This window comes from Trachurus trachurus, assembly GCF_905171665.1.
Source record: "Trachurus trachurus genome assembly, chromosome: 5".
Lineage (NCBI taxonomy): Eukaryota > Metazoa > Chordata > Actinopteri > Carangiformes > Carangidae > Trachurus > Trachurus trachurus.
The window spans coordinates 36,297,291-36,438,320 of NC_139896.1; the positions used below are offsets into that span (position 1 = coordinate 36,297,291).

At 41.1% G+C, this 141,030-nt stretch overlaps 3 protein-coding genes across 3 annotated transcripts in view; 2 read left to right on the top strand and 1 right to left on the bottom strand.

The window, feature by feature from the left end:
* Positions 1-5,556: 5,556 nt before the first annotated feature.
* LOC310986650 (plexin-A2-like) lies at positions 5,557-76,904 on the top strand (the record flags this gene model as incomplete). Its single annotated transcript, XM_083972673.1, has 31 exons — positions 5,557-6,723; positions 9,328-9,510; positions 25,212-25,346; positions 33,259-33,359; positions 36,196-36,319; positions 37,339-37,492; positions 37,985-38,081; positions 40,479-40,593; positions 41,629-41,829; positions 42,675-42,771; positions 43,514-43,713; positions 46,622-46,773; positions 47,835-47,952; positions 50,358-50,494; positions 51,016-51,183; positions 53,569-53,662; positions 59,332-59,571; positions 60,261-60,404; positions 60,875-61,109; positions 61,596-61,738; positions 62,871-63,139; positions 64,960-65,026; positions 65,368-65,514; positions 67,330-67,489; positions 70,057-70,160; positions 71,876-71,976; positions 72,808-72,973; positions 73,112-73,281; positions 73,761-73,973; positions 75,201-75,351; positions 76,809-76,904. Exons 1-31 carry the CDS (start codon positions 5,641-5,643, stop codon positions 76,902-76,904), a joined length of 5,565 nt encoding a protein of 1,854 aa, XP_083828799.1. The 5' UTR covers positions 5,557-5,640.
* Positions 76,905-95,196: 18,292 nt separating this feature from the next.
* LOC310986658 (uncharacterized protein) lies at positions 95,197-113,490 on the top strand. Its single transcript, XM_083972683.1, has 8 exons — positions 95,197-95,311; positions 106,259-106,360; positions 106,705-106,961; positions 107,643-107,756; positions 109,394-109,514; positions 110,085-110,137; positions 111,469-111,618; positions 113,098-113,490. The coding sequence occupies exons 1-8, from the start codon at positions 95,221-95,223 to the stop codon at positions 113,284-113,286; spliced, it is 1,077 nt and encodes a 358-aa protein (XP_083828809.1). The 5' UTR covers positions 95,197-95,220; the 3' UTR covers positions 113,287-113,490.
* Positions 113,491-135,649: 22,159 nt separating this feature from the next.
* Positions 135,650-141,030, bottom strand: part of LOC310986354 (complement decay-accelerating factor) — a gene marked incomplete at its 3' end in the record, with an annotated part of 7,485 nt that continues 2,104 nt past the window's right edge. The window contains exons 4-11 of the mRNA XM_083972206.1: positions 140,944-141,014; positions 140,119-140,301; positions 138,224-138,286; positions 138,029-138,127; positions 137,756-137,827; positions 136,601-136,639; positions 136,430-136,520; positions 135,650-135,707 (exon numbers count right to left, since the gene is read on the bottom strand). Of these exons, the coding sequence (XP_083828332.1) occupies positions 135,650-135,707; positions 136,430-136,520; positions 136,601-136,639; positions 137,756-137,827; positions 138,029-138,127; positions 138,224-138,286; positions 140,119-140,301; positions 140,944-141,014 (676 nt within the window). The remainder of the gene's footprint in view (positions 135,708-136,429; positions 136,521-136,600; positions 136,640-137,755; positions 137,828-138,028; positions 138,128-138,223; positions 138,287-140,118; positions 140,302-140,943; positions 141,015-141,030) is intronic.

Here is a 141,030-nt window from a genome sequence, read left to right on the forward strand (position 1 = left end):
GTACTGTATCTGCATGTATAATGCATATGCCCTGAGATAATGGCATGAATTGCAGAGGAGGCTGCTGACTGTGTTGTGGCGATGTGTTGGAATTGGTCCCCTATGTCACATTTGCCTCTGCCCAGGTCCCTCACAGTATCCTGCAGTTATTAGGAGCAGAGCGTGTTGGGATGACATAGTGGTGTTTTACTGTTCCCCGCAGACAACCTCAGCTACTCTACCATCAAGATTAGTGGCTGGCTGGAGAGTCCTAAAGCCTGCAGGATCCGCACTGACCAATAAACTCAACAACAAGAGGGAAGAAAGGGGCAATCATGGTTCATTTTGGTTCATATAAAACCATGCGGGGATACACACAGTGGCCGTGCCAGATGAGCTGCCAACAAAACTAAATGAATTTAGAGCAATTCAAATGATTTCTAGAGAATACACATGTCACAAAATGCTAGTGTCATTTATCTAAATATGGGTTGCGAGATTTTTTTTTTTTTTTCCCCTGTCTGAGGGAAATGTCTGGAGGATGCACTGCTGTTTGAATTTACATTGTAGAACATAATGATGAAAATTAACCACAGGCCAACTGTCACAAAATTTCTCTGCCTGGCTTCAAAGCAAAGATATCCTGTGGGTATCTGCACTGTGAGCATCCATGCTACACATTCTGCCCTCTGAGGCCCGCGAGTCTGTGTTTCTGTGAAGAGGCCTTACGAGGCGGGGCCCATAGCCCAGGGCTGCCGCCACCCCCCCACCCCCCTAACCCCCCCACTCCCACAGCGCAACCACAGATAAAACACGGTGGACTGATCACAAAACACTGCTTTTCTAATAAACCCTACCAGTCCCTTGTGATTCAATATGACATTCATTTAAAAGTCATCGTTAATAAAGACGGCATTTTCATGTCCTAATTCCCCGACTCATCACTGTAGGTAACGGCGACAGCCTCTGGCTCTGGCTTGCTGCTCCCTCCTCCCTCCTGTCTCTGCCACGTTTGACCTACTTCTGTCTCCACAACATTGTAAACAGATCTACTAATTGCCTTCATTTATTCATTTGGAAGTCACGTTCTGTTGCGGCTGGCGCCCTCCCAGCTCATTCATGTGTAATGTGTACAATGCTGCCCCCCCCCCCTGACGCCCCCTCCCCCCAATGACTCGTCCGTGTTGATTCGCAGAAAAAAAAAACCCAGACCAAAGTATCCCGTCAGGCCATGTGAGTTTACATGCTGTAGGTGCAAACATGGCACAGTACAGTAACAAGAAGCGCTGCAGCCAAAGAACTTGAGCATTTTATAAACTTAGACTCTAAACTTCCATCAGTAGCCCCAGTTTTGGAAAACCCACTGACACAAAAACCACATCTCTGCACAGCCGGCTTGTGATCATGAGGACAGAAGCTCTTATGACTGGTGTAGTTGAGACACTTTTCCGCCCCCATGGTCTTATACCATTATTGCTTTTGTGCAGCCTTATAAATCTAGGCCACAAAAAACAACAGCAACGAGAACAAAAAAAAAATGTTATCACCTCTGATGCGAGTGACAATGACTCCCATTGTTGACTAAGTGTGAGAACAGAGATGCTTTTTCTGACCTTTACAAAGATCATGGCACAGCCTGCCAACAGTGCTCCTGGTCTCACAACCCAAAAGGTAAACAAGATAAACTTGAAAACCATGCTGTTTGTACAAAATCGGTCTTTTCTTTCAGGGGAAAAGATCATGTTGGCTTATCTCTGTGCTATGTTTGAAAATATAATATCCTGAAAATAATGGGAAGATGTCAAGAACACGGATCGTTCTAATGTAAAGTCATCATCCACAGGTTTATTATGAATTCATTACTTCATTCATCTCTGCTCGCAAGAGTACAGTGATCACGGCAACAGAAAAAACACCACAAAACTCAAGTAATGAGGTTTTTAAATGCCATGAGTGATATTATTAAGAACGGCTTATTTGGATTTTCTAGAATTTGTAAATTCAGCGTGCCGAGCTGCCTGTCAGTCACTGGCAGCTTCACATAGCTCCACACTACCAAGATGACTGAGTGGTGAAAATGATGCACACGGGCAGCCTAACAAAGCAATATCCCCTATAAGCATTTTAGTTCATCTCTGATGGCAGATGGGTCAAACAAACAAGGAATTTGAAAAAAGCTAACCATGCCTTCTGTCCCATGAATCATGCCTAACCGGGTGCTACAGAAGCTATGACAGCATTTCACCCTGTTAACAGCTGAACCCAAAGGATGGATTTGGTTCCACTGATCCACCGATCCAGGTCAAAGGGTCGCGTCTGTGGAACACAAGAGGCCGGCTTCTCCCTCATCGGTGTAGCGATTGTGATTGGTGTCCCCGGAGGGCCCTGCAAACCATGTTCCTGTGTGTGAGTGTGAATGAGTCACGTCTCGGCTGGAGCGTGTCTGAGTGGCGAGGCGGAGAATTCAGCAGGGAGGACTGCGCAGGGCGAAGAGCTGTCTCTATAATCCAGGGTAAACACTGAGCAGCATGACTGCACGCCTTAGACGTGACCAAAGCCGGCAGAAGAGAAATGAATGAAACGACGAGGCTGCTGCTTGCCTGCATGCCTGCCCAAGTGCGTTTGCCACCAGCACTTCCTATTTTCTCCTGTTTTTTTTTCTTTCTCTCTGGTCTTTTGTAATTCCTCTGAGGGTTTGACTGGAGATTCTCAACACTGAATTAACCTCTGGGTGGCACTGCTGGTGTCTGTTGTTTAAGGTCATGTCAGACCCAAGCCTGCCTTCCCAAATATCATTTGTTCTGCTATTTGCTGTAGGAAACTCAAGAGAGTCGTCGTATTTATTATTTCTAGATGGGAAAAGGACAGCGCTTGAGGTTCTGATGAGATTACAATGCAAATTACACCAAAAAGGTCTTCACCTGGAAACTTGGAAAATTCTAAGTAATGAGATTCTGTTGGACGCCACAGTCCCAGCTGATTTGGTTAAGACAAAATCACTTTTGTGCTTCTTTTTGTGGCAGCACAAAGGGATGAGTCAGATTTCTGTGTTCTAACAAGCCCACTTTCACACAGCTCTTCGCTGAATTACATCCCATTCCAGCATCCCCTTTCACAGAAAAGCAGCCATCATTAGGGAGCAGAAGAAAGAGTTTAAAAAACAGAGAGTACTGAGAGTACACACCAGACACACCAGTGACCAGAGGTTTCCACTGTTTGCTTTACTCAAAACAAGCATGTGAATGCTGCAAAGAGTTTATATTTTACTTCATCCAGAAGCCATCAAAGTCTAGAAATGTCAGTACTTCCTATGAACACTGAACACAAAACGCCTGAATAGACTTTTTCATTGAATTTTTGCATTAAAAGGAAAGATGAATGAGGATTGTGGTAACATTAACACAGAAACTGGTTCAAGGACTCATAAGCTTGCAAAGCAGATGATTTGAGAGATTTTCAAAGGAAATTTGCTGGACACCATTTTACCCAAAATAAAGAATCATTAAATATTAGAGCCAACATGTGCTGCCAAATCTCCGCTTTCTCAGAACTCATAAAAGTAAACACAGTTTTTTTTGTGTCCAGTCAGGAAAAAAATGAATGTGAAAGTCATCACACACACACACACACACACACACACACACACACACACACACACACACACACACACACACACACACACACACACACACACACACACACACACACACACACACACACACACACACACACACACACAGGAGAGATAGTGTGGTGAGGTGGTGAAAAGCAGAGGGTGACTAAGGCTGATTCATACAGTTCTATGGAAATGTTGTGTGTAAAAGACAAAACAAAACAAACAGCAAACTTCACATTGAACTGCAGCAACAGAGCGAGTGAAATATATTACTCTTCGGTGGCCAATTACTGGCAGAGTAGCTCACACTGAGCCTGCCAAATTGAGCAGAGTAGGTCGAGACACTCGAGTGACTTGTCCCCCCGGTGTGAGTGTGGTGGGGACAGATGGACAGGAGATGCTGGAGTGGAGCTGGAGTCGTCCCAGCCAGCTCAGTGTCAGTCCATCCGTTCCATCCCTGGCTCAGACTCAACTCAGCCGGACATCCTGTTAGTCAGCCAATGGAGAGCACCCACCGCATCATGACCCCCGCATTAGGATCTGACATGGCTGTCTTCATTTAACCTTTACTTATACCAGGGAATCTTGCTGAGAAACACCCTGTTTATGGGAGTTACAGCCAAGACAGTTGCCTTTGAGCTAAAGCTGTCCTGCATTTGGCAGGATATCTATAAAGTACATTCACTGAGGGGGGTTAACTGATTTTTCTTTTTTTAAAAGTATTAACATAAGAGTGTAAAGTGTCTGTTGGAGTGGTAGTGGGGAGGACAAAGGCGGAATAGAAACCAGGCTGGGGAGCCAGTTTGGAGAGGCTGCTAGTGGCACAGAGGCAGGATTTAGGATGATGTAGGCGTCTTAATTTATGGCCTGTCCTCCTATGCAGACAGTTTTATTACTCCATTAATGGACTTCGATGAAGTAAGAGCGTATGTGAAGCCACTTTATCTATGATGCTTGTGTTGCCTTCTTTTTTTTTCATTTTCAGATAAAAACGTGTTTTTTGGTCCAACTGAGCTCGTTTTATTTCATCTACATGAAAAGCACCTTGCATCAGTGTGAAACATACATCTCACAGCAGATAAGAGGGGGAAACAAAAAGGGGAAAAAGCCCCACACGTCCTTTGCTTTGTGTGTAACTCATCCATCCTGCGGTCCATCTGTCTGAGAGGCATTGTTTGTCCCCTGGAAATATCTCCATAAAATGTGCTAATGAAATTAAACAGGGAAGAGTGAGGGCTGACGCTTAGTGCCTGCCTCTGAATCTCTAATGACTCTTCCATCCCTGGAAAAAGCCTGATTAATTTAGGAATGTCGGCTGCAGTGGAGAGTGATTAATTCCTCTTGGATTCAACCATTCAAACGAACGAGGCAGAGGGGAGAGAGGAAAACAGGCAGCCCAAAATATGGACGCATAATTAATACATTTGGATAATTTAATTAGCCACCCAAACAGAGGGAAGGCACAGCTACAGTGTGTCACTGCTTTGTTCAAGTAATAGACTGCAGTTAGTTCTCTCTTACGGAGAGGCGAATATAATGAGCTCCCCTGCTGATAGGGGGAATATTGGACCATCTCTTGGGTTAGTAAATATGGGGAGACAGTTTGAACAAATGATTACTTGTTTCTTTGATGTCTCATGTGTCTGACTAAGCAGAGATAGAGAGGAAACAAGCACAGGCAATATATTTCAAGGTTTCTAAATGAAGTGTCTAATCATAGCCTGAAAGCACCATTTCTCTCTTGAAAGAATCAAGGATCTTTAAAACAAATGTCTCTCTCTTCTCTTTCAGAATGATGTGAAGATCACTTTCAGGGGACAACGCTGCTCTTCAGCTCATCTTCTACACAGTGCAATCCTGTCGTGTTTTGTCTGAGCTGTGTATTTTTTTGGAGCCCCGTGGGAATGGGAATGTGCTTGGATAAAGGATGGACTTACTGCGGCCTCACTAAAGGTCACGGTCCCCATAAGGTCACGTCATGGCCTCTGGCACTGTGGCTATTGACTCTAATCTCTGTGAATCAAGAGACCACTGTTGGACAGACTATGAACACCTTCCAATCAGAGAGGAGTCAGTGGTCGCTCAACCACCTGACTGTGCATGAGTCCACCGGGGCGCTGTACGTCGGAGCCGTCAACCGAATCTACAAGTTGTCGGCCAATCTCACGCTGCTGGTGTCCCACGACACGGGGCCGGAGTACGACAACAAAGCCTGTTATCCTCCGCTGATCGTCCAGCCCTGCTCCGAGCCTCTGGCCTCCACAGACAACGTTAACAAACTGTTGCTCCTCGACTACTCTCACAACCGGCTGCTGGCCTGCGGCAGCCTCTACCAGGGCGTCTGCAAGCTGATGAGGCTGGACGACTTGTTCATCCTGGTGGAGCCCACGCATAAGAAAGAACACTACCTGTCCAGTGACAACCAGACGGGGACGATGTACGGGGTGGTGGTGCCTTCGCAGGGTCAGGACGCCACTCTGTACATCGGCACGGCCGTCGGAGGCAAGCAGGACTACTTCCCCACCATCTCCAGCCGCAAGCTGCCTCGTGACCCAGAATCCTCCTCCATGCTGGACTACGAGCTTCACACCGACTTTGTTTCATCGCTCATCAAAATCCCCTCAGACACACTGGCCCTCGTCCCGCATTTTGACATCTACTACATCTATGGTTTCGCCAGCGGCAACTTTGTCTATTTCATGACGGTCCAGCCGGAGACTCCGGAGAACGGGATGCCCGCCGGCGGTTCCCCCGGAGACCTGTTTTACACCTCTCGCATCATCCGCCTCTGCAAAGGTGACACCAAGTTCCACTCCTACGTGTCGCTCCCTGTGGGGTGTGTGCACCGAGGCGAGGAGTACCGTCTGCTGCAGGCGGCCTACCTGGCCAAGGCCGGCAGGGTTCTGGCAAAGTCGCTCAACATCAGCGCCCAGGAGGACGTGCTCTTCGCCGTCTTCTCCAAGGGACAGAAGCAGTACCACGACCCTCCAGATCACTCAGCTCTCTGCATCTTCACCATCCAGGACATCAACACGCGCATCAAGGAGCGGCTGCAGTCCTGCTACCAGGGAGAGGGAAACCTGGAGCTGCACTGGCTGCTGGGAAAGGATGTGCAGTGCACCAAGGCGGTAGGTCGACTATGGAGAGAGAAAAGCAGACAGCCCTTTGAATTCACCTCATAAAAATGTAAGCGTTTGCACACACGCGTTCAGACGCACTATAAAACCCACATGGTGTGGAGCTGCTCTGATACAGATTTACCAGAAGTTGGCTCTTTGTGTATCCGCAACCATGATTGCAGCCTAAATAGCTGATAGGCAAGCAGCCAACGTTGGGCTGAAGACACCATTCACGTTTTCAGGATCCCATGAGAGCAGAGGGAGCTGGAGGAGATTAATTCCACAATGCTAATCAGAGGAGTTTTGTGTGGAGCTTTGATTTCATTCAGGGGGTTTGGGCACTGACTCCCGCCTTCTTCTCCCACCCCCATCTCCATCCTCCCTTGCTAGTCGCTGTCAGCACTATTTGAACCCTCTGAGACCCGTTCTTGATCTTGAGAAAAGGGCTTTCTTGTAAATGTCCAAGTCTGTGCCTTTGTAAAAGCTATAATTCTGTATAATGAGCGGCTTTCACGCAGACTACAGTAGTTGAAAGCAAACCATGAAAACAATGATATTCATCACATCCATCGCTCTGGTGGTTCTCAACATGTACTTTCATTCTACCATGCTATCTGACAAATAAGATGTAATGTTATTAATAAAAGCAGCAGTGGGAGGATGGAGATGCATAACACTTTAATAATTAACTCTCACTGCACTAGAGAGCTTTGTATCTAAAGTGGACTACAAATTAAATGCCATGGTTCACTTTGTTAAGATGTCACTATATACTGAGTTTCTTACAGTAGGTTACATGATTAATTATTCTGTGTGAAAGATCAACAGCCTGATGTTTCCAGAGAAGCATCTATGTTTTTTTTTTTTTTGAGGCCAAGACTGATATCAGAAATCTTCCTACCTGTGCCAAAATTTTACACAAGGCTGGTAATTCCTCAGAAAAAACAATATAGTTTTATTCTGCTGCTTTACTGACACTTAAAACACACAGGAGAGAATAATACGATACCCATGTGTAACAAGCATTGGAGTTGTCTGTTTTATCCAGCAGCCTTCAACAAAACAATGCCTTATTGTAGTTACCTTGAGAATGAAGATGATCAAGTTGTTTTTCCTAAACCTAACCAAGTAATTCTAATGCCTAAACCGAATTAAACCATAACCATAACCATGGTGACTATCAGTATGGCTCTCTTGGTATGATGCAGTGTTAATGATAAGCATGACAGGAAACAGTCCTATGGGTCAGCAGATTTTGAGAATCATGAATATCATCCAATAATTTCACTGAGAAAAATCCTTAATATTATAGACTTTTAAATTTAAAAAAGTCTCCCTGCTGATGGAGCTAAATCAGTAAATCTCTTAAGTCATTGTGATTCCTCCTCTTGGTACCATGAATATCTGTAAGTAATTTAAAGACGTTTCATCCAGTTCGCAACAAAACAAAACAAAATCTGATGGGACAAAGCAGTCAGAGCATCACTGAAGCCACACAGATGAATACAGTGGAGACCATGAATGTCTGAATTAATGTCCGAAAAATCCAACCACTTGCCTAGAGCGAGTGTAGATACAGCGATAATATTTCACCACTGATATGTAGATGAATCCCTTATAGTTCCTGATGCTCATTCTCAGGCCTATACAGTATATGACATTAAAAATTCAGAGGCTGAATATTAGACTGGCAGTTTTGTGTGCAGTCAAATGTGCATCAGATGTTTAAACCTGTACAAAATGTATGTTCAACAGAAAAGAGTCATGAAGATGAAATGGCTCATTTGTGTTTTCTTTTACAAGACTTGGATGTCAGACAGGGGAAGGAGAGGGGCGTGGTGGGATATGAAGTTTGTTTATGCTGAGTTCAGTTCACCGATCACATTCAGTAAAGCTCAGGAAAGTCATTTGGTGAGAGGAAAAACACACTAAGGCCTAATATGGGCATAAGAAGTCGGGGATGTGAAATGAGAAATTAGCTGCCCTAAAAAGGTAGATTTATATACTGAGTGACAGGCAATTAGCAAAGGTTTGAGGTGCATTTTAGTAGATGTAACAGGACTGTTTAGCATGCAGCTCCCTTTGATGCTTAATCAAAACCTGACATCTCTTGTGCTGTGTGTTTGTATGATGTCAGATCAAGCGATCTAAAAAATCACAGAAACAGGCGCAAAAAACACACAGCGTCTCTCGTGTTTGCCATCAGCAATTAGTCTGCTCCGCAAATTCGCCCGCTCCGAGGCTTGTTGATAAACGCAGCAGCCCAAACCCTTTTGAAGTAACCATTTTTAACCCTGAAGATTGTGCAGTTAATGCATGTTAGGCTTACTACAAGTCAGTTTGAGTTCTCTTCTTCGATTTGCAAGTGTCTACAGCGATCTCAGTCATTACTTAAGCTCCTTCCTCTGTCTCGTTACCTCCATCTTCCCTCCTTGTATCTGTCATCCTCGCTCCTCCTTCCCTTCACTCTTTCACCTTTTCTGTTTCTCTGACTTCCTCCCCTTTCCCTGATTTCTCCATCACATTTTTAAAAAAACACATCCCTCTGCATCTTCATCTCCCTCCCTCCTTCTCCTCCACGACCAACACCCTCCCTTCCTTCTCTCCATGCAGCCTGTTCCCATCGATGATCACTTCTGCGGCCTGGATATAAACCAGCCCCTGGGGGGTTCTCAGCTGGTGTCGGGTCGGACAGTGTTCACTGAGAGCAGGGACAGGCTGACCTCTGTCACCTCCTACGTCTACAACGGACACAGTGTGGTCTTCCTGGGCACCAGAAGTGGACGGCTGAAGAAGGTCAGAACAATCCACAGAATTTACTATATTTTTTTCCTTTTTCTTTTTTTTCCTCTGTAAAATGGTGGTTTTCATGGAATTGACAACACTTTAGAGAAGCAACAAGCCTCTTCACTTAACTGCCCACGTTACTTACTCACACCAATTTCTTTAACCTGCTGCTGGTGACCCAGTGGCACTTCTGCCTCTTTAGATCGTTGTCTCCCTGTTTTAGGTTTTGCAATGCAGCATAATCCCAAAGCACTAAAATTGCTGCCCAGGCACATTTCATATTGTGCAGTTGCAGTAATTCAAACAGGTCTGATGCTGTGCCCATTGACAGCTATTACTTGTGCTCAGCCAAACAACTAATCACGGCTCTCTAAGTGGGATTCAGAACAGAAACATCATCCTCTTACAATACAGTAGCAGAAAAATAGCACAGTACACAAAGTACATGCACAGAAATACCAACTCTTAAAGTGACATATTTGTATATCAAATGTGAAAAATGTGAACTGCTCCTAGCAACTGTTACTGCAGCTCCAGCATTAACTGAAAATGACGACCGTGGACAGATATGTGCCTCACTACTCATTAATCAGAGCAAAGTAAATCAAAATAACTGCCTTCCCATTATCACAGTGTCGGGCTGAATGAATGAAATGAAACAAAATGAAGTGTAAAAATACTCTGTTGTGCATTGATTCTGAGGGAATAAAAGAAAAATCTGATCAACATTCAAGGAGCAAATTTGAATCACACTTCTGTTAAGTCTGGAAACCTGTGGTAGACAACATTCAGACTGAGATAGACTTATTTTTTAATTCCTTGTATGTGGGATCATGCTCCAAAAACACAAAAAACTAAGTGCAAGCTTTGTTCTGTCACATCTTTCCAATCTGGTCAATATCTACGTCTTTCAAAATCCACATCCACAGTTTATAACTTGTTTCCTTTTGAAATCTGATGAAATCTGTTTATCCGTACTACATCAGAATGTCTGACATCAGGTTTCTACTACTGAACTCCATGTAGCATGATTCATCAGTTGTCCACAGAGATACGTCATCTCTAACTGTTTTTGTGTCTCACCACCGCAGCACATTTAGTTAATTATGATCTTTAATCCATTACCTCTAATTAACGTAATAATCTTCTCAATTAATGATCTAATTACCATAACAGGTTATGTATAATATATCATGACGATTATGGTGGGACATTGTGCTGCTGAACAAAGGTGCAGTAATCGTGCGCCACGGTGCTGGTGCTTTTAGAAGGGAACAAATTGATGTAAATCTCCATCCATGACTACTTGAATCAGAGCTGAAGTGCTTGCACATTCTTTCCTTTTATACCAGTTGAAAGAAACATGATATTATGTAGCTCTAGTGCCTCGTGTTTAACAGCGTCCAGGTGGATTTTAGGGTTTGAATGGCTTTTAGCATTACAAAGCACTTGAAGGGCCACTTCATAGATTCCTGCCATTACGTCTGTGCGCTTGACAAGACCTTAAAAAACATAAACATCATTGGACTTTTCAGTGTTAGTCACTGTTTCAACTGTTCAACTGTTTCTTTCACTGTTAGAAATCCTCCATGGGAAGAGTAAAATAAATGATAATATACTTTTCAGTTCTTACTTGTTTCCTTGTTTTGTTTCAGATTCTTAGTGAAGTCTTATCTCTGGTTTCAAGGATTCAAAGTCTGGCTTAAGTTTTATAGGTCTGGATATATTCTACTATTTCTTCTATTGATAACAAATTCAGTGAAAAGACTAAAACCAGCATTGAATATATTACTGTCTGTGTATCCAGTGCCTGATATAGCTTATTCCTCTGTGCCACAGATGTCCATTGTTGTCCAAAATCTATTAAAAACGCATTAGTGGGCCACACAGTCACACAAACACATTTCTTCTTTACAATAAACACTGGCTCTGTAGTTTATTTTTGAGTCAGTCCCTCATCCACTGTTGTGCTGGCTTGTATACCCACTGCCACACCAAATGTGCAGCTGGAAAATAGTCATCAAATGCATTTTTCACTTTACTTAAAACTACAGTGCCCAGCTGTTTTTAAGAGGTCACTTAATCTCTTTAAAAATGAATCCATATGTGTGTGACCCATTTTTTTTAGCTTTTAGTTTAGTCTTCAATAGGAACAAATGAGCTTATAGGGCAGAGCGACAGACAGGCAAGGGAATTCCAAAAGCATTAAGAGATTGACGGACACATTGATGGTTTTGGTTGTTTCATTGGTTTTGTTGACAATAGGAAATCTATAGAGTATCATCAGAGTATCACCAGCCTTGTCCATTAAATTATGACTTAAATACTCCATGTAAGTCTATAGGTTGCCTTTTGTTTGTTAAATTTGCCTCTCCTAGTTTTAAGTCTAACTTAATCTGGGAAAGAGATGGTTTAGAGCTTTTTTCTGCTGCTGGACCAGTGCTTATATCATCAAGTATAGGGATTAAGGATGAATACTGGGTACTGACGGGGCATGGTATGCTTGAAGCGCCCATAGTCTGTATGGTGCACCGCCCAACCAGTGAAAAGTGAAGGTATAAGTGTTGGCAGTAGTTGTGTTCAGAGCGAGCAGCCTGCTGTGACAGTGAGGGGAGACACACTGAGCTTCATGATTGTGGACATGCTCGTAACAATATTGCACTTGTTATTTGAAAAACTGAAGAAATTCACACCTCAGCAATATAACTATTGATGGTTATAGTTGGTATTGATCATTATCACTAAATAGGTGGATCATCTTAGATGTAAATTGTCAGAAAATGGTGAAAACAAATGCACATTCAGTTTACATACATGAAAGTATGACAAACACAGCCATCAAAACAGTTAATAATATGAAAGTATTCATTGATTAATTGATTAATATAAATCAATGAATTGACCAATCATTTCAGCTTTATCACATCCATGCACCTGGCCAAACAGGGTGTGTCTGTCATAGAGTCACTTACACAGTAAAGGTACAATACTGTTGGCCATATACCAGTGTTAGAAAGGTGAGAGATTGAGTGGTGGTGGAGTTGGTGTGGGTTCAGACAGTGTTCGAAAACCTTGCGGGCAATTTGTTTGAAGCATGCTGACCCCCTGCGCTATGTCAAGATAGGTTTGAAAGTCTCTGAACAGCAGCTGTAACGTGATAAGGCAGGCAAGCAAAGCAAAGGGAGCAAACAAGAAAATGCTGTGTGGGTTACTGAGCTGATGCACAGGACTCAGGCTTTTTTTTTACACCAGCGCCTCAGACAGAAGATCACCTCTTTATCAGGGGTTCAGGAGGTTGATTATGCTCATTGTCTGCATAGTGTTGTGATACATTATAGTCAAGCTGCCGTGAGGGTCATTCTGTGATCCAACTGGATTGACTCGGTGGCACTGAGGGCTCTGCACAGTCGCACAATGTGCAGCTGACTGAGGAAATGTGAGAGAGGACTGTTGTGACACAAAGCCTGCAGGCGTCAGTCTTATGAGGAGCATGCTGTCTGACACACACACACACACACACACACACACACACACACACACACACACACACACACACACACACACACACACACACACACACACACACACACACACACACACACGCACACACACACACACACACACACACACACAGGTCCAGACTGGGACCAGAGATAACATCGCTGCAGCTTATTCATTGGATGAGCCATTCGGGAAAGAGACAAGATAGCCTGCCACAAAGAGAGAGGGAGAGAAAAAAAGAGAGAATGTAAGACAGAGACAAAGACAGAAGAATGGCTGAGGGAAGAAACAGAGAAACAACAGATACAGAGGTAGAAAGACAGAGATATTACTTGAGGAGAGGAGGGAGGAACAGATTCAGACAAAAAGAGAAAAGGAAAAAAACACAGTGAAAAAACAGTCTGCATGTCTCCGAGAAATGACAAGTAAGTTTAAGTGAGCACAGTGAAAGAAATCAATCATTACTGTGTTAACTACTGAGTGTCTAAAGGCCAGAGTTTGTGATCACACTGACAGAACATGTGGTCATGATGCAGACTCCCAGGAGCCTGCGAGGAGCACGAGGGGGGGGGGGGGGGGGGGTCATCTCTCCAGTCCTACTCCATCACCCACAAATGGACAGGCTGAGTGGAAATGGGGCATGACAATAAATGCCATCAGCAGATCACTGTGGCTCCAGGGCCACTGCAGAGGTCACGCCTGCCTCAGGAAGGGTGTAAACCGGAGGTCAAGGGTCACAGGGACAACCAACAGTCTCACCGTCCAGGCACCGTGCAGCATATGGACGTGTCCATCAGCGTCTCTTAGATGAGACGACCCCTGTTCCAGATACAACGGGACGTTTCTATCGTCATCATCACAGTAATATGAGACTGGGGGTTGACTCTAAACAGGAAGGGGGCTTTTACACTTTTGCACAGTGTTCACTAATGAGGTGAATCCAGGTGAAAGTCATTATCTCTCACTGATCCTGATTCCAATCTATTCCAGTCTCAAGGCGGGAGCCGGGAGGTTCAGATAGAGGATGTTCGGAGGCTCTGGTGGCATAGCTTTTATTTGTTAGCAGGATGCTACAGTAGTGAGAGAAAGATTATTGGCATACGTTCTGACCATATAATGTGCATTTAAATGTAGTTGTGTGACTCATGCTCATATTATGCTCTGGAAAAAGCTGAGGCTAAGATGCAAAACATCCAGCTTTTTGTTTCCTCCTTTAGATCGTTTCTCCACATACATTACACATGCCAAATGTTCATTTGAAAGAACAGCAACACATTTGAAGAACATTAAAAACAAAGGTGAATGGTCAGACCAGGATAGAGAGAGTGGGAGTAAATTTCATGAAATCATCTCAGGACGGACTGACTCATTGTCTCTGATCAAATCAGTCTCTCGCAGCTATGACTATGTTGCCTTTTAAAAGCTTTACTAAAAAAACTGCAAATGACACAGAGACAATCATAATGCAATAAGTCTGCAGCAGGCACGCAGCTGCTGGGCAATTATCCTGAGACACTGTACTTATCCCGGGCCTAGTTTTTTTTTTTTTTTTTTTTGCAGAACTCACAGAGAGAAACTGATGTCTGCCATTGAACTGCAGACAAAAACCTGCAACTAAACTGAACAAAGCTTTTTCAAGATCATTCCTAATTTACACCTATGAGAGGAGGCAGCGACTGTGGAGCCGTGAGGATGCAGCGCTCGGTGTTAAGCTGGATTTATACCCACACAAGCGCTTTTACAAAAACCCTGTTGCAGACACTTATTATGGAACACGTTTTGATTGATGGCTCAGTGTCAGATTTCCAGCTGTTGATTGCACCATCACGACATCAGGCAGATGTTCATGGTTAGGCTGTTTCGTCTCATATGTTCCTGCCTGTAAATGTTTACGATCTCTCATCCACTTTGTGCGTTACAACAACCATGGAAAGGTTCTCTCAGGTCTCAGTAACTACAGTATATACATGGTCACATGATTCGTTTATATGGAACTATTTGGCTATCTGCACTTGCTAAAACTATTGTGTGGCTCATCTGCACTATATACTGTATACTGCAATACGGTAGGTTTGTATAGTTAGTTGGTTAGTTTAAGTTTATTTCAGACATGTTAAAAGAAATAAAAAAATAATACAGTAGCCTAATGGACAGACATAACAAATAAATACTTTGCAAAGACAACACATGAACAAAAAAAATGAAAATAAAGATAATTTGTTTTTTTTTCATATCTGAAAAGGAGTGGGAAGAAGTCAAACTTATTTACTCCCACCCCTTATTCATAAATTAGCTATCAAGCTTCCTTGTCATTATAATCTATACAATAAGTTAATTCATGAGTTTATCTAGCTGGATTTATTATAATATATTATCACTAATCTGTATCTCTCTAATATATAAGTATATACATTTATAGATTTATTCTAACATAGTATTACTAATATTTATCTCTCTAATATAGTCATATACATATAAAGACATATACAAAGACAAACTGAAGGTAACACCAACAGAGCAACAAATAAACTTAGTGGGTAAAGTCAAGTCAAGTCAAGTCACAGTTTATTTATAGAGCACATTTAAAACAACCTCAGTTGACCAAAGTGCTGTACAATTGCAAAAGCACAACACAGTTAATCACAAACACTACAACAAACAACAAATAATTAAAAACAACACAAGGGATAGTAGTCAATACCCAAGTAAATACCCAAATAAATAACAAGAAGCATCTTGTGGTGGTCAAACACCCTCATTCCTGTACATATTGGAAATAATTTCTTTGTACTTCTTTTTGAACAGGATTATATTTGGACATTCAAACTGTTCCATAGTTTAATTCCACAGATAGGAACACAAAAGCTCCTTCTTGTTGTGCGTGTGTTCTGGATTTCGAAATTAGATTTTCCCCTTAAGTTATAACCCCCTTCTCAGGCTTTCAATGAATCATTTTTGAATGTTTCCAGACGGTGAAATGTTTGTTGCTTTAAATATTATTTGTGCTGCCTGTAGATCAACAAGATCTTTGAATTTCAGTAGTTTTGACTGTAAGAAAAACGGATTTGTATGATCCCTATATCCTGCCCTCCCTGTGAATATTGTATATCTCGTGATCACTCGGTATCACTAAGCCTTCTCCAAAAGATATGCAGTAAGACAACAGCTCTCTTTCTGTAGGAGGGACAGCAGATTTTTGTCTCTGGGCTACTACCTAATACCACCTAGGTATGCAGCAAACACACTGTGGAATGACATTATACCTTTGCTTACCCTGTGGCGGCCTCAAACACATAACAGGTGCTGAGTGGAATTGATTTTCTGAAGAAATGTTTCTGCAGAGCACAGTAATGCTCACACGGACTACAATGGCATACAGAGAGAAACCCGATGCTTCTCTCTGACAGTGATTGTATAAGGAAGGTTTTGCAACTCTACACAAAGATGCCCCCGGTTTGCAGTCATGTCTTGTGCTTTTTGTGAATATCCGTGTTGAAAGGGGGACATGTCATAGCAACCCTAGACAGACGGCGGGATATTTTAATATATGATTAAACCTTTTATCTGTGCCAGAAGGACTGAGGTGGATGATACTCTCAACAAGCTGCAAGGGTGGAGCAGTGGTTTGAGAAAATGTCCTTTAAATGAAGCATCACAAATCTGAGCAAGCCACTGATCCCTTTACCGCTCCGTCGCTGAGAACCATCTCTGTGCTGGTAAATACAATTTAGCGAATGCACACACGGTAATGTGAATGCAGTGCAGTGCTGAACGACATAAAAAAAAAAAAAACGGACCAGCAAACACTGACTCAGAGGCTGCAGTTACTCAGCAGCAGTATTTCCCTAGACATGGTTGAAAATGTTAAGCTCATGGCAAATAAAGCCTTAGTCAAATACTCTCATGTGCAAATAGTGGATTCATTATGGCTTATTGAGAGTTGACCGGGTGGGGAAATTCTCCAGTGCATGGCTAAATGACTTGGACTTTTCAAAGTCACGGTTTCTAAAGGGGCCAGGAAGGGGAGATTTGGTGATTGAAATCATTAGAATGGAGTTTCAGAGGAGGGAGGGGCGCTGACAGAATAGGTGTGATTGAAAGGCTAAATTGAAAGGATTTTCATAACTGCATGAAGAGAGCTGGACCTGAGGGTGAAAGCCTTCAGAGCGGATCACTATTAGATGTCTTGGTGCAGTTGAAACAGTAAATGGTATTAAGAGAGGCAATTTTGTGATAACACATGAAGGTTTCCACCCTCCTGCTTTTTCATTGCTGTAGTTTTATTTAGCAGCTCCATCTCTCTTTCTTTCTCTCTCTCTCCCTCCCCAGCCCTCCATGTCCTCTCTCTTTCTTTTCTTCTCTGGTCACACAAATGGAAACACACACATGAGGACTGCGACTGCATTGCGGTCAGGAAAATGAAGACCATACGGGTGCCATGAATTGTTCCACTGTCCCCCTCCCACTGCTTTTGTTGTTGGGCCATGGGAACCTGACAAACAATGGGAAAGATGGAAGGGACGGGGGCCGTGTGGAGGAGGGCAGGAAACACAGGACAGGAAAGCATGTCCTCAAGGAGACAGAAGAGAAGGGAAACACGTCGACTGTGGTCAAGTTGTAGAAATAGTGGTATGAAGACTTGGAGGGCGGCCATGCAGCTGAAGGTTAGAGTGAACTGAAAAACTGTATGTGGCAGATGAAAGGCTTTTAACAATATCCCTCAAAAAACACACACACGCACTGACAGACACACGCATGCGCTTTCAGATGCTGTGACCTCGCTTCCGATCCAGTCGGTAATTGCGTTTAGGTACGAGCACTCGCCAGACCCACAGCGCATCCAGCGGCTGTGATAAGTTCGCCTCCTTTTGTGACTGGAGTTAATGTGATGGCTGAATGATTAGTCGCGTCCTGTAATACGCATCTCCACCTCGCCGACCCCCTCGTCCCCTCAACGCTCTTCGTTTTCATCAGTCGCCGCGGCTCGGCTCAGCTCAGCTCAGCTCAGCTCAGCTCTGTCCCGCTCTTTGCCTCATTAGCATTCACAGAGCCGTGATGGATATATGGGCTAATCAATGCCCGCTCTCCTCAGCTGTCACCCACCATGGCACCATATGCACGGCCACTCAACCTTAAAGGTGGCCAGTTGTCTGGCCCTTATGTCACTGCGTGCCCCTTGTCACAATATTGAGTCAAGCCTGGGAGCATCCACCGTGGATTCTGTGCCAAAATCTGTCTCGCTTACAGTCTGTGTACATCTACTTCTAGATCTAGTCTTGCGTGTATTTTCATTCTGTGAACATTTTCCAGTGAAATGGAAGATTTATGTGTGGTTTCCTGCCAACTTTTAACTTCTTTACTTTTGGTGGTTTTTATATGAAAAACAATACTTCACTGTGTATAAGATGTTTGCATGCACTAGAGCGCAGCGGTTTCCAGAAAAATGTCATGTAATGACTGAGGAGGACAAGTATGTTGTATAAGAAATGACCCAACCTCCATGTTTCTGGTTTGTGTCTGACAGTCTGGTCTTCAGGGACAGATGAAACCTTGTCAGATCGGCAGATTGGGAATGATGGTTGAGCTGAGTGCTCCGTGCCTCCTGTGTCATCATCCATATGTTGAGGTTTGCTGGGTGAATTTGGAGGGCACAGATTGCCCGGGCCACATATGGACACACTTTTTTTTAAAGACTGGAACTGGATGGTCATTACCGCATAAACATAGCAATCATCTGCTTACAAGGCTTCCCCATCTGCGGTCGAGGTTCAGGGATATGTACACGCACACTTCCTCTCAGCATGAATTAAAGCATCACCTGAAATGAATCTCAGAATCAATTCCACATGTAAAATACTCGCAGGAGAGACCATGTTGATGAGTATGTTGCTCATACAAAGTCTGGCAGCTTTACAACGGAGCCAACCCGACTTGAGCCAAGTGACATCTTAGAAGTCTGGGTTTTTTTCTTTTGTTTTCTTTGGCTCTCAGAGGATGAGAGTACAGCCCGGCATTTAAGATGCAAACCCAGCCATGAGAAAGGGAGGCACTTTTCATTAAGAGCACATAGGCTCAGGTTGCATATCTGTTTGTGGAAGCTGTAAGCTGAGTTGTTTATATCCATTGCAGGTTCTGAAAGGGAGTTCCACCAGCGGGGAGGATATTGCTCTTATTGACTTTTTTCATTTTTCATGGGTTAAATATATATCCTCATCAGCTGTGACACTCTGGGAAGACACTAAAATAAGAAGCAGAGTGAGGTCATATGAACATGTGGTACTTTGGGTAAATCATTGCAGGTATTATGTTACATGTCAGAGACCACACAGGGGGAGTCAGCTTCAGTCTTAAGGGGTTTACTGAGGTTTTTGGAAACTATATGTGGTCCTTAAACTGATCCTCTTCAATAAGACCTTATTTACACTTAGGGCCGGATTTACTAAAGGTTTGCGTGTATTAAAACGTGTGCAAACGTGATTGCACGTGCAAACACATGTGGAACCTGATCTACTAACCGGACGCACCGAGGATTGCGTCCCTCACACGGGCAGAATAGCACGTGCGATCCATTTAGCGTGTTTGCCTTGATGAATATGTAAATATGGGCGTTTCTGCCAGAACGTGCTAAATACTGGGAGGAGTAGATGCAAATAGATTTATTTAGCGCGTGCAATGTGATTTACCAAACCAGGAAGAGATTGCGGTGGCTGTTTTTGCGTCTTTATTTACCACGTCTGAAAACCATGTACTAACTGATACAACTTTGCCAAAACGTATGCGTTTATTGATTTGATACCTGTCAGAGCGCCGTGATCTTACATCTCTGCATTTCCTCACGTCTGGGTAATTCTGTAACAGTTTTTCAGCCGTGTTAAAAGTATTTTACGCGCCGTTACGCACGGGGCACGTCTGTCCTGCAGTGCGCTCCTCTCCTCTCCTCTCCTCTCCTCTCACCAGGCTGCTCAGCTCCGTCTCTCGGTCCCGGTCCCGGACTGAGAGACGTCACCGCTGTCTTCACCCGTCTTTGATCCCTCTGGTCAGTGGTCAGAGCGTTTAGATCCGTGTGTCCCACCTGAGCTCTCTATTAATCCACTCGATCATGGGCGGCACACACACACACATATTACAGGTGTGTGATTGTCGCTGCAGCTGCTGCCTGTTCGTCACTATATGACGAGTTGGGCCCTGTAGCGATTTGTGTTTATTTATCTAAACAGAGCGCGAGAGAGATGAACACACATGCTGTCATTGTATGCATCGGATCAAATGTCATTCTGTCCCTTCGTCCGTCCAGCTCTCTGTCCACTCTCTCCATAGCGGAAACGATTACACGCGCAAAACCCTCATTTACATATTGCGGTTTGCACGTGTTTTCATTTAGCGGGTTACTCTTAGTAGATCACCTGTTTTGCGTGCACTAACCAAACTCGCAATTAGCCTGATGCATCAGCCGCTTATTTCATTACATTTCATGTAGCGTCTGAACACGAGCCATAGGGATTCGTTTGCTTCCGGGAGGCGGTTGCTTACATTTGCTTCAACTAATCGCTGCTGCTTGGTGGTCACGTGTGCTATACACCGGTTAAGCTCATAGGTTAATCTTGAGCGCTTGAGTTCAACGTCATCGCCTTCACTTACCCGTCTGTTCGCTGATTGGTCCGTCCGCTCTGGCGGACGGAGCAAACCGAAACGCATTGCTAGTGTCCTGACTACATGTTTGAGGCAAATGAAATTGGCCGGAACCAGTAGGCGGCGCTAGCCTGGCTAACTCGCAATATGATAGCGGGTGCAAACAATATAGCGCCCGCTATCTGGGATCTTAGTAAATCCGGCCCATGGTCACTTCACGCTTCTCGGGCAGGACAGGATGTCCTCTTGATTTCCGAAGTGCAAAAAGCAACCATGAAGCGTTTGAGGGGAATTGAAATCTGATTGTCGTGTTGTAGCTAAATGCTGAAGTGCAGAGACAGAACGGCTCTGTCTGTGACGACGGCAGCGGACGTGACACTGAAAATTTGAAAAAAAATTAGCCATTGTTCCCTTTGTCCTGTTAAAATCTGACAGGAAAAGCAGTTTCACACATATCATGGAACAGATACTGCAGTGAGCTTTTACATATCGGATCCTAGATCAATCCAATCACTGAATACTCTGAGCATGACTGACAAACTGTGAGGACCAGATGATGAACTTGTTATCAGTACCTCAACAATATGATGCATCCATTTGTTTCCCCATGTAGCCTAAATAGTTGTCTATTAGTTCACTGTTGCAATTAAACTGCCAAACTGCAACGGTTGTTTTCACAGTTTACAGAAAAGCCTGAATGAATTCATGTTGGTCGGACTGCGGCTGAGATGGGGTCTAACACCGCACAACATGGACTGTTGCATGTTGTGGTGCGTGTTCCTGTTCTGCCCCAATCAATGACAGTGTATTGATCAAACAAGTGATCTACAAATTTAATGAGAGCAACCGACTAAAGAGCGAGCGCTCAGTGTGTTTGCCTGCAAGCGTACACTCGTGTTATACAAAGAGGTGTGTGTGCCTGTTGTTTAGTCTGCCATCGTTCCTTCAAACTGGGTGGACAAAATAATAGAAACACCTGTCCACAGATCTGTGTGCAGTTCAACAGCACAGCAGCAACTGGTGTACTGGAGTTCATTGGTCTGAGCTGGTTGTTCCTAACAACCTGAAAATGGAGTGTACATGTGTCTTTGTTTGTGTGCCTAGGTGAGGGAGAGAGTGTGTGTGTGTGTGTTTGTGTGTATGTGCAACTTGTGTGTCATTTCCTACAAGCAGGCTCATTATAAAACCAATTAAACCCGCCTTACTCTCATTATGGAGCTGTGGGGCTTAAGGGGAGATTGAGGACCTGTTGTACTCCCTGGGGGGGGGGCAGCCCTGTTTAAAATGATAAAACATGAAATCAAACACTGCAGATGGATCATGATGAGTCTCAGTTCATCCCTGTTCCCCTGTCCCTGGGTCAGCCTCATCCTAACCGCCAGTAGAGAGAAAAAAAAGCACGGGAAAACACATACGCGCGCGCGCGCGCACACACACACACACACACACACACACACACACACACACACACACACACATAGTAACGACCCTCTGGACTATTGTTTGGGAGATTTTTATACAGGCTTTCACCACAGAAATGTTCACTCGTTCTGGTTTCTATTAGAGCTATTTATGAAATGAGGAGTGTGGGAAAAATTAAGATGTACGTCTCCATTACTGTGTGGGACTGTGGTGGCAATAGGATAAGCAGGGGGAGGAGGAGGAAGAGGAGGGTTGGGGCAAGAGAAAGGAAACAGACAATGAGTGAGTGAGAAAGAGGCTTAGCTCCGAGATAATCTGTCTATGAAATAATTATTTAAAGGATAGGATTGTGCACGGCGATGAGGTAATGACGGTCTGACCGGTCAGAGACACACACACACATCCTCATGCCACTACTGTGGTCGTTATTGTGGTGTTTTTTTGTATGTGGAAGATGACACCCCACCCTCCTTGTAACCCCACAGTATTTACCCACACACACATTTGCATAGATTTCCCCCCCTCTCCCCTTTTCGTTCTTGGCTGGCGGAGCTGGCGGTTGGGGGTGGGGGGGGGGGGGGGGGGCACAGCTGCCTGAAAGGTGGAGGCATGATTGATTGACGAAGTTTTGTTGCCCACGGGATCCAATCATGTAATCAGTTTGTATTGATCGACTGTCCCCATTGAGAGACTGAGGCTCTGCCACCGTGTGTGGAAGCTGGACCTGGCACTCATTCAAAATGCTCTGCAGTCAGATTTGATTTGGGTGGCGAGGTCGCCTAAGTCCACGTGTCAGGATGCATGTAACAATGACGGCTTGAATCGCACTGCAGACATTTCGCAACACTCCCACGACTCTCTGCTCCAATCCCTCATTATCTTGCATTTATTTTAATTATTATGATTGAGAAATTAATTCAGCTCTACTGTAATTGCATCACATAGTTAATGATCCAATCTCTGTGGAATTTAAATAAGGCTTCAACCTGGGTTTGCATAACTAATATGGATTTTTTTTTTCTCTGGCTATCATGCTTTATTCAGACATTTGCTCTCATTTCACTCTTCTGACTTAAATTTCAAGTGTCAAGTTATCATTGCTGCATGATGCAATTCACGTCACGCCTGCACCAATGGTGAAAGATGGAATATATGATTGCAATTACTAGATTTTTTGTGTGGAAAAAACTGGAGGAGCACTGCTCAGTTTTTGTGTTGCAAACAAAAACACTTGGTAATGCAAAGTAAACCAGACAAATTAGGAGGTTTGTCTCTGTGGTAAAAGAGTAGAGTAGAAGAAAGTTAAAACACATTCATTATGTAGAGAGTACTACAGATGGATAGTTTATACTGGCAATAATAAGGGCTTTTTCAGCTTACTCGCCACTTTACATCTTTACAAGCGTTTTCACGTCTCCACAACGCTGCCTTTCAACAGCTCCAACATCAGTAAGCCACTTACAACAAAGACAGACCTGCTTATTTGTTTGCTTCACTGCAGCAGCACATCTTGTTTGTAGGCAGAGGTGGGAGAAGAGAATTTAAAAAAAAACAAAAAAAAAACACACTACACCTAGTGGGCATCTGTTCTCCATGCTTGCATTTAATGAGCTCCCAAAGACGGCAGCCTGAGAGTCACTCCAAAGTCAAATTAAGGCTGAGCTCATCGAACATCTATCAGAACTTAACAGCGCCATGGCAGTAACCTCAGGGGTGGATTTGGGTCAGAGTGGCGCAGACCAGCTGGATTACTGAACAGGCAGCGGATCACTTTCTCTTTCCCCTTCTCACCTTTACGGTGAAATGACTGTTTCTCAGCGGCACTAATGAAGACGCTTCGGGAGCGACTCGCTGCACAACACTACGAGTCAAAAATGTGCCGGATGCATAATATGTATTAAATGAAAAGAAGTCACAGTATCCGCACTCTTGTCTCCATTGCAAAAACACACACCAACTTATTGTGTATAGCTCCCAGTCACACACACCTCCATCAGAGCATACTAATGCAGCCATGTAATAAATATTAACAAATGTACTATCAGCCTCAGGACTTTGTACTAAACTAAGCTATTCATGGATCTGTGGTGGACACACAGAGATTAAACTGCTGTTGATTTTCTCATTTACAGTATTTCCTGGTTAAACACTCAGCATGTAGTTTTGCTTACCGTACTGTATGTTGCTTTTTTGCATCTATTTTTCAGGTCAAATCTAACTATATGAATTCTGTTTCATGTATGAATTAAGCCGTTTCAGTCATTAAACCAGAAGTAAGTGATCCGGTGGTTTTGGCTAACTTCCTGTCAGCCGATGGAGTTAGCAGTCCCCGCCCTCGTCCCTACGTCACCACATTCACGCGCATCCCTTGGCTGCACACACAGAGAGGACCGCCCCTTTATGCCGTTCTCTCTCCTCATTGGATAAAGGCTGTAGGATACAAGGAAAGTTTTCTCCTCGGCTTACAGCAGAACAGAGTGACTGACAGACCCGTGTTTCAGACCAAACACTCTATAGAAGTGATTGCTGTCGGAAGATACAACTATTTAAGACTTATATTAAAGGGACAACGAGGAGTTTCTATTTGGTTATAAAAAAGTCTCACGCTAATGTGGATGAATCTACGTTACCACTTGTTAATGGGCCCATTTTCGATAAATATATCGTTTTGTCTCCATCGTTATTTTGTTATTATTAGTGGTGGTGGAAATGCTGGGGAGCGCGGAGGCTCATAAATGTAGTGTGAAAACGCTTCGCTTTTCCAAAACTCCTCGTTGTCCCTTTAACACAAACATTCGCTTACTTCTGCTTTAATTGTCAAAATGAATATTGCCAATATAGAACAAAATGTAAATGGCTTGTACAAGACGTTTAATAATACTGGAAATTCTGACGACATATACTCATGAGAGTTTGTGCTATAACTATTTGAAGCAGGGAAATTTGAGATCAAAGTAAAAAGGATGATCAACTGAGTATAATGATTTTGTTCACATTTGAAAAACCATTGCTCATGGAGCTGATGCAAAAGGACGCACGAGGTGATCTATTAGCAGGGGACAGATATCCCGACATGGGCACAGAAACCGTTCAGTCACTTTGACCCACAGCGCGACATTCACCATCTCTGGTCTCTGTATTTGTCTGTGTCTCTGCAGATCAGGGTGGACGGCCCTCTGGAGGGAGGAGTGCTGTACGAGACAGTGACTGTGATGAAGGACAGCAGCAGCATCCTCCGGGACATGGCCTTCTCCCTGGACAGGAACTCTCTCTATGTCATGTCTGACAATCAGGTGAGGAAACGCCCTCATTCCGCCGCTGCTGTCAGGAGAGAACGCTGAGCAGTGGGGGTGATGTAGCGAGCAGCGAGGCCGTCCTTCAGCTGGAGGCCCGCCGGTTCAAGCCCCTGTGACAGTCAGTGTCCGCTATGCTGACATGTCCTTGAGTGAGATACTGTACATGTGGCATCTAGTTTGAGTTAAAAGTTTTAACCGGACATGAAAAGGCACACTGAGGAATATTTATGCCATCAGGTCAATAGAAACTAATAAAAAACACACAGTACATTAGCGTTGAGGTTAAAAAATAATAAGTGGCTCTTGTTGTTAAGGATTAGTTTGGATCACATTTATTAGGATGGTGCAAAAAGAAATTATTGGCTTAGACCAGCACAGAAAAGAACATCACTGTGAATTATGTGAAGATCGTGAATTAGCAGCAAAATCGATTTAAATCAAAAACATTAAGTTATCATGAAGGCTAAACTAATGCTATTTATTTGGAATCCTACCAGATGATTATGACTTATCTTCAAATGTGGCAACTCCCTAACGTTCACAAACTGACTGTCTACAGTGGGGATTGTTAAATATGCAGGCTGCGCGTAAAAGGGATGGACCACTGTTCTAATTACTTACCCATGCGAATCGACTTACAGTGCGTGTATCTTTTGTACGCGACACACACATCCCATAGAAACCCCCCACCCCCCTTTCCTCCTCATCTGCTCCTCTCTTGGCCCAGCATCACAGAGGAGAGCAGTTGTTGTTGTTGTTGGACGATATTCTCTGCACTCATTGGAGATAAGAGTGAACAGTGGTAATCACTTTCAACTCCCATCAAGTGATTATTTTGGCGCAGCTGCATGGCACTGTGAAATGGGATTAGGTTTCAGTGTGGCCAAAAGAAGAAAAAAAAAAACCCTATCACTGCTCTCAGTTGTCTTCTGACTGCTGGAATGTGTGGAGCCAGAGTCACAGGACAGAGAGGCAAAGGGCAGTAGAACAATTGCAGCGGTGTCATTTACTTCACAGTGTCTCTAGAACTCCTTTCTGGGAGATTGAAGAGAAAACCTATAAATGCACCAAGTTTGAGAGAACAAGGGACGTCATCTGAGGAAGAGAGGAAGAATAGAGACGCTATTGTGTTGGGTACTGTCTTATAAAACAAATCAAGGCAGCGCTTCCTTCTGTGTGATAGACTGGAAGAGACAGGGCATCACTTATTGATGAGCTCTGGTCGTTCAAGGAGAGACACATGCTTCCTTCAAGGAGATAGCCAGCTATACTCTCTTCACTCCGCCTCCGGTGACACATAATAACCGAGCAAAAAACCAAACCCAGCCTGGCCGGGGCATTTTCTCTCAATATTAGAACAGTTCTGGCTTTGTAGCCCCAAGGAGCCCGGAGCAGAGTAAAGCCTTCCTCTTTCTGTCTCCCTCTCCATCTTTGCTCAGCTTTCCCCTCAGACTTCCCTGCAGCTCGGGTGAGGGATCCCCCGGGGAGAGGGCTTCGCTCACAGATTTCCCACATTTCCAGTAGATCCCAGAGATGAGAGATTTTCAGATTCCTGGGAGCCAAACAATACAGGAATGATGTGGAATGAGGAGCTAGGCACAGACAGATTTGGCTGAGATCAGCCGACCCTTGTGGAATAACAATGAGCCTCTCTGTCTCCTGCCGAGTGAAACATGCAGGGTTAGCATGATGATGAAGAGTGAGGAGAGAGAAGGGGGAATCGGTGTGTATGCGTGAGGATACGTGCCTTTTTTTGTGTGTGTGCGTATCCGTGTCCAACAAAACATCATTTGGGAGCCATTATTGATATGAAAAAAGAAGTCTTCACAGCAGTTAATCTTTTTTTTCTCACTGTGTGCCTTTAGTTTGATCATTTCTAAGAATAGCAATGCTCAGTAACCAAACACACAGTAACCTCACTGAATGTCACTTGTCTGTCTGTGAAATGATGGCTAAGGCTTTAAACCTTAGAGAAGGAGGGGGAAACTGCTGCAGGGCTTTTCCACGGTAATCTCTCAGTGCCACTCTATAAAATGTAAAAATCATTTCTACCCAGGTCTGTCTGCTGCATCTCACCTCCCTCACCTGTATGTGAGTTTACTGTACAGCACTAACCTTCTTTTCTTTGTGTCATCCACCCCACGGCTCCATCAAATGAGCTGAAGCAGCCCATTCAACAGCATCACCCATCATGATTCAGTACTAAGTGGGCAAAGAGGGCAAAGCCTGGGGGCCTGAAGCCCCAGATTTACTCTGTATCGTTTGACCAACACAATATAATTAATCACTTAAGCCACTGAAGTACAATAGTCAATCAATTCCTAGTCCTCTTTTCTCCACCATATGGCCTTGTAGACGACCCTGTGTCTAGTTTTAAGACCTAATAAGTTTACAAAGTAATATTGAGCCCATTTTATGTCAAATATCAAGTAATTTACAGTATGAAATGTGGGGGAAGATAGTATTATTTTATTATGGGAGAACTGTAAGACTGAAACCAACATCATGTTTCATGATCAATATTATTAATAAGTTGATTGAACTGTGTATCATTTTTCAGATAATAGTGAAAATCAAGATATTAAATGAGTCATTTGAAAAGCTCATTTGAAAAGCTGCTGCCAGTCATCATTGATTTGAATAATCGCTCATCATTTCAGTTGTTCAATGCTGCCTGGTCTCTGCATGTCAGGACATGTGATCAGACTCTCATGTACCGTGGGGGCCAACAGGGGCCCCAACAGCACATTTTTTGCCCATTGATCCTTATAGACCATCAATCTGGCCCTGGTTCCAAATGTGTTCTTCTGATGAGACTTAAAAAAACAGCAGATAAAGATGACAGGAAGTTAGAGAGAGATGCAAGTCCCCAGACATATACTCAAACAATTGAGGATTCAGTCCAAGGTCCACACCTTAATATCCCAAAATACAGCACAACTTCCTTTGTTCATTCAGCAGGTTTTATCACTGCCTGTGAAAGGAAAATGGAGATGAAAGTCATTTATCAGCACATTTCTCCAACTATTTCAACTTCTAGTTTTACAAGCTCTGGAACAGAGCAGTGTGGGTCGGGTGTTCCAGCAGACTCAGCTTGTTGTATCTGGCAGGTTATTGATTAATCTGGAAATAAATATACTAAAGGTTCACCTCATAACTATTTGAAATCTGATTTGTTAGTTGATTTAATATTTTAAAAAATCATATTTCTTAGCTGAGCTAGCCTCCAGTATTTCACTACAAATCTCAGCAAGTGCAGAAGTAAGTACCTCACAATATACGCCTCATTTGAAATTGCTGCTGTCACCTATAGTACATTATTATATACAACAGCAATTGAACTGAACATGTCAGTTAAATGTGTTTTCCTAAATTGAATTACATGAGACTGTGGGTGTGTGAGATCATGACAGTCAGGCGTTTTTTATGGCTACTTACTCCAGCCATTGCCTGGTGCTTCATTCATCCAAACAACAAACAAAAATACACTATGTGGTTTCGTTGCCACCACAACATTTAGAAGTTTAGAAGTGCATGAACATAGTTCCTAGGAGACCGGGTTTCAACACGTGCACCGTAGGAAAGTGTCAGAAATGTTGACTGTAATTGTATGTTATGCACTTAGTGGTGCTACTTGTATTCAATTAAACTACAGTAGGGGAGACTGTTTAAAAAAATCACATACCACAGCTTTCTTTTATTTTTTCGCAAATTCAAGTCATAGCAGAATAAAAGTCTACACAATGTGGTTTCATTACTGAGATGAAACAGCAGTGTTTGGTCAGTAAAGATGTCAGCTATCAGACATTTAGTTTTCAGTCTTTAATGAGTAGTTATTAAAATGTTAAATTCATTAAATAAATGTTTCACATCAAAACAAAGATAATAAATGGGTGACGTAACAGTCTGGTATTAAATCTTCATGTCCTTATGAGAATAAAATCCTGGGTATATGATACATCCAGCCACCATGTGCCTGAGTCATGTGATGGCTTTTCCAGAGCCAGGCTGAGTATATAGGATGACAGCATTGCAGGAGTCTAAAAGCCTGTATGCCCATTTGACAGCATTCGTGAAGTTCAAGTAAATCCGGATGAAAGTGTTAAAGTGATAGCCAACTGGTGAGACGATAAGGTCGAGCATTAGCGTTAGGGCCATCCCAGATGTTGTGAAAAGATAAAGATTTTGTAATTCCTAAAGCTGGAAAAGTGGACCTGATCATCATCATCATCATCATCATCATCATCATCATCATCATCATCATCATCATCTAGCCCTGCCATGATGCAACCACGTGGCGCCTGATACAAATCAGAAAAACACTCAAAAACGTGCCAGTCTGAGATTTTCGCCTCTCAGCGGCGCAGAAATTCCATTGATTTCTCTTTGTTTGCTTTAAATGATCAGTTTTATTCTGAAGAAATTATCTCAGAGAAGACAAGGCAAACAAAGGCTTGATGAGAAAATTACTACGTACAGCATCTGGTCATGAATGATTCATGAGGCATCTACAATGTGCTGAACATGAACTGAGTATGAAGGTTTAATCCAGTGGTCCAACAACAATAGGAGGAAGACACAGCTGGCCGATATGTTTTGTTGTGTTGAACATGGCCATTACCAACATGTAAAAATGCCTCTTTTTGTAAATTTAAAGATTTTCATTATGTACCATCATTATCATCACAAAATGTGGATTTTCGCACAATTGAGCAATGCTTAGTTTATGTAAATATCACCTCTGTATAGTTGATGTTGTATTGGGTTTGGCAGAGTGTATATACTATAACTCAATACAGAGAAAAAGTCTCAACATCACCTCAGGACCGGCTGCTGTTCTGTCTCCCAAATTCATTTCTTTCATCTGTTTTTCTGAAAAAGTTGAATGTGTTCTTGTTACTTTCCATATTTTTCATATCCAGAATAGATGAGCATCTACAACAGCACCTGCCATTACAGGCTGAATCCCTGGGTACTGATTTGTCAGCATACAAAGGAAATTAAAGAGAATTTATTAGAGCAGCAGCAGAGGTGCTTATGTCATCCTGCTTTTCCCTTGTTAATAAAATCCACCAACGCTATATTCTAATGTCAGTTTTACAGCTTTTTTACTGTAATCTCTGCTCCAGCGTCTAAACCACAGTCAAATCTGCACTCGAGCCCTTTTGATTTTCCTTGTGCTGCTGCTGTACTGATGACATTTAACCTACGGTGGCCTAGACTTGTGAGAAAAGCAACACACATTTCACAGCTGGCCTTTCATTTCAATTCACTGTATGTGCTTTTCAAGTTTTTTCATTTCCATGTGCTTCAGTGAGGTTGTGCTCCATTGTTAGTCATCTGCGTTTCCTGTCAAAATGACCTTGATCGAGTTCCTTTTGACTCGCAGTCAAATCTCTTTTTGTTATGACTATTAAAGGGGATCTGATTCATTCGGATTATATCAGTGCCCATCAACAAAATAACAGGAACTGTAACGACCTGTTGGCATTGTGCTAATTAACACACATCTCAGATAAATGGTAGTGTGATTGCAGCCAGAGATCACTGTTACATTGTTGTACCTTGTCTATCTTCATATGCAATTTAAGTCCTGTATTATAATTGTATGCAGTTAATTTAAAATGCAAAATAACAGTTTAAAAAACACCATTCAATGTAATTGATAGAAAAAGTGCTTGATTGGCTTACCTGTATGCTGAGATACTATCAAATGTTATTATCCAGTAGACATATAAACTTAGCGCACGTCTGTTTGATCTTATTTGGATTCAACAGTGTGTTCCCCCTCAGGTCAGTTCCTTTAAACAATTCAACTGTGATGTGCAGCGAGAGTTTCACATTTGATTCTTAGCCAAGCAGCAGAAAGCAGAAGATCCATAGCTCTCCCCTTGTAAAGGTCACGCTGCCTAACGGCCACGGGCCAACTTTGTTAGTTCAGACCAGCTCCAGACCACAACAATTCATGGATTATTCCTACTGAGTCAGATATGGACTTAACACCCCCGCCCCCCACTTTTCCTGTGCTACGAAATCATTTTGCTAATGGAAAGCACCAAATGGGTTCTGAACTGCTGGAAAAAGAGAGAAAGTTATTTCGTGGGGAGCAGCAGATAATCCATTTTGCCAACACCTGAGAGAGCACCCACTTATGCTATCAAGAGCACCGGAGACACTCTAATCCATAATCCACTCTTCATTTGTGATTGCTTACATCAGGAAATTGCTTGCATCATACGTCCAGACCTAGAATAATAAAGTATAAAATAGCCAGGCTCAGGCTGCGCCTCTAACCTGGTTTTGTATGCAGGGTGGTGCTGGCAGTACGACAGCAGCGACTCTCAAGCAGCTAATGGAGAGCTTATGCTTTGCCAGACGCTCACACATGGAAGTGGCGGCAGCAGGAGAGTGTGCATGGTTGTCTGTCTGTCAGTTTGACTATATGCTTTTGGCTTGTGAATCCCTGTGTGTGGTAATTACTATACTGCAGGAGTCCACAAAGGCTTTAGTAATACTCAATCTTTGATCAAATGTCCGAAAGAAAAGTTAAATTAGTGTGTTGCTGCAAAAAAAGAAAGAAAAAAAAAAGCTTTTTAAATGGCTCTAGTGTACTTTCTGCCATCTGAGGAAAATTTGATAATTCTTCATGTGGGCAGAACCACAATGCTGCAAGTCACAAATATGTGTGTCAGCAGCAAGAAGTAGAAAAAAAAGCAGTTGTTTTCCTCAGGGTGCTCTACACTGTGTACTGTGATGAGGCTTCCATATCGCAAAATAGACAACATGATGAAATGGGCTTTGGTCTCTCCTCATCAGAATTGCTTATTATTTAATCAGACTGTTTTGGTTACACGCCTTCGTTGACCTTATTTTCACTCCACGGCAGCCATTTTAAACTTTTGTCGCAACAAAAGAGTTGGAAACTAATGATGTTTATATACAAATCTGTAAAGTAGAGCGAAAGTCCTCTCGACAATTAAACATCCATCTATCCATTCTGAAGCTGTTTTGGGATGTTTTTGCTTAACTGCATATGACAGATGTATATAAAATGCCAATAACTGTCTATTTATTGTTATATTTATAAGATGACAGGCCAGATATATTATTTTTAGTGAATCAAAATTATATTACAATACACACAATGGCTGAGATATGTTGCCAAAAGAGCTGAATGAAGCATCATCTCTCTAACCCATTTGTGGAAAAAAAATAATAAAAACTTCAAGTTGCTCTGTGGAGTTTTCTGTTTTTTGCCCTTATTCTAAAAAAAGACAATATTGCTCCTAAGCTTACCGTAATACAAATGAATATTCAACTCATATTTATGTTTACATGCAACTGTGCAAACTCCAATTAACTCTGATTAAAAGGTCAGCATTGAGATGTATTTCTCCTTCCATCCAGAAATGAGGGCTTTTCTTCAGGGCATACATCTGCCCCAGTCTTGCTGTCTAGTTGGTTTATGTAAAAAGCATAGCTGATCATGAAAAGGCCAGAGGCTATGTGTCACGACTGCTGTAAAAAACACAACTGAGATTCATATTCTGAATGTGATATTTGTGCTACATGCATGGCTTAAGTTATATATTATTATTATTATTATATAGAGCAAATTTGGAATATTGTAGCAGAATATATGATTCACATGATTCATGTTAAATTTCCAAATATTGTCATATTTGGAAATATCAACATGTACAGTATGTAATTGTACTGACTGATAAAACTAATGATCCTTTGGGAACAACGCAAGAAATGTATTTCAATTTTCAACTAAATTAAAACCATTTCCACTTTCTGAATGAAAAGTCTTTGAGCATTTACCTTTTTCTTTCCTTAACATATCTTCTATTCTATTCTATTCTATTCTATTTTAACCCTCCCTGTCCTTCCTACTGTGCTGTAGGTGGCCCAGGTCCCCGTGGAGGCCTGTGAGCAGTATGTGAACTGTGCTGAGTGCCTGAGCTCTGGAGACCCACACTGTGGCTGGTGTGTCCTGTACAACATGTGAGTCTACTTCTTTTATCATCTCCCACTGACACATACACACATTACAGTCCAGAGATTTAAAACCACAACATGATCGTTTGCTTAACACTTCATAGAAAGCTATAAATAAAGCTAAACACAGGGTCTTTTGATTTCCGCCCTTATCAACAGCTGGTATAGGACAAACTGAAAAAAAAAAAAAAGGCGGTGGTTGTTGGACAGTGTGATCCCTCCTAAGTAGCGCTATTTAGGACAGCACAATCTGCCTGCGAACCAGATTTCATTGTCTCTCAGGCGACAGAACGAGTGGTGTTAATGGAGGAGGGAAGGATTATCCTGGCAGGCACAGCGGGTGTACAAACTGGACCTCTACATACCCGGGGAACATTTTGGACCTGACGGAGCAAGCTTATCTCTTCCATCTTAATTATCTGACCCCTGGGTTAGCTTGCATAATACCTCGATATGGAGCAAAGGGGATTCAGGAGATTAAAACCTTGTGTTTCTGAACAAGCCGCTGTGTTTGAAGCTGACCTTAGCCGGGGATTTACCCCTGTCTCATCATATGACGTCTGCATTTCAGCGAGCAATATCCTGATGATGATCAGTATTATTTAAATTGCAGCTCTCAGAGTTATCAAATGGCCATTGAAGTGAGACAAAAAATAATGTTTTGTTTTAATCTAAATTACCTCATTAAACAGTTGTTTTTCCTTTTTTCCAGAGTGCTGACTTTGTCTAAGTCCTGTTATGTTGTTTAGTTAAATTAATGCCTCGCACTTATCAGTAAACAGATAGGCTGCTGTTCCCTCAAGTAACCCAAAGTGAATCATGAGCCCCAACACTGCAGAAAGAGGCTACTTTATTTTTCTGTCTATTACATCCAGATTGGGGTCTTTCTCTTTTGTCTGAAAGAATCTCACAGAGTGACATGTACATTGCTTTCAGGATCTTACTTTCCCACCACTGGCACACTGCACCAAAGCACCTATCTGACAGAGAGTGTGAGAAGGGGGGTGTCGTCGAACAAGTAAAAAGCCTGAAGGGGAATAAATGGCTCCATCAGACAAAACATGGCGAATAAAAGAGGCAAAATAAAAGGCAATGAAAGACAGTCTGAGATGAAAGGCGACTTTTTTTTCCTTTTTTTCTGAGGCACTTCAGCTGATGAGCGGTCAGAAGGTGACTATCTATACTCCTGTGGCTCCGGTTTGCCTCAAGGAGCCGAGCCAGCAACAGCTGTCACTTGCGTTTCCATTCCGCCTTTATATTGTGTTGTAATTACAGCAGAGGCCTCGGTGCTCTTTGAGCTCTCAGGAGGAGCCGCCCCCTCAGCAGCATCTGAGAGTGAATTAAGCACTGTCTCCATTCGCTGCACGCATTACACATTTAAAAGGAGGAGATGATGGTGAACATCCACAACATTGTGTGAGTTTGCAATTACAATTTAACTCTACAGCTGAGAGGCTCTTTTTATTGCAGTGTTTATGTTTAAGTGCAGACAGCCTGTTCCTATCTGAGCCTGCAAAGAACTCCTACACGGCCTCTTTCAAAGAAATCAGTATCAGCACAGTCACATAAAAAACTAACTCAAAAACAGCCCCCACTTCTAAAACTGAACAAATTGTTAAAAGTTTTTTGAAAATCTCATCTACCTCCAGCTATAACTTTAAATGTGCTTTTACTTTGCACTTCTCTCTTACAGGATTATTGTAAAGGTCGCACTATGCTGCCGACCCTTTCACTTCTAACTTTTAATTGCCTGTTAGGATCTAGGCGTTGAAACCTATTCTACTGTTGAACTCACTGTAATTCGCTCTGCAGAAAAGCATAGTAAAAATGTAAAAAAGTAAAAAGATGATAAATGGGCCCCATTTATATAGTGCTTTTCTGGTCCATCGACCACTCATAGGACTTTACAATGTATGTCTCGTTCAACCATTCGCACACACAAATATATTCATACCCACATTCACAAACTGATGACACAGCATTGAGAGCAGTTATGGGCCCAGTTTTTTGCCCAATGACATTTCGACAAGCTCTCTGACCGAGCCAGGGATCAAACCGTCGACCTTCCAGTTAGTAGATGGTGCTAGCTCTGCGAGGCTCAGGAGAGACTGATCGAACCAAACCTCTGATGGCTATGTGCAAGAGAATGACAGCCACAACAAACAAACTCTCTTTACTTGCAGTGAAGAAAAAGAATCACATTAAAGCAGCTTTAGAAACATTTTTTAATCTATATACGAGATGATAACTGTTTAATTTGACAAGACTCCTACAGCCATGTTAGCAACTCTACAAGAAGGTGAAGATCTTCCAACAACTATATAGGTTCCTTGTCCGTAGCCCTGATAGCACCCTGTCGTCTCCATAGTTAATGCTAATAATAACAACGCTAACAAGCTGATGTTCAGCAGATATCATGTTAACCTCTTGGCTTGGCATTCAGATGCTAACATTTGCCAATTAGCACTAAGCACACAGTACAGCTGGCCACATAAAAATACCATTAGTTTTAAAATGTGTTTAGTCCTGAGTCCAGACGATACTTTTTGAGGCATTCCGCACAAAACTTTCAGTGTCATCCTTCCGGTAGTGCTAAAGGAAAAGTCAGGGGACCATCACAGTTAGTGGGATTCATCCTCTGAGAACCACAATGTCAATGTATCCAGGTGTTGTTGACATATTTTAGTCTGGAACCAAAGTGGTGGACTTGACAGATGCTGCCATCATAAAGCCATGGAGCTATAGCGTGACTAATAGCCAGAGAGTTTCTTGGATGCATTTCATCATCAAACTTGCTGCACTGTTTTATACTTTTTCATTAAAAGTCTCATTTGCTCTGCAGGTGCTCGAGGAAGGATCGGTGTCAGAGGGCCGAGGAAACCTACCGCTTTGCCACCGACATTGACCGCTGCGTGAAAGTTATTGCTCACCCGGATAGCATTGCTGTATCAGCACACAGTGTCCCAGTGAGTCTGCTTATCATTCAACCAATCACTGTGCTGTCATTCTGCTCACGATGGCGATGTTTATGAGAAATCACTGTGAGTAGGCTTGTACTGTATAGCCACACATACAGTAAGCATAAGCCTGAGAGAGAAGATTAATTCTCTGAGAGGTGACGGGAGAGAGCGAGGGGTGATTCTCCCTGTAGGTCCCATATAGCACCCACAGCATCCAGAAAAATGAGCAAGGAGTTGTAGCAGTGAGCTACTCTGTCTGATACATCTGCAAAATGGTTGATTTAATTTCCAAAAAGCTTCAGTGAACTATTTTTCAATGGCAGCCAACAGCACGGAGGAGCCAAGTACAGTGGGAGCTAAGGAGCATTAGAGAATACATTGACATTTTAAGAAAGACACTTGAATTTATCAAAATGGTAAATACAAAGCTGAAAAGGAAGAGATGTTTATCTCAGCACAAAGACAGGAAAAGGGGAAACAGCTAGCCTAGGTGGCTCCAAATGTAACCAAACCTTCCTTCCACTGGAGCTCACTAATTAATATTTCATATCTCATTTGTTTAATCCGCACAGAAGCAGTGTAAAAGCAACATATTGTGGTTTTACGGGGAGCTTATATGCATATATTTCTTAGCCAGGGGCATTAGCCTTCTGGAATTATTTGTTGTTGCTACACTTAATCTTTTGTGTGGATTAAACAAACAAGATATAATGTGCAAATTCATGAGCCTTGGAGTGCTGATAGCAGACTTTGTTATCTTTAGAAAAAAGCCAAGCTATCTGTTGCCTCTTATTTCCATTATGTGTGCTAAGCTAAGCTAACTGGCTGTTAGCTGAAGACAGATATGAGTGGTATTCATTCTTGTGGAACTCATCAAATTTCCAAACTTGAAAACACAGTACAATGTCTAATGTATTTCTGTCAAAGCACTGTGACACTATTCACCACTATTCATGTACCAATGCATGAGTCTGAAGGTTGTCTAAAGTTAAGCATATTAAACATTCTCCTTCTTTTTCTTTTAGCTTCTCCTGGAGGTGAATAATGTTCCAGACCTCTCTGCAGGAATCACATGCTCATTTGGTCAGCAGGCCCAGGTGGAGGGTCACGTGAAGGGGAACAGGGTTATGTGTCTGTCCCCGGCCGGGAAGGAAGTCCCTCAGATACCAGAGGGACAAGGTGAGCAGCTCAGATCAGGAAATAAAATATTATACAATGTCAATGACAGGTGAAAGACTTAAAGTGCCAATGCACCAGACAAAAAAAAGAAAAAGCCTTCTTTTCAGATTGACCACCCTGCATTTTTAGTTTATCCAGAGAGTTTGATAAGTACCAAGGCGCTGTAGTATTTCCTCTGAGCATGTGCAGTAATCCCTCAATTGAAGTTTCTGACGGAAGGTTTTGTGGAGACAACAGCAATATGCCCTTGCAGAGACGCAGACACCAGGTGGCTCTTTACAGGACTGTGATAAAAGTATTAACATTTTTTCTCATTTTGACCTCCTCTTTTCGCTCATTGTTTTTGTTCTTGCGCTCATCCTTTTTCTGTCTCACGCTCTCCCTCTCTCACTCTCTCACCTTTTATCGTGCTTCTCCTCCTCTCACATATTTTTTTGCTTTCCCTCGCTCCCTCCTTTCACTCATGTCACTCTCTCTCTCTCGCTGTTTCAGACTGGGCAGGGGTAGAACTTCGTCTAAACTCGAAGGAGACAGGTCAAATGGTCGCCAGCACCGAGGTGAAGTTCTACAACTGCAGCACACATCAAACGTGAGTCCAGCTGCCACTCCCCCTCCGCCCCACCCAGCCCCCGCTGCACATTGGATTTGTTCAATAGATGGTGGATCACAACTTAATTTAGGGCAATGATGTACTGATGCTCACAGCTCCACTTAAGATCAGGCTGTTAGATAACCTCGGAGTTCAATTTATCTGTCAGGTCTCATTTAAATCAACACAATGCATTTGCCATGGCTTGTTTGTTTCAGCTTTGCTTAAATTGACATTTTGTGGGCTTAGTCTTTTAAAGCTTTCAATTCAACTAAACTAAACTACAGTTTTTCTCTCAGTTATTCTAAAAGAAAACCTGACTGTTATTTTCCATTATACACATATTATGCAGAGTATCTTTGTACATATAACACCTGGAGGCTCGTGCTCGTGCTCATGCTCGCCTCTTCACTAGCAGTGTATCTGAGTGTGCTTCGTTGGAGGCCAACAGTCCCTTTGGACGCCTATACAGGCAACCATTAGACTCACACACCCACTTTTTACTTGACTCTGTCCCAAGGGGCCTTGCCAGAGAGTTGTGTTTGTTGTCCAACATAAAACATAAGCCTCTTTAGATTTTTAGCCTTGATGTGGTGCCTTGGGGGCAGATAGAATAATGTAAATTAAAAAGGACTCTATTTAAATGCTCATCTGTTTTACTCTGCCAATATAAGCTTCCTAACTGTGCAGGGACGCTGCTTTGACTTTGATCCATTATGCTAATGTCAACTGTATTTACCGTTAACAGTAAACTGTGATAAGACTGTTTCTATCTGAATAACAATTACAAACACTGCTACAAAGGTGGATCTTATTAGGATGAATGCCAATTAGCAGCATTTGTCAGCTTTACAAGAAGTCTGCACATCAGCAACTCTATGAGTTTTCACGACAACGTAAGACAATTAAAATATCTCCAAAGAAGCCAAATCGCACCATGTTTCATAGTTACTGTAAGTAGATTTACTAGAACTTTTTTCACGTGAGTAAAAACAGTAGCATTTGAGAGTAGGAAGGATATATTTCCTCACTTTCTTTTACTGGACCATGAGTGGATAAAAGCCAGATTCAGAGGTAACATTGTCTGACAGAGTATTCGTAGCCAAACCCAGGACATTAGTGCACAGTGGATACAAACGCCATCTATTCACAGGGTCCTTTGACTGCGGCATGAATGCCCCAACATAGCCATATTAAGCCATTAGAGAAAAACAGTCGGGAGCTCATCACAAGCGCCCCACACCAATACGGCCTCCATTAGCTGCAGGCTGACCATGTGACCTCCAGTGATTAATATTTCAGACCAAACACACTCCCAACCCAACACCTCTTTCTCCACCTCCCTCACCACTACCGTCACCTCCGCATCACATCACCCTCCATAATTAATTATCTAGTGTTTGCAGCACCCTGCCAGTCCACTTCTATTAATACCCCCCCCCACCCCCCAAATCTCTCTCTCACACACAAATACACACAGGCTCACATTTTATGTTCATGCTAGCCCCGGGCAGCTAATTAATATCAAAATTGAATAGTGCTGCACAACATTTATTGGCATTTGTAGCTCACATAGCTGCAGAGTTCTGCCGATGGTTCTTCAACTTACTGCATGACCACATTCAGGAGAGCAGACTCTGACAATGCATGGGTGTGTTTTGTTGCACAGTGATGCACCTCTGTTATACATGGCACAGTCCAGGAACATAGCATACAGTAGCTCTGTTTCTATCAACAGCTGTGCGTCAGCCAGCAGCTCTCTCATTCTCTCATCTCTTCACCCCTGTTTGTTGACCAGCTTTAATCCACAACTGACCGCTGGCAGTAGTCGACTGAATCAGAGCCAAATGATGTTTCACAATTCATCCCATCAAATATTCATTTGTCACTCTCATTCCCCAGTTTGTTATAATCCAGAAACGCGCGGGTGACTTCAAAACTGTTTCCGTTCCAGTCAAAAATCAGAAACGATATGAGAGGGACTATAAAAAGCTGATGAAATGAAAAGCTGAGGTTGCTGCATATCTAACATGGACACTGCACAGTGTATCTCTGATAGATTCACCACATAGTTTATATAACACAGACGTGCTTTAAGTGCAACTGACACTTGAATATTTCTTCCACTGTTGACCTGCTCAAGGTCATTCATACAATCTGCACAGAAACTGTTGACACCTGATCCTTCTATAAAACAGACTGACAGGATCAATTCAGCAGAAAGCTATCATCTTTTATCAGCCCCCTTCACCCAGGAGACAAAGAAGCAGACGATGTGTAGAAAGTGAAGAATGTTTCATCTTTAACAAATTACTGTACATACTGTGTAAATACAATGCAACTGATTACACAGGCTCAATGCACAGTATGTGGTAATGTGTTTATTTCATCCTGCAGGTGTCTGTCCTGTGTAAACAGCACTTTTCGCTGCCACTGGTGTAAATACCGCAACCTGTGCACCCACGACCCAAGCAGCTGTTCTTTCCAGGAGGGCAGAGTCAACGCCTCAGAGGTACATTAACATAGAGACGCTGCAGAGTTACACTTTCATTAGCTAATTAAATTGTAGCTTTCAAGAGCACCATTTATCTCTTCCACTCATACTTGAAGACACAATGTACAATTTCAACTCCAAAATGCAAATGCTGCAAAAGACTCAACTATGTCTGCAGCCGTGCTGACGGCGCTTTGACCTTGTGGTTGAGTACGTAGCCACTGTTGCTTTTTGCTAAATGCTAATACCAGCATGCTAGGGTACTGTCAAATACAAGCTGACAGGAATGTTTTTGTTTTGCAATATTGTCATAAATCTAAGTCATGGGATCACCAGGTCTGAAGCACCAACGTCTGTCCAAAATTGAATTTCGCAATGATTTCTATCTCAGAGCCTAGAGGAAAAGTAAGGGCATCACTTAAATCATTAGGATTCACTGTCTAGGCAAAAATAGTATCTGTACAATCTGTACAAATATTTGTTTTGCCAACCCATCCACTAGATTTTGAGATATTTTACTGGATAAGTTAAAACTCTGACTTGGGCACTATATCCAAGGTTTGCCAAGGATTCACCCTCTGGATCAGTGATATCTGTACCAAATGTTCATGGTAATCCATCCAGTAGTTCTAATGATATTTCTGTTTAGACCACAGGGATTATCCTTATAGAGTCACACTGCTAGTATCACTAAATAAAACACAGCAAACAAACAAACAAATAGACAAAATGTATGAGAGTGTACAGTACAGTGGTGCAAAGTGTACATGCAGCAGCATTTGGATTAGTGATTTGTGTGCCCCATTAATCCCTGCGCTGTACTCATCTTTAATGTTTATACTGTATCACACATGTAAGATTAGACACCACATAGATGTAGCTATATTTATAGATGCTAGAGATATTTGTATCAATTTATACCCTAGTTATGTAAAAGCTATGTACAGTGTGTAATGTGCAGGGAGAATATTAAAGCAGAAGGTTGCAATGAAAAATGTTATGCCCATTACAGTAAATAGAACATTTCTGTTTGTTTGTATATTGTTTTCAAAGGATTGCCCTCAGCTCCTTCACTCTGGGGAAATTCTCATTCCGGCTGGTGAGGTCCGACCCATCACCCTGAGGGCCCGGAACCTTCCCCAGCCTCAGTCGGGCCAGCGAGGCTATGAGTGTGTGGTGCACGTGCAGGGTGTCAGCCACCGTGTCACGGCGCTGCGCTTCAACAGCACCAGCGTGCAGTGCCAGAACAGCTCGGTATGACCTCAAACACTCCCAGTGGGAATCTCACAGCTGTCAAAAGAGGCAGACAGCTTGGATGCTGTGTAGGCAAGGTACACAGAGTACATCAGTGAACATCGCCTGAGGTGTTGAGCATACTGAGGAGAAAGTATTGGAAGGGGAAAGTGAGCCTGATGAGGAAAAGTGGCAAGCTTGTGAAAAAAAGGATAGGAAAAAAGAAAGAGGAAAAGGAAAGGAAGGAAAAGAGAGGAAAGGAAAATAGAGGAAAGGAGAGGAAAGGAAAGGAAAGGAAAGGAAAGGAGAGGAGAGGAGAGGAGAGGAGAGGAGAGGAGAGGAGAGGAGAGGAGAGGAGAGGAGAGGACTAGTTTGAGAGGAAACCACGATTTCAACATGACCTTGTCTGGGAAGCTGCATATGGTCAGATTAACATCTCGGTGTTCACATCATTGAGCATGAATGTGATCCTCTGAACAGAAAGTCACAGGTCTGGGATGAAAACTGGAGATTTCTAGGGAGTTTTGTTGCGCAATGCAAATGACAAGATACATTTCGATGCAGAGCACACCTTGTTACTCTGTGACAATGAGTGAAAAGGCCATTTTCTTTAGATGTGGATGATCGGCCACACCAGCCAGGGTTTGCGTCCCTGCATGTCAGAGGAGAGAAGCAGACAACCATTGCAGAAATGACAGATGGTTAAAAGCCTCGTCTCTCTGCTGCCCTTTCATCCTCTCATTTCCCCCCTCTCTGTCTTTCTCTCTATCTTTTTTTTTAGACTCTATCCCTTGTCTCTCTTTGACTTTTTCCCTCCCTTTATGCGCTTTCTGCACACTCCTTCACTCTCTGTTTCTGCTTTTCAGTACATGTACGAGGGTGTGAAGATCAGTGACCTGGCAGTGGACCTCTCCATCGTATGGAACGGCAATTTCATCATCGACAATCCCGAGAAGATTAAAGGTAACTCTGCCATCCATCACTGCCAGGCCAGAGAAGTGTAAAGCACTCAATCCGCGGGGGATAGATGGGTCATAGAGAGCATTTCAAGGCTCCCAATGGGCCTCGGGAGAAAGTTCACAATAGAAAGGAGTGTTATCAAAAAGTACCCAATCACTTGTGCACCCGGCAGGGTGAAGGGTGGATCTTCATATTTGCCCACTCTGGCTCTCATGGCTGCTCTTGGTTACCTCTCCATCATCATGCAAGAAAAGGTGTTTGTCAGTTGTCATTTAGGTTGTACATTAAATACATCCTCGAAGTCAAGGATATACAGTGATGGCCATACATTTTAACAGGCCTCAGGTAAGTTACTTCATATGGGCATAAATATAGGTTGCTTACAGCAGAGAGGATGTGAGAGACAGGCTTCAAAGAAAGCTTTATTGGATTATTTTGGCGTCTTTATTCTTAATACTTGAAAAGGTAAACATGCCTTTTATGAATGTATTGATTCACACACTAACACTCTATGGATGTAGTCGGATATTTTTGGACATGATTCTAAATACCTGTTACATAGTTTAAGTTTGAGTAAGGAATTCTGATTGATTGATTGATCAGTTTGATACAAACTGTAGCAGCACTCCCTGCTGGGTTACATATTGCTGTGTGTTTATAGTACATTGTGTTGGTTTTACATTACAAATGTATGGGATTGATGCCATTAAAATGACTTGGTATTGTAACTGTGTTATCCTCACAGTGCACCTGTACAAGTGCAGTGCTCAGCGGGACAGCTGTGGCATGTGTCTGCGGGCCGACAGGAAGTTCCAGTGTGGCTGGTGCAGCTCTGAGGGCAGATGCACCATGAAGCAGCACTGCCCCCCCCTCTCCCCCCATGCCAGCCGCTGGCTCAACCTCTCTGACAGGACCGTCAGGTGCACCAACCCACGCATCACTGAGGTAATATCAGTCAGTCAGTCAGTCAGTCAGTCAGTCAGTCAGTCAGTCAGTCAGTCAGTCAGTCAGTCAGTCAGTCAGCTAGTCAGTCAGTCAGTCAGTCAGTCAGTCAGTCAGTCAGTCAGTCAGTCAGTCAGTCAGTCAGTCAGCTAGTCAGTCAGTCAGTCAGTCAGTCAGCCAGCCAGTCAGTCAGTCAGTCAGTCAGTCAGTCAGTCAGTCAGTCAGTCAGCCAGTCAGTCAGCTAGCCAGTCAGTCAGTCAGTCAGTCAGTCAGTCAGTCAGTCAGTCAGCTAGCCAGTCAGTCAGTCAGCTAGCCAGTCAGTCAGCTAGCCAGTCAGTCAGTCAGTCAGTCAGTCAGTCAGTCAGTCAGTCAGCTAGCCAGTCAGTCAGTCAGTCAGTCAGTCAGTCAGTCAGTCAGTCAGTCAGTCTGCTAGTCAGTCAGTCAGTCAGTCAGTCAGTCAGTCAGTCAGTCAGTCAGTCAGTCAGTCTGCTAGTCAGTCAGTCAGTCAGTCAGTCAGTCAGTCAGTCAGTCAGTCAGTCAGTCAGTCTTAGCACCAAACTTAAACACTTACAGTGGCAGACATAAGTAGTTAACTAAGAATTAAACTTAATTTAACTGATAAGCAGTTTCAATAAGGAGTTCTGCACATTTCTGAGTCTTAGTCTTTGTGCCTATTAAAGCAGAACTGCAATGTGACTGCTGCTGCATGTGCTCTCCAGAAACTCACAAACCCCAAGCAAATGTTTCATCCATTTTCTCCTACAGCATTTCAAAAAATTCAGAGTAATAACAATTTCTAAGTCCTGAACCAGGCGAACCAGCTGAAAGATAAATCATGACAGTGCAGTCACTGTCAGAAACTTTGAAATTGAAGGTGGAGACTGCACTTTACAAAGTCCTGTCACAGGTGTTTTATTGGAAATAAAAAAAAGGCAAACTCATTGGCTGATATGCGAGGCACGTCTGACAGGGAAACCAGAGTGAAGCAGGCTGCTACAGTAGCTGAGACTACTTCATTTCACCGTGTCCTGCCTGCCAAGAGGGTGTGGCTAACGTCTCCGTAGCAACAGCACCGTGTAAGAGTGACGTGAACATGATTTCTCAAAACACAACTTGAATTACATTATATTCTGGCTTCTTTGGGAATTTACATTTTAGTTTATTGCCATGAATATCGATAGGTCTTGACTGGAGGATGTGCGGGCTAAAGACTTTGAACAGAAGGCCATTGTCTTTATGTAAATGACACAATACAGATTTTCCAACTCTCCATCTCCTTGTTACCCCTTAAAACTACTACTGCAGCAGCACACCTTGCTGGATACATATATATGGTAATTGACATATATCGGCAGCAACCCCAAATTTAATCTCTGGCCACTCTCCCGACCCATTTAAGTTTGTGTTTACCGAGACGATCTCACACTCTTCTACAGCGGCTGAATAGCCTAAGTGCTTGACAGCTAAACGAATTCGGTCTGTTTAGAGAGTGGTGATGGATCTTTTATGTCACAAACTCCTGTTCATTCTCTTGAATGAAGCACAGAGGGTCAGGCACAGAGATGCAAGGCTCTCCCACTTCAAAGAGCCGTGAGCCTTTGATGTCCCTGTCACATTATTAGTGTTTCTGAAGGAGCTGCAGCAGAATGAATCAGCTATGGAGAGCTGCTCCGGCGTGGAGGGAGTGTTACTCCGGCTTTGCTCCTGCTCTGCTCTGCAGGTCCATAGCTTTCCTGCCGGGGTGGTTAACTTTACAGTGGGAAGGGCTGTGAATAGCTTTCTCAAGGCTTTGTTAGTCACTGCATTATTCATTAAAGTTTGTTTTGAATTACTCTGGATTTCAAGGCTCGTTGGGAAAACCCAGTCAATTGGCAGGTTATATATTTCACACACTGTGCTGTCAATGCCTCATGTGCTTCCTTACAAAAAGACACTGGAACTGTGGTGAAGCTTCTTAGTCATCTTATATGTGAAGTCACCTCACCAGAGATCTTATTCACACATACAAATCTTTACCACAGACTCTATGAGCCCATACAAATATAAACATACAAAAACTGGAAGGGCCGATTGTGTTACCACACACAAGACAAAATGTGTCAATATTTAAAGGGACAACGAGGAGTTTTGGAAAAGCGAAGCGTTTTCACACTACATTTATGAGCCTCCGCGCACCGTGACATTCTTTGACAGCAAGACAGACTCATGTCATTCATCAAGAATTAAAGTCAGAGGTTCAAAGACGATCACATACCGTCGTAGTTCCGACCATAAACAGCGATTCGGCGGCGTAATTCTCATGACTCGCCGTGAAACCTAAAGTAAAGAAACGCTGGTCGGCTCGCCCAGGAAAAAAAATGGAAGCCGTTAACAAGTGTGGGTAGCGTAGATTCATCCACATTAATATGAGACTTTTAAATAACCAAATAGAAACTCCTCGTTGTCCCTTTAAATGTAATAATTTATGTGTTGTTTAACCATTACAATGCCAGTATTGTTTGTAGCGAAGCAGCCAAGAGTTGATATTTTGAGACAGAACTTGAAATCTTCAGAGTCACATTTCTAACCAGGATTTATCAAGAATTAGTGTTTCATCATAATTGCATTTCTCTTGGGTTGAAAAGACTTAGAAAAACCATTTAATCCATGTGACTCTCTAGTAAAACTGTAACTAATTACATTATTTTGGAGTTAAACTCCCTTTATGGCACATTACTCTCCAATATGGGGAACTCTGGGATATTGCTGCCTTGGACTAGAAAAATCCATCTATAAAAAATTAACAACAGTGAAAAAGAAAAAAAAACTGAAGCAATAAAATACACTGTCATAGAGGGTCTTACAATCTGAGAACCATTGTGCATTTCATTCGACTTTGTATTACAATCATTTTCATTTCCTTTCTACCTAGGTGAGCCCAGTGGCAGGGCCGCTGGAGGGGGGGACACTGGTCACCATCCAGGGTCTGAACCTGGGTCTGTCCTTCTCTGAGCTGGAGGGGAATGTGGAGGTGGCAGGAGTACCGTGCAGCCCACAGGAGGAGGGATACATCACTGCAGAACAGTAAGAGACTCAGACAAGCCTGCATTCATACTCTATATATGACTGTACATAGGCTACACTACAAACACACACAAGACAATAAACATGGCAATCTCTCTTTCACTTTCACACTGTTTCACTCACAGACACTAGCACAGTCTGTGAATAAGCCAGAGCCCTGTGATCAGGTAGTAAGATTGTGTGTATGTGTGTGTGTGTGTGTGGGGGGGCTTCGCCAAAGGAAGAGACAGTCTTTGTGTCGTTGTCGTTATGAGGCTGTCGGCACAGCTGTAATTGAAATGCGCTGCATGTCGCTGACTGGAGGGACAATCTGTTAGCCATGTGTTTCTCTCACAGCCATGTAATGCGATTGGGCTCAGGCGGCAGGGACTTTATTTATATCCTCATGAAAAAAAAGAGAGAGAGAAAGAAAGAAAAAAAAAAGGACATGCCAGCAGAAAATTGGAAAATTCTGGTGATGTATGAATAGAAGGGCTGGGCAGGGAGGATTCATTGGGTGCTCTTATTGTATTGAGGAGCACGGTTTGTGGCGCAGAGCAGCGTGTTGGGTAGGGCCATTCATTTGGCGCACACAGTGCTTTAAAACATGGCATTACAGCTGTTACTAACATTAATTTCAGCATGGGGTCAGTTGCTATAATGACTTATTCATGGCGCACTTTATCTTATTGACCTGACAGGCAATACTGATTTATTGAAGAAACCTCTATGTTGTCATGGCAACCGGAGGCAATGGTGGGTGGCGATCACGCTGGAGATGGGAAGAGGTGTAGTTTATCATTTGAGTTATATTGCCGTTATAGGTTTTCCATTAGGAAGAAAGATGGCCCTCGGTATTGACCCACAACTTCTATGAAAGTCTGCCTCAATCACCGCGGCCGGCACAGGCCATCTTCCCCCAGCACCATTCAGAACTAATGTGATACAGTGCAGTGATCCAGCTGTGTGTGTGTGTGTGTGTGTGTGTGTCTGCTGATATTACATACATGCATGATGATCTGTTGCATGGCTGTGTCTTTTGTCCGTCCACATACATGTATGTGTGTCTTCCGACCCGACAGGATCGTGTGTGAGATGTCTGCAGCTCCTAAGGGAAGTGCAGCGGGTCCAGTGAAGCTCTGCATCGGCGAGTGCAGGCCAGAACTACGCGCACAGTCCTCCCAGTTCTACTCCTTTGTGGTAATTTTGACGCTGAAACACATTTACTTTGCCCATTTGTTTGTGAAACAAGCGTTAAGTGTTTGTAATGAATTAGGCTGAAGGCGTGATCTATTAATGCCAGAGCAATCGTTAATTGCTTGAGTTTTTGTGCAACATGGATTTTGCATAAGAGAGTCTGAAACCTCATTAGGGAAGAGGGGATTTCTAATGGTTTGTTAACTTTGTTCATTATTTTTATTTATGGTTTATAAATGTGCTTTCAAAAGTTTTGCTTACTTTTGAAGATGCAGGGATATTTTCTCTCTCTTTGGTTTAACTTTTTAACCCTGTAAAGCCTGAACCATGAAATAATTGCCAGAAAATTCTAATTCTTTGAAAATGGAGTATTTATTGGACCTTCTGACAAAAAAAAAAAAAAAAATTAAAAAAATCAATTTTCATATATGATTTTTAATTTGTATCATATTTGATACACCAGGTCTTAATGGTCCGTTTTTTCTTTTTTTAACAAATAAAAACATATACAACTAATGTGTTGTAATTCATTAAACTTCAAAACATTAAACATAGAAAATAACTTTTTCTTCAGGCAGCAATAAAAAATCCACCAATGAAACCTTGGAAGCGTTAAGTAAACGTACAAAATTAATTTTCATCACGCTTTTACTTATTTATTTATTTATAACATTAACCCAATATTCAATCATGATACAGCAGACTGAAAATACAATATAGGTTAGTTTTTTTTAATTACAGTTTTTATTTATTGTACTTATTTATTTTTATTTATCTTAGTGGGCTGACACAGGACCAGGGCACCGCAATTTCGTTCGTCCCATGTTTTTAACATGTGTTGTATGACAATAAAGAGACATTTGACCTTTGACCGTTGAGGTTATACATTTCTACTCTAAATATACCTAATCATGTCATTTAAACCTTAAATTAGTTTAAAGTTACCATCCAAGGCTGCATTTATTCATTGATTGACTGATTTTCCTGAATTGGACACCTGATAAACACCCACCCCTCTGTCCAAGACCATTGCTAAATAATTTTATAATAATAATAATAGCTTGGGACTAATTGTGATGTAAGATAAGTGACTTGTAACTTGTTACAGGGAGAGTGGAGGCTCTCTGCCTTGCACACTGCTGCTGAAAACCAAGCCTGCATGATCAGAGTCTCGGAACCACTGGCTCTGAGGCTCTGATCATGCAGGTTTGGTTTTCAGCAGTAGTGTGCAAGGCAAGTTACAATTAGTCCCAAGCTGTTTAATGAAGGTAAAAATGAAACATAAGGTAAATATCATGCATAGCTGTGTGCTACTCTTATCAGAGCGGCTAGCAACGGTTTGTTTTACTTAGCAATGGTCTTGGACAGAGGGGATGGGTGTTTAGTTGTGCAATTTGATGAAAAAATCTTAAATAGGCTATAGCCACCTGGGACAGTAACTTTAAATAATAAGAAGACTGTATGTTGCTTTATGGAATGCATAATATATGAAATGCAATAAAATGACTATTGACAGATTTACAAAAAAAATTACCTTTTAAACCTGCTGTATCAAATTTGATACACACATTTTCAACACGGTTTTACTATAAAATAAGTTATTAAATATTAAATGATTTTACATTACATCAATGCAGTAACTGTTCCTATTCAAGTTTCAGTAAAAAAAAAAAAGTTTTTCTTACCATAATGTTTTCAAAATAGCCAAAAATATCCATGATAAAACACATGTGGGTCACTGATTGACGGTGGCCATTTTGGATGTCCCAAGTGAAGACCCCCTGGTGTATTAATTACTTCACCCTGGTGGATTATCTGACCATTACATGTATCTGATTGTATACATTAGGTTTTTCAAGGGGAAAAAAATCACAGTGAGGATATAGAGGTCTCAAAAACCCATGTATCAAATTTGATACAAAAGGTCATATAGGGTTAACAGTATTGTTGTTAAAGCAGAAGTAAGCGATCCGGTGGTTTTGGCTAACTTCTTGTCAGCCGATGGAGTTAGCAGTCCCCGCCCTCGTCTCTACGTCACCACATTCACGCGCATCCCTTGGCTGCACACACAGAGAGGACCGCCCCTTTATGCCGTTCTCTCTCCTCATTGGATAAAGGTTGTAGGATACAAGGAAAGTTTTCTCCTGGGCTTACAGCAGAGCAGAGTGACTGACAGACCCGTGTTTCAGACCAAACACTCTATAGAAGTGATTGCTGTCGGAAGATACAACTATTTAAGACTTATATTAACACAAACATTCACCTTACTTCTGCTTTAACTTTTTAGTTCTGCAGTGGTTTAGCATGGCCAGGAGAGCAAGAGCTTGTCAGAGTCAGACAATGAATAAGACATGTTGTATTTGTGCATTTGACCTGTGTTGACAGAACAATGATGAATTTCTCCACAGACCCCCTCCATGCTGGCGCTGACCCCCGGCAGAGGACCTGAATCTGGGGGAACCAAAGTCACCATTGTTGGAGAGAACCTGGGCGCCGGCAGCACGGTCAACGTCTACTTTGGTAATCAGACCTGCGAGCTGTTCAGGTGAGGCTGATGATAATATAACCACCTGATGCTAACCCTGACTCTACAGTAAGACTGTCCCCACACCGCACAATAACACACATCCAGTCGTCTCTGCTCCCTATGAAACACAGCAGGAGATTGCTCTATTTAAAGAAACACTCTTAAGACACAATTAAGTGTCTGTGTGTTCAAATGAAAAATCTCAACAGTGATTAGTGAGGAGGTTATGATACCACAGCGGTAGGTATTGTTGCCTGTGTATTTATAGATATCTATTTAAAGTTCAAAACGCCTCACATGGTAGGAGTCAGGAGTGTGAGGCGAGGAAGCCATTAGCTAGAGCACCCTCTAATTACAGTGTTCCATTCCTAATGTGTCTGTAACGAGGAGGAGATGGGACAGACTATAATGAATCCTCTCTCCTCTTGGTAATGTGCATGGTTCATAGCTGCGTGAAGTCAGGGATTTGCCTCTGCAGCAGTAACTGGGCAGTCACAATCAAAGGCATGAATAAATCCCTCCTTTGGTATTCCCAACAGGAGGACCATGTCGGAGATAGTGTGTTTCTCTGCACCATCAGTGATGGGAGCGGGGCCGGTGCAGGTCAATTTGAGTGTGGACCAGGCCAAAGTTCCAGGAAGTCTGTCCTTCGAGTACATAGAAGACCCCACGGTCCAGCGCATCGAGCCCCTGTGGAGCATTACCAGGTAACACTGAGCCATACGATGCTGCATAGATATAGAAACCAAGGTTACATCACAGTGTGCCACTTTCACACATCACAAATGGCTGCTGTTGCTGGCAAGTTGTGTCTCAATGTGTGATTTCAACAAGGCTCTTACATTCTCATGCATGAGACGCAAGTTTGGTGTTGGCTTGGATTGGGGAATTGTCTTCACAATCTGCAAATTACAGTTTGCATTTAGCAAATTTGGTGCAGAGGCTCCGGGTTGATTAGTGAGTCTAAGTAGGTGTGAACTGGAGCTTGAGCTGCTCTTCACATCGTCTTCTTCTCTGTTTCTGTCATCTGCACAGTCTCAATGGCATCATATCCCAGCTATTCAAGTGGTGAACACAGGTTGAACATTTGTCACAAGTTAAAAATCAGTTTTTTTTTATGAAGTATACGATCATTTGATTTACATCTGTGATACCCATACCCAAATGTAATACTGTATGTGCATATACTAAGTTTGACATACAGGAACATGAAAATACATGACAATATTGACATATATGTATGTGTTTACATTGTAGACATGTCACTTAGTCCATGCCAAGGCCTGTTAAAGCAGAAGTGAGTGATCCGGTCGTTTTCGCTAATGCTGCGTTCCAGGCAGGCTTTTGAAATCGTAAATTACAGCTTCAAGTCACAACTTACGACTTTGTAGCGTTTCAGGCAACCCACTCGTGTTTTTCCGACCTGTTTTACCGGTGAAAGTCACTTTAACGGCCACTCGTAACTTCCGACCGGTGAACTCGTACCAGATCGAACTGGTACCACTTCACGGTCGGAAAAATACGAGTTTCCTTGAACGCACCATAACAGTCCTCGTCGCTACGTCACCACATTCACGGCGTTCCTTGGCTGCACACACAGCCCTGCATGCCGTTCTCTCTCCTCATTGGATAAAAACTGTAGGATACGATAAATGTTTTCTCTTCGGCTCAGAGCAGAGCAGAGTGACTGACAGACCCGTGATTCAGACCAAACACTCTATGTAAGTGATTGCTGTCGGAAGATATAACTATTTAAGACTTATATTAACACAAATATATCACTCACTTCTGCTTTAATATATGTCGATATCATTAACAGTGGATTCCAAAAATTTGAGACCACTTTCCCACAACGATAGACATTATCAAAAAGAAATAAGACAAGGATGCATAAGCATAAAGAAATGTTATACATATGTCATTCTAATTACATTTCAAATCTAAATCACAGAAATATCATCTTATACTATATAACTAACAATTTGTAATATGTGTACTGTACATGTTGTAAATATGTATCATATATTCAGAGGGTGAATATATTAGACAGTAAAATAGGTGACATATATGACATGGTGACTTTTGATATGGAGACACATGTTCCATATACCGTATTACATTTCTGTATGGGTATACAGTACAACCACTATGGGACCATACAACCTGTTAATCAGTGTCTCAGGTAACATGGAGAGAAATGTCAAGAACTGAGGTGTTGTTGTCAGTTGTAACAAGGCCGTTGATTATACCTAACCTGTGATCACAACACGGTGTTTTATCTAATCCAATGGGAATTACGCTCAGTTTAATAATTGAAATTCACTTCATGGATTTTACATGAAACAAAGCAGTTTGAAGCCACTAATATTGCAATAAGAGTGAATGTGACACATAAACATCACTATCAGAGCTGAATGGTGTAGTAACCTGTATTCTCACTAAATAAAAGATGGCACTTAATGTGGGTTCGGGTGGGATTACCCAGCACTACGTCCCTGCAGATTAGACTTCAGAGAGACACCCTGGCCCACAGCCTAGTGACAGGAGGAGCTTTGTGGAGCTGCAATCAAGAGCCTTCATCATGAATGTGCAGTCCCACTATGTGGCCCTACAAGCTTAGGTAGCCTTTGAAGTGTGAGAAGAGAAGGACTGGCACTCTGTCAGACTCACTCGACTGGCCATTTTTTTTTTTTTTTTACATTTTCCCTCCTTTCTCTCTCTTGTGTGTTTCTCCTGTTTGTCTCTCCTTGTCTGCTTCTCATTTCACTCTTCTGTTTCTGAACATTACGCTGGTGCTCAGGTTATGCAAAGATGAGAGAGAGTTGTTTATTTTAATCACTTCTAGTGCAGATATGTAAACAAGCAGCACCTGTATTCATGCTATGCCAGCCTCACAGTCATGGATGAATATAAAATAGCAGCCAGCTGGTTCCCCGTTTGATCTGGCTCTTCTGCCCAATAACAAAGAGCGAGCTCCCATGCCAGCTATATCTCCTCAAACCTGCATTAATGCAGCTCCTCTGGAAAATGTATGCCTGCATGTGAATATGTATGCGTGTGACTGACCAATAATTCATCTTACTTCCAAACAGTGGACACACCACCCTGACAGTGACTGGGACCAACCTGGACGTGGTTCAGGAGCCGCGGGTCAGAGTCAAATACGCTGGCCACGAGTCTGTCAATGTGAGTGTGACAGCTGCTAAAATACTGCACTCAGCCTTTATTGACGTTACTTACTCAAACTGATAGAAAATGGCACAGTGAAGCTGTTCTTTATTGATAGGTTGCCCAGGAGTATAACGAGGTACATTTACATTCGTGGTCAATGTACTAGCTTTTGTTTTTTTCATTTACTGAACCGTGCAGAGATTATTTAAATGTACCCAAAAGCATTTATATAGTTTTACACACAAATGTTCAGAGACTGTTTAGTTTTAGGTGGTCAAAACTGCAGAAGTCAGACAAACATCCTGACAATGTACCAGACAGAAGTGCAAGATGCATAGTAAATTGACACTTGTCTGAATACTTAAATATGTCCGTGAAGGTTCTCAGTCATCCAGGTCATCTTATTCTTGTGGAGTTTTAGTAAAAAGACGTTTCACTCCTCATCCAAGAGGCTTCTTCAGTTCTGAGACTAATGCAAGAAACCCAGGTATTTAAAGCAGAAGTAAGCAGAATGTTTGTGTTAATATAAGTCTTAAATAGTTATATCTTCCGACAGCAATCACTTCTATAGAGTGTTTGGTCTGAAACACGGGTCTGTCAGTCACTCTGCTCTGCTGTAAGCCCAGGAGAAAACTTCTTGTATACTTCCTTGTATCCTACAACCTTTATCCAATGAGGAGAGAGAACGGCATAAAGGGGCGGTCCTCTCTGTGTGTGCAGCCAAGGGATGCGCGTGAATGTGGTGACGTAGGGACGAGGACCAATAGATCCATGAAGAGGGCGGGGACTGCTAACTCCATCGGCTGACAGGAAGTTAGCCAAAACCACCGGATCGCTTACTTCTGCTTTAAACCCAGAGTGGGTGGTCCTATGTTTGGTCTCTGGTGAAACCAAATTCACATGACCACACTAGGGGTGACTAGGGGTCACATGTCTCCAGGTACCCATCTGGGTTTCTTGCATTAGTCTCAGAACTGAAGAAGCCTTTTGGATGAATACTTAAATAGTTTTATGAAATGTCATGGTTGTCATAAATGCGAAGCCACATATAATATATAGAATGGTTCATCCCAAAATGAGATTTTCAAAAACCTGGCGTGGAGAAAGCACTCTGTTTTGGGAGGTGATTTATGGTGCTGATTCTTCTTGCCTAAGCTCCTCAGGCAGGTTGCCTCAAAGTGATTGATTGTTTCCAAAGTGTTGGGTCCCTGATGGCGAGAGTCCAGTTACCTGACTGGTTCAAAGTTTTCCACTTTGGAGCAGTCAGAGAATGGCCTGAGGATTTGAGGCTGCACACTGGCTGAAGGAGGGTCGAATATTCTGGAGGGGACTTTTGGCTCGACCTTGAAAGAGCTCAATAATAAAAAAAAATCAATTCTAAAAAGGTAGCTAGTGAAGTGATGCCAGGGATGGAGCGATATGTTTGTTTGTTTGTACCAGAGAGAGACTTTAAAGACACTGTTTACTGAGGCTGAAATAAAGACAGAAGACAAGGTAAATATGATATGAAAGAGAAATGGCCCATTCTACCGTTGGGGGAAATTGTAAAAAATGATCTTAGCTGCGGGTAGAAAAGTTTAGAGCAGTTTCAATTGATCAATTTGTTTCTTTCTAGGTTTCAGTGTGTATATCTGTACTGTTGGAAAATATATAACACTTAAAGATGATACAAAGTGAGCTGTAAACATTAAGGGAAAAAAGATTAGGGGAATTACAAAGTTTAAATGTATTGAGGAAGGTTTTTGTGTGTAGACAATGTTGGTATGGGCCAAATAAATAGCGTCTTAATGATGCCAGCCAGAATTTGAGCCAGTCAATTAAAACTGCATGTTCTGCAGTGTCACTGGCAGGACTGAGATCTGAAGGGATTAAAGCCGAACTTTCACCCGCATCAGCTGCTAAAAGAGGGTCACTGGTAATTTTAATGAGGGCAGTGTCTTTATCACGCTTATCTCGAAAACATAACTGGATCTGATTAAAAAAAATGTTTTGAAACACAAAAGCAGTTAATTGACTTGAAACAACTTTGTGTGAAACCTTAGATAAAAATGGAAGCTTAGAAATTGGCCTGGAGCGGGTGGAATTTATGGGAAAAGCTTGATTATGAGGAGATGGAGGAGCTGCAGAAAAAGAAGGAAACATGCTAATTGAAGAGGTTGCTGACGAATAGCCGTACTAATAATGGACAACTGGTTTTAAGCCTCTCAGTGATTGACCTAATATGAGGTATGCGCCATGCTCTGTAGATAGACCCTGTTTACATAACACTGATTTACATAAGAGGTATTTTAATCAAGCTAATGGTCTGTTTCATTTGGTCGTCCATCAATGGCCTCGTAACCTCTTTTGTGCGTGCTGGAGTGTTGTGGTGTTAAACCAGAAGCAAACACTATTGACTTTTATCTAGTTTTAAACAAAGTGCCATGAATAAGTTATACTTTTTACATCTTGATGTGTTTTTTTGACCATATATTTAAAGGGACAACGAGGAGTTTCTATTTGGTTATAAAAAAGTCTCACGTTAATGTGGATGAATCTATGTTACCACTTGTTAATGGGCCCATTTTTGATAAATATATCGCTTTGTCTCTATGGTTATTTTGTTATTATTAGTGGTGGCTCGTTATAGTTGTTTTGTTATGTCCTTGTTGTCTGCATTGTTATGTCGTTTATAATACTATGTTTTTCTGTCACTGTACTGTTTTTATGTTTTGGGACTCCGGATGGAAATTAGCATTGCTGCTATAATCCGGCACATTTACATGTTTTTATATGTTCATTGATGTGCACTGTCCCACCCAAATAAACAAATAAAGTAACTTTACTTTATTTGTAACTTTACTTTATTTGTTGGTGGGCGAGCCGACCAGCGTTTCTTTACTTTCGGTTTCGTGGCGAGTCATGAGAATAACGCCGCCAAATCGCCGTTTATGGTCGGAACTACGACGGTATGTGATCGTCTTCCAACCTCTGACTTTAATTCTTGATGAATGAAAACATGAGTCTGTCTTGCTCCGGTCAAAGAATTTCAGGGTGCGCGGAGGCTCATAAATGTAGTGTGAAAACACTTTGCTTTTCCAAAACTCCTCGTTGTCCCTTTAACCCTGTAAGACCCAGTGTTGCAGAATTACAACAATGTTGGTTATCCCCAAAAAACGTCTAATTTTTTTTTATTTTTTTTGGTTCAACCATATTAACATGATCATTGGGTCCTATAGTTTGTTCTCACATTGCGATTGGATTCAACATTTGTATATAAGTGCCCGCCCTCAGGTCAAGAAGTCACACAACCTCCAATTTTTTGATCGAGCAACATCCCTTCGATTCACTGGACTGGATTAATCTAATTCAAGTAAGTAAAATGCTTTGAATATTTTTTTTTGTGTTTATTACAATGTCTAGAACATGAACATATATAGTTTTTGTGGAAAATATGCCCTACATTTTATTTAGAGCTTGTTTTATAATTGTTGCAATATTACAACACTGGGTCAGAGTGGTAGCCAAAACATCCTGTTTTTGAGAGGAACTTCAATTGAAATTTTCACAATATAACTTTAAACTACACATGATTTACACATTCTAGCCTTCAGCCTTATATTGGATTACATGTTTACACATTTTTATTGTATTAGAAACTAAAGAGCAAAGATATATTGCCATATTTAAACATTTTAATTTACTTAATTTCTAACCACCTTCAACACTCAGTATTTTCTCCTTATCACAGAATGCAGGACTTTCTTACAAAGAAATTCAGTTTGTGCATGTCTGCCCTTTGTTTTAGTCTCTATTGATAAGAAAATGTTCCTAGCAATTCATAGTCAAAGCAGGGATGCTCCTGGTGCATCTGTGGCATTGTCCTGGAACAGGTGCTAATGTTCATGGATGTAAGGTGTGGTTGTAAGCTGGAGGCTACATGCATTTCCTATTACGATGATAATCACAGTCTCCAATAGGTCAATAGGTCAGTATTGTGTGACCAGTGAAATGTGTGAATAGGCTACTTCAGTGCAATTTGTAAACACTTCATAATGAAATCAGTCTCCCCACCACCCCATCTTTCCTGTTGGCCATCTAGAATCTAGTAAGCATGTGTGCTATTTGTATATACATTTGTTTCATTTTTATTTTTTCCATTTCAGAATGCCACCAGCAAGGCGAGATCATCGGTACAGCGTGCAGGATGTAATTGCCATCGTCCAAAACGGAGAGAGGACATTGGACATGTGGACATGGATTTCGACGACACTGATGCAAGTGACGAAGAATCCGATAGCGATGCCTGTGTGGACAAAGAAAACCAAGAACCTACTGATTGCCCAGCCAATGTGGACATTGAGCCCCAATCAAACAAACACATCATGCCCCGTGACAGATGTCGCAGGCAAAAAAAAAAAGATTTTATCAGTCCCAATACTGATTTTTCTGGTCCAGCTCTCACTGATGATGTCAACTCCCTCCTCACACCACTGCAACTACTTCCAAAAGTTTGTGTCAGAAGACATGGTTGAAGCTGTGGCAACAAATACGAATGAGTACATCATTCAAAAAGGTATACTAATACCCAAAGCAAGTGTGATGCTGTGAGACTGGGTTAGATGTCTGCCTCTGTTTTTCAGAGGACAAGAACTGCTTCTGGGACTATCACTGTAAATAATATAAATAAATGTCAAAGTTCTTCTTGTTGGAATAAATGACTCTTCATAACAACATGACTGAGATTATTATTCATGTTATATACTGGCTTGGGAAAAGCTAAACCCTGCAAATGAATCCTTAGTTCTGTATTGCTGTTCAGACAATGAGTGGAAATACAGGAGATTCTGCTCCCCATTAAGCCCAACGTTGCAATATTACAACATTTCCGTAAAACCTTACTAAAACATAAAAATTTTGAAAACACTCCATTTTCAGCCCCAAAGGCCTCCTACAACAACATCTGAATGGTTGAAAAAAATTTTTTTGGCGTTTTTCTATATTTGGGTTTTACAGGGTTAAAAGGGATGAAGGATTAGACATGCATGTCAGAGGAACAAGGTGAGGAAACATTAACAGCAGCCATAGGCTTAAATGTTGAACTTATTGATTGAGTGGTTTACCCTGGGCTGGAGGAGACCAAAGCACCCTGAACGACTGACACTGAAGGAATCCTTGGAGGTTACAACTATTTTCCCATCACCAAAATTGTTTTGTTATCTTTTGAATGAGAGTGGCAGAAAACTTCACATTGTGTTCAAATGAATGTAGAATTTGAGTAATACTAAATGGCTACACAAGATTCATAACATCAAAACTTTAAAATGAATGAAATGAGGCATCTGTTGAAAAGTATTCCACAAAGGTTTGGTTTTTAGATTTTAAAAAAATGCATAAAGCCTGTAGTCTATTTACCTTATTTTAAAACGAATATATTCCCTTGAGATGATACAGTATTACCAATAAGGTGGAAAAAAATATTTTCAGGGTAAAATATTGACTCCTGAATTGCCTGGAGAAATATCAATTTTTACTTTTTTATTTAATTACTGTGTAAAGAGATTAATTATCTAATATGCAGTTATTAATACAGCTACAAACAATTATGTGAGGCATTAAATGTGTGTATTTTTCAGAATCTGTCACATTAGGTGTGGTTGTGGGAACTGTGTGTAACTTGTCCACCTGACCTGACTCCTCTGCAGGTTTGCAAAGTGCTGAACACAACCACCATCAGCTGCTTCGCCCCCTCCCTGAAGGCCGAGTTCAACACAGACCAGGAGACCATCAAACATGTGGACGAGTTTGGCTTTGTCTTCAACAACGTCCAAGCTTTGCTTACATACAACAACACAAGCTTTGTCTACTACCCCAACCCTTACCTGGAGCCGCTCAGCCTATCAGGAGTCCTGGAGCAGAAACCTGGAGCTCCCATCATACTCAAAGTACGTTTTAATTCCCTGCAGTAAATAAGAGAGATGTAAGGTGAGCCTGAGAGCTCAACACTTATAAGTAGACAAATGCGCAACAAATTCAGAGAACATCATTATTTTGACAACACATCAGGAGCTCCACAGAGAATAGTTTGGAGCCTATAAGAATTTAGCATCAACAAGGACGCTGAATGTGCAGTATAGGAGATACAGTATTCATCAGTCTTGTTTAACGTCTGCTATGCCATGTCCTCATTACTGTAATCCCCCACGCTTCTTAATGATCAGTACAATCCTATTTTCTTCCCGATTAGTAATGCTACACATTAACCTTCCTAAAAATCAGTGTATCACAACTTTAACATCATTTCTTAGTAATTATACTAATGCCTCAAAATCACATGGTAATAATTTTTGGAGGGTATTATAAGATAATTGCTTAAAAATCTGATCAACGACACCAAAAATTTGGAGCCAGCAGACAGAGTCCCAAAAGGGTAAAGGAACTGCAACACTGCAATTGCTGGAAAGCAGCTGATTGTGTTTTTGTGTGATGCAGTTAAATTACAGTTCAGTCTGAGGCCTCCAACCAAAACCTCTTTTCCACAACTGCGTGGTCTTAATATGTGTTTTCTCTTTGATGACATATTGTTGTTTTGTGCAGTTATTTGCAGTGTTTTGCTTCTGTGACTGTGTTGCAGGGACGCAACCTTGTACCATCTGCATCTGGTGGAGCAAGGCTGAATTACACGGTGCTGATCGGGGATACGCCCTGTTCTCTCACTGTGTCCGACACTCAGTTACTCTGCGAACCACCAAACCTCACAGGGCAGCACAAAGTCCTGGTCAGTCTGATGCACGTTCTGTCTGTCTGTCTGTCTGTCTGTCTGTCTGTCTGTCTGTCTGTCTGTCTGTCTGTCTGTCTGTCTGTTTCTGATTTGCTGTCTGTGTGGATGTGGGTCACTGTCTCTGGGTCAGTGTTTGTCTGTACGTCACTGTGTTGTGGGTCACGGACAGGCTTTCATTAAGTCGCTGTCTTTCTGTCATTGTCTGTCATTCATGGTCTGCTAGGTTCCCAATTACAGCCCACTGCCCCCAAGAATTATTGACAGGCACTCAACTTGCAATTAATCTGTTAAAAGAAAACTAAGCTGGTGTGCCAACTTGTTTTGTTCAAAGGCAGTTGTTCAAGAAAATCTCCATTGTACTTGCCAATTTAATTCTTCATCAACAATGTTTTGATGATTTGAGGATTTTCAACATTGTTTGAAGCCCAGTGTTTGTAGCCAAATTAGTATTATTGTCATTTCTCTAGGTTCAAGTTGGAGGACTCCACATCTCCCCAGGAGAAGTTCACATCCGCTCTGACAGCCTCCTCACCCTTCCTGCTATCTTCAGCATCGCAGCTGGAGGAGGTCTGCTCCTCATCATCGTCATCATAGTCCTGCTGGCCTACAGGCGCAAGTCACATGAGAACGACCTCACTTTGAAACGACTGCAGATGCAGATGGACAATCTGGAGTCCCGGGTGGCTCTGGAGTGCAAGGAGGGTGAGTGAGACTCATTATCAACCCTATTGATTAAAACACTAAACATCTACACTGTAACTGTATCACACTGCCATCTGTTGAGTACTGATGTTCTGACTGATGAACCTTGTTTAAGAAAACGATTTAGACTTATTTAATAAGATTCACTGTCTGAGTGTAGGACTAGCAGAATGACAGGCTGAGAGCTCATTAATGATAGAAAATTGTGAATCTGTTTGCCTTTTACATTTTTGCTTACACAGGGCCAACAACACAGTTATAATAATAGAACAAAATCTGTCACACTATAACTCTTTCAATCCATATCAAGTAAAATGTCGATTTCACAACCAAGCCAAACATTCAGTATACAGTACAAATACATTATAAACCATAATTCTTAAAGCGATTAGATGTTTTAAGGAAATATGGCCTTCAAATTTAGAGAAAAAAAAAATTGGAACAAGCCTAGGAAAAAATAAGTAATTTCCCTGTGATATTGTGCAGCCTTTGCAGAGCTACAGACTGACATCAACGAGTTAACAAGTGATCTGGACAGAGCTGGCATCCCCTACCTGGACTATCGCACTTACTCCATGAGGGTTCTCTTCCCAGGCATTGATGATCACCCTGTGCTCCGAGAACTGGAGGTGAGGAACCCTGAAGCGGGGCTGCACTACTTGAATCCAGTTTCAGCATTTTTTTCTGACATCTTGACCTTCAGGCTCCCGGCTCCAAAACGAAATTGATTTTGGCTTGTTGGCAAGTGCTGTCAAACTGCTCTCGAGCTGAGCAGTGTGAGCAAATGTCAGTCTACTCACTGTGGTTTGAGCTCTGTTTAATGGTGTCCACACCAGCTGAGCAGAGTTTGATGCCTTGCCCAGTTCCTTAGTCATGCACCTGTGTGGAGTAAAACTTTTCTTGGCCCTGTCCATTGCACTTTGTCTAACTTCTTAAATGCAAAGATTCCAAACACGTGCTTTTCCTTTGGATGGTCCTTCATTGTTGTGACTGCTTCATATGAGGATGTTATAAAGTGGTTGTGAAATGCACAACATCCTAACTCCAAACATTACTGATTGAGATGATGAGGGATGGAGCACAGCTTTTTAAAATCTACATTTCAGTTGAATTTGAAAGAAAATCCTCACACATATTATTATTTAAGATAAGTACGGTTCACTGACTGTTTTGTCAAAGAAGTTTGGAGACATTTTCTTTTGCTCTGAGTTGGTCTAATCCACATCTAGATACCTCAGGACCTCATGTTGCCTCCCACTCAACAGAACCTGGTGTTAATATTAACCTTGGATTCTCTCATTACTGGCTTTATCACTGATGCACTCCCTATAATTTTGAAGTTCTAAGGATGAACCACTTGCCTTTTCAATAATTGTAGAACAACTTGTCACGCAGTCAAGGTCAAAATTGGATTGGGTTGGTGTTGCAATGAGAGTTATTTTAATCATGGCGTTATTATGATCACAGTAATTAAGAGCTCCGAAGAGTCTTTAATTGCAGTTTTAGACGTCCTGACTTTTTCATCAAAGGAACACTTCCTTTATTTTTCATGTGATTGCCATTGGGGTGAGCCTGTAGCTGCATGAGCACTTCTGTTTTGCACACAGATGGTTTATGAGGATTTTGTGCATGTGTTTCAATGTGTCTTCATGTTCCTCCATCTATGTTATGACTTTTCTCATCACTGAGTGCATATTATCTAATGAGCATATGCATCTTTGCATATGTGTGTGTGTGTGTGTGTGTGCATGATGTGTATAGGTGCCGGGGAGTGGGCAGGCGAATGTGGAGAAAGCCTTGAAGCAGTTTGCTCAGCTGGTGAATAACAAGGTTTTCCTGCTGACATTCATCCGTACACTGGAGTTGCAGCGCTCTTTCTCCATGCGTGACCGCGGTTACGTCGCCTCCCTCATCATGACCGCTCTGCAGGGGCGGCTAGAGTACGCCACCGACATCCTCAAGCACCTGCTGTCAGACCTGATAGAACGCAACCTGGAGAGCAAGAACCACCCGAAACTACTGCTCCGCAGGTATTTAACCGTCAGTCAGAGAGTCACTACATAAAGACATTTCCTGCTCTTTACACATTGTGATAACGCTTGTAAATCTGAATAGTGTTCGTCTCTATGTTCAGCTGAATAATTCACTGTGAAAATAAATGCATATATTGCTGTAAAAATATGAGGAGACCATTAGGTAAAATTGAGACACATTTGTTGCAGGGAGTCACAGTTTTTGAGGATTATATTAGGTAACAATTATAACTCAATGAAATGGATTTCCCCTTGAATGAGGATATTACCATTTGTTTAAAAGTTTTAAAGTTATGCATACTACAGATAAGAAGTTTTAAAATTCACAAAGTGGTTCCGTATTCAAATCATGTAGCCTACTGACTATGCTTCAAACATCTATCCATTGGCTACAACATGCAGTATATCCATGTAATCCTATGACCTATGGCTATCACAGAACCAACGCGTAGCGGAAAAACTATTAATCTAATAAGATGTCTTTAGACTCAGGAACCCAGAACCCAGAGAGAAGTCACACATGCAAACTAGAAGCTAGAGGTGACCATGGTAACCACTGCATGACTGTGTCGTCCCAGTTCAAGCATCAAGCATTTTCCTTGAGAATTTGAGGGACCAAATTTTGACTTATTTCCTCCTGACAGAGAATTTGAATTTGAGGGTTCAGGTGTCACAATCCTGACCAGTTCTGATAACCCTGCTTATCTTTTGCCACAGATAATTCCTTAGTGCATTGTTCTTTCCAGCCCAGTTGCCGCACTTCTGATGGATGAGTAACTAGGCCAGCGAAGGAAAGCCCGCCTCTGTTCGGCTTTGTTTTGTGCAGCCGCGTGAAACAGCCGTTACAAGTGTGAGAAACACGGTGCACGAGCAGACAGGTGAAAGACAGGAGCGGTAAGAGTGATAGAGCAGGAGAGACCAGCAGAGGAAGAGAACCTAATGGGGAAGAGTGAGTGCAGCGGCGGCAGAGTTGTTGTCAGTCTGACTTATCTTCTGTGTGCCACTCATGAAACATTCAGCTGTAGCTCACGTTTCTTTTCCCCGTCACCTCCCCTTCTCTCGCCTCTCTCCTCCACCTCTGGTTATCTGCTGATTGTTTTCCCAGCGCTGAGACTGGCCTACTGAATGTTTCATGAGGGTTTTTTTTTTCTTTCTTTTTTTTTGTAAAAAGAGGGCTCTCTCAATCTGAAGCACACTCATTAAATATAAGGATGAGTTCACATGGGAGCCAGTACAACAAGAACTTGTTAGCCCAAACATGCTGCTCGTGCGGAAACACTCTAAAATTTAATGGGATGCCGTCAACATCTGAGTCAGTACAGGTTAGGGATGAGATGCCGGTAAGGTCAGAAAAGGAGTGACGGAGACAGCAGGTTAGAGAGAGAGAGACTGACTGGCTATAAAGCCATGAAAGGGCTTCTATGCCGTTTTAAAGGTGCTGTTACATGATTTAAAGGATTTACTACAGCAAAATCATAAAATCTTCCCATCTGGGCTCACGTAAAAAGTAGCTAAGTGCAGACACAGCAGTGAAGAAGACTTGGAAGTGGACCTCTAAGTTCTGCACATTTATGTCATGACCCAAATATGCTGAGCACCAGCAGCACTTAACGGCAGTATATCGGAGCGCGTGTCCTTTGAGACTGAGCGGCTGAGTAAGGATGTAATTCTCTGTAAACTCTCCATGTCATGTTTTTGGGCTTCAACAATATCAGGCTCTTCTGTGTCTTAAATTATAAAAGAATAATCAGAGCACTCCAGCTCTCCGCGGGACGTCTCTTGCTAACAAATGACTGTGCTTTCTTCTCGTCTCGCAGAACCGAGTCGGTGGCAGAGAAGATGCTGACAAATTGGTTTGCCTTCCTACTGCACAAATTTCTCAAGGTAAAAAACAAATCTTTATCACACCTCGCTGCTACAGGTGTCCATTAACATTGCACTGGTATCGATTTTGAAGTAGGCTTTAGTTGTAGCCGTGACTGTAACCGACAGGTTTTATGGACACTCGGTGGTAACCTATGGGGTCACATGTATCGCTGAGCTTTTGCCATTCAAAATGAAAGACAGCTCTGTGTTATTATGTTTGATGTCTTCCTGAGTCTGATGAATCCCAATCTGAGTCTGATGAATCCCAATCTCTCCCCCCCCCCCCCCCCCTGCGATGTCTTATTTTCCTTTCTCCCACCTTTCACTGTAATCCCCCCGGTTTCCCTTCCTAAACAAAGGAGTGTGCTGGCGAGCCTCTCTTCATGCTGTTCTGTGCCATCAAACAGCAAATGGAGAAGGGACCCATTGACTCCATCACGGGAGAGGCGCGCTATTCCCTCAGTGAGGACAAGCTCATCCGACAGCAGATTGAATACAAGACACTGGTGAGTCATAAAGACTTAAGGGGATGGAAAGAAAAAAAAATTGTCTGTATTAATTTTGTACATCTCCTGGCAAAGAACCATGACAGATCCACAGGAATGTGCCATGTGTTTTTGCTGTAGTTATGTGGATCCTTTGAGTGCTGTAATGGTGGAAATATCATGGCAACAGTGGGCAAATAATCTAACACTGCTAGATGTCCATCTCATTAAGCTCTGGGACCAAGTTTCTGGGACAAACAAATTAGGAATCAAGAGTTTAATGCCGACTCCCGCTAATCAGGGGGAGTCTCAATGATATGATCCACCATTGGAGGGAATTTGCAGGTTTAAAGGAGAATTCCGGTCATTTTTGACCCCTAAATCGTTGTCCTGATGGTCACCCAGTGTTGAGGGGGAGCAAAAAACGCGACTAAAATTGATGCAGGCAAACCAGAGTTCCACCATGGCTAGACGGAGCTAGGGATAGCCACAACGCTGACCTATAATTCTTTCAACCACAACAAACACTCAGAAAACAATCACATATCTATGGTACATGACTGGAATCCTTATGACACACCACTGAACTCATATAGACCCTTTCAGAGAGTATAAACAAAGACAGGTGTGGCTCATTAGAAAACGCTCTGGTACACTAAATGGAATGGAGCCTTAATTAGTATCCTTGGTAACACCTGTATTTGTTTATACTCTCTGAAACGGTCTATAGTGTAGAGTATAAACAGTATAAACTTTGTGTTTTTGCATGTAGTCCCTCACCTCAGACAGCTGAACTCTGAAACATCCTGGAAAGACATTACTATCCCATCACAGAGTGCCTGCTCTCCCCGCCACAGAAACAAACACTTTTTCCTTGTTGTGATGATTTCTTTACTAAAATAAACGGTGGAGCAGTGCAGTGGTAATGTCCAAAATATCTCTGACCGTCTATTTTTGTAAAGAAATTATCACAACAAGGAAGAAGTGTTTGTTTCTGTGGCGGGGAGAGCAGGTGCTCTGTGATCGGATAGTAATGTCTTTCCAGGATGAGTTCAGTGGTGTCATAAGGATTCCAGTCATGTACCATAGATATTTGATTGTTTTCTGAGTGTTTGTTGTGGTTGAAATAATTGCCCCCATAGGTTAGCGTTGTTGCTATCCCTAGCGCCGTCTGGCCATGGTGTAACTCTGGTTTGTCTGCATCAATTTTAGTCATTTTTAAGCGTTTTTTGCTCCCCCCAACACTGGGTGACCATCAGGACAACGATTTAGGGGTCAAAAATGACCGGATTTCTCCCTTAATGTCTTGCTAAATGACACAAGGAAACATCAAACAACCATCTTTAGAATTACTGGTTGACCTGTCTTTTTCTTTGAACCAGTGTTGGTTCTTTTGTTAAGGAATGAAGATATGTATGCTTGAACTGGTGGATAAAATCAAGAATACTGAGTGTATGCTGCTCAGTGAAGAGTAGGGAATGTGCCTGGTGAGGTAGGGGTTCCCACCAACACCCATCAGGATAACCTCCCCCTTGGGCTTTTGCTCCAAAGCAGGATGACACCTCTCTGATCGCCATGTCGGAGAGTCTGTGTCTCATTACTTGTTTAATGCCCCTGCTGGAGCTGCACAGCCACATCCTGGAGGTGTGAAATTACATTTCAGGCCAGGATCCCTCCACCAGGACAGTTCAGTAATGGTAATGAAAGGACTTTCCTAGCAAGCAACACCTCTCTCTCTCTCTCTCTCTCTCTCTTCTCTGTCTCTTTCTTTTTCTCTGACTCCCACCTACCTTCCCCTCCCTTCTCTCTCTTTCTCTGTCTATCCTGGATCCCCAGACGCTGAGCTGTGTGAACCCAGACAATGAGAACAGCCCAGAAATCCCTGTCAAGGTGCTCAACTGTGACACCATTACCCAGGTAAAAGAGAAGATCCTGGATGCCGTCTACAAGAACATGCCCTACTCACAGCGTCCGCGAGCTGCAGACATGGATCTAGGTGAGACTTCACTGGTGGATTGCATACTCTGCAAAACTATTAAATTCTACTTGTATTATAAAGTCTGACAGAAGAAAAAAAACACACAGAGAAAATGAACCGTGTCATATGATGTGTTGGAAAACTGACAAGAGGAGGAAAATACAGTTGGGAGTGGGCACAGCTGGGGAGTTATCACAGGTGTTTCATTGAAGACAAATGACATCAACAAAGGGCTCAACATCAGTTTCCGGAAGACAACCCCCTCCCCATGTCTGTTTACATCCCCAAATCAGAGCAACACTCTCCCACCCTGACGTTAAACCTTCTCGACAGCGCACCTACACTGAGGCTTACGCCCACAACATGTCATCCAATACTGAACGGCTTGGCACAAATCCAGCTGACATGCACCTTCAAAGGGAGTAAATAAGACACCTTGTCGCTAGTGGATGATATTGCTTCGGGTCTATAGTTTTATACCTTCGGGGACTTTTATAGGTTAGGGATTTGGGGGAGATCCGTTTTCCGTGCTGCTTTGGGCACCTTACATCCCACGAGGGCACCGAACTAACTTTTCCACTGGATGTTACCAATTTCTACTTATTCAGTTAGTCTGTTCTGTTCTAGGCAGCATGGCTCTCTGCTGCTGGGTGATCACTCTCATCTATCTGCTGAGAAGAATAGTTAGGGGAAGGTGGGGGGGGGGGGGTGCTTCAGGTGATGCATCGATCCTTTTTGTATTTCTGACTGTCGCTGTGCCACTTCAAAGTTTCATTCTTAAACCATATTGACCCATGAACAAGTGTTAACCTCCCTCCACCAGCCTCCTCCTCGCTCTCTTCTTTGTATTTATTATTTTCTTCCCAATAATACACTATTGATGCCTTCCACCAATTATATGGTAACAGCTTAATGGATTGTATCACGCCTTTGAAAGGCGGCCAGGGAAAGACTGAGTGAGCAAGTGAATCAGAGAGAGTACTGTCTGTGTGTGATCACTACACTGCACTAACAGAAGACATCCAATTGCACTTACGTGACCATGCAAAATATTAACTGGTAGTTAAAAAGCCCCAGCAGAGACTGCACCTCTCTGGAGAAGCAAACTAAAGACAAACCTGCTGGTGACATTCCAGCGCTCCACCATGGAGACAGGATGGTACGCTGCATGGCTGCTCAGCTGCAGACCGGAAGGCCCTCCAGAGAATCATACAGACAGACAGGAGGGAAAATCATCGGCTGTCCTCTGTCTTCAGGACATCTAAGATCCAGATGAGTCAGAGCCAGAAACATAATGAAGGACAATAGATGCAAAATGTTCACCCTCTACAGGAGCTTGAGAAGCAGAACAAACAGACTGAAAACAGGTTCTCCCCCTGGGCCATTAGGACTATCAACACAAATCCTCACACCTATTTCCCCTCCAATTCTGCACTTTAAGTACACACTACCTCAATCTTAGTTGTTTCACATTTATCCATTAGTATTGAAAAATTGTTTTTTGTTTTGTTTTGTTTTTTTGGATGTGTGATCGTTAATGTGTTCTGTGTGAGTCTTGTTTCGTCTGTAATTGCACTTTTAATTTCCTTGCATTCGGTTTTCAACGACAATAGAGCATTCAATTCAATTGAATTAAAAGGACATTGTGTAACTTTTCCTGTTATCTATTCATGAAAATCGACTATTTGGTTCAAAAGTCTGTTCTTCATTAATCAGTAATCCCCCCATCAACAAAGTGAAGTGTTCCTTTCAGCTCTGAATGAGCCGTTCATATCATTCATATCTCCATGGAGCGGGTAAGCTCGGTGCTGCTGCCATGTGGTGTCTCCATGTTTTTACGTTCAGTGGCAGCGTGACGGTAGGAAACCACGGAAACTCAGCGGAGACACCGGAGCTGTCGGCTCAGGTGGAGGTGGCGTCTGTGAAAAGTCACCGTGGTAACGCAGTGAGGAGGAATGGAGCGTTACACTGATGCTGCATTCACCTGCAGTCGGGCAGACGGCCGTCGCTAACAAACCAGATGTCATTTTAGTCACAGAAGTAAACAATATGACATCGCCATGACAACATATTGTCACGTGTATTGTTTTGCCTGGTGCTGACAGACCACTTGTTTACATAGAGGCTTGTTTATGCTGTTACGTGCAGCGGCCGTCTGCCCAATTTCACGTGAATGCAGCATGAAAAATAGGATTGAGTTGCTTGAGATATACAACCACAACGCTAGATGGGAGTAATTCCTACACAATGTCCCTTTAATTAACTCACACACTCTGATACAACATTTTGGTCCCAGTCTGGAAACATGAGCCTGTGTCATTTGTTGTTAGTTTGCATCTCTATAGCTGTCAGGCAGAGATATTCAAGAAGGCGAGGTGACACATGACAGTGACACTCTTGCAGAAGTTCAATGTACAACCTAACACATCACACAAGGTTAATGTGACCTCACATGTGGCACAACGGGACCGCAAAAGACAAACTATGGACATTAGACAATATGTAACTGTCAGGCACTTGGCATACGCACCATTCCCCAAAACGCCATGTGTCACACATGGACTCTTGATGTGATTTTCCTGCAGAGTGGCGGCAGGGCAGAACAGCTCGCGTGGTCCTCCAGGACGAGGACATCACCACCAAGATAGAGAGCGACTGGAAGCGACTCAACACACTCATGCACTACCAGGTCTGTTCAAAACATCACTACTACAGCTCCAGCTGTCACTTTATCTGCACAGTTGTAGTTGATCAATGAACTATGAAAAACAGCCAACAGACATTATTTGTCAAATGTCAATTTGTCGGGAAAAAATATCCAAATATATTTAATCTCCAATGACAGCAAAAAGAACAAAAGCAGAAAATACTCACTTTTAAGAAATTGGTAACAGCAAATGTTTGACATTTAAGTTTGACAAGTGACTCAAACAACTAGTGAATGATCTGGGCTGCAGCAGCAGCTCACTTGGGTAAGTCTGGGTCCTGGGTTCAAATCCAGCCACTGCCAATGTCAAAAACACTGTGAATAAAAGATTACCCTCTGTCATTCCACATCTGCATAAAGCTGTGTCTAAAACACCAATGCACAGTCACACCTACAGAGCCAAAACCTTTTTCAACATTTTTTTCAAACTATCCAGTTGCTCAAGGACACGGGAGCAGATAGTGTGGAGGAAGGACAGGGCGCTACTCCTTCATATTCATAACACTCAGCTCACCCCTGCTGACATTTTTTCAACCTCCCGGTCACAAGCGCGCTTAGTCAGCCGAACATACACCCGTGTGCCTGTGTCTTTTACAACGTCCCCCCCCCCCTCTCTTCGGCTCATTAATATGACTACACGGGTCACCAACCTCAGATGAGTCACCCTGTTCCTTTTGACAGTCTATGTTCATCTCTAGTCAGAGCACTTGCTCGGAGAAACACAGAAATAAAGACAGGAGAATCTACATTTTCTCCTCTAAAAGCAGCTTTGGATAAGAAATGAATGGCCTTGCTCTTATCTGTGGAGGAGATAAACAATTTTGCTGTTTCATTTTTAATTTCTCAGGTGTGGAAATGTCTGATTGGATTTTTACGCTGGATTTGTATTAAGTACATTTGTAGCTCACACAGAACAGCAGAGTGAATTTAGCTCATGCTGTAGATGACCTTGCATCTTCTGCCAAAGCAGTATAAATGCACAGATAAATGATATCAGCACTTGGAAAAGGCCTCGGCGTAGCCACTGTAACTTCAAAACAATCAGCAGTCAGTGAACTACGCATGAAAAACACATAATTACTTCACTATGTGCAGTTTTGGGCTCTTCATCACAGCGTCGGAGTGTTGAGTGAAGAACTGTGAATTCATGTAGTTGTACTGAAACTGTCTCTGTTTGTCAAGTCACTGAATCTTTAATGAGCAAAGAGTTTGCCACACACACATATTCACTCACAGAGTCTGTAGGTCTAGAGCCGAGCTCTGGTCTGTGGTGAACCTACTTCTGATTCCTTCACCTTGACTGCATTTGACATCTGACATTCACTTGACTGAATTATACTGCAGTGCAGAGGATCTCTACTTTTCTCCACTGGCACAATCCTCTAATGTTTTGGTCCTGTTTTGTAGTTAGAGCTGTTGTGACCAATGCTGTTTCTATTTAAGTGATAATGATAGATTAATACACAGTCTTTTCCTTGAACTACAGGGCCAGCTCTAAGTTGCATTGCATAAGTAACTACTGTGACTCAACCGCTCATGGCAAACATTCATGAATCATATTTCACAAATACCCCCACATCCTTGGATTTTAATCTCAAACTATTTTTCCAAATTCCACCTGTGATTACTTCTGACCATCTGCAGCGAGTGATGAATTCATGAGAAGTAATCGATGGGCTTTACCTTTGGTCTCCCAGGTGTCTGAGCGCTGTGTCGTGGCCTTGGTGCCCAAGCAGATGTCCTCTTTCAACATCCCCTCCTCAGCCAGCTTCCCACGCAGCATCAGCAGATACGGTCAGTACTGTTTAAGACATACAAATACTTCATATTCATCTGACATACTGCAGTGCTGCACCATCTGTTGCTGTCACTCATCAGTCTGTCGCAAAGCACATTATCACACAATAGCGTATCAAATATAGATGCAACATGAGTTTCACAAATATTCAATGGCACATAATCAAGACATAGTCTGTTTAGGTTGCCTAATTCTACACTGTGTTCGGATAAACAGAGCAAATGTGTGTTATTTCAAATAATACACAATGTAATAATAAACTATAGGGACAGGGGACATACATATCATATATCATATACATATCACATACCAGACTGATTTTAAATGCAATTCAAGTCTCATCTCTGTCACTTTCACGTTAGATTCAAGTGATTTCTTAAAAAAAAAACATGACACATAAGAGAAAACACTCAGGAAAACAAGAAGAGGAGCAGAAAAATGAAAAGCCAGGACCAGAGTGCAAATTGATAGCATGCCTTTAGTGGGTGTATCATTACTATGACAACCAGTGAAATAATGTCAGCAAATGATTATACAGTCTAAACACACACACACACACACACACACACACACACACACACACACACACACACACACACACACACACACACACACACACACACACACATCGAACCTGCCCACTTGCGGATTACAAAGAAGACAGTCAGGCTTAAATCCAGATATGAGAAACAAGTGGGACTTTCTCTCTGCTTGAGCGCAGCGCAGGCTGATTACCAGACAAGATATAGTCTCCTTAGAAACTGCATTTACATTTTCTTTTTTCATCACTATATTAGGTGTGGATGTACCGTTCCGCTCCACACCCACCAGCCCCGACAGCCCGCACTCCCGCGTGCCCATGCTGACCCCCGATCTGGAGAGCGGGGTCAAGGTGTGGCACTTAGTCAAGAACCACGACCACGGGGACCAGAAAGAGGGAGAGCGAGGCAGCAAGATGGTGTCTGAGATCTACCTGACGAGGCTACTAGCAACAAAGGTTCAACATGTTCCATTAAGTTTCAATATCCTGTAGTAATAAAAGTGGAAGCTGCAATAAAACAGTGCAGAGTTATCCAGACACATCTGAGTTTTCTCAAAGAACTGAGTCTCAACTTCCCGTGCTGTTTTCCTACAGGGCACGCTGCAGAAGTTTGTGGATGACCTGTTTGAGACTCTGTTCAGCACAGTGTGTCGCGGCACCGCCTTGCCCCTCGCAATCAAATACATGTTTGACTTTCTGGATGAGCAGGCCGACAGACACGGCATCCATGACATGGATGTTCGCCACACATGGAAGAGCAACTGGTGAGAGGGATTTTGGAAAAATGCTGCTGTCGCTCATTCATATGCAAAGAAAAGAGACCTGATGGCCACAGTTTTAAGCCGCTTGCCATGACACGACCCCCAACAGAAGCCTGGCTTTGTGTCTGCTGCTGAAGCCCATTTCAGACATTTTACTTGGTTGTTCATTTTTCTATTTTATGATGATTATTTTATTGTTCATTTTGAGATTAGAGTTTCTGCTTTTCAAATAGTCGTAATTATTATTTTACCACATTGTCTTGTGCTTCATGTTAAGCCACTTCCTTAGTTTTTAAAGTTCTAAATCTTTTAAAAGTCTTTTTTTTTTAACTCCAGTACATCTTGTTCTCATACCTGAATGAATTAGATAAGTCAATAAAGGATTCATCAAATACAAATTGAAAAAGGAACATTTTAATACAAATGACTTCAATGATGCTTTGTCTAAAACATGTCCTATGTTTTTTTTCTCATATCTGCAGCCTGCCGCTGAGGTTCTGGGTAAACGTGATCAAGAACCCCCAGTTTGTGTTCGACATCCATAAAAACAGCATCACGGACGCCTGTCTGTCTGTGGTGGCTCAGACCTTTATGGACTCTTGTTCGACATCTGAACACCGTCTGGGCAAAGACTCCCCTTCAACCAAACTACTATATGCCAAGGACATACCGCATTATAAAAGCTGGGTTGAAAGGTATGTACTGTATGTGTATGTGTATGTGTATGTGTATGTGTATGTGTATGTGTATGTGTATGTGTATGTGTATGTGTATGTGCATGTGCGTGTGCGTAAGCAAAGATGTCCTCACAATCACATATGGGAAAGATGAATAAAACTCCCACACTAAGGGCTCTTTGGTCGTCATTACTTTCTCACTCACAGACTTGGTGAAGTATCAGTGTCTGTGTTTTGGGTGAAAGTTAGAACTGAGATGTGTTTGATTAGAGATAAGATGATGTTTTCCTGGGAGTGGGCTTGTTATGTTAGAGGTTATTGTTAGTGTCGGGTTAAGGTTTGGTTTTAGGAGTAAGACGACACGATTCTGGAGTATCGTGAGAGATGAAGTGATGTAGCCTACTGTACAGTATGAGAGTCTTTTCTAACTATAATGCTGTTAGGAAATGTGCCACCTATTTAACACCTGCAACTCACAGACAGGTAGTATAAACATTAGTGTTGTGTCATCTGGATTATTGTTCAGTTATTTGGGCTTCTGCACCCAAGTCTGAGCTTACAAAATTACAAACAGCTCAAAATAGGGCAGCTAGACTTACTCTTGATTGTTCTTATAGATCTAGTGTTGACTGAATGCATTCTGGTCTTGGATGGCTGAAGGTTATTCATAGGTTATCCAGCAGTTTATTGTTATTTATTCTAAACATTATTCACAACAAGTATCCTACAGCTCTTTCTAATCAGATTGGTTAATGCTGATGTTCACCACTACCTGTAACTGGATGGGGATCCTCAATAAACAATAAACAGTAATAGCTCAATCATATATTTCATGGTAGCATCTATTTGTGGTGTGACTATTAGTTACTGTCATTTGTTCATGTTTGTTCCCTGCTGATGCAAATGTTTTCACTTTATGGACTTTTTACAGAAGGGAATTCATAAAGTTATGAATTAATATTGGTTTTAATGTAACAAATCCTGAACAAACACAGATAGAGTATGAAGCCAAGCGAGGTACAGTCTGTGTGTCGGTGTGGGAGTATTACTAAATCACTGAACTTGTGAGTGACGTTTTTCTTTATCTTCCTGCCAAAAACACCTCTGATGTTCAGACACTTCTAACAGCAAATATTCTTTGACTTAAACAACAAACTGAATCCAAGTGAAGAGAAAAGCTCTGGTGTGCACGGCTGTGCCCTTGACACTGAATCTGTGTGTGTGTGTGTGTGTGTCTCCTCTCAGGTATTATGCTGACATCAACCGCCTGCCTGCCATCAGTGATCAGGATATGAATGCCTATCTGGCTGAACAAGCTCGCCTTCACTCCAGTGAGTTCAATGTGCTCAGTGCCCTCCATGAGATCTACGCTTACGTCAGCAAGTACAGCCAAGAGGTGAGCCCACTCAACACACTGGAGCATGGACATGTGCCTCTGCTGTGGTTAGCCAGCTACAGTTAGCATTTATTTTATTTTACAGAAGCTACAGTATAATCAATACATTTCCTTTAATTATCAGTGGATCAAATGACTTGTTTGTAAGCTACATGGATCACTTAAAGTGACGGAGCCACACAGACTAATCACCCAACTGTGACGCTCCCCACGGCTCAGAGCGTTTTGAGTCCATGGCTTGAGTCTTAACTGTTTATACTGACTCACAGCAAGAAACCTTCTGCACACTAACAGTCAGCACCAAATGACTCACTGTTGGAGGAGACAGATGTTTCCATTGTGAGTTTGTGATTGAGTTCGATATAAAAGGAGATTGATGTTTGACTTCAATTAGTCATTTGGACACAAACACGACTGAAGGTCACAGATTCTCAGTGTCTGTTGGATATTTCGATAGGGAACTGTGTGCTATTAACCACAATTTACAATTTCACCATCATCCATCAATGTTGTCAGCTTGTTTATGCTGTCCCAAAGTGGGAAATACGTATCTGTTATAGGCTTAAAGGATCATTTATTATTATTTTATTGGGCTGTAGTGAATGACCATTGTTGATCAATGTGAAGTTTGTATTTCAATTAATCAGTTATGGCATTAAAATTCCCCAGAGCTCAAGGTCAAGTCGTCGCTTGTCTGAAAGATATTTTAAAGGAGTCATCACATGGTTTTTTATGTATCCAGTCCCCCTTGAATCAATTCTTAAAACTTATTAGAAATTAAGAAAAAGAAAAGAAAATCAAACATGGTGCTCGCTGGAGCTTCACTTCTCCCAACATCAGAGCAAACTTCTAAACAGCCGTCATTTGGATAAACTAACTGCATATTGGGGATCTAAACCCTTAAAAAATATTAAAACTTAATAAAGTGATGAAATAACAGCGCTACAGTGGGAAATAAAATAAGTAATGGTGGTGCGGCGGAAGTCAGGGTGGTGGAAAAGAGGTGTGTTTATGAAAGCAGTCTCCACGGTGACGTCACCGTAGGAGCAGAGTCAAAATCTGGTCATTTGCGGGGTGCAGCCTAATGAGCTACTCTGGCTTAAACAAAGAGCCAAAACGACTGAGGTCCAACACCAATATACATGTTTTAACAAGGAAAAATGTGATTTCCGGGTGATGACTCCTTTAATATTATACAGTAATTCATCAAAACAGTGTTGGTTCATTCAAATTAATGTGCAAAAATTATTGTAACACTTTTGAAAACGTAGAAACCTGTGTCAGATGCACAATATATTTGACTATAAAAATAGCAGAGGCAGTGGAAGCTGTCAGAGGCCTGCTGGGTATTTGTTTGGTTCATAATGTGTATACTGTGTATGATTCCTGTGGCTGCCCAGTGATATGGCTCATGTGGCTTCAGCTTGTGCCCGTGTGTGTGTGTGTGTGTGTTTCAGATCATTGAGGCACTGGAGCAGGATGAACAAGCCCAGAAGCAAAAGTTGGCGTATAAAGTGGAGCAGATCATCTCAGTCATGTCTGCAGAGAGCTGAGACGCACACACGCACACCTACATAGATGCATACAGTCCATAAACATGTACATACACTCCACAAACACACAACAGAGGAGTTCTAAACCCATCAGCAACACATGGGCACGTATGGGATTACACGTAAACACACAGTGATGTACATGGAGGCACTGCAGATTTTCTGGACCTACCGGATAAACAACAAAAACACACTCACAAAGAGCGACATACAAATGCATACACACACTTAACAAATGTACAGACACAAACCACAACAATACATCAAACAGCAGATTGTCCCAAAGCACGACTTTTGAATCCAGTGTCAATCGTTTTTTCAGAAGAAACTCCAACAGGCAAACATCCAACCTCTAAAATGTTCCTATAGAGACAAACAGAGAGGATTTGGGCCATCGGGGTTGCTGAATTTGCTGCCAATTCTCTTCCGCTGGGTAACAGTTTGTCTTTGTAGTTGGTGCTTATACTAAATGTCAGAAAACAGCACTTAATAAAGAAGGACTCGACTTGAAAAGTCTCTGGAGGAGCTCAACAAAGACAGAAGCCAATTTAATGGGATGGCATGTGTGGCGAGAGCAGGCATAAAGTACTTTTTATATGTCAGAGATGAAGGACACGTCGTCGGACCACATATCACAGGCTTGGAGTGGCATCGCCATTTGGAGCCGTTGGGAGCGGAGATGTGTAACTTTGTGGTGTTCAGTCTTTTTCTATTGCCTTTTAAAGGCTCAAAAGAGAGAACACTAAAGACTCTGGCATCATAACTTTTCCTTTTCTCCCCCTGAAGCTCCTGTCATAAGTTATTTTTTGTTTAATGAATTATAACTCTGCCGGGGACAGAACAGTATACATTGAATCTGTCATTGACAAGGTGAGGGTCCCGCTTTCATAATCCAACACCGAGAGGGCATTGCCTTCAAGTCTGAAAATCTGAAATATATGTAGATATATTTCCAGGCTCAGTCCCTGGCTTTTTGTGCCAAATATAATATGTCTCATGTTTCATTCATGTTAAATGCTCCCATAAAGGCTATTAATAGTACATGCCATTGTACGGAAAAGATCCCATTTAAGATAGGAAATTTTGTACAGTTATGATCTATAGACCGCTAATTCAGCCATTCAAAGATAAGTGGAGACCAAATTGAACTGTAGCAGAAAGCATGATTAATGATGCTATACGCCTGATCCAGGATCAGATTAGTCTAACCCTGGCCAACAGCGCCACTCCCCCACCCTTCCCTGTCTCATCAGTCATTGTTTACATTCAGCATGATACTTGAAATGCACCAAGTGTACGAGTTATTAAGAACACCTGCTGCTCCCGAGGAGTAATCTGGTCAGATTAAGTTAGACGAGGATTTTTTTAATGCCTTATTGATTTTCCCAATAAATCCACTTTGAACATAACCTGGAAATAACACATAGGAAAAAGTCTGATCTGAGAGATCTTGAGATGTGAGAGGAACTGCAGCTTAGGGTGTTCCTTATATTCTGTACACAGTGTGGCTATATGATTAATGATACGTATGTGTCTGGATCGGCAGTTAGTCTGTAAAGTTCATTTATTGATGTCTGCTGCTTCACAGTGCTATATACGCTTTACATCCTGACTATTTCCATCTTCCGGCATATAATTCCTTCATTTTCATTTCATGTTCATAGTGTATATTTGACCTGACTGCCTGTTGTCTCCTTGCTGCTGTATTTATAGAGTGCCATATCTTAACTTTAAAATAATAATTATCATGATGAAAAATTCAGTTGGAGGCATCACTCTAATTCAGGGTTTTAGTTGTGATTGTTTCACTCATTGCGATGATGAAAGATGAACATCTTTCTGTGCTTGAGGCTGTCTCATTGTTCCATAAAAAGTCACTGTGGCCGTCTATCGACTTCATTCTGGAGTCTGCTCTTTTCTTTTCTTTTCGTTTTTTTTTTTTACCATTTCAGTATCAGTGGGGCTAATGAACGCCCCCACAGGACCTTGATTCATGTTAATCTAGAAGAACAAGATAAAATAAGATAGATTATAAATACATTTCCTGTTAAGTGTTGAAAAATGACAGAGAAATCATCTGTTTCATGTGTGTTTTGATGATGATAATTTATAAATGTGTTGTGCAATAAACTGTCAGACATTTAAACTGTAATGTTTTTTAAACTATATTATTGTATAAATACTGTACATAAAAAACACTCCTATTTTGCAAGCAAAAGATTCACTTTGTACTGTTGTTATACATTAAATGCGCAGCTGATGAAAATGATTTCCGCCTGGTTTATTTTTGGTGATGTCATGTCAAGTTCTGAAAAGGTGCTAATTTCTAAATTGAACACGTACGACAGTAAAGTCTTGACATTGTGTTTGTGTTAACATCCTCATATTCATTCATCACATTTACAATTTATATTACTGCTATATAATACAGACACATCTGAATGTCCACAGAATCAGGTTAGGACTGAATTTGTATGTTTTCTATTTCATTGACAACATTAGAGAGGAGGTTTTTCCTCAAACCACTGTGAACTCTGTTCCACATTAACTGGGTGATCTATTATAATTATGTTTGTGGACCACTAGCATAATGATTTAATAGTTAAAATATTATTGAGTTTTCATGGGCATGGCTCTAAATGCCAGATAATATCAGACATAATCTGAAATCCCAGGGGTACATTCACCATTCAGCCTTTGTACTTAGAAGCTAATATAATTTGGTCAAATCATGTTTGTCCTAATTATAATGACATCTCCCAATGTGGAAAATAAAATGGATGTAAACCAAGTTCCATCTTGCCCCAGCTTCATGCATCAATGAGAAATTCATTATCTAACAGGTTAATACCAAGTTTGACCCCATATACTTATATTACATCACATCAGTATATCACTACTACGCATTACAGTATAAAAAACCTCTAGCCATATTTACAAGATAGATTATTATTACCGTACATGAATAAATATCAATAATGATCATTTTGGTTACAATTGTAATCAGAAACTTTAGCAGTTTTGTTTTGTTTTAATGTTAAAAAAAATGTAATGTTAACATTTAAGAGATTTTAGTGAACCTCAACTACTGTAAAGAGTAGGATCATATTTGAGGAGATCGCCACATTTTTGGCTTTGGCAGTGTGTTTGGACGGATTTGAAACTGCTGGATTGCTTTTGAATGCTGCCCAAGGAGCGCAGTATTTCCAGACCAAACACAACTAAAGCCTTTTTTCCACAAGTTAGTTAAAGTTGGAACAACCACGCAGTCATTTCTCTATTTATCTCACAGAGAATAAAAAATAAACAAAAGTACAGATATTGATACAATAGAGAACATATGTCCATGTCTTTGTTACAGTAAGTCAGGATTTGTGGGAAAGTTTCATTTTGTTTTTTTAATTTCATATTATGCAGCCAACAATCTTGACTGTGCATTTGTGCAACATCAGTTTTCCATAGTTGAGCTCATGAAAACGCTCACATATTTAAAACCAAAGAGGAGCCGCGCTTGTAAAACAACAAAGAAATAACCTGGAGAAAAGGACTGTATCCCTTTGAATTCTAATAAAGAAAACAACCTGCTGTGATGAATAGCCTCTTGTGACGATTAGTTTCTTCTGCTGTCACACTGACAGAATTTGGTATGGCATGTGAGCAGCATATAGGGGTTCCTGAGCACTTGCCATAAGGAGCCGGAATTTATTATTCATGTTTAACCCTCGGGGCTGTGGGCGAGCAGAGCGGAGCAGAGGGGGGAGGGGGAGAGGGAAGGAGGGCCTCCCAACCAATACCTGTCAGATCCAGGTGGGTGTCATCAGCCAAAGGTCCTCTGGAACCTGCCAGGCTCTAACCCCTCGTCTTTCCTCTCATCTCTCTTTGCTTGTCAGAGTGACTGTGCTCAGCAGCCAGTAATTCCCCTTCACTTATTTCTCTCTCTCACTCAAACACACACGCATGCGCACGCACACTCAGGAGGAGGATCATTAGGACTCAACCCTCCTCTACTGACAACCCAGCAAGCCACAGGATATCTGCTTGATAGACTTTGTAGCTGGATGGTACCAGACAGGTTTATGGATCTACTACAGCCATTGGAACCCCATTATCCCTCTATCAATCCCCGACAGGTGTCATAATATCTCATTCCGCTCTGACCTGTGATTGATGTAACTACATTACCTAAGTGACAGGGAGTAAAATAACAGTGTAATGCTTAATTTCTGTGAAAACCCTGGTTGAACACTGCCAGGTAGAGAAGACCATCAGCTCCCACTGCTGCCCAGAATATTTGATTCAGGAGGGAAACGGACCTTACGCACTGACTGCAGATCTTGAAGAATAATTCAGACTGTGTTATGAATGATGAATAGAGAAGGCCTTGGACTTTCTATGCACCTTGAACAACCCAGTGAGTTTGTGTTAATAGTCAATGGTCAAATGTCTGCTCCACTGTCCTTCAGCACAGAGGAAGGTGTGGCACTAACTGGTGTATATCGTATTGTATCGTATTGTATCGTATCGTATCGCATCGTATCGCATCGTATCGCATCATGTCGCATCATGTCGCATCGCATCGTATCGCATCATGTCGCATCGCATCGTATCGCATCGTATCGCATCATGTCGCATCATGTTGCATCGTATCGCATCGTATTGCATCGTATTGCATCATGTCGCATCGCATCGTATCGCATCATGTTGCATCATGTTGCATCGTATCGCATCACATCGTATCGTCAATAAAATGTATTAAACAAATACAAATTTTTTCCCCTTTGTGCTATCAGTTGAAGGTTTTTCCATTTGTTTAAACAGAATTGTAAGCAGCTCAAGTCCAAGCTACATTTAGGTCAGGATTAATTAATTGGTTAACTTAAAGCTTTCCTGCAGCAATACAAGAAAATGAAGCCTTGAAAGTTAATGAAGACAGTTCAAGTGTCTTAACTTTTGTTGATTACTGCTACTGTCTGTATAACCCAGTGCTGGAACAAACTGTGCTTCTGCATCCTCTGAGGGATTATTAGGGCCAACACTGTACTGCAGGAAGTGGTACTGAATATTGTTCACAGATAATGACCTAAAACATTTGAAGAAATATTAATTCCAATTTTTTAATCAATGAAAGCTATATTGAATTTTGGACTGAAGACATCGTCAAAGATAACTGTTTTATTTATTTTTCAGTACAGCTTTTATCCTCTCAAATTTGAGAATTGGATGCCTTTTCTTGCAACAGCTTCCTGTGAAACTACCAGGTTTTCTGCATCAGTTGACTGCAAAATGTGGATCAGATGTATCAATACAAGACTGTGCTCAAGGTTATATCAAACAAACAATTATAGTCCTGTATTTAATACAACCACCTGAAACCTTGGATTTAATAACTGGACAAACCTCGATTGGCATTAATGATCTCAAACAAGTTATTGTATGAACAAGCTGCAGATCGGATCTTTACAACAGTTTTTCTGTGGTAATTTCACTCCTGAGTCACTGGTGCGGCTGCATCAGCAGCTTCTGAGGTTCAGCAGGTGGACAGACTCCCTGACATCCTGGAAGATACTTTAAACTTGGGAATTCATTTGCCCCTGATAACGGTGAGCTGCAGGCTCAGAGCAAAGCAAAGCAAACAATTCAATCTCCTTTCATCAGTGCACAAAACATCATCATTATAAGGTTCATTGAGGGGTTTTTAAATCTCCATGGTGACCCGCCATCAACACCATGCTCCACTGTGCCCCATGATTTGAGTTAGGTAGACTTGTGAACAGGGATGTTAACCAGATCTGTTACTCTCGGCTTGTTGTTTTGCATTGTGTGTGTGTGTGTTGAGTCATCTTAGTTGGAGTTGTTAGACAGAGCAGACATAGAGCTAAACTGTTTATTGGCAGTTTGCCTCTGTGGACTTATCTAAACCCTTTGAGATTATTGTTTAACCCTTTCTAGCCTCTTGCAAACACAACAGATGTTGATTGAAGTCCTCTGTGATCTTACTTTGTGATAATTGACTTTTTGTGAACGGCATATTTAAAATGTTTTGAGGGGTTTCTTATTAGTCAAAGACCATCCCTTCAAGATTTAAACCATTTTTTATTTGATGTACTGTATTTAATGACTGCTGTAAATGTTTTTTTTTATTCTTGCTTACTGTATTGAGCAGTTGTGTTTGTGTCTTTGCTGCTGATCGTCTTTGTGGTTGTTTTGTGTTCACTGTGGTCTCTTCATTTCAGTGAGCCTGTCTGATTAAATGCATATTATATCAAAAATAAGTCGCTCTATATCTCATTATGTTTCATTAATGCACCTCCACGTTTTACAACTCCCGATTCCAATTAGCTTCTGTTGATGCCATTAGTTTGATCCTCACGTACATTTTCCCAATTTACAATGGATGTTTGAATTTAATGGTTGTGTGTTATTAGAAAAAACAGACTCTTTGTTACTTCCATATACTGTATACTATATGGACTATCATATATTTTTCTCTTGCGCCACTGTATGATAGTCAGCTAAATGTCTGTATTTTGGACATTTATTTCCTCATAACAAGAAATTTGAATACAATTTGGACATCTAGTGTTACAGAAATTTCGATTTCCTTTAACCATTTTCTGACATTAATTTTAAAAACATGAATACATTAACAACAAAATGTGTAATCATGATAATCATGTACAGTGAAAACAATCATTGGTTTCAGCCCTACCTTAAATACTACCTGACTAAAACTGTCAAAGAGGTGTTGCCTAAGGACAGTGGTCATTTGTGAGGCTGTGGAGTGTTGTTGTGCAGGTTCGCATGACAACTTCACAAACAGTAAACAACAAAACACATTTCTGAAGATTACTTCTTTTTAAATATAGATAGTGGATGCCTTTCTTTATGGTTTGTGGTTGTTTTTGGCCTTGCACTCTCTGTGCATACACAAACAAATGTGTCATACTTGTTTTTTTTTTCCTGTCTGTGGTGTAGACACCCACTACTGTACAATCAAGCTTCAAATTCTCTTAGGCCCTGTTGGAACATAGCTTTGAGGAAGTTAAGGTCTACAAGATCAGTCTCCTGCTGCTTTAATTAAATGCATACTGCATTATCACAGCGTGCACCATCAAACAAGCACTGATATGTTTGTTCTTGCCAAGGACAACTCTGATAACTGTATAAATCCTAAAGGACCAAACCTCGCCCTCTCTGAGTAACAACCTATTTTGCCTACCAGAAGCTTCCTTCATCAGCTGTTGTTAACATTTCCATGTTTCCCACATTCTGTGTTATATGTTTTCTTGTCTGTAACAACATCTATGTCCCGTCTGTCCGTCCTGGGTGAGGGATCCTCCTCTGTTGCTCACCCTGAGCTTTCTCCTGGTTTTCCCTGTTAAAAGGGTTTTCTATGGAGTTTTTCCTCAGTGGATGTGAGGGTCTAAGGACAGAGGATGTTGTTATGATGTCATGTAAAGCCCTTTGAGACAAACTGTTTGAAAAACGGGCAATACAAATAAAATTGCCTTGCCTTGCCTATTATCAGGATTTATTGAATGAGCTTATCGGTGATGGTATTTTATTTCACCAATTAGCTGTAGTTATATTTTTTTATGTCTGCTAACAATGCTTTATGCTCATAACTGTCCTCATCATTCACTGCCTAAAAGCTGAAGTCTTTAAATATTTGTAGGTGGAGAGTGATTTCTTCTCCACCTACATGTAGAGTATAAAGCAGTAAAAGATGGGTTTAATGATGAAGCTAATGTCCAGGAGGTAGATATGGACAGCACACCAGTCTACTGGTGCCATCTCCTGGTCAAAGTTATTATTACAAGGCGCTGGCAGAGACAAAATCACCATTCTTCATGCATTCATTCAGTGTTTCCAGCAGCGTGAGGGGCTGAGTGAAGGAGACACTGTCAGAATGTGACACGGGGTGAGGGCGAAGGGTAAGTATGTGGCAGTGACATAGGCTGTGTGTTTTAGTGCTGCCGCCTGAGGGGTTGTGTGTGTGTGGAACATCTGCAGGGCTAAGCAGCAGTCTGGAGGTCATGACATACGCCAGAACAAGACAATATCCTGACATTGTGAAGGGAACGCACACAGGGACATCCCTGAAACACCGTTTGTTTCAGAGAAGAAGTGACTTCATCAACCTGGCACTTCTTTTCTTTTTTTCCTTCTTCCCGCTCAAAGAGCTCACTGCTCACCCCCAGAGAGGTAACGGTCAACATGCAGTTTCAAATGAAATCCCCTCCCACTACTCCACCTCCTCCCATACCTACCCCCACCCCCGCCCCACCTCTTCTCAGCTTCTCTCTCCTGCACTCATCAAACCATTGGAGACAGGCTCTCTCCTGCAGCCAATCTGTGAACTTTGTGGGATTTATGGCTCAAATTTTCAAAGTGCCATCAATTGTGCATTACAACATGTATGTGTTTCTACAACTGCGTGTGTGCATGTGTTTGCTCAAGTCAATGAATCAAAATTAAATTAGCAACTGAAACTTGACGAGGACTTTAAAAATGTCCTCACCACTAATTAAACAGTCAGCATTGATTGCGTTTTGTCTGTGCTGGTGACATAAGTCAAAACAGAACCATGAATCTCCAGCTATACTGGTAATTATGAACGGGTGGTGAGGAAATTCTCTTCCCACAAAGGATCGTCACAGGAGAGTCGCTGTTTTACAACTTCCTGTTCCAAACACTGCCTGGGGCTCTTACAAATAATCCATTGCCAGTGAAATCTTTCTCCTAGACAGAAAAAAACATTGCTAACACTGCTGGTAGTACTAATATTTTAAAGATTTATGTTTTTAACAAAGCCATAAACAAAAGCCAAGGCCTCTTATAAGATGCTGAACTCACACAATTTATCAGACGAGCTTGAAGTTCTCTAACACCTAAAACAAACAAACAAAAAAAAGCAAAAGTCTTCAAAGAATATAACCCATGACATATTCTGCTAATAAGCTCTCGTCTCTCAGAAGGATCTGCCAATTAAAGCAGCCAATGATTCATCAGTCAAACGTCAATGATCCCAGGAGTGTCCAAGTAACAAGTTCAACTTCCATTACCACAAAGTAAGATTTCTTGGCTAAAACACCAACAACCTTTTGCCTAAAACGCATCCAAGAAATGAAATTTCCTGTCAGATTCAAGCCACACTGTTGGAGGCGCCTTCAGCACAGTTTGATGACTTATTCTCCACAACATTGTTAGCAACACCCACTGCTGTATTTAAAAATTGTGATCTAAGGTCCTGAGTGAGCAAAGGAATGGACTAGATTCTTGTCTATAGACCCTGAAGAAACTTTGGTAACACTTTACACTAAGGTACACAAAATTAGAGTAGTTAATGAGTAACTAATGAAGAACTAATGAGGAACTAATGAGTAGTTAGTGAGGAACTAAGCTACACAAAATTACAGTAGTTACTGAGGAACTAAGGTACACAAAATTACAATAGTTACTGAGGAACTACTGATTAATTAACTATTAGTTAATGGTCAGTTCTTCAGGAACCCCTGATCAAATTTCAGAGGAGTAGTTAATGAGGAACTAATGCGTAGTTAGTTAGGGAACTGAGATACACAAAATTAGAGTAGTTACTGAGGAACTAATGATTAACTAACTATTAGTTAATGGTCAGTTCTTCAGGAACCCCTGATCAAATTTCAGAGGAGTAGTTAATGAGGAACTAATGAGGAACTATTAATGATCAGTTCTTCATTAACTCATGATCAAATTTCATAGAAAGTTAATCACAACTTGATGATTAGTGAACTAGTTACTTCATCAGTACAGAATCATTACTCAGTAACATGTCCAGTAGTTAACCTTTATGACCTAAAGTGACACATAATGAGTGTTTTTTTCATTTCTTCATCTTCATCTTTACATTAGTAGTTCCTTAAAAAAATCACAGACAGCAGGATTCTTTAGAAGATTTTATTCATTAATTTCAGACCACATACACATCAATATGACCATCCATGTTGCCTTCGAAATAAATATGATAGTTTGTCACATGTTTGGTAGGCTAAATGAATGTATCATGGGGCTGTGTAGTACTGTATACTGATCACACCGTGGTTCACAGTAAAGTTGTTTGAGGTGCACAAAATTTAGAGTAGTTATTTACTATGAAACAAATTTGGAATGAATGAGGAACTCACTATTAGTTAATGGTGAGTTATTCAGTAACTCCTAATCAAATTACTGAGGAACTAACTATTACTTAATCATTAGTTACCCTTTTTGTGTACCTTAAGGTAAAGTGAGACATCAAAATGAGTAGGTAATGAGTACTGAATCATTACTTAGTCATTAGTTACCCTTTTTGTGTACCTTATAGTAAAGTGAGAAATCAAATTGAGTAGGTAATGAGTACTGAATCATTAGTTACCCTTTTTGTGTACCTTATAGTAAAGTGAGACATCAAAAGGACTAGGTAATGAGTACTGAATCATTAGTTACCTATTTTGTGTACCTTATAGTAAAGTGAGACATCAAAATGACTAGGTAATGAGTACTGAATCATTACTGAATCATTAGTTACTCTTTTTGTGCACCTTATAGTAAAGTGAGACATCAAAATGACTAGGTAATGAGTACTGAATCATTAGTTACCCTTTTTGTGTACCTTATAGTAAAGTGAGACATCAAAATGACTAGGTAATGAGTACTGAATCATTACTGAATCATTAGTTACTCTTTTTGTGCACCTTATAGTAAAGTGAGACATCAATATGAGTAGGTAATAAGTACTGAATCATTACCTAGTCATTAGTTACTATTTTTGTGTAAGGTACACAAACATTACAGTAGTTACTGATATACTAATGAAGAACCAAAATAATCATTTGCCTCTATGTGCACCAAAATAACTTTTGTCTTCACGGGCACCAAAATAAGATTTTACCTGCACAGGTACACCAAAATAACATTTTTTTTATGTCCACACACAAGAAAATATGATAGAATGTAAAAAAAATAATAATAAAAAGAGAAAGAAAAGAAAAGAAAAACCTTTGTAGCTTTCTTGTTTTAATAATAGCCTAATAAAAAATAACAAGTGTGTAGCGTCCCCAGCTAAATGATGGTCACAAATGATGAAACTGATGGTTCACATTCCTTCATTCCATGGACCGTATTCAGTTGCAGACACACCGTAAGAGCTATGAGAAGAAAATAAAATACAGTTACCTTTCCTTTTACATAAATGAAATTATTTTAACTGCTTTTATCACATAAACAATCATAATAATAATAATAATAATAAATTTAATTTGTAATGCACTTTTCATCGGCACGATCTCAAAGTGCTACAATTGTTAAAACAAGGTAGGGAAAGTAGAGTTAAAAACAGGGTAGAAGGAAGAGTTAAAAATGTTAAAAACAGGGTAAAGGAAATAAAAACATGCTCAATGTAAGTTGACTCCCTTTTTATCTATTTAATCAAAAGACAATATCCAAATGGAGTGCTGTATTACCATGAAATAAATATTTTTAACCGTTTGTTTTTAATCCAATAAACTGTTTTTAACCTTACCAGACCTCACATCAAACAGACAAAACAGTCCTGTTGCATTAATAAAACAATCAACGAGTTAGCTTAGCTTTATCTCACTTCAATGTATTGAAGTGAGATGGAGCTAAGCTAAGCTAACTAAGCCGAGCTGGCCAATGCTAATAGCTACCGCTAACCACAACATGTTCCATACATGAGACTATCAACGGCGACCAAACTCGAGCCGGACATAAATATAACATGAAAAGGTAACAAAAACAAACCTTGTGCCCCTTATTAGCCAGGTGCTAGGGCGTTTCATGTAAGTTAGGCACACTTTTAGCATTGAAGACACTCTGGCCTTGCAGACACACTGCCGGTAAAATCCGTAGCACCGGAAGTTTATGAGGTCTCGGCGAGACGCTTTCAAAATAAAAGCACTGAATATAACGTCGGCTTAATATATAAGAAATAAAGCCCTGACCTTGACTAATGTTCAGAAACTAAATAAATAAACATAAAAACAACAAATGAAGTAATGTTCTTATCATAAAGGTCATTTACAAAGTGTCATTTGTCTTTTATTTTGGAAACGAGATCATCATTTCCTGTGCATCTTTACTGTGAGGAGCAGTGAATTCACTTGGCACAAGAGAAGCAATTGACCATGCCACAAGAGAAGCAATGGACCGAGGATGAGGGTGTGACCGTACAGTGATATTTTAATGGTATCTGTCTTTTTTTTTTTTTTTTGGAAGATGTGTAAGATGACTCCTCAAATTTTACTATGCTAACTTTCTCCAAAGTGACCTAGCATAGCATCGATGCTATGGTCGGTTAACAGAATGTAGCATTGATGCTACACTTGCACACGTTGTACAAAACATTAAATAACCTGTTAACTGCATCTGAATCGCGGGATTCTTTGCTTTCCGAGGGTCCTTGAATGGTGCCTCTATGAAAGTATGCTCAAGTGTTGCATTGATGCTAGCTCGGTTTAGCTCTGTTCCCTTACCATGTGGTTACATGACGCATATCGTCCCTTGTTGTCATAGAGGCACCATTCAAAAAATCCAGTGATTCAGATGCTGTTCACAACTCGTCTCTATCATAAACGGTTCATAAGTTATTTAATGTTTTGTAAAACATGTGCAAGCGTAGCATCAATGTAACGTTCGGTTAACCAAACTACGGTCGGTTTTAGAGGGCTAAATTCACTTTGGACAAAGTTATCTTACAGTAAATTTGAGGAGCAATCTTACCGAATTTGTATATATAAAAAAAAAAGAGAGAGATACCATTAAAATGTACTTATACTGTACAGTCACATCCTCATCCTCGAGATATAGAACGTCTCTGATATAGTTGAGATGGGAGCTTCTGCTCTTCCTTGCTCTGTCCATTACTTCTCTCATCGTCGTCAAATGAATTCACTGCTCCTCACAGTAAAGCTGCACAGGTGAGCCACCGGAATTGAAGATCTTGTTTCCAAAATAAAAGACATGACTTTTTTTAAGCAAGTAAGTTACAAAGGTTTTTGTTGTTGTTTTACATTCTATGTCATTTTGGTGCACATGGAGGCAAATGATTATTTTGGTTCCTCTTTAGTTCATCAGTAACTACTGTAATGTTTGTGTACCTTACACAAAAATAGTAACTAATGATTCAGTAATGATTCAGTACTTATTACCTAGTCATTTTGATGTCTCACTTTACTATAAGGTACACAAAAAGAGTAACTAATGATTCAGTAATGATTCAGTACTCATTACCTAGTCATTTTGATGTCTCACTTTACTATAAGGTACACAAAATGGGTAACTAATGATTCAGTACTCATTACCTAGTCCTTTTGATGTCTCACTTTACTATAAGGTACACAAAAAGGGTAACTAATGATTCAGTACTCATTACCTACTCAATTTGATTTCTCACTTTACTATAAGGTACACAAAAAGGGTAACTAATGACTAAGTAATGATTCAGTACTCATTACCTACTCATTTTGATGTCTCACTTTACCTTAAGGTACACAAAAAGGGTAACTAATGATTAAGTAATAGTTAGTTCCTCAGTAATTTGATTAGGAGTTACTGAATAACTCACCATTAACTAATAGTGAGTTCCTCATTCATTCCAAATTTGTTTCATAGTAAATAACTACTCTAAATTTTGTGCACCTCAAACAACTTTACTGTGAACCACGGTGTGATCAGTATACAGTACTACACAGCCCCATGATACATTCATTTAGCCTACCAAACATGTGACAAACTATCATATTTATTTCGAAGGCAACATGGATGGTCATATTGATGTGTATGTGGTCTGAAATTAATGAATAAAATCTTCTAAAGAATCCTGCTGTCTGTGATTTTTTTAAGGAACTACTAATGTAAAGATGAAGATGAAGAAATGAAAAACCACTCATTATGTGTCACTTTAGGTCATAAAGGTTAACTACTGGACATTTTATTGAGTAATGATTCTGTACTGATGAAGTAACTAGTTCGCTAATCATCAAGTTGTGATTAACTTTCTATGAAATTATATCATGAGTTAATGAAGAACTGATCATTAATAGTTCCTCATTAGTTCCTCATTAACTACTCCTCGGAAATTTGATCAGGGGTTCCTGAAGAACTGACCATTAACTAATAGTTAGTTAATCATTAGTTCCTCAGTAACTACTGTAATTTTGTGTATCTCATTTCCCTAACTAACTACTCATTAGTTCCTCATTAACTACTCCTCTGAAATTTGATCAGGGGTTCCTGAAGAACTGACCATTAACTAATAGTTAATTAATCAGTAGTTCCTCAGTAACTACTGTAATTTTGTGTAGCTTAGTTCCTCAGTAACTACTGTAATTTTGTGTAGCTTAGTTCCTCACTAACTACTCATTAGTTCCTCATTAGTTCTTCATTAGTTACTCATTAACTACTCTAATTTTGTGTACCTTAGTGTAAAGTGTTACCGAAACTTTCCCTAATATAATTATTAATTTTTCCTGCACTGAGGAAACAGGTTGGCTGGATGTTGTTCCCACAGCAGTTTGTCCTCAGAACAAAGGAAAGTCAATAAGCTTTGTTGTTGTTGTTTTCTGTTTGAGATCAGAAATAGGTGCCCATGTGTGAAGGCATGATTGTCTCTGTCACAAAACGTGTGCATGTACAACAAGGAAAAGAAAAGGAAAATGATAAGAGAAGGAGGAAAAAAGAAAGGAAGCAAAAGAGAGTGAGTTAAAAAAAAAAGCATGTTCACAAAATGTTTGGCAACAGTTCAGGGTTTTTGTGGAAAAGTGGAGGGTAAATCTAAGGGGGACACCTGGTGAGAAAGTACAAACACAAAAGAACAATGCCTCTCTTTTTTTCCCCTTCTGATATTGAACCCTGTTGCGTATATTCTCCTAAGACATCCCATCACTCATTTCAGAAAGTATTCCACACACATGCTCCGAGGTGTAGGCTAGATGCACAACTTGTGGAAGTGAAAAGCACAACCATCAAATCACGCATCTTAAAACAAAAACACACAGTGCTGTCAGAAGTAATCTGTGACAGCAGCAGATATACGGCCATTGCAATGTACTGTAACTGAAGAAACAGCAGCGGCTAAAAGGAAGGACAAGGCTGTTTTCAAACTCCATAAGCTGCAACAGATGTGCAGAACAGTCAATATGCTATAAACAAATAAGGTCATTTGAAGGGAGGCCTATAGGCTTTTTACTCACTGGATGCCAGTGGTAGAAATGCTTTCCAGATTGGCTTTCAGTGAGTTGAGGTATGCAGTCTGCACTCGCTGTCTGTGTTGGTTTCCTCCCCTGTGACCACGACCAGCGACTCTGTGACACCCTGAGCTGTGGCAGTGAGGAGACGGACGGGAAACGGAGAATGCTGCGACTGAGCGGAAAGTGGTTCTGACTGTACTCACACACAATGATTCATCACCACCATCTGAGCATGGCCACACCCAAAGCAGATTAAAGTATTTAGTGCACGTATGATTTCACAGGAGGCCTCTTCAAATGATTTTTAAAAATCTTTATAGCTTCATGGAAATGGCATTTCAAATAAAGACACAATTTTTTACATCTGCATTCAACACAATTCAGCCAGAGCTCTTAACTGGCAAAGATGATTGAAATTGAGATTAATCCTCATTTCGTTCACTGGTACCATTCATTTCTCACAAATAGAAAGCAGATATTTAAAGTTAAGCAGACATACTCATCTTCTATTGTTACTAATTCAGGAGCACCTCAGGGCTGTGTGAGCTCTCCTTTACTTTACACACTTTATACTGATGATTGTAAAACGGACTATCCAAATTTTGAAATGTTCAGATGTCACGACACTACATTGTTGTCTTTGTTGAGCCCTGAAGATGATCCTTGTGTTCATCAGTACTCTACAGACAGATTAGTGAAGTGGTGTGAAAACAATTCACTCATTATTAACCCAAAGAAAACAAAAGAAATCGTTTTTGGTCTTCCAGTGAGTTCATATCCTCCACCAGTTGCTGTACATAATGCTGAGATTGAACAAGTTTCCTCCTATAAATATCTGGGCATCTATGTGGACGCTACTTTATCCTGGAGTGTACATGTAGACTTTATTTGTAGCAGCAACATATTTATTTTCTGAGGAGACTGAGGTCATTTGGAGCAAACAAACATATCCTGTTATTATTTTTTTCAATCTATAGTACAGAGTGTTATGCAGTATGGAATTAGTGCCTGGTTCAGTTGTTTGTCCATCCAACTTAAAACCAAACTGACCAGACTGCTACATATCTGCTCAAAGATTGTGGGTCAAACACTGGAGTCACATTTTCAAGCAGCATACACTAAAAGATTGTTGTCTCTTGCAAGTAATATTTCATCTGACCCCTCTCACGTGTTATTTGAGGAATATCAGCGTCTGCCATCAAACAGAAGAAGCTGGACTGAACAGGCTGAGGAACTCTTTTGTCCCTCAGCCTGTCAACTTGTTAAATCAGAGTTTGGGCTCTAAGTCGGCTGCAGGGTTCATGTACAGACTGAGCACTGGGTGTTGCACCAAAGACACTTTGTAATGTTGGATTTATGTTGTGAATATAATTAGGATGTAGTTTGTGTTTTGTTTAAATGTTACGTTTCTATTATTTTTTTTGTTATTTATGTGAAACTTTGGACGTCATGGGACGCAAGACAAATTTCAGAGTAATCTGACAATAAAGTGCAATCTTAATCTTAATCTTAAGTGACATGTTAAACTTTGCAAGAAAGAAATGAAAAGCGGTGCACACTGCAAAAAGAAAAATAGGCTTTGTCCTGCTGCCCTTGGTTGGAGGGTAAAAGGTCTGTTCTGTGCCTTACTGCCATCTGACAGGAAGCTGTGATTCATGGCGACTCCAGTAGAAACACTTAACTAGCTAACGGTCTAATGAATGTTTTACAGGAGTGACATGCCTGCTGCTGTCCAGCTGTGCCCGCTGGAATGGGCACGCCGCTGCTTTTTTCTCTTGGGGTATTCGGCAGAGCTCATCTTGAGTCACAGTCAGGGGCCAATTGGCCACCTCAACACCCCGCTGGTTGAGGTGAATGTTTGATAGGGGTCTGGCAAGGAGGAAGGGTGGTGGTGGTGGGGGACGGGGAGGAAACGGAGTGATGGAGGGGGGTGGGGGTGGTGGGAGGATGGGGCCAAAACAGGGACGGGGGGGGGGGGGCTAGGGGCACTAGAGGTGGTATCAAATTACGAGGCATGTTTCTCAAGCATGTAAAGTTTAGCTGTAGTTTGGTTTATTTCTCCAGACTCACTGTTGTTGCTACTCTTTTCTTTGTGTGAGAGGGCGGAGCTTCTTTTATAACAAGTCACTTAGCATACCTTCACCAGTGTTTCCAGATGTTTCATTTACACAGAGCATGAGAAACAACTACAGCAGAAGAGCAAACAAAAGTGAAGCAAAGTTCCCCCCAGAGCTGCAGTGGAGGGGGGGGGGGGGCTGGGGGCTGGGTACTTTGGGGACTCTGTGGAAGTGTGAATGGTTTGAAGCGGATCCTGTGGTGTCTTTACTGCTGGGGGAGCGGGTGTTGATTGATGGCCTTGCTGAGTAGTGGGCTCTTTGGGTCACCCAAATGGATTAATAACATTAACATAACAGTGGATCACACCTTTGTTTCCAGTATGATTATTCTGCTCTACAGTCTATCTCTATAAGCCTATTAAGGACCAGAGTGTCACAGCCTATTGTCAGCTCTCACCTTTCACTGTGAGTAGGATTATTACTCCCGTCCTGGGTTCACAGTTCAAGCAGACACAGTAACGCAGGGAGAGGAAGGGATGGCATAATGAGCACTGATCACTAAAGCATATTCTGCAGTGCTATAACACACATCACACGTGACGCGCTGCAGCCTCGTTATAGAGGATGATTGATGCATATATAACATTCTGCACAGAAGTATAAACATAGAGAGGTATTTGAAGAATTCTGCACACAGTTTCTCCTTTTTAGAAAATACACAACATCCAACAAGACTCCATTCTGCTGCTTCCCTCCATCTGCTTTGCTCCCTCTCGTGAAGGGGTGGGGGTACAGAGGAAGGGTTAAAGTAACCAGTGGAGGATAGGGTGTAGGGCAGGGCCTCGGTAAGCAAGAGAAGGAGGGGAGGAAGGGGGGGGGGCCTGTATAAAAACTGACAGAACACAAGTGGTGCTTTATCCACCCTGTCCCACTCCGGGTAAGAGGAAACCCTAAACTGCTCAGGCTCAACCAGCTTTTTTCTTTCCCTCCCTTTTTCACTCCCACCCATCGGACGTGTGCGCGCTCAGGATGAGAATGGCAGCATCATCTGCAAAGAGACCAGAACACTTTTGCAAAATGTTGGCTTTTGCTTTGCTACTCATCACTTCTCTACTAAATGGTAAGTGGTGGGAAAAAAGAAAAAAGAGGCTAAACTTCTCAGGGATTGTGTGGCTATCTACAGTGAGGGAGGGAGGACAGAGTGGTGGGGTTGGGGTGGAGAAGTGTTTGTTTGAATGGTCTTAGAGTTGAATCCAGGTTTAACCCTACAACCCTTTTACTTGCTGGATTGCTAAAATACTTATCTCCACACACTTAAGACAAATCTATAACAGATGAGGTTTCATGTGTTTTGAAAAGGGTTTGATGAAAGATGTTTCTCCCCCAGACGCAGAGAGAAAAACATTACAGCTCTGCAAACAAAGCAATCATTTTATAGATAAGGCTTATAGATAACGGAGCAATGGAGAAGTTTTAAGTAATCATTTTTGATTTATGATTCCTATTCTGGATTTAGTACTCATTAACAGTGGCTTTTTGCTTTTTTCATAAATGTTCTTTTCGCTTTCCACTGTCCAGTTTTGAAGCATTAGTGAACTGTCCTCTGGTGCTATTTCATTGACTTGATTCCCATGGTCTTCAAGGACTGTGAGAAATGTGTATTTATATTTAGCTGGTTGTAATGCGAGGCCCGCTGAAAACGTGCGTGAAGGGAGGGTGGAGTTCGGTTGTTAATGTGCATTTCAAATGTGGCGGTGCTGATATAGTGGGTGCTTTTAGTGAGGCATCAAGGATGTCTGATGTGAAACTATGCATAAAGACAACATTGCTGATATCCATGTAAGAACAATTGCAGCAATATAGAAACTGCTTATATCACATGATATGATCTAATTGCATCTAAAGGCAGTAGTCATCTATGGTATGTTAACATTTATTTAAGCCACTTTTTTTCATGTATTCACGTTTGATAATGAGTTGAAATCTTGAAAGTTTTTCATTGACTTGTATCAGGTAGAGGGAAGTGTGCTAGAGTCTAGATACAAAGTTAAGAGTAACAAGAAATGAAAGGAGAATTCCGGTCATTTTTAACCCCTAAATTGTTGTCCTGATGGTTGTCCACAGTCACATGTGAATTGATCTACAACTTCAAGCTACATTTGTAGCAACAAATACAGATCTCATTGCCTTTGTTGGTCAAATGTTTAAGACATGCTCTCCTTTTGAGTAAGTGTTAAAGGAGAATTCCGGTCATTTTTAACCCCTAAATCGTTGTCCTGATGGTCAAACGATTTAGGGGGGAGCAAAAAACGTGACTAAAATTGATGCAGGCAAACCAGAGTTACACCATGGCTAGACGGCGCTAGCGATAGCGACAATGCTAACCTATGGGGGCAATTCTTTCAACCACAACAAACACTCAAAAAACACATATCTATGGTACATGACTGGAATCCTTATGACACCACTGAACTCATATAGTGTTCAGTATAAACAGTATAAACTTTGTGTTTCTGCATGTAGTCACTCACCTCAGACAGCTGAACTCTGAAACATCCTGGAAAGACATTACTATCCCATCACAGAGCGCCTTCTCTCTCCGCCACAGAAACAAACACTTCTTCCTTGTTGTGATGATTTCTTTACTAAAATAAACGGTCAGAGATATTTTGGACATTACCACTGCACTGCTCCACCGTTTACTTTTGTAAAGAAATCATCACAACAAGGAAAAAGTGTTAGTTTCTGTGGCGGGGAGAGCAGGCGCTCTGTGATGGGATAGTAATGTCTTTCCAGGATGTTTCAGAGTTCGGCTGTCTGAGGTGAGTGTCTACATGCAAAAACACAAAGTTTATACTGTTTATACTCAGTAAAACTGTACAGTTTATGAGTCCAGTGGTGTGTCATAAGGATTCCAGTCATGTACCAGATATTTGATAGTTTTTTGAGTGTTTGTTGTGGTTGAAAGAATTGCCCCCATAGGTTAGCATTGTGGCTATCCCTAGTGCCGGGTAGCCATGGTAACTCTGGTTTGCCTGCATCAATTTTAGTCACGTTTTTTGCTCCAACCAACACTGGGTGACCATCAGGACAATGATTTAGGGGTCAAAAATGACCGGAATTCTCCTTTAACACTTATTCAAAAGGAGAGCATGTCTTAAAAATTTGACCAACAAAGGCAATGAGATCTGTATTTGTTGCTACAAATGTAGCTTGAAGTTGTAGATCAATTCACATGTGACTGTGGACAACTCCACTTCAGTCCATTAACTGTCTGCTGTGGTAGGAGGGAAATTAAGAGATAAATCATATGGAGAGGGGAAAAAGAGAAATGTCTGAGAAACTTAGATATACGAGTTGTTTCAAACCAATTTCTGAGCAAAGTAAACAAAAGGCGAGACCAAGACGTCAGGAGAACGGAGCTGAGAATGAACTATAGCCATTCTATCATCTGCAGAGCTCTCTGTTGTGGCTGGAAACAAATTGCACACAAAACTGCTTAATTCAAACCTCCTGTCTTGTTCATGGGATATAGCTTATGGGGATGAGATCATCAGCAGTGAGAAGCAGCTATATCTGCTTTGGAAAATAAAAGTGCCTTGACAGCATTTCAATCTATAGAGGCACCAAAAGCTTTTATTTCTGCTTTTGTAAAGAAAAGAAAATCCATCTCTTGATGTGCACTGCAATGTTTATCTTTCCTGAAAATCACAAACACAAAGCAACTGAAAACATGTGACACTCTGCAGTTGGGCCATGGAGAAAGAAAAAAAAAGATGAATGGTAGTGGAGCAAATCTCAGATTTCATACAGACTGGATATACAACAAGAAAAAAGAAGACCACTTGAGTCTACTAGATGATAAAACATCTGCCTCTGGAGTCAGAAGAAAATCCCTCTTGTTGAAATGTCTAGTCAACCTGGGAGATGGGAGCAGGGCCGTTATGTAAGTGGTGGAAAGATGGGCTTACTGAACAACTTCACTGTGATGAGGTCACATCAGATTCACAGATGTTGGTGAGCGTAACGGTTACCCTGACAATCAGAGGGGTGGAGGGATGTACACTGGGGAAAAACCCCTGTTGAGCCTGTTTAGCAGACCTCTTTTTAAGAAAAGCACTCAGAGGCACGAGCTGAAGCAGAATATGGAAGGGGGGGGGGGCAAAACTTGCTCAGATTTACTTTGTTGTCTGTGACATTACTGGAGCGTCTCGTGCTCAGAAAGGTCTCGCTTCAAATATCTTAAAACTGTACTTACAAACAATTTTCATAATACGGTTTAAGCTCTGCCGGCGCTGTGAAGTGGTTTTAGGAGGTTCTCTAGTTAAGCAGCGAACCCTGCCCAACCTTTCTGCAAACCCCACAGCATGTAATTATGGAAATCATTGTTTGTGTTGTACCCATTGAAGTAGCAGATGCATGGAAAGAGACTCACAGAAACAATGTTGACAACAGAGCGCTCAATCCTCTCACGAAGAAAAGCGCCGGTGGTGGAGAGCACAGCATCTGGGGGGGGAACACACACATCCATAAGATTCTTATTCACTTAGGATAGTGTTTTTCATCCTGCTAATAAGAGAAAGCAGCTCTTCCACTCGGTCTTCGTCTTTCAACTTTCTCCAGCCTCTGTGCTTGTATTTATCCAACAGGTACTGATATGGCGGAGCTAAACGAGCTGCTTCATCGAATGTAAAGTGCTGCGCCCTGACCCCTAAATTGGATACACACATACTGAAATAAATAATTTAAAAAAGCTCTAAATGAAAACAATTGATCTTTTTAAAGCAGAGAACAAATCTTTGCACATCGACAAAGAGCTCTTCATTTCAGCATCTTAATGGCCTATTATTATGGCTGTTTTTCAATACCCCTCCTGGTTATGTTTGCAGGCAATTACACTGGTAGACTTTTTGAAACATATAGTAAGACTCAAATACTCTCTGGACAAAATCAATGTGGAGCCCCCGAGCTATTGACAGCCAGATATGTCTCCCACTGCAACAAGATCCCCCAACCGTCTACCTGTGTACGCTCAAAGCAGACCGGCTCATTCCAGGTAAAGCACAAGGCAGTTAAACTGTAGCGGTCAATCGTGAGCGTGTGTTGGGGGGAGATGGGAGGGGTGAGTGAGGTGGGGGTTGTGGGGTGATATAATGCTGCCAATTGAAAGCAGATGTCATGTTTCCTGATTGTGAGTCCCTAGAAACAGGCATGGCTCTCTGGATGAGGAGCGGCGGTGGCCTCGGGGTTGGGCTGGATCAGCGCTGCAGCTGGGCACACTTGGTGAAGCGAAGGGGCGGCTCGGAGCCACTGATTGAAACCATGAGATCCAGTTGCTTTCCTGCCAAGAGAGGAGAATGGCCCAGGTTCTGCTATTAATCGCTGTGACAGGACCGACAGGGGGGTGGGTCAGCGTGGAGGGGTCAGCAGTCTGTTGTTTCAAAGAGGGTAGAGTTGCAGAGCATATTTAACCCTGTGGGACTGGGTTCCAATGTCACATTCCTCTGCCAGCTCTTAACTCTAAAATTCAGATTCTTTAAGGGCCACAGGATATTAAGAAATGAGAGCACTGATATGGAAAGCAACACGGAAGGAAAAGGTGTGTTCATTTATGCAGAATACTGTCAGGAGATACCAACAAGAGAAGACCACACAGATGAGGAATATATGTCCAAATTTCCAAAATATGAACTTATGAGTAACTTTTTAATGATATGCCAACATAATTATCATATTTTTAAACAGGTTTACAGTGCCATTTCTAAAATGGCATAACTCAAATAAGTTATGAATCATTTCGAATGAAAAGTCATCAAAGGGATTATAAAATATAATGTCTGCACCTTATTCGTGTTTTTTTGTATTCATGCTGTAGAGCATTGGGTGAAGTGGAGGTGTGCACTTGGATCAAATTTCTATCCAACATATGCCAGAGTGATGTCAGAGAGTCTCTAAAGAGGCACTTTGACATGAGAAATGTAGTTATTTGTGCCAAGTCCAGAGGCAGCAGAATGAAGTATTCCACTTTGATGGAAGTAAATTTAGCCGTAATGTTTGTGCTGTGTTGTATCCACAATATGTGTACATGTATTGTGTTACACTGTATAGGAGGCATGGAACCAATGCACAATTAAGAACACCTGCATTTAAATTGCATTTACCAAATCCAACCTAAATACTTCCCTGAAATCATAATGGTTTTGTAATTAGTAGTGGCTGTTGGTGATCAGCCAGTGGGCGAGTCCCAGACTGGGGACCTTAACATGCTGGATCATCACACCACAGACCCAACTCCATCAAGACTGTGGAACGCTTTCATGCACATGCTGAAGATAAATATACAGGGAATATTCCCAGGAATATGTACCATAACCTTGATAGAAAAAGGGGCGGTGATATGTCTTGAGTGTTTATAGGAGCTGTCGTAGCTGAACAGACTCTCACGCACTCAGTCAGAGCAGTGAAGACATCTTCATTCAGATCCAACAGCAAAAAATGGGTTTTGGCGCTGGTCACAGCTGCCAGCTTGATTTGTGAGATTCAAGTGTGAGATAAATTACTGTCTTGGTTCTATGAAAACACTTTGTCATATGGCACTCTGTATGTGTCAGGAAGGGGCTGGGACTTGGTGGTGGTCCAGAGACCATTATCACCTCCACATGGCCCATTACACAGGACAGGGTTTTTCTCAACAGATGCGGGGAGAGGCCAGGGGCTTAAGAGATATGGAGGTTGCTCCTCCTGAACATGCAGCACCGGCCAGGCTGGGACCAGAGGCCCAAAGCTATAGGAAGGTCTACTTAGTAAAAACATCCAACAGCTGTTTCACGTTTTTGGTGAATAGGTGCATCGGTTGAATTGTTGGAGGAAATAGAAGAAATGGCTGGTCGGTCAAGTACGCTTCAGGTCAAGTCTCCAGGGTTAAAGCCATTAAGAATGGCACAAGATGCACTAATGCAAATTTAAAAGAATAGTTCACCCAAAATTCATGTCAATATAACGGTTGCAAATGGATACCAACTGTCTTCGTAACAAAAAGACACACCAAAAACATCCAAATACCTCCATGCTGCTCATATGTAATGTCCGACAAACAAGCTTGAAATATAGACTTATTACATTTTTTTCGCAACAATCTCGCATTTCGGGGCTTCAATACAAGACGGACATTACATATGAGCACTATGGAGGTATCTGGATGTTTTTTGGTGTGTCTTTTTGTTACGAAGATAGTTGGTAGCCACGGATAACTCTGAAACTTCTCCCAGCCCTTAGTCGACATGAGGGTGAGTAGATAATGAGTGAAATTTCAATTTTGAGTGAACTATTCCTTTAAGTCCAAAGACATGTGTACGTATTTAGTCATGAGATGCACCATGAAGCAAGCCTGAGAGAGAGCTTCCTGGCACCACAGGAGAGAAATGAGCTGTTATGACTCCTTGTGTGTTGCTTTATATTAAACTATACACCATGGGAGGTGTGAAGGCCTGCATCGCACCTTGATAGATGCCTGGAAGTAGCCGTGCGTGACTGGGAGAGGGCGAGCAGACATGGTGAGCTGGGAGGGAGGAGGGCGTGGAGCTGCAGCCTCGTCCTCTTCCAAAGCCGGCTGCATTCCTCCATCCGGAGTCCCAGGAGATGGAGGGGGGTGTGGGGTGGAGCATTTCCAGACCACAGCCGTCACTCAGAGAAATCTGGTGGGAAAATCTTCAAGAGAGCAGTGAAGTCAAGTCCCCAATGCTGTATAACATATGGAGTCAGAGCTGATTAGGACGACTGGGTTACGTTTATTGTGTTTGCGCAATAATGCCAAGACACGTGAGCGATGACTGATGTTTTGGCTGCGCTGGAACATTACATAAAGAGAAGGAATGAAAGACAAGTGTGGGTGGATGTATGTGGGGATACGAGGCATCAAGTGAATGTCTCAAATATATGTGCGCATTAGTGCAAACAGTGAATGAAGCCGTCGCTGCTGTTGAGTGAGAGAATGGAGGGAGGAGGCCAGCGAGGCACCGAGGGGGGTCAGAGGTCACACAGCCAGGAAGTGTGCTGGGGGGCTGTGACGCCACCGCATTCATCACACAACCAACGTCGGCTCAATATGACCGTTTGATTTCAGAAGAATGGGAAAATGACCTGAGGCATTTAGTGTCTACAATCAAAACAAAACAATAAAAGAAGAGGCTGGCTCAGATCATGCCGCCTCTGTAAGCGCTGCACACAACAGGCAACTGTTCCATCTGGGCTCTGGGCTGTCAGGACAGTCTGTGTGAAATGAGTGATGGCGGGTCAGATAGCTGGACGGAGTTGACTGGCCGTGTGAGTTTTACACACAGGCATGACATCATTAGCACAACTCTATTAAAACACAGTTGCCTTTTAGAGTAGATATTTAAAATTATTCTTCATCCCCCAAACATGTCCAACCTAAACTCCTTTTAAATATGACCAGTGCTACTCGGGTTCTAAAGGAAAAACAGATTCCCCATCAGAGACTGTTACCTCTAACTAAACATACTAATCTGCAACCGGCTCTTTGTCTCCACATTTTATGTCATTCTACCACACCACTGACAAAGGTTTTACCATCACATCTGCTACAACTCACCCAATGACAGAAAGTCATCACACAGTTTACATTTCACATTACATTTCACATTTGAGCTCCTCTGCTCTGTGGCACTGATTTATGTCTGACCGTCTCTCTCGTCTCTTCCTGTTCAATAAACAAGCAGACCACCCAGGGATGGAAGAGGGATGGCAGCTGTAGGCTACATGATGTGAAAGGAGTCTAAAAAAGACTGACTTACAAGGTCAGCGAGCCCTTGACCTGTTGCTGGTCTACACCCACACTACTGGCCCTGATACCCTGCAGACTGAGATGAGGCACTAAATGTGGCTACATTCTGGCTCAGTGGTGAAACCTGAGCAGGTCCACAACAGAGTTTTTATTATAGACATGACATGGAAGCAAAAAAACTGCAAAACCGCCTGGAGGCAAGTGACTGTGATGTATTTTCTTATTCAAATGAAACCCTCTGTATGTGCTAAAGTTGTTTTTCCCCTTGTATAAATGCAGTGTGACAGACAGCTGAGGTGGACAGTTGCTAACATTAAGCATGCTTGAGGACCTCCTTGGAGATTACAGCCCCACCTGCTAGTGTGGCACACACAGCGTTTACTCAGTACTTGTGGCACCTGTCTGTCACATTGATTTATCGAAGGAAGTCAGTGGACATGTGTCACAGTGTCACCATTGTGTGAATATACAGTGTGTCCCCATGTGTGAGGCCTCAAGTAGTGAGTGGAGATGGTGAGGCATGAGGCATGAGGAAACGACAGAGCAGCAGAGATGAAAAAACATCTCACACAGGGCCTGGAGCAAAATAGATTCTTTGGACTATAAATCAAAACATTCAAATAAATTTGATCTAAATCAGGTTTTTTGAGTAGTATATTACTGAAATGTTCAAACCACACTGCGCTTTAACCATTTTTCAAATGGTCTGCACTCTTCAGGATGAATGAAGTGAACCTTTAGCTCCGTCCTGCAGGAGTTTGTCATCTCTTACTGTAACTGCTGTACTGAGCTGCAATAAGAAAGCCTATTCTATGAACGCTTTAAAGAAAAGCAGTGATTAAATCCCACCTCATGTTTACAAAGTTAGTTGCAGCAACTGCGATTACAAACCTATGATCACAGTCACAAGAGTAATCTGACAAGCAGTAAGGAATGAGAAAGTGAGAGGGGGAGAGAGGTAATGAGATCTGCAGAGGTAAGGCATTATGGGAATGTTTTGAGAATGAGGTAATGCTGTTGTTGTTAGAAGGAGAAAAGGAGATCTGGGATAGGGAATGCATTCTGGGTACTCAGGTTCAGCTTCTGCATCCCACCAATGCAATTTGACCAGAGCAAATTACAGCAATAGCGACCTGAGGTCTGTTAGTTCAGCGGCTGCAGGGTGTGGTGGCATATTTTATAAATTAGCACTGAGAACCATGCCTTGAAAGTTATCCAGGTTATTACAACAAAATTACACCCATCAAGGCTTTGATGATATAGTGTTGCAATTTATCAAGGACTCTTCCCCAAAGTCATACGGCTCCCTCCAAACTGGAAAATGGTACAATGGAAAAAGTGATGTTTTCAAAGACATCATTACCTGGCACCTTTCAGTGGCACATTTACTCAGGGCATTCAACGGTTTAACAGGGTTGATGGAAAATCATTCCACTCACACTTATTTTGTATCTCCTATTCATGCTCAGTCTTAAGCGAGTCACTGTACTCACAGGATCATTTGAAAAAAAAAAAAAAAGAAAAAACTCTGAGTGAGAAAGATCATATTTCAAAGTAAATGACTTCATAATGTGATCCATGGATAAGACAGCTTCACTTATCCTCTGCAATAAGATCTGTTACCTAATCTTCCACCATTGCAGATGTCTCTAGAGACACACAGAAATCCTATGGAGAGGCCACGAAGAGCTCTGGCTCACTGCACCAGTTCATACATTGAGGTGATAAATGTGATTAAGATAGCACACCATCTGGGCCACCGCAACTCACAACTTCATTAAATCACACCTGCAGAATGAGAACGGGATACGACAAAACAAAACACCTTATGATTCTTAGGAGGAGCTGCACTTGATAGAAGCACCAGGCGCGGTAGTTTCACATCTCTCGCCAGCCTCACTCAAAAACAGGTTGCCACGCGCATCACTAACACACTACAGACCACACAAAACCTGTCGGCTGTGAACAATTCTGCCAACAAGCGGTGATGGATTAAGATACAAGCAAAAGACATTATCCAAAACTGTCCTCTAAAACATTAACAAGGAAATGCTCCATCAAGAGAAAGTGCAGCTAGACAGTTTTCTCCTGTTGATCTGTGGTAAATTTGATCTGATGAGTGCAATTTACAAACATTACTAGATGCCAAACTACAGAAATATTCATGAATTCATCATTTAATCCATCAATTTGTGACATGATTAAATACTGATGCCAATTTAGTGCATATTCATTTCATATGTACAGTATTTAATGCCAGCACGGTTAATGGTGTTTGGCACTGACAATGTGCGTGTAAATGTTGCAGATAGAAAATTACATTAAAAAGTTAATATTTAAACGGAACTCTTTGCTTTGGTTCTTAGCTCAATTTAGTCTGAACTGCACCACTCTGGTCTACAGCATTTTTTTTTTTTTTTTTTTTTAATGAAAACAAACATTTTAAAACTATTTGACACGGGTCCAGTGTGTAGCTCACAGCATGTTTGCCATGAGACAACTGATTTCCCTGCAGAGGTTCATAGCATTGGTCCCAGTGGGAGTGAACATGAGGCCAGAGCTTTTGGCAGCTTTCATACTGAAGGACAGTTTATTTGCTTACACTGCGCAGAGGAATCAGTCCACCAGTGGGTTATTAATTATAGGCAGTTCCACGCTGCTGAGACTCATCGATTGAAGCTCACAATGTGAGAGTTGTTGTAATGTGTTGCTGCACAGCCCATCCACAAATTTAGACCCTGACTAAACCAGTAAGAGTTAGGCTTATGGTCGGATTTCCCAACTTCCCAGATGGCTTCGTCATCAGAAACGTCCCAACTCTCAGGAACTTTTCTAAATGTCTGCTCTGTGCATGAACAGTGAATAAAAGCTGTATATTACACGGTTTATTACTTGGTTGTAGCCATACCAACAGAATTGTCTAACTTTTACCTACACGTCAAGTTGCTTTCACATTCAAACTATCGCTGAGAGTGTTGTTATCTGGTATTGGCTAACAAGTAACGGTTAGGTTAGGTTAACAACTCTATTGTTCCTGAAAAGTAACTGGAACACTGTCATCTCAGATTGGGACCAAATTCTGATTTCTGAGTTAGCTGGAATTTAGTCTCTGTCCAATTATCTCAACTATCCAATTAAGGCAAAAATAACAAATGAAAATATTTTTTAAACTGTTTCCACTGTTTTAATGATATGCCATGTCATCTACAATTTTGAAACACCAGTGATATCTAATTTTGACATGGGGCTGTTGTTGTTTTACAGCAGGAGTGGCGGCACAGGAAGAGGAAGTTGTCACAGCACCTGCGCCAACTGTTGAAGCCATTCCACATATAAGAGGAGACATGATTCATACTGAAGCTCCTGGTAAGAAACACAGACTTTATAATAAATATTTTATAGGTTTACTCTGTGGCTTGATATGTCAACATGAACAGAGATCAGCACTGATGGGACTTGGGAGAAATAAGCCCATAACAGTATCAGCTTGTTTGACACAGTGTATGTATTCATTAAAATTCACTTGTGTCCCTAGAGTTTATCATGGCCCTGGGTTGCACTTGGCTTATTGTTTCTGGTGTAGTGTATAATATAACCTCAGAGCATTAACTCAAAACACAGTCACACAGCTCAACATGTATTGTTACTTAAAAGTCATTTGCTATTTTCATATCTAAAACCAAACATTTAAGTTACGTTACTTTTTTCAGAGGATCCCCAAATCCAGGTTTTCCCTACAATGGAGTCTGTACAACCAGAACAGTCGACTACAGCAGCGGCACCAGCAGCGGAAAAAGGGGACGACGGAGAAGACGCACAGAACACGGAGGACAACCCTGCAGCTCCCGATGACTCCACTGAAAAGGGAACTCAGCTCACGGTTGTGGTACATACTGACGCGCCCGCTGTTGTGGAGGCAGAAACTCCAGCACCTGCCAGAGGCGATGGAGCAAGGAACAAGCCAGTGGTGAGATAATACAAACTCTGTCTTTCAGATCACTTCAGAATTACAAGCAAGTGCAATTAGGATTAGAATCTATACATTATCAGTGTTGTTCTATATTCATTTTGCTTGTGCTACATTTCTGTTACCCTATTGTGTTGTATTTTTAAATGTACAAAAGTTTCTCATGATGTTGAGACATGATGTATTTGCAAATGATTCTTATTTAAGAAAAAAAAAAAGAAAGTGCGAAACTACGTTTGCATAAGAAAATGAGGGCAAATTTTCATATCATTGACAATAGCATATTCACAGGTCACATTCATTTGGTTCTTCCAGCCAAATCTCGACACAAATCTGTACTGTAGTGTATGCATAACAGATCCTTATGGTTTTGTGCCACACTAGCAGCACCTCGGCTGTTCGCTGTGCACTTAGATCCTTATGGTTCTTTTACTTCCTTTATGGTCAATAACCTGCTGTGATGTAAGTACACAAATAGATTTTCTCATCATTTGTTTTAAATAAATTAAAAAAGAGAAAATAAAATCAATATAGAATATCTGTTAGTAGACAAAGAAGTTATAGGCTAGATGTTGAGATTACAATGTCCACCAGTTACACCACCAATTACTATTGCAATGGAAGCTCCATCTAGGATTCTCGCACCCAAAGCATCACAGAGTTCTTGGTTTCTCTCTGCAGACCAGTGTGCCGGTGCCAGTGCCAGTGCCTCAGGATGATGTTGAATGTGTCAACAAAGAGGCGGTCCAGGACAAAAATGCTGTCAATCTGAAACTCAAGACCACCTCCAGCTGTGTAAGTTTAAAAACATCTCCCTCTGTCCGTTTCTTATGTATCTATTTATAAAGAATAAAAGCGGTGCGTGAGACAGAACTGAAAGAAATGATAATGGTTTTGCAGAGATGCAGGAAGGGCAGCGCAGACTCTTGCATGGGTCACATGACCCTGCAGGAGGTCAGAATATTCATGCACATACACACTTGCACAAAAAGCAACAAACAAAACAGGAGGAAAATTGACTGTAGCTTTGTTTTGATGCTGCTGCCAGTCGGCTGTCAGATTGCTAAACATGAGCACAGTAGGACATTTTTCCCTGTTTAAGAGGCGGAGGCAGCCGCCTGTAAATCAGTGAAGCTAGAGAAAAAAGTGTGTCTATGCTTTTTAATGTCTACATCTTATATGAGAGAAGGAAAGTCCAACAGATTTCAGCCAGTGCATAGATTGAGCTGTGAGGGCACAGTGGGTGGGCTCAGCTGCTGTAGAATGTTTGATGTACATGTATAGAGGCCTGAAGCAGCAGTGTGTGTGTGTGTGGGTGTGTTTGTGTTTGTGTTTGGAATCACAAATTCTTCAGCCTCCCAAGATAACAGCTTTAAGGTCAACAGGTGCCACAGCTTCTATGAGGAGGCCTGAACTCATGAGATGTGATGTCAACTTGCTGTAACTCTCAGCAAATGCATTATTTAACCTTCATACAAAGCATCAACAGCTACATATAGCAAGATATACGTACATCAGAGAGGTCCTGGTGCACTTCCACAAAGACACTCAACAGGCCAGGATTGGCTTTCCCTAATGTTACCTTAATAAAAACTGAATGGTTTGAGCTCTATCTAATTCAATATTTAGTGATTTTTCATCTAATCTGGAATAAAGATGACTAGCTAAAATGTTTGCTGCAACAAATCATGGTTTAATCTCATTTGGCTCCGATTTGCTTGTAAACTAATATTTCTTAAACACGTCATTTTATCATTCAACATTGGTCAATAAGGAAGGAGTGAAACACTGGGGAGGGTCTGAGGGTGTGTTTTTTTGGGGAGTGGATTAGTTTTGTCATGGCGTCTGGCATTTCTCTGAGATATTGTATGAAAGGATGTTGGAGCCGTAAATAAAGCAGGTGTTGTTGATATCTCACATAAAGCAGAGTAATGGAGAGGCTCATCTAGTGTCTGTATTGTACGGAATTCTGGTGCCACAGTAGAGAAAATATCATGAGCGAATATCAGCACACAAAGAGCATCTTCAAGCAAAGATTTCCAGACAGGGGTCAATGTGTACTGCTGTACAGTCTTCTAAAGAAAGCCTGATGTCCGGTCCTGAGCTCAGATCAAAGACTTCTACACAGTGGCAGATTCCTACTTTTTTTTGGATCAGATTAAATGAGGAAAAAGGCTGCACACAAGGTTGTGATAGCCCTTACTGTGTGAAAGACTAAAAGGCGAAGAAAGAAAGATAGGGATGAAAAAATAAGTGGAAGATTCAAGGCCATATTGAAGGTTCAGTATGTTAGGTTCAGGGCCAGATAATTGTGGTTAGAAATGAAATGTCACATTGTGCAATGAGCAGTTTCAGATTTGATAAATGGAACCATTCACGTAATGAAATGAAAATGTTTTCAGTACTAATGATCATAAATTTTCTCCTTGCAGGAAGACACCAAAGTGAAGATTGAAAGTGTTTTGCAGGAGCTGTGTGGTGAAGACTGTAAACTAGAGCTCTACCAGGATAACAACTCTGATGAAATCATTGTGTCTGGAAAGTATGTTGAAGGTAAGTTTTCTTGTGGTAATTAACATTTATCAAATTTCAATTTTGTTGCACCTCAAAATTTCAGGCATAGTAAACCTGCATTAATATCAGCTTCATTACTCCACACTTTAAAGCAAGTATTTATTTTTAAATTGCTACAGAGCCAATGTTAGCATTTACAGATGTTACTAATCCACAAATTGTTACTAATCCACAAATTCAGCCATTATTCCAACTACATGGGGTAATGTGCACTCTGGTAGTCTGGATGCTACAGTGACTCAATCAAAAAGTGATGAGGTAGACCAGTCAGACTGGGGCTAGCTGATTAGCATGCTAACGTCAACAGAAGAAAATAATGAAGAGAAATAAAAGCAAAACTAGAGTTAATGGTTTGGTTGCTTTCCATCACTGGAGGCTGTTCATTGAATAAATATGATACTAAACCTCCAATATTTTTGTAATTTACTTTACTGGGAGTTATTTTGTATTTGTTTCCCCATCACTACAGAGTAGAATGAGTTAAGTAGCATCTTCAACTCCACTTCTCTGTGAATGAAATCATTTATATATATTTTTTTCAATTTGCAGCTGATGTTTCAGGCATGGCTAACAAATTCAACAATGACAACATCAAAGATAAGGTAAAGTACCACTTTGATTTTATTGTACAAATGGTCTATACATGTGTTCCACCAATAACATTTTTCAAATAAGCAAGTAAGCGGAATGTTTGTGTTAATATAAGTCTTAAATAGTTCTATCTTCCGACGGCAATCACTTACAGAGTGTTTGGTCTGAAACACGGGTCTGTCAGTCACTCTGCTCTGCTGTAAGCCGAGGAGGAAACTTATTGTATACTTCCTTGTATCCTACAACCTTTATCCAATGAGGAGAGAGAACGGCATAAAGGGGCGGTCCTCTCTGTGTGTGCAGCCAAGGGATGCGCGTGAATCTGGTGACGTAGGGACGAGGGCGGGGACTGCTAACTCCATCTGCTGACAAGAAGTTAGCCAAAACCACCGGATCGCTGACTTCTGTCTTAAAACATTAAGTCATAATTAGCAACATGCTTATCCTCCACCAAATGAGTTTTGAACTTTCTCTCTGATCATGACCGAGACATGAACTCAAAGATATATTATTCAGCCAAAATGGTAAATCATAGCAGGCACAATGATAGTCTCATAAAGCAACAACTATAGCAATAACTTACATCCTCTAGACTCAGCCATCAAATATTTGCTGGTCGACTCATAATCGAAGTAGATACACAAAGCAGGAGAAGAGCACTCTGAGTTCTCCAAAAACTTCAAGTTGCCAGGATGACAGTTTGTGTGACAAACAAGAATCCCACAAACAATCCACTTGTCAGCAGCACAACATTTTTTTCGGTACCTAGGGGACAATCTGGGGTTATGGGTGTGTCTGTCTTTCTCTGCATTTGACACGCGCTGCATTTCCCTCTATTCTATTCCCTCTATATATTTCCCTCGACTCTTACCATACACTGAACAACCTTATTTACCCGCCTTTCAAGGAAACAGTTACTCTTTATTATGCCGTTTACTGTCTGCAAATGGCCATCTTTTTAAAGCAAGAGGAAATACTACCAATTCTGCGGGCACAGTACGTCTTCACAAACAAAGACTTTGGGTGGGGCTGTTTTTCCTCACTCTCAGTTAAGATGGATGGGATAGCAGTAACTAGATAATGGAGGTGTCGTAACTGAGTCCAACGCCTTCATGGCCCTGCTCATACCTTACTTTAACATGCGTTATTGGTGATCTGATCACAAGTGGACAGCTTGAGTGAGTGAGTTCACACCTGACATTAAAATGTGACTGCACATGCCACTGCCAGGGCCATGTGTGTCAGCTTCAGTTTGAACAAGGATTTCTGATTTGTTTGGATCGCACACTACAGTTTTAGAAACACAAAGAGCCCACTTGACTCGCTTGATTTTTGTTTTCAGGTTGGTGTGGTGGAAGCCGTTCCTCGCTGGGGGAAAAACTCAAAGTTGGTTCTGGTTTCCTTGCTACTAGCTGGCCTGTTGCTGGCTGCACTACTGGTAGCTGGTTACTACCTCAAGACCCACCGCAAGAACTCCAAAGGAGTCAGACTGGTGAGTAGATGAGAGGAGCTGTGTCACGCTGTTGTTTTTTACACTACAGACACTATGTCCATCATCTTGTTCATGTTCAATTGAGGTTGCCATTATAGGAGATGTCATCACAGAGATGACAGGTGACAGAGAATACATTAAAAAGACAGTTTCATCTGGACATAGCTTAGCCCAGTGTTGTTTGTAGCTTCTTCATTGCTGCTTTGTGAGCAGGGAAAAGCATTATGGGATGGCAGTCATCCTTTGTTAACCAAAACCAAGATCAAATTGCACTTCAAAATTCAGTTCACTGCTGAAACCTTACACAGTGAGTTTGTTGGAGAAACGTCCATATTGATTCGAGGTTAAATGTACGGTTAGCAATCAGTCAATTCTTGACTCAAGAAGGACATGCTGTACCCCCACGTCTCTTAACTAAAGGCAGCATTAAGCCGTTAAAGCTCAATGTTTCTCAAAAAATAGACATTGATCTGTGGCACCCTGCCACAGATCAATGTCTATTTTTTTGTAACCATTTCAAATGGGTAAAATGTAAATTCTTTGTACAACTGTGTTGTGCATTGATTTGCCCCCACGCCCCATTCCCACCTCTCTCTCTCTCTCTCTCTCTCTCTCTCTCTCTCTCTCTCTCTCTCTCTCTCTCTCTCTCTCTCTCTCTCTCTCTCTTTCTATTTCTCATAAACACAATGACAACAGATCTGTCCATCACTGTCACATCAGCAATCAAGAGCATCAGAAAATGGTGGATCATCAAAGTCTTTATAAAGTTTCTGATATCCCTCTCAACTCCTTTGCCGGGCCTGTGCATGTTCCTGTATTTCAGGGTGCGCAGAATGTGCAGAGTCTCAGCTCACTGGCCAATAATAAAATACATAATGAACCCTCACCAACCCGCCTAAAGTCAATGAGGGTTGTGATTCTTTGGACAGAACGTGAAGCAATGAAACTATAGACATTGTTCAGTTGCTTGTCACAAAGTCAACTGAATTCTATGGGAGGCACTCAAGCTGTTTCTACTTCAACAGATGGTTCTACAGATGGTTTCAGTTTTTCATGTTTTCTGAAGAGCTCATGACATCATTCATGTGGGGACACACCCACTAACACCCAATAACTTTCTCTTTCTGTCATAATCACTAAATATTATCCACAAAGTCCTTGCTGGCACACAGAGCACGTCACCAAGTCACTTACAAAAGGTTGTGATTTCAGATAGGGGCGAAGTACAACAATCAGCTTGATTGCATATTGTTGACCAACACCCTACTGAGTGCCCACACAGCTGAAAGCCATAAAACTTCATTCACAAAGAATGCATTTGTTTATTCTTCAACACCACCCACTAAAACAAATCCAGTCTCAATCACACTCTTTCCTGGTTGTTTGCAAGTCATATTTGAACAGAGAAATTAAAGTGGTCTGTGTTCAACTTCTCCTGGTCAACTCTGATCTCAAGTGATGCCTCTGTGCTCTCCATAGGCCGAGTCTTTCCAGGTGGACGAGGAGAACCAGGCTAACACCCTGGTGTCCGTGGCCCCCCTGCCTCAGGAGCCCCTGGACAAGCCCACTGCCAATGGAGAGTCTCCACCAGAGAATGGCACCAACCCCGCCCCCACCACTAACGGACACTCCCAGACCCAAACCCCTGTGGCTGACACTGAAATGTGAATCCAGACACCCTCCTCCACCTCCTGTTCTACCCATCACCCACTGGGACACACAATCCAACACTCCCTCTGCTGCCTCAAAGACTGTCCACGCACTGAGACAAATTAAACATGAATCCACCAAATAGATTCATCTCCCCTCCTCCTCTCCTCCCGGGACAGTGAAGACACCAATGATGAAGCTCATCACTGTGATGACGATAATGACAATGCCTGTAATGTGAAAAGCTTGGGACCACTGGCCTTTGCTGGTGTCAAGAGGAGACTACAAACGCTGTGTTTGGGACTGAGACTGATTGGCAGGGCACTGACTGAGATTTGTTAGCTGCCCTCTTTCCAGTCTTTTGGTAATCATTGAACAATCACCAAAAATATGTTAAAATATGTTAAAAATGTGCTGTAGATTCATGACGAAGAAGCAGTGAATGCTCTGGAAGGTGAAAGAAGACCAGTTAATGTACTGTTGCAAAGACGACTGACACACACTGTTTGATTGTTGTTTTCCTTTATGTGATTGATTCAGAAAATGTTTTCATAGCCTTATTAATTGCCTCAACTGTGTTAAGTGAGGTGGGAAAAATAAGTGAAAAATTAGAGATACTGAATTATTTTTTTTTTTTTAAGTTGGCTGTATTTTGTAACAAATTGTCAAACTTTGAGAGATTTTTTTTTTTTTTAATTGAGATTACCGTTGTTAACATTTGTCTTAGATACCAAAGACCAACTGACAGCATGCAACATGCAAAATAGCAACATAGCAAGCAGCAAGCATGACCTTTTGTTTTACAGAGGAATTAAATAATGCTACTTAAGTATCAGATGTTGCCTCAGTGCTTTATACTGACATAATGAACAACTAAACATTTATAACTACTGACTTGGTCAAAGTCGAGTTTGGTAGAGGTTGCGAAGCACATTTCATTTTGATTTTTGTGTGCTTGCATAATGATTTAATGATGACATAAATGACACTTTTTTTTTTTAAGCAACTCTAAAATGTTCCTACTCTTTTCACTGTCTTTGGGAATGGTAAAGCCTAAAAAAAGCCATTTTTAGAGGAAGAAGAGTTGTCAACTTCCCAGGCTGGTAAACAAAACCATGATATTCCAACACAACATGTGGCACGTTCAATATTCCAAAGACGGCCTTTATCTCCTTGTGAATATAAGAAAAATACATCAGTGGTACACATTCTTTTTTACTTTTTACCTTCTCTTTTGGAACAAATGGCTGTTTTCATAATATACTGCATGTGTAAATAAGCCTGCTTTCTCTATGATCAGTATCTGTGCCTGATTCATAAACTGTGATTGTTGACAATATCTTTGTGAGTTGCCTTCAGCTTATGTCTGCTGTGCTTGTCTGGATTTAAAACAGAACCATTTACGTTTGAAATATTCTTTTTGACGTTAAAAAGCCGTACTCAAGAAAGCAATCAGTTCATGTACACACAACACGCACACACATACACACACACTCATCTGAAGGGAATAATGAATTTAGCACTTAAGCACTTACATGCAAATGCAACTGTCTTTTGCATAAATTAACTTGAAGTGGATTTGCACAAGAGTATAACTCTGGATGGTACAGGTAAGTACAGGATTATAAACATGCTGTATATAGTTGTGCTGTGCTTATAAGCCTTACGGTCTTCTAAAGCTAATCCTAAACCAATATGGCAGTGAAATACTGTAAAATACTTAGCTAAAGGACCAATAAAACAGACAAGTCTATGGCTAACTGCTAAAACTTAACATCTGCAAGCAAACTATTCATAATTTTAAGCCTGTGAATATTCTCATTCGTCCAGGTCATAGTTATCTCAAGGAAATTTAAATCGAATGCACCTGGACTGACAAATAACCAAGTCCAGTTGCATTCGATCTAAATTTCCTTGAGATATTCATAATTTTATCTCATTGAATGAGTTTGTTTTAAAACAGACTCTTGAATTTGATTATTACTTTAAATATAATACATGGTAGTGATGGTAAATGGAGCAAATGTGTGTCTGTGATTACATGGTTAGATAACACAAAGTTTTCAATCATGGTTTCTATTGAAATGCAAATCAATGTTTTTCCTAAGACAGAGCCCAGAACAGCCCCAAGGGCTAAAGATGTTCTAAAGAGAACATTCAAACTACGAATATTCATAGTGAAAAAGCAAATCTTTTATTCAAAACACACACCGGAGATGCACCTTGGTGGAGTCGTTGCAGTGATGCTGATTCATGAGTGTCCAGTATAAGGGGGGATGTATAGATCTCAATATTGATAAGACATTTTGAAGATGGTGAAAATCATAACTAAAATATGTGAGAGGTTTAAATAATTGCTCTGAACCAATTGTATGACCCCAGTGTCAAATAGGATCAGTCAGAAATAAGGCCAACAATACCAACCTAGTTAATATACAGTTTAAGTAGGAACACATTCCTGATCAAGTGAAAGATGCCAAGCTTTCACAAGCAGAGCAGGAGAAAACACACTATTGTAGACATAATATTTGGTGCTATAATCACTATGTGGTCTGAATGGGTAGGGCAGATGTTTGGGAATGGCATGAGTATTTGACAGCAAAATCAAGACAAATTTTTGTTGATACTTCCCATTCAAGGACATTTGAATGACCTCATTTACACCTATGGCTCATTTGCTTAACAAACTATGGTGCAGCAGCATGATTGGGTGCTTGCTGCTCCTTCGATTGTCTAAAGGACCCTTGGGCGACACAGTATCTACAGAGGAGAACCAACAGCAACTCAACATGAAGAAACACACTCTCAGGTTTCTCATTCTCTCCGGTCTCTTCAGTGCGGTCCTCGGTTTCAGTACCGTCTTTGGGTATACTTATTATGTCGAAAGAAGCTGGAATTGGCTTGACGCCAGAAACTATTGTAGGAGGTTTCACACTGATCTGTCTTCATTCCACAGCAAGGAGGAAAAGAACAAACTCTTAGGATCAAGGCAATCAGGTTACCCTCATTTCTGGACTGGTCTTCACGAAAATGACAGTGGTGTTTGGATGTGGTCAGGAGGAAAACCTGCATTGGTTGACATCATATCCACAACAGGTGAAAACAGGTGTGTGACCCTTAATGGCAAGGGTTGGCATAGGAGGAATTGTACAGAAGAATTCCGGTTCTTCTGTTTTCATAGCAACCTGATGTTGGTTAAGGAGAACAAGACGTGGGAGAAGGCGATGGAGCACTGTCAATCCTTGGGAAAAAACCTAGTCAGCCTGCCCTCTGAAACTGGTCTGGCTCAATTCATGCAGTCTTGCAGGGAAGCCCAGACCGACCATGTGTGGACTGGGCTGCGCTTCCTGGCTGGCAGCTGGCTGTGGGTGGATGGGAATGACATGGAGTACCAAGCCTGGAGCCCAGAGGAGGTTCACCGCTGTGGGGCCCTCTCACTTAACAAACACAACTGGCTCAGCCAGGACTGTGCCAACAAATTCAACTTTGTTTGCATTTAAAACAAACTCAAGCATGTCCTGAAACATATTGTTCACACTGCCATGTTAGCAGCTGAATGAGAGACCATTTAACCAAGGCATGTAAAATTGAGATTAACATTACATGATGTTGATTCAGCTGTAATCCTATGTTGTGCATATTATGTGTCAATTATTACCAATAAATACTCTTATCAGTCATGTACATATCCTCCCAAAGACACATTCTGATGTATCAATTCACTAATCTTTAATGGAAATATATATTAAATATTTATGAAAACTAACATTGTTTTTCCTTCTTTTAAGACACAGTGAGTAAATACTATAAACACCACATGGTGGATGGTTAAGTTGATGAAACATCGGACGTTTACAATGTGAAATCATTTGTTAATCTTAAAGCCCCAGTATGTAACTTATTTGGCTTTTTATTAGCAAAAATCTAATCTGCCTTTCATAAATACGTATTTCACTGAAGTAGAATCACAGCCGCATACAAATGAAAGCTTTCTGGTACCTTAGAATGAGTTGTTACAAGTCGTTACAAATACATAAGTGGGCGACGCACCGAACCGAGGCGGCCATGTTGCATCGCCATTTTTTACATTGAGTGGCAGCGTGACCGTAGGTAACCACGGAAACTCAGCGAAGCTGTCGGCTCGGCCTGTTAAAACTGTCACCACTGTGTAGTGTGAGGAAGGACGGAGGCACTGGTGTTGCATTCAGGTGCAGTCAGGCAGACGGCCGTCGACAAACCAACCGGATGTCATTTTACTGGACGAGAGAAAGACGGTAAAACGTGGGTCAGGTAAACAATACCACATCACCATGACAACATGTCACGCCTGTATTGTTTTGCCTCGTGCTGGCGGACCACTTGTTTACATAGACGCTTGTTTATCCTGTTACATGCAGCGTCTGTTGTCTGTCTGACGTCTGCCCCATTTCACCTGAATGCAACATCAAGAATACGTTCAGATATGCAACCGCACCGCTAGATGGGGGGAATTCCTACATGTTATACCTTTAATTATAATTATTTGGTCTGGTGATACTATCGCATGTGAAAGATTTTCTGTCTCATGCAGTTTATTTTTCAAGGTGATATTTGGGTTTCCTATAGATCAAAATAGTAACAAAAAGGTTGTTGGCATTAATCTGTGAAAGCAAACTAACAACAGCAAGAATAATTGTTATTACTGTCAGTAATTGTTGTCTGTTAGTGCCGGCAAGTATTCTGAGACAAAAAAGCAATGACCTAAGGGGCTCCCCATGGCCATGAAGATTCAGACATATAACACATGGTCACAAGGTCACCTGTCATTCTGTGTGTGGACACTACAGAGAGGGTGTGTGCGTGTGTGAAAAGCCTGCCTCTGCACGTGTGTGTGTAGTTGTTGTTGTAGCCACTGCAAATTAACCACTACTGTCACACTAGCTGATGTGACCTTTTCTCCTGACCTTGTTGTTGCACTCTGACAGTCTATAAATGCTTGAGGTAACGGATCACTTACCAAGCCCACAGGGGTAGAGGAAACCACTGTCTGTACAGCTGCTGTGAAGCGTAGTAGGTGCAAAGGTCAGTGTGCAGTTTGCTGATAGCAGCTTGGCAATGACTCCAAACAAGGCCTCATCACTCCATCACTGAAGATCATTCCTGCAACAACAAATAAAATCCCAGTATGTGAGAATGATATTAAATCTATTATTCATCAAAAATCACGGCATGTTTTCACATTTTGCATACGTATATTCTTATAGGCTAATTTTTGGATCAGTTTGAGAGTTTCATATTTTGCTAGAGGAAACTTTGACAAGTGGTCAGGAGGAGTTGACATTTTAACCACCACTAATCTTGTGATTAACCAACCCAACACCTTGATTACAGCCACCACAAACATCACTGGAAATGATCAGATGCATCCCCCAGACAATGCCAGCCTTTCCAAACGTACAGTCTAATATAAAGGCTATGGTAGAAGACATCAAGATGGAAACTAGCACTAGCTGCTACAATCCGGCACATTTACATGTTTTTATATGTCCATTAATGTGCATTGTCCCACCCAAATAAACCAATAATAAAATAAAATAAATGATATTACTCAGGCAAAAGGATTTTAGCAAAGTTAGAGTTAGCAAAGCCCTGCTGCATTAAAAATCTTTCTTAAACAAACTATAGCAGTATTGGTGAAAAAATAAATGTGAAAAAGCTGGTAGCCTACTCAAGGTCAGTGGTAAAGTAGGCTATAGGGTGAAGTCAGGTAATATGGGACAGTTTTTGGTCGAATTAGCTAACCACATTCAAAAAAGGTGGTTACTCACTCTATTGATGTTTTTATCAGTTATCACAGATCTCTTCAATATTTCTGTTGTGAAGTATATTGTTTAGAATCTACAGACATAATGAGACTCTCTCCCCCTTCTGCAAGTTTCAGGTAGCCTAATATGGGACAGCTGTTATGGGACATTCATTTTCAAAGAGATTTTCTTTTCTTTATTTGAACAGATATGTGCTGAGTTCAGGTTTTAAACATAGAAGATAATAATAATTAACAATGCAAACAATCATGATCAGTCCTCTCAAAAGTTGATTTCAGCACATTCAATAGGCTACCCTGCCCAGACACACAGGTAATACAAAGCAACCAATAGTTTACATGGACACACAAGCTAAGATTAAGATTCTTATTTGGGCAAAGTAACACATGACATGACCAATATGCTAATTTACCAGCATAGCAAGATTGAATACGATATCTCCACCTACTGGAAGTCTTTGGTCATTTCAGAGCAAGTCCTCCAGACACCCAGGCCAAGGCTACGGCAGAATCAAAGGCGGTGTGGCACCAGTTTAAACCGGTTTAAACGCACCTCTACTCACTTAAATTGTTAGTTTGTGTATCCACGTGGACGAACGAAAACACAAAACACAATCAAATATCAAAGTTTCTTCGTGTCAGCCTTTTTTTTTTTACAGTCTATGGTGTCAGCGTCTTTGCGGCGACGTCGTTACGTCATTCACCAAACGCGAGTGACGTAATGCGCATATTACCGTAAGTGACTGTAAAGTGAAGCAATGAGTCACCCCAGTTACCGTAATTTACAGTCCAGTGAAGCAGGACACGATTTTTACTGAGACTCGGTTCATGTCAAAGCAACATGACGTTATGTCTAGGTCAACTTCTGAGATCTGTCCGCCTTTTTTTCCCTCTTTATTTCACTTTGGGAATCTTTAAGTGGTTTCTTGAGAAAATGAGTCAGCAATGTATCCTCAGGCGCTAGGGCCCTTAGTTGTGCCCTCCCAGAGATATCCTTATCTTGGCCATAGAACAGTGCAATAGCCAATTTAAAGTGATACTGAATTCACCACTGAGTAGTCTAGAAATTCCATTAAATTCTGCAGAATGATAATGTCACTTATCTGTAGCATTATAATCCATCCATGGTGATACTAAAATACATTCAAAATAAAGCCACTAATTCTGCTACTTTTGAGTGTTACATTGCCATCTATTGTGAGAAAAACGGAATTGCAGTGTAGGGGATATATTTATTTTTGTCTTGTCACCACATAAATGGTTGGAGCCATACGGATTACAAAACATTTCTGACAAACAATCAAATACGTAAAATTAGATAGTCCTTTAAAGTGGAAGATACTATAAGGCAATACAATATTATTATTATTATTATTATTATTATTATTATTATTATTATTATTATTATTATTATTATTATTATTATACCTTCCTTCTTCCTTCTTTAAAATGAAGCAAACATATTGAAACCTTAGGAGTTGTGTGCAGGTCAAACACAGGCATACCAGGTTAGTAGGTGGTGGTGGACCACCCTGCTGGTTTCCACACTATAATAATAATAATAAACTTTATTTCTATAGCACCTTTCAAAACCAAGGTTACACGGTGCTCCACAAAATACAAATACAATATCATTGAAAAAATAAAGCAATTAGAAAGTAAGAAAACATCATACAGAAAAACAGTGAACAGGCATAAGATAAAATACTAGCCATATATAACATTATAGCATCCCTCAGCCTTCATATCTGTATCCTTACTAATAGCAATTATGATATGGGCCTTTTTTGTTTTCATTTTGCTGAAAAAAGAATAATGGGCACTGCTAGGGTACGACATCTGTTCGTTGCGTCAATGGGAGGTAGTTTACGGTAAAACGGCGCCCATTACCATGTGATCTCACCGATGTTTGTAAACATGCGTCAGCCACATGTGATTCTGGCGATGAGGAAAGACTCTCCAGCCGCTCGACCAACCAGCATCCGGGGGAGTGTCAGGGGCGGGGTTCCCGTGTTGCGCTATGGAAAATCGTTAAGGGGGATACACTGTGATAAACGTACGCACCGAGATTTCTAATAGCGACGGTAGGACTGGAACGGGAACCTGGTGGTCTGACCGTTGACCGAGGACCGGGTCTGAGTGACGCCGGTCGGGAAATGGATGGCGCTCCTTTGACACGGAAAGACAACAGGCTTGGGATAAACACGTAAGTCATTTATGTTATTATAAGGCGAGAGCGACATAATGCTGCGTATGTGGCGTAGAGAATACCACTATGTAGTTTGTATAACTACTGAAGTGCTGAGTGAAAAGGTAAGAATAAAAGCCCAGAGGCGCTGTTGTTAAAAAAAAAAAAAAAAAAAAAAGTGTCAAGAATTAATAAAGACAATTCAAGTCGTATATACACAGTCACAAAGTGCACGAGGGCTCGACGAGGGTTGTAAACACTTTTTTCTAACCACGAGTGTTTCATCATCGACATGACAACAGGTAAATTAAACTGCGTCAGCGAGAAGGACCGAAAAAAACACATGAAAATCCAGGGGGAATTTCCGCTGCGATGGTGGATCATGCTGTGAAGGCATGACGCCGCGGCTCTGTTGGGTCTGGAACTGGACTTGTGTCCGATTCTAATGTTAAAACGAGGATGTAAACAAAGCGTGGACTCGGCGGGGATGGCGTGTGAAGGAAGAGCTCGGAATAGGATGCTGCGCAAGAGATGGATAGTGCGTAATCCTGTTGTGGGAGAGGACGTTACGCACTTCATATTGGCACGATCATTTAACACCTCATCTTCTCTTGTGTGCCTGTGTTGTTGTTGTTGTTATTGTTGCTACTAATCACCTGGCAGTTTTTGTTCAAAATCCCAAACTCTTTCAAAACATGGCTCTGGCTGCTCTGTGTCATTTCAGAGGATATTGTACAATAAAAAAAAAGAAAAGAAACTTAGGATTCAAGTGAGCAACACAATGGTGACGCAGCTTGTTTTGTGTTTCAGGTGTTAAACAGTATTTGCTGCGTCACAGAGATCCAGGAGGTCCTTCATAGTAATCTGGCTCTTTAGTGCGCACTTGATACGATGAAAACAATCTCTACTTCCCAAACATAGGTGGTGCTGCTGAGCAACACATCTCTTGATATCATCTGTTGTGAGGGGATTTTAATACTCAGGTACTGCTCACTATTTTTATCAGTTTGTTTTTACACTGTTTAAACCCATCTTGCTTCGATGCTATGGACAAAAAATGATGTGATTATGTAACTTATACAAAGCCTCAAGCCTTCCTGGATTGTTGTAGTTTTGTGTTCTTTGTGTTTGTTGTTGCCATTTGGCAGATTTGTCTCCCTTAGAGCTTGTAATGCACACCTGTGAGAGCACAGTAGGACTGTGACACGCCTGATGTGATGACACTGTTGCTGTTGACACCTTCCTGATGATCCCAGTGCAGGCGGCGGGGTGGGGTGTGGTGCCTACTGCCTACCTGCCCTCTTGCCTCAGAGCTGAGAGAGAGGTGAAAACAAGACACACGGAGGGGGCGCTCCCCCATGACAAGTGGATTTGTTCGGTCAATGGGTGAATCAGCAGTGGACCTCACGAGTTGCTAAACTGTTGGCAAGAAAATGGAAAGTGAGAGGGAGACAGAGTGAGAAGAGGAGGGGAAAGAAGGGAGAAGTGTAATCATGTTTACTGAACAGAAACTGGACTCCCGGGGGAATGTCATTAGTGGTTTTGAACCGAGCAGGTAAAGGTCGTGGGAGGAAGCACCAGCTGATGGCTGAGAGACTGACAGCACAGCCTCCCATGTGCTGCTTATTCACATTATTTTGAAAGCAGGAGTCTGATCATTTCATCCGTATCAGATGTTTTTGGCTGCCCAAGATCAGCAGAATATTTTTTTTTTACAGACTGGGATTATCATATTCTTTTCATTCAAAATGTTTACCATGTCTTCTGAGGCTGACCATTAGAACAAGTGACCCACTTTCACAGACAAGGAAACGTGACCTCAATAGTTATTTTGCGATTCTTTCGGGGAGGGGGCGCTGCCTCTTGAGTCAAATAAACAGAGGAGCCGAGTACCAGTGGGATAAACTCGATGCTTTCAACCTACTTCTATTCACTGTTCTTGGAGGAATTTCTCAATAATTGTGTAATTGAGTTCCAAAAAAAAGAAGAAGACAGTCTTTACTTTTTTAGCTTGGCCAGTGAAACTCAGCACATACTGTCAGGCCAACTTTGCAGCAACTAGTTGGACAAAAGGCAGCATGAATCTAGTTAGAGCAGGGGGCAGCATCACCTGTAGCCGTCATAAACCTTCAGAGAAAATAGTGAACGACCCACTGCCTTTTAAAACAGATCCCTCCTACACACAAATTATAGAATAGGAGGTGGCACAGAGCCGAGAGATGACAGTGCTAAAATTAAACTCGGAGTGCTGCTGGCCTCACTAGATGATGTATTAATAGACAAGTGTGAGGCAGCATTCATTCGCAGGTATCATTCGCAGCTAGACACCTAAAGTGCTACAAAAAGGGGGAAAAATACTGTAAACTGCTTTGCTGAACCCTAAAGGAGACAACTCCATAATACATTCTTGTTTGCTTTGATTTTGCTTCCCACAAATGTATTTATTGATTTACTCAAATATTTCTTTATGATAGAAAAGCACAGGAGTAGGATGAAACAGTGACATCTTTCAATAGAGACAACTTTAGCCAAATTTCAAAACCCAATGTACACTTTAATCTGTGGTTATTTAACTCATAAAGTCCCACCTGTTATCAGCAAGTCATCTGAAGTCATCTGATATTTTCACCCCAAGGGGGCGGCCAAGAGATGGTGACAACACTCTTTTTGATAGTAGAGCTGATAGAGTTGAACAAACACATAATAAGGTGCATCGACACTCTCACATCTCCCAACATTTTGCAATCTTGCCGCACTGAAGAGAAGGTGATGCAACACTGACGGAGTTATCCAAGATATTAACAATCCAAACATGACAGATAGGCTACTTACAGGACATTGTCTGATTGGGTTGGGAAAAAAATAATAATCAAGATAATAAGTCTACCTCACCGTAAACTTTGATTGGCCCTAGGAAGTCTTGTGATGTGATTGCTGTATAACTCCGCCGGTTTGATAGCAACTCATTAATAAGCCATTAATGGTTGTGAGTTTTGTAAGTGCTGACACACATATCCAAGTTTATATTGTAGTAATATGTACATCTTACAATGACTTGGAATTTTGCTATTTAATATATTAATATAGCCAATATACTCTGTAGTTTTCCTTTACTGAACAAATGTTGAGAGGTGATTTAAAAACACATTACCTCGATGAGTTTGCCCCTCTCACTCCTGATAAATTAGGACCTCTAATCTGTAAGAGGATTAACCACCTACCCTGTTTAAACGTGCACGCATGCACACAACCCCCTTACGCACACACAATGTCACACACATACAGGCATTCAGTGTTGGCTTTACGTCACGTACTCTAATGTGACCCAACCCAGTGGCTCCCTGTGACACGCTTTGGTCCTAACAGCCTGCTCTGCCTGACGCACTGTCAGATTTGTTTTCATAATGGATATCTAATATACTACATGGTATTTTCTGTTGCCACTCTCATAAATAAGACACATGTGATGAATTAATTCCATAGTTGACTTTTATGTTGCTGTTTTTCTAACATCTGTCTCTGCAGTTTGCTGCTAAAAGTGGCCAGACATACAAATTAAACCAGTACTTGCACAGTTTGCTTTTGTTTTGGTTTTGAGAGGGGCTGATGTGCCTTTAACAAGCAGGAGATGGTCAGGTGACTCCGCAGGAAAAAAATAAAAAGAAGAACTGATCCGATGCAGAAAGCAGCCGCGGCACACAGCAGAGACAGCAAAAGAAGCTTATAGTAAAAAGAACGAGGGAGCAAGAGAGAGGTGGATACAGAGTTCATGAATAGCACTGAACCGTAGGAGCAGTCAGTCAGGATAGCAGGAGCCAGCAGAAGACAGATGGAAGCAGGACCGGGGCCTTCACACTACACTGTCTGCCTGACTTACTCTCCACGCTGACACTGTATTCATGTAAATACTTGGAGTGTTTGTCGAAAACGAGAATATTTTAAGCCTTTGTTTGGGTCAAAGTACACGTCCATAAAACAATGACGGTCATCATATTCGACCGACTTTGATTATCTGTGGCACTAATATCAAGGGCTTTTGTTTTAGAAGCCAAGACACTAAACTGCCATTGAAGAGGATTAGGGAGTGACAGACAGGGAAATTGTCCCCGAAAGACACATGAAGGTTTTGGATTAGTTGCTACGTCACCTTTTCCCGTCAACAGGACAACAGCGTCTGTGATACTGACAAGGCGGGATAAAGCCAGCCTTTTAATGCCAGCCCTACAAATAGAGTCCAGTGAGTTTTCCACATCAATTGTCTTGGTATTGTGTTGTCATTTCAAAAGGAAGTAAGACCCGTGATAGTGACAAAGAAAACCTCAAATGTGCTCCCCACTGTACTGCCTGCCTCAAAGGGACGGACAGCAGGGGTTCACTCTAATGAATTTACCTATTTCAGGAGCTGCTTTTTCCATCTTGCTACACAGTCAACCCCACTTGGACCAGGAGTGGGGCTGGATGCCTGAAGCAGACCCAGGAGAGGACACAGTATCCTATTGTGCATTACAAAGAAGTCTACGGGGAGTGACGATCTATTTTTCCACAGCATGATTCATAGACAGTTTTTGTTGGGGTTCATCTCTGGTGCCAGTCTGATGCTGTACCCTTTTCTTATAACTGAGATCCTGGTCATCTGATGCACTGCTCACACAAGGAATTGAGCTGCTGTGTCATTCTTAGACGTGCTGGCCATGACTCAGTCGTTCTCGTCGTTCTCTGTGCCAGCCAACAGTCTGTGTCTGCTAGACTTTTCGGTTCTTCTTCTGCCTCTCTCTTTGTAGAAAGAGCCAGAACCCTCAAGCGCGCACGGTGGAGAATATCTGAACCCATGACTACAACATGTCATGTTTCCAGCATGTATTACTTTTAGTAGTCATGAGTAAAATGTAGTTTCACAAAAAATGCCCAGGCAGTGAGATGATGGTAATCAGACATTATTTAATGCAATTAAAAAACTAAATTTAAAAGGCAGAGTTTCAAAAGTTTACGCAGACAAAGAAGGTTTTTATTTTGTGTGACTTAGAAATCCGAGTTCTCCCGATTGAATGCCTGTGAGACCAACAGATATGTGCCTCAAAGATTTGGAATTTGTTTTCTTTTGCCAGAACTAAAAGGAGTAAGTTGTGCACCTAACTGCTTGCAAAGTATTATTGTCCTGTTTTAGTGAGAGCCAGTACCATCTCTTTTCTGTGTTCGCAGGACAAACTTAAAAAACTTTTAGACTAATTTCTTTGATAAAATGCATTCAACTTGTTGATTCATGCCATTGTTATAATCTAACAAGTGTGGTGATTTGAAGTCTTCAGGTCTGGTTGATTGTCTTCATCCTCATCAGTCATAAAAACTATGTAAAAGTGACGTCTAATTTTTTTTTCTTCTAATTTCAGATGTGACAGTGGCTCTGGATGTGCTTTTAAAGGCATCCTCCCCAGGAAACCGGTTTCAGATGGTGTTTTAGAGTATAAAATCCCATCTAGCACCATTTGAAATCGGTGTTCTTGAGCGGGAACCGACTTCAGGGATGCTGACAGTGAATAGTCTCATCCACCAAGTTACCAGAAGGTTCAGGACTGGTGTTTTTGGGATGCATCAAATCAACTGATCAGATTCAGATAATAAAACGGGACGGTGATGCACTGATGCAGTTTCATGCTGGATCGTGTTCTCAACCAGTTCTCCATCCAACTCATGTTCCACTTATCTTCTGACCTCCCTCTCACCAAGGTTGACCGTTTTCCTCTGGTGTTCAGAGTTTCCATCATGTCTAGCACCATTTGAAATCGGTTACAATGTGGAGGGACTCTCAACAAAGACTCAGCCTGAATGCATGATGAATCCCTCAAAGCACCAGAAGGTGGCAGCATCCAACTGCCATCCAAGCCTACAACATTAGTTGGAGTCCTTAAAAGCAGTGACTGAAGACCCTGGTCAAGTGCATGAAATAAAAGGTTTGGAACAAAACACAACTTTATGCAAAAAAAATCTTGTTTTACCATGTTGCCATCACTTGTACCTTCATACAGATGACACAGAACGTTCAGAGGTCAAGTGTCTGCCCAGAGCAGAAGATTCCATTTTTTTCAACACAGCTTTATATTGTCTTTTGTCAAATACAATAAATCTTCAAGATATTCAGTGTTTCTTAAAGTGTCATTCCTAAGCTGTTTCAGGCTTAATCCTTTTAATGTGTTTATAGAGTTTTAATAAAATCTCTTGTATCAATTAATGTTGCATGCTTATTATGTGAATCATGTTGAAATTTGGTTTTGCATTCTTTGATTGTCATCAGCGTGTCTCCCTTTCCTCAGAGAGACAGACACTGAACGTCTGGACCATTTCTAATTATAACCTGCCACTTGTTCAACCCCAGAGCAGCAATTCTTCTCAGTTTTTGAGCTTTGAATTAAATTTAATTATAGCATGTAATCTTTTAATCCATGCCTGTCTGATGTTCTCATGCTCCAATACGTGGAGGCTACATGGTGAATGAAGGCCAATATTAGCCTAAAGCATCAAGTCAGTGAACGTCCACCCTGTTACCCTCCACGTGACACGTGGTGGCATATGCATTAATAAAGTTTTCTCTTTTTCAATAAATGATTGAAGACTTGTAATTAAGTATATGAATGATTAATCCATGCTGTCAAGGTTAACAGGCAAGACATTATGAATCCATGTAGTCAAGTTTTACTACATAAGGACTTTTATGTGACTTCAGAATGAGGCTTAATTTGTTTTTGTTTTTGTTTTGTTTTTTTTTACTTTATTTTTAAAGTCACCACGTGTTTGTACATTTACATGTACACATGAAAAAAAGGTCACGTAACATAGACAACATAAGAGTCACAGCATCATACACATGGAAAAAGAAAATCATATAACATCAACAACCACATAAACAAACACATAAAATAAATAATAAATAAAAAATTTAAGAAAAAATAATAATAATAAAAGAAATTACAACAAGCAGGATAATCACAGTTACAACAACAACATTATGGTTAAATTAATTGTAGTAGGTTGACCACTTGGCCCATCTTATCTCATACAGTCTGAGGTTATCCCTCATTTTATATGTTACATACTCCATTTGATGTACCTGTTGAATGGTGTCCCTCCATTTTTCTATTGTTGGCGGGGTTTTCTGAAGCCAGTTTCTGGTGATTTGTTTTAGAGCAGTTACGCAGCACCCTGAGCAAATAGTTATCATTTTCCTCATGGGGTGTGTCTATGGTCCTTCCCAGTAGCATATAATCCATATTTAGTTGTACAGCACATCTTAAAATATGACTGATTTCTTTCTGTACCTTTTCCCAGAATATTTGCAAAACGGGACATGGTTCGCCACATTCCCTCCAGCAGCCTGCTGATATTTTATTATTATATTTAGCTTGCTGCACTGGTGTTATGAAGTATCGTGATTGTATTTTCCATGCATATTCCCTCCAATACGGCGATACAGTTTTTGTGTGAACATTCTGATTTCCTTCCAACTCTCCTCTGATAGGTCTATATTCAATTCTTCTTCCCATATCAGTTTTGCCTTTGTATCTTGATATTTACAGTTATTTTCCAAAATAGTATATACAGCCGAGATTTGATGTGGGACTTTAGTTTTATCATAATTCTTTATCAAAAATTGTACCAGTGGATGTAAGTCTCTGCTGGTCTTATTTTTTATTTCACTATTTTGGATATAACTTCTTATTTGTAAATATCGGAAGAAGTGGGAATGCGGCAAATGATACGCTTTACTTAAAGATTCAAATTGTATTATTCCCTTCTCATTTAAACACTGCCCAAAAATGGTCAGTCCCTTTTGTGCCCAGATGTCGAAGGCATCATCCGTTTTGTTAGGCATGAATTCAGGGTCTTCTTTTATCTCTCTCAGAGCCAGTAAGTCTTTCTTTATTTCAACAACATTTTTAATTCTAGCCCAAATTTCTAGAGTGTTTCTAAGTGATATATTATCTTTTACTGGTACTTTTCGTTGGTATTCTGTACAGAAAGGAATCATTTTTATTGAACCATGACACATAAACATCTCTATTGATCTCAACTTTGCCTCTGAGTTGTCATTTAACCAGGTACGTATGTGCTTCATTTGCGCTGCCATATAATAATGCTTCAAGTTTGGGAGAGCAAGTCCCCCCCTCTCTTTGGGCATTTTCAAGGTCTTCATCTTAACTCTAGGTTTCTTATCATCCCATATAAATTTACCAATCATTGTATCCCAGATTTTGAAGAGAGGCTTAATTTGACTGTTTTTATTTTGCCTGATACTAATATACCTAATAATCAACTTTTAATAACTTTTTAAATAAACTTTTGTGCTTTTTTAAGTTTATGTGCACCTGGCCTCTAAGAACAAACATATTATTTGTTCTTAGGGGGCTGACAGCACTGACTGCCAAATGTGCTTTACTCAAATTCTGTCCTTTGCAAGAAATAGATGATAAATCATTAAATCAAACTTATGGTGTGAACGTCATAGTCCACACAGCCAGTGCCCATGTACCAGCCATCGTTTGCTCTTCGTATTTATGAGGACATTATTATCTTTGGATATAAACATGTGTGAACATGAGCAGCTATAGTCAGTATATTAGCCAAGTCATACTGTACTTCTGTTTCAGTTTAGTTTACCCTCTGCTGGCTCTTTTTGAGCTGTTAATTACCCGTCCATCATCACTTTCAGAGTCATCTAACACTATTGAACTACCAGAGACTGAATAGCCTCCTTAAAGCTTTTCAAATCCTCCCTTGACATTTATTCCTATAAGAGACCAGCTGTGACCAGGCAGGGTCAGCTGTTGAGTGGTGCCATTCACCACAGCTTTCTAGTGATTCCCATCTACCTGCCGGCAGCCGACCTTTAGTCATTTGTGTCTTTGAGCTCAATCAATGCTCAGGAATGGAAAAAAAAACTTAAACACTGTATAGCTAGCCTTGACAGAGGTAGAAACCTCTTCTAGCACATTATTTTTTAGCTCTGGTGTTTACAAGAAGCACTGCCCTGGTGAACTGGTTAGGACTGATTCATAGCAGAGTGTGTTGCTATATCAACAGCAACAGTAACAGACTCACTCGATATGCTTGAACCGCAGAGAAAATGTGAATCACTGGGTGTGTCTCAATCACACATGACGTCATTATCTGCACCATCAACTTTAGAAAACACACAGCTCTGTCTGGACCTGTTGTGTCCATATCACTGAGATAGTGTTCTCAGAAAAACTGGCCTTAAATAGAAGATGTATAAATACACGCACATATATTTTTATATTGAAGAGATATTTATTCTCTCTTTATTTAAACAAATCTATTTGCATTGCTCATTACACTCTGGTTTTGCTGCTACAGTCTTACCTGGTCTGGTACAGTTTATCCTGGCCAACATTATGCCACCTAGCTCAGTGTTTCAGTTACTTTTCTGTGTAACCATTCGTTGGAAGGCAAAAATGTCTTCAGTACAATAACCCACACCCAACAGGGAGGTAATATGTTGGCTGTTATAAAGAGGAGCAAGACATGACATCATCTTGTAAACCTGTAATTCATTCATAGTGTTGCACATATGACCGAAATGGGTAAAGAATGAAAAACAGAGCTCAAGAGACAAGTTCAAACCCTCCTTACGTTCTTATTTCCATACACACCAAAGTGAAAATTGCCACACATAGTGAGTAAAAAGGTCATTATAATTTATTGGGCTGGACTAGAGCTAATGCTTCAAACGTAATGTCCATGTGTTTTTTTAAATGAAGAGAAAGTAGTGCAATAGACTGCTTACATAAAACTAATCCATATTGTTGAAGGTGCTTATGCTAAGAGCAGCTTTGTTAAAAAGCGTGTAAACATTTATTCTACCATCACTAACAAAGTTTTGATAGACTTGCCATGCTAAACATCTGTTTCTGGCCAAACGCTGAGGCCTCGCTGGGAACCTCTTAGGTCCTGTTTGTCTTGTGTCTAAAGATCTCCATCCGCCCAAATCCAACTTTAAAGAGGAGCTTCACATCTGACCTCCACCACCACCACCACTCCACCCACCTCTGTTTTGTCACTCTAACCACATGAACCACTACACAGACTGCCAGACTGCCTGGTTTACAGTGCAGTTCCAGAGTAACATGAGTCAGTGTGTAGTGGTGGTTCCTTTTCTTGTTTACCTCATCTGTAAAGCTGCGTTATTTCCTCTTTAGTGACGTTCCCTCCCGTAGTTGTGCTTGACCGTGTGATTGCAACAGCAGGAAACAGCCGGTCTCATGCAGACTGATGAGCAGTTGTCTTCCTGTGTGTAATGACAAAATTCAAAGAGTGATGATCATCATGGAAAGTTAATGTGATAGTCGTCATATAAACGTCCAGCTGTGCTGCACTGTACTCAATTTAGAACTTCCTGAGAGAGAATGACTGATTTTGCCAATGTATTAACTTTGTCCATCCATGTTTAGAGACTGGGGTGGGAGAAAAAATCGATTCACATATATATCGCAATATCTTATTTGAAGATTTTTAATTCGATTTTTTTTTTTCAAAAATCGATTTTTTTTTTTGTTGATAAAATGTCTTTTTTTTTTCTTCTTTTTTTAATATTGTGCAATGTGCATTTGTTAGCCTTTTTTACAGGTTTTGAAAAGGGGTTAAGTTCACTTTATAATGGAGTATGTTAATTTATAGGCTCCTACAGTATTTGTGTGCAGATAAATGTTAAAAATGCAGACTAAAAATCGAGAGAATCGGCAATATCGTAGAATCGCAATTTAGATCGAATCGCCATCCAAAAAATCGTAGAAGAATCGAATCGGGAGAAAAGCGTATCGTCCCAGCCCTATTAGAAACACACTCACATGTGGTTGTTAGTACATTTTATCCGAATGTTAATATTCATAAACAAAAATGTGTTGGAAGTTGTTAAACACTGTAAATCTCATGGTTGTAGACTATTAAAGTTACAGACTCCAAGTAATCATCGACAAAAACAACACTATTTAACAAGACATGCATCAAATAGTTAAACCCTCTATAACATGATAGTGTTTTATACTGTATTATCACATATAAAAAGGTTCATGACTTATATGCTAAATAGGGTCAAAATATAAAACTATAATATAATGTAAAAATATAAACTTATAAACTGTTTCATAAACAAAGTTAATGAAAGGCCTTTCCTTCACAAGCAAAGTTGGAAACAAAAACAGATCTCAAGCAGCGTATTTTGAAGTGGTCTTTGTGTTGAAGTCTGTTAGAATGATTAGTCTTAATACCCTGCTTTGTTAAACCTTCGGTCTGAGGTGAAGAGAGGATGAACTCATTGAAACAACAGTGATATGCACTGTATTGTAAATTCCTGTAGGGGAACAGCTGAGAAACAGCTTATTTGATATTGTACCATGTGTCAACCGGTATCTTGTCCTCTGACTGGTGATGAGATTGCCAGAGCATAGAAGTCAAGAAGAGGCTGCAACCACTGGTCAGTGGCCATAACCCTGAGCTACTACATGTAGATTGTTGTGTGGTTCTGTGTTGTGTCCCTCTCTATAGAGACTTCAGTCATTGCATGGTATTTCATTGGTCTTGTTTTTCGACTCCCAACAGGCAGACCCCAAAATTTCTTCAACAATGTGAAAATATTTTTAGACAAATTATTGGGCTTATGAATCCCATTTCAAAGCCAATTGGCTGCTTTTGAGAGAAAAAACAAGTCTGCCCTTTTTTGGTGTCCTCCAGAGGACTAACATGGTTTTTCAAGGCCAGGGTTTTCAAGGCTTTCCAAAAGTGATAAGCAAGGATGGGTGTTGTACCACTAGTGGAAAGACATGCAGGGTTTGATTAGGAAGGAATCAGTCAGTGCCTTTCACTGGAAAAATCACTCAAGCAGGGAGGGCACCATGTTTCCTGCTGTCACATGGGTTTTTCCATTTGTTGTGCTGAAGAAACACCAGATACTGTGCAGTATAAGGAACTCAAAGACGCTTAGTCACTATACCAGTATACAAGCACGGTGAATTGGACCATAATGTTAACAACATGTCTGTGGTTGCATAACTGGATCCCTGAGGCAGAGACTAATTGTGAATTGCAGGGAAAGCTGCTGTGCTGACTGTACTCTGCTAATATGTCTTTAACATGATCCCTCAAAAGCCACAGCTCATCATTTTTCGTGTGAATTCACCTTTCACTTGATTTAGCTGTGATGTTTTGTTTAAAACATAAAGGTAGTGTTATTCCAAATTGTAAGCAGTGGTTGTGCTTGCTCTGTGGGGCAAAGTTGGAATTTTTTGGGAAAAAAAATGTTGGGCAAGCCACGTGAGGACTGCATTAGCTGTGGAACTATTTGATCATGATTTAGTTTTGCACAGTTGTTAGAAGACCAATCCCACTGACTTTGGTAATCTGTAAAATATTGCTCTAGTGCTCTCACATGTTGACTTTTGTGACTTTGAGAGAAATGTCCATGCAGTGGATTGAGTGGTACGAAATTAGACTGACCAGAGTTTTTCACACAACAAAGTTTTTCATGTACTTAAGACCAAATATCTGCAAACCTAAATATATTATCAGGTTGATTTCTGTTTGTTTCTCATTACCAAATGTTTGCAAAAAACAAACAAGATGTTGGCAATTAGCTCAAAGCACCAATGTGCTGAAGTGCAGCATTACAGAGCTGCTAGTATATGGTTCACCACAAACCTCATTTAAAGCTTTTCTCTCTCTCGCTCTCTTTTGGCGTGGGCGCTGTAGGGAGGAATCTTTAATAGATGCCTTCTACAAGAACCACCACTGTTGGGAGGATTCTCCGAGAAACCCCCTCCTCTCTTGTTATGAACTGTCTGTCCACATAAGTGAGATGAATAATTACAATTCAGAATGTGTATCCGTTGACCTTGTTCTTCTCTCCCTGAGGACTCCACAGGATTATCGTCCAGATAAAGCTGAAGTTTTTTTTCCATAAAGGCAACTATAAATCTGACCAAAGATGATTTAATGAAACCTGAACGTTCTATTGTAGCAGAGTCATGAAACCATCTCTTTTGATCTCAGAAAGGCCACAGTTCAAGCCTCTGGCACGACAGCCGACCATGGTACAATGAAACACTGTTACCACATTTTATTACAGGGCTTTTCTCTGTACTGTGAAAACCCCTGCCAGGATAATGGCCAAGTCCTTCACTGCTGCCATGGCTGTGAATGTGTTCATTTTGCTTGACCTCGAAGAGAAAAGAAACTGTTGCTATGTGAGATGTAAACAATGTCTCAAAATGAGGAAATCATCTTTTAAAGAAAGGCCTTTACCCTCCTTTAATTACATGCTGTGCAGTGGAGTACGATTTTGATTTGATGGTTTCTTTGTAAAACCTTCAGCACTCCTCTAAAATGAATGGTTAATGAACCTTTAAAGGTTCTGCTTCTCTGGCTCAGTTACCCATTCAAGGTCACAAACATTTTCATCTCACTTTTCTTGTTTGTGTGGTTACATGGTTCATTAATGGTAGGTACTCTTTTCAATTATTTTCCCGTGAAACAAGGTCTTCCATTATTTTGCAGAGCCTTACTAAAAGCAACAATAGACAATAACAGAAGGAAAGTCAGGAGGCGAAGAATGCAGCTGATTGTATCTTTATCAGTTGAATAAACCACATTGTGTGTTTCTTGAATCACCTTTTTCATGGTTCTTTCCCAACAAAACACACATTAATAACACAGAAACTACACTGGAAAAAACACACCAAAAAAACAGAGTGTGTACTCAATTTTTACATAAATAATGTACAAAATAGCAGTTATAAAAAAAAACAATTTCATGTTAAAATAATGTGTAAATAGAAAATAAAAAAACATTACTACAAAATGTACTTTTAATCACTGGAATGTGGTAATTGTGATAATCCCATTCATATCATAATACTATTTAGCAGATTTGATTATCTGCCATTTGAAGTGCAATAGTCATTTTGAGTGTGCGGTTGCTATTTTGTTGGTTTGTAAGTGCAATAGTATCAAAAGTGAGTTGCCTAACCCCTGCCAACACACACACACACACACACACACACATCCATTGAAGGGGGCAGTGTCACGGTTTGTGGCACGTCTTGCTGGGTCACAGATGTTCGTTAATAGATAGGCGCTGTTCCATTGGCTGGTGGCCGGAGCTGGTGTTGATAAGAAACAAAGAGAAAACCATCTGAGCATAGTTGTAAAGAAGGAAAATCACATACAATTCATGCTTCTTTTTTGGCTTTTCTTTTAGCAAATCATGTTACCACTTTACAAGAAGATAAATGAACAAACAAACAATGCTTAACCCATTCTTAGTGTTATTTTTGATATTTTCATGTAAATAAATATACAGGAAGTGACAGATACCTGAGAGAGGAGGGCTAAAGATTTTGGAACTGTAATAACTCCGGCTTCTGGTCTTCTCTGGTGTCATATGAGCTATGGTGTCACCAAATAAGGAGTTTATGTCAGAATTGTTGAGTTGTTCATTTTTTTGGTGTTAAATCCTATTAGTTAATCAGATGTTTGATTATTGCATTCTTAATGTTAGTGTTAGTCATTGCAATTGCAATTTTCAAAAAATGATCATGTTGTTTTTAAGTAAGCTTTAAACTTGGCTTGACACACTGTGAAGTTTGTATGTGAGTATGTAGTTAATATGAGTTTACAAGATAATGGATTTGGACTTGCACTTATATAGCACTTTTCTAGTCCCTGGGAGTGGGACCACTCAATTTACCTCAAGTTCTAGTTTAACAGTTAAACGTTTTATGTATCTTGGCCTTTTCACACTTTAAAAAAAAAATCCATGTCTAACATAGGGTTAATGCATTTATATACTATATATCTGAAAATCTGGAAACAGGTGTGACAAATAACATTTTGTGATTAACTCTGGCCTGAGGGGAATTATCATCCTTTAGTGACACATTCTACGTCACAGTATGAAAGGATTTCCTGTTGACTTCCCTCATTCCTGAGCAAAGTCCGGAAACACAGACATCTAGATTTCCTCAAACAGTAAAAAAAAAAAAGAAAAACACTGCGTGGTGATGTAAACCTCACAATGTGAGGAGAAAAAGCAAAAGATGGTGAAAAGCATAATCATGCCATGCATGAAAAGAGCTCAGAGTAAAATATTGTAGAAACATTTATCTCACCCTTTTCTCCTCTGAAGAGACTTGTACATGAAGCACACAAGTACTGCGGCTAAAACAATAGTGACAACTGCTGCAATCCCAAGCAAATGTCCTGAAAGACACGCTCACAGTTAAACACAGAGCAAACAATCACAATCAGATGGTTTTAGGACTGAGGGCTCAATAACTCACCTGTACTTGTTCGTGTGTTTATAACCTCGTCATGGTCGTCTACAAGTAGAAAACAGCATTAATACTGTAGCACGTTAACCACTTCAACAGCAAAGCTACAAAAAGGTATCTTGCAAACTAACGATATTATAGGTATAGGTTATAGGTATGTATGACATTATTTTAAATGTGTTTTTCTATGTAGAAAATAACTATGTGCTTTCAGTCCCTTTATTTCAGTGTCTCTGTGTTGGAGCAGACCACATTGATGCAGAAAATGGGAGTTGGAGTGAGGGAGGAGGACACGTGAAAATATTAAATTACATTTCAATAGTTATTATCTGATTTGAATCTGCTTTTATCTGAAGCAGATAACTAGGAAAGCATAACAAACTAAATTAAATGATTTCAATTATAATTTGATATTTTGGGACATGCTCTCTGGTGAAATGACACATGAGAAATGAGACACCACTCTTGTACAGTATGAGCCTGGAAAATAGGAATCTACAGCCCACTAGTTGGCTCGTCTGTGCATCAAGGAAGAGCTACTGTAGCTAGGCAAGATCATTCTGCCTGCAACTCTAAAACTCAACGTCAATATGCCATTTGTTTAATCTGATCAAAAATCAAAGTGTATGCGACCTACAATAAGCCATTTTAATCTGTGGTGATTATATCCTGGCTGTGAGTGGTAGCTTCCATGAGTCTGCTGGCCGTCTGACAACTGCTCAGAGGCAAGAAATAGCCTGACACATAATCTCCCACCTCCCAACCCCTTTCATTGAACTGCAACGACTTGTTATACACTTATATGTCAGAGAGCAAATTAAAAAATATATATATATTTTTAGTATGTTATGTTGCGTTATGTTTGTTAGTTCAAGTGTGAGCTATGAGAACATTTATGTTCTCACTGACCAGACTCATGGTTAGGGTCAAGTGTCCACACTAAATCATACTATTCAGTCTCTAAATGTGACTAGGTAATTAAATAAAGTTTTTATTTATATGTTATGTGTACACATCATATTATATAATGAGAAAAATAGCACAGCCTATAGACCTGGAATATACTGTATAGATATTGATAACAATGAAATTATATGAAATGATGTGAAACAGGCCAAAGAGATCAAAAAGATTCAAACTGTCATTTGGTTTTTCTTTCTCTACCTTCAGAAGATGTTGTGGAGTTTACACTGGCAGCTGTGGCGTTACCCTCGGCTGTGAAAGTGTCTCTGGAACCTTTGAACAGGAGGATCAGAAGGAGTTTTAATTCTTCTCGAGTTTGGACAGGATAAAAGTGTCTTGTCAAGCTGCGAAGCCATTTCTGAAACCCATGCGGCATGCACATAATCCATTCATGCTGCCAAGAGCGGCTGTGCCTAAAAGGTTTTCAGCCTAATTACATGCTGATCAGCTTGTTTGGAGGCAAGTTTTCTGTACCTCCGGCTGATGGTGAGACAGATGTTGTTGCACTGGCTGTTATACTTTTATCCCCTTGAGCTGTGGATGTGGCAGATGTTGCTGTAGAAGTGGACACTGCTGCGGAAAATAAATTATTGTTAAAAATATCTTAGATACTTATGTAACTTTGAACTTCTGTAGTGGTTGAGAAATTTTGTCAGTTACAATTTCTACCTTGTGTTTGAGGTGGAGGAGTTGGTACAGTTTTTGTTGTAATTACTTTTTCTGTTGTCACACCTATGAACAAGAGCGCCACTGAATTCATCTGTGGTTACAATAAATATCGTTCATCAGTCATTTAGAAAGCTGGTGTTGCATGCACATGTAGCCTACATTTTGTTTTACATGCAGAAATGTGCAAATGACAGCACTGACATCCCTCTCAATGCCTGCAGAGGAAATCAAACGGTGGGAATCATCCATTTATTTCTCGCACTGTCACTTGCCGCAGTGTTGGGTGAAGGACAATGACCAGCTGGTGTTGCTCTTAAAGTTAGTACACCTTTAAACCGTTAGGTCGTATAAGTATGACATTTGGCAAACAAAACCACTTGGAGTGAGCAGAGACATGGTGGACAGGAAAATGTTGTAAAGCTGTTATGTTCACCAGAGAGAGCAGACTTTAATTGCTAACAAGCATTCGTCTTTTTAAAAGAAAAAAAAACTAAAACAGTCTGCGTTACCAACATGCATCTCAGCTAAACAGTTCATCTCACCCCCAAAAACACTAAACACATGTCTCAAAATAAACTCATCCATTCAAAACACTGGCAGCAAGTCTCACTTTTCATTGAGTGTATTAAAATATTGTATTGTGCTGTTGCAATATACAATACATGATTTAGTGCACTTGATAAAATGCTAGGATATTTTTCTATAATAAATTGATTTATCTGAAAAAAGCATCAACTTAAAATTAATTTTTCATAATGCTCTCTATTGTTAGATTTTCATAGTTCAGTGCGCTGAGAGTGACAGTGTTCACTTTCTGAGTGAGAATTGTTGACACTGTTGTGAATAGATGAGTTTATTTTGAGACATGTATGAGGTGTGTTAACTGTTAAAGTGAGATGTAGGTTGGTAAACCCACTGGTCAGCTGGCAGGCCACTCACAGGCCAGTGGGTGTTAAGGGGTTAATTTAATTAAGAGGAACGACAGTGTGACTTCAGTTTTGACCAATGCTTATTAGTAATTGAAACAAATTGTAATGTGGCCAGAGTGAATAATGTTGAGTGTCTTCATTGACACTATTGGCAACACACACATGTATGAGCACTTCTTTACTGAAAACAGTCTACATAACACTTCAGACATTTAGCTCCTTGAAACTGCACAGCAACCTCACTCTTGCAGGCTCGTTATTTATGGCTGTGGAGGATTGAAAAGTTATTAAAAGACCACGCCTATGTGGCTTGAAATGTTTCAACCCACTGCTGCAAATCATGTACACATCACATGAAACTTTTCAAAGCATAACCAGGGGTTTCTGAGCAATGTATTACATTCTAGGCAGCTGCTGTGTTGAATTTATTTCACTACAGTTTGGAGCTTGTGGAGTATCTGTCAGAGTGGTACAAAAACTCATCACAGAGAGCCTTTATTTTCAGGTTTCATATAAATAATCATATACATTAACGTGTACTGTGGTACACAAAAGTGTTCACTTACTATACTGATATCCGAGACTTGATTAACGTTTCATATGGAGGAAATAAACAACTTGTTAATATGTTGTTGCTCTTGAATCTCGTTAGTCTAACATGTCTGGCATGTTCTTGAAGGCACCATGCAGCGCTTGGGATCAAGTTCAGTTGTTCGTAACTGTTATTGTCTAAATAATACACAACTAAATCATCATAACATAAATATTAAAAATGAATGAAATGAACAACTATTCACTGAGTTAGTTTTCCTCTCAAGTAAGTACAAAGTGACTTTCATACTGCAGTGAAACCTGTGACTTGATGGAAATCAGTAATGGAATAGTTATTGGATGGCTTGAAAATGGTCACATATAGAATATTCATACACTGTAACAAACTATAACAAGTCAAATAAGTGGTCTTACCTTCACACGTAGGAGGCTCATGGTCGTATTCACCAGTTTCATTGCAAACGATCCTCTGAGGACCAACGAGGGTGTATCCTTCATCACAGCTATACTCTATGACTTGTTTATATTCTGGGTCATCTTCAGATGTCCACGTGTGGTTGCCATGGGCCACAGGAGGAGGTGGATCACATATTACAACTGAGGAAGGGACAAATAATAATAATAATAAATAATAAACTTTATTTGTATAGCACCTTTCGCAGGTAGAGACCACAAAGTGCTTCACAGTGTCAAAACAATAACAACAAAACAGAGCAAAACAAAACAAGACAAAAGACATACAAGAAAAGCATAGATACAAAGACCCACAGGTTAACCAAATGCCTGTTTAAATAGATGGGTCTTTAAGTTCTTTTTAAAAGTATCGACAGAATCCAAAGAGCGTAATGAAAAGGGTAAGGTGTTCCACAACCTAGGAGCTACAGCAGGAAAAGATCTGTCACCTCTGGTTTTAAAGTGCGTGTGGGGAACAACTAAAAGCCGTTGGTCAGAGGACCTCAGACTGCGGGTTGGGGTGTAGAACTGTATAAAATCAGACAGGTAAGAAGGAGCTTGACCGTGTAAGGCTCTAAAAGTGAGAACTAAAATTTTAAAATGTATTCTAAAATGCAAGGGTAACCAATGCAGTGAGGCTAAAACAGGCGTGATATGTGCCCTTCTATATGAATATGAAAGCACAAACATGCTTTCATATTCATAACACAATGAAAACATTTGAACCAAAGAGCTTTTACATTGCTCCTGGTTGTGGTTTAAAAACATAAATGAAGAGGCATTTACTTTCACACTTGGCCCTTCCACTCCAACTGGTACCAAGGCACTGCCTGTAGCTCACTCCAATAATATCATATCTGTTGAAAGATGAAG

What these genes read in the sequence shown, in the direction of transcription:
- LOC310986658 (XM_083972683.1), top strand. Translation starts at nt 95,221, where the DNA reads ATGAGAATGGCAGCATCATCTGCAAAGAGACCAGAACACTTTTGCAAA. An exon ending in CATCACTTCTCTACTAAATG is followed by an intron (nt 95,312 to 106,258) that starts GTAAGTGGTGGG and finishes GTTGTTTTACAG; the next exon opens with CAGGAGTGGCGGCACAGGAA. An exon ending in GATTCATACTGAAGCTCCTG is followed by an intron (nt 106,361 to 106,704) that starts GTAAGAAACACA and finishes TACTTTTTTCAG; the next exon opens with AGGATCCCCAAATCCAGGTT.